General features: G+C 32.1%; 4 protein-coding genes across 14 annotated transcripts; 3 read left to right on the top strand and 1 right to left on the bottom strand.

Moving 5' to 3' along the window:
* Positions 1-10,644: 10,644 nt before the first annotated feature.
* LOC139521474 (uncharacterized) lies at positions 10,645-28,231 on the top strand. Of its 3 annotated transcripts, none has more exons than XM_071314963.1 (6): positions 10,645-10,697; positions 15,492-15,592; positions 16,173-16,307; positions 18,217-18,339; positions 18,853-18,907; positions 21,129-28,231. In XM_071314963.1, the coding sequence occupies exons 2-6, from the start codon at positions 15,494-15,496 to the stop codon at positions 23,291-23,293; spliced, it is 2,577 nt and encodes an 858-aa protein (XP_071171064.1). In that variant the 5' UTR covers positions 10,645-10,697; positions 15,492-15,493; the 3' UTR covers positions 23,294-28,231. The 3 variants fall into 3 exon arrangements, with proteins under 3 accessions (XP_071171064.1, XP_071171058.1, XP_071171052.1); XM_071314957.1 differs by having other exon boundaries at positions 10,660-10,789; XM_071314951.1 differs by having other exon boundaries at positions 10,661-10,789; positions 16,173-16,310.
* A 14,654-nt stretch (positions 28,232-42,885) lies between these two features.
* On the top strand, positions 42,886-47,417 carry LOC139521671 (uncharacterized). Its single transcript, XM_071315181.1, has 4 exons — positions 42,886-43,895; positions 45,011-45,079; positions 46,501-46,587; positions 47,276-47,417. The coding sequence occupies exons 1-4, from the start codon at positions 42,897-42,899 to the stop codon at positions 47,375-47,377; spliced, it is 1,257 nt and encodes a 418-aa protein (XP_071171282.1). The 5' UTR covers positions 42,886-42,896; the 3' UTR covers positions 47,378-47,417.
* A 13,006-nt stretch (positions 47,418-60,423) lies between these two features.
* On the bottom strand, positions 60,424-88,971 carry LOC139521450 (phosphoserine phosphatase-like). Of its 5 annotated transcripts, XM_071314936.1 has the most exons (7): positions 88,677-88,724; positions 75,708-75,746; positions 71,777-71,958; positions 68,292-68,426; positions 64,013-64,158; positions 61,890-62,038; positions 60,424-60,995 (listed from the first exon to the last, which is right to left on the bottom strand). In XM_071314936.1, the coding sequence occupies exons 3-7, from the start codon at positions 71,914-71,916 to the stop codon at positions 60,888-60,890; spliced, it is 678 nt and encodes a 225-aa protein (XP_071171037.1). In that variant the 5' UTR covers positions 71,917-71,958; positions 75,708-75,746; positions 88,677-88,724; the 3' UTR covers positions 60,424-60,887. The 5 variants fall into 5 exon arrangements, with proteins under 5 accessions (XP_071171037.1, XP_071171026.1, XP_071171032.1 ...); XM_071314925.1 differs by lacking the exons at positions 75,708-75,746; positions 88,677-88,724 and adding an exon at positions 88,866-88,971; XM_071314931.1 differs by lacking the exons at positions 75,708-75,746; positions 88,677-88,724 and adding an exon at positions 88,840-88,902.
* Positions 88,940-123,246, top strand: LOC139521427 (RNA-splicing ligase RtcB homolog). 5 transcript variants are annotated; one of them, XR_011664036.1, is made up of 14 exons: positions 89,087-89,209; positions 94,534-94,649; positions 94,931-95,077; positions 101,909-101,957; positions 102,669-102,876; positions 103,694-103,743; positions 105,093-105,199; positions 105,632-105,791; positions 108,554-108,729; positions 115,567-115,866; positions 116,610-116,729; positions 117,347-117,389; positions 121,239-121,372; positions 121,413-123,246. XR_011664036.1 is itself a non-coding variant. In XM_071314908.1 (13 exons), the coding sequence occupies exons 2-13, from the start codon at positions 94,554-94,556 to the stop codon at positions 121,301-121,303; spliced, it is 1,521 nt and encodes a 506-aa protein (XP_071171009.1). In that variant the 5' UTR covers positions 88,940-89,134; positions 94,534-94,553; the 3' UTR covers positions 121,304-123,246. The 5 variants fall into 5 exon arrangements, 4 of the variants coding, with proteins under 4 accessions (XP_071171009.1, XP_071171004.1, XP_071171018.1 ...); XM_071314908.1 differs by having other exon boundaries at positions 88,940-89,134; positions 121,239-123,246; XM_071314903.1 differs by having other exon boundaries at positions 121,239-123,246.
* The last annotated feature ends 14,498 nt before the right edge of the window (positions 123,247-137,744 follow it).

The following is a 137,744-nucleotide window of genomic DNA, read 5'->3' as shown; positions in this document are numbered from 1 at the left end:
ATTATGTTTACATCTCATAATGATTCGAGCCCTTCTTTGTTTATATATTTTTTTGTCTTTCCACAGAAGCGACAAAATACATGTTATATCATGCATATTATTGTACTTTGTCATTATTTTGTTGCAATAACCATTTGTGTTCGTGCTAATAAATTTACATTCATACATTATCATTTTCCTGCATTAGGTTTGTTGTTCACATTTCACGTGTATTTTATGCTTGAAAAATGAAACTCTTCTAAACATTTCAATAGAACTTTGCTTAAATCGTTATTTATTGTGTTAATATTTATGTAAATCAGAAACGAACTGAAAATGCCATGGCAAAAAAACGATCAAATACCATGAACTCTTTCACAGATTGATTTCCCTCAAACACCGCATAGAATAGTTTCTTTCCCTTTTACGAGCATTCAGAGTTTTGTATGGCGCGATTTTCAAACGATTATGCTTTTCATTTAGTGAAGTGGTCTCGAACTTACCGGGTTAATTACACGCTTTTTTTTTTGCTTTTTTTTATCACAGATAATTGACAGTCCACATGAACTTAACGATGAGACTTGCATTATCGATTATCCGTATCACATAGTCCAAATGATTATGACGCCTTTTCAGAAAATTATAAAAGAGCCTTGCCAGAAGTCATAATTATTTGGACTATGTATCACACTGACAGACAGGTCAAAAGTGTGCTTCATAAGATGACCTGCATCTAGACTAGAACCATGAGAGTCTACACGATATGCTAGAGCTTGACATTCATATGATTCTTTAATTCATTGATAGAAAATTACTGCTTACAATGTTGCATCAAAAGTTAAGTAATTCACATCACTAGTTTGTTGACCGTTTTAGAGACAGTTGTTTGTCTTTTTGTCTGTGTTGTTGTTTTTGCAATAATGTTTTCTGTTTCTCTTCGACTTATAATTTTGATAGCCTCTTTGTAATTTCCTCCTCTTCTTCATTTTTGATATTTTGTTTTCAAACTACTTAAATGGCATTCCTAATGTGATTGTAGCATTTCTGCTTCTTTACTTGTGTCTATATCCAAAACAAGTTTCTAACAAATTCAATGAAGAAATCTTTTGCATATAGCTCATCTATACTTTGGAATAAACTACCAAATGAAATAAAATGTTGTGAAAACCTGGACACTTTTAAACAAAAATGTGTTGATTTCTTGTCTATAAATGATTTATAACAACTTACTCAAATATTCTAATGATTTGAATGTTATGTATATATATATCAATGAATTTATTTTTCTCTTGTTCTACAGACAGTTTATAGTTAGTATGAATAGTGCATTTACATAATATGTTAGAAACTGTAAGCTTTGTAATATTTGTACTGTTTGTTCTTTGTGAGGGCCTCAAGGTAGATTAGCGAAAGCTAATTTAGTCACCCTCTGTAAATAAAGTCATTACTTACTTGCTTACTTACAATGATTAAGAATAAGCTGTCACTATCTTTTAACTTCACGCACGTTTCGCTATTTAGATGTTGTAGTCACACAAAATATTGGGAACATGTTGATCACATCTATTCCATTAAACCAAGGATTTGTATAGTAAACTATACAAATCCTTGATCAAACTAATAATACTAGATATACAGCAGGGTCTGCTTCATAATTTTGCTTAAATCTAGAAACTAACTATAAGCTACCATTGAGAACTAAACGTAACGACAAAAGATATCATTTGAGCGCCCGTAATGGTGAGCTTTCCATTTCTATGTATAAACATAGCATCACATGAAAAGGACATCATTATCTGCCAATTCAAAAGCTCTTATTTCCAACAGTGATTTGATATAGCGAGTGATGTTACTGGCAAGGAAGCTATTGAACCATGATGATTTTAAGGACGCCATCATGATTTGGGATGCCTTTATAGATTACCAATTACAATTGTCGTTACCATTATTTTGTATTTTGTTCCTTGATTTGAACATCACAAATGTGACTTTATCTCTTTGTATCTGTTCTTTTTGTGTTCCAAAATTTTACAAAACTATTACAAAGTTTTTGATTAACTGACTTGATAAAAAAGTTGAGCTTTACCTCCACATTATGAATATTCAGCTTTTTAAAAATGTAATGTATGGATGAATACCAGCATTCAATATTATTATTAAACACGTTTTTTGTTACGTTTAGCCACGGTCTCGAGTTTACATGATGAAAGTCATTCCAAGATCATGTGATACGTACAGAAATCAGTATAAACCAATATCAATATTTTGGTGATTGATAAGCTTACTATACGGAAACCATGTATAAAATATTACCGATATTAAATTTCCAGGAATTGTCACGCAACATTCTCCGTAGAATGACACGTTGTAGACATATTGAATAGGCTGAGCTGAATAAGGTTAGAAGAGGTAAGTTAAAATTCCTTATTCAGAAAAAAGATGCATGTATAGCTATATAAACATAATATAGATCTACAAAATAATAAACAAAATAATGTGCTCTTATACATAAGTCAACCACAAAGATTACAGGAAAGAACGAGAAAGTTTGCCACCAAAACCACAGAAAAAATGTATCGTTTTCTTAATAAGCCTTAAAGGTTTAGTATACATACAAAATTATATTGCAGCTTAAAGATATTATAACCACATGCATCACATTCATTTACGATTAGATCAATGGCAAATCATAAAAAGCTGTTAACAGCTGAAACTACTTACTCATGAAAATTCCATTGCATAAACAAATTAGGATCGAGATATTGATAAGACCTGTTCGGACGGTACTAAGTTCAACTCCGCATGTGTTTCTCGAAAGAAAGTGATGAAAACGTCCACTTCCTCGTGAGAGAAATCAATTTTGAAAAAAGTATTTGATTAACAAAACAAGTAGATGACTATCAATTAAAAATATAGAAAGATGGTTATAAAGCAGCCCGACACAAAAAATGTGAAAATATTCAACTGATAAAACAAACAGCCTAATTTCAATGACGACAGAACAATTAACGAAAAACAAATATGACATTCAAAAACCAACGACAACCACTGAACTACAGCAAAGAGCCAGATTTGGGACAGGCACATTAAGACTGTGGCGGGGATAAACGTCTTTGAAGGTGCCAACCCTCCCCTAACCTGATACGGTGGTACAACATTACGACATGAAAACAAACTGAAAAAGCAGTCGAAAAGAGCTTTAACTCATCAGATCGATACAAACAGAATAAAACAAAAACAGACGAATGTTTTGTAAAGACGTTTATGTGAAATGGGAAACAGTTGAAAAAAGGCTACTCTTTTAAAAAGCTAAGATTTAAAGATATGATTGTCCAGGAATTCCTCTAACTGCCAATACCTTATTCTTCTAGTTAGATTATCTCTTGCTCATGGAGAAGATTTTCCCAAATTGTGAGAATTTCAAGGAAGTTTAAACACAGTAATGGAATTTGAATATTTTGAATACCGACCATTCTTATAAATGTTAATTTCATGCATGAAAGTTAAAAAAAAATATAACGACACAGACTTGACCAGGCCCAAGGTAGGGGTTACAGCGACTCTTTGATAGTCACAGTCCAAACAAAATCTTTACTTTAATAGTCGCAGTCTTTAAGACACTGAAACCGAATTAAAAAACATAGATTTTGAAGCATATCTAATAATTCTTCATATACATTCTATTGTTTGATATATTATCTCTTACTTTTATAGCGCAAATAACTCTGTGATTTATTTATTACAACGAAGTATATGTATGCAAATTAGCTTTTGTGTTATAATAAATATTATAACATGCAAAATGACATCATTTTGACTTTTCATACGACATATTACTTAAAGCCGATATATGATCAGACGAGTCACGTAATGTTAAATAATCAGTTAATGCGTCACACAAGTTTGCATGTTTACATTAAATATACTGCAAACAAGTATATATATGTGTTATATTGAATTTGTCTTTGGCAATTCATAATTTTACTAAAAGACAAAATCTTAATCAAGATAACATATGTATAGGGATCAGCGGAACAAAATTTGACAATGGCTGATTGTTACTGCTCTTCTTTTTAAATGTGGCAACGGCATTCGTTGAAGGTGTATAAGACCAGATAAACTAAGATTTTTTATTAATCTAATCAAGAACCCATAAAGGGCATCATTTTACAACAATATTATATGCGCAAAAATAATTGGAAAAGAGCAAAACAGAAATCTGATACCATACTATAACCATAGATTTATGACTAAAGTGAATTAAATAGTATGCTAGTTTTCATAAATTCAACCAGCAAAAGAAAAAGAAAAGTGATATGTTAACAAATTAATAAAGATAAAAATCTGTATGTAAAACTTAACATTTGATGTAAAACTGTATTAAGATAATAATGTACCTATTCCGACATAGGACTCGGAAATCTTTTAAACTGGGTTCTACTGAGCGTGTTGTTTTGTGTTTGTTTGTTCTACATTGGCCAGAGGTAAACCGTATAGGGGGTTTAGATCTCGAAAAACATGTCACAGTAAACCCCGTCGCATTTGTTGCGCCTGTTCCAAGTCAGGAGCCTCTAGATTTTGTTAGTTTTGTATTTTTTTGTTTGTTTTAGTTCATTAATTTTTTTGTAAAGTTTGGTGTGACGTCCATTTTTATTGAACACATTTTGTTTCGGGGCCTGTTGAAGTCTGCCTCCGGCCGGGTGTGGAATTTTCTCACAGCGTTGAATATTCATTGGTGGCCTTCGACTGTTTTCTGCTCTTTCGTTGGGTTGTTGTCTCTTTGACACATTCCCTATTTCCATTCCTATTTTTGTTATATATATAACAAAAATATATACAAATATATATATATATATATATATGAAAGCTTATTTTTTATAAGCTAGAGTTAGAGGAGGGGCCGGATAAGGTCTCTGCGCAATCTAGGCGGTGTTGTCGTAGAAGTCAGTAGAAAAAAAAGTACAGGTTCCAGCCCCGGCGCCGGGGAGGAAGCTAAGAATCAGATCTACTTCAATATCGTTAGATTGATTTTCTAGGCACTTTATATATATATATTATTCTAACATGACGTCCTTTTTACGCTATGTCAACAAAGCCGTGTTCTAATCAGCACAAAAAATATGTTTGACACATGCGCAAGGACTTACTGTTTATATTAACGTTATTTTCATCGTTATCCTTTAAAATATATACGTTAATGCAGCTAACATAAACTTTTATTATATATTTTTATGAAACAACATATATTTATCCTGCTCGTAGTTTTTAAACTTATCAATATGAAATGCAATGCACAGACTCCTTGAGGAGGAAACGGGAACAGCCAAACATTTTTACGGTAATTTAGTACGCTTCGACCTATAAAAATACTATATTTGTCCTATTAAAATCGAAATAATTCCTTCATGTCATGCTCTATGCTCATTTTAACATGGGTAGGCATTATATTTGACCACATTTTACACCTCGCTAACGCTCAGTGTAAAATATCGACAAATATAATGCCTACCCATGTTAAAATGAGCATAGAGCATGACATGGGTAGGCATTATATTTGACCACATTTTACACCTCGCTAACGCTCAGTGTAAAATATCGACAAATATAATGCCTACCCATGTTAAAATGAGCATAGAGCATGACATGAAGGAATTATTTCTTAAATTACAGTTGGCAGGGATGTGTAAATACGCAGCCACGTTCAATTACTTACCCTTAGTAAAAATTTATTAATAATTTTTCTTATCATCAAATTACTATATATTTGGGATGTTAAAATACGCAGTCTCTGTTGCAATTGTTCTACCGTTGTCATATTTTAAATATTTAACCAGCTTAGATCAGTCAGGACTGTTTATTGAATTTCCACGCAGTTGTTTTAACATATCAACTGTCACCACCTTTGGAAATTTAGAGTTGTGCCAGTTCACATCGCAAATAACTATTTTTATTTTGGCATATCTTTGTAGTCTTTGCGTCTTGTTTGGAAATTTTAAATTAGTACCAGCGTCTGTAATATTCGCTTAAATTGTATAAATTTCAAGATTTTGATAGTGTCTTAATTTGAAAAATTGACATGATTCATCAAGTTGATATCGTGTTATTACCGAAGAAGGATATCTGTTATATATATCCGAAATATCAAACATATTAAAAAAGAAGATGTGGTATGATTGCCAATGAGACAACTGTCCACAAGAGACCAAAATGACACAGACATTATCAACTATAGGACACCGTACGGCCTTCAACAATGAGCAAAGCTCATACCGCATAGTCAGCTATAAAAGGCCCCGATAAGACAATGTAAAACGAGAAAACTTAACGGCCTTATTTATATAAAAAAAATGATATTGTTCGTTTTTTTGTGTTCTTTGGTGATGTATTCTTTAAGACTTGTTATATATTATATTTTGTAGTGTACTGAATCATAATTTTATGATCCATCGCCCCGTAAGATTTATCTTTGACTATTTGTTCAGTCATTTTATAATATAAGTACGTCTGAGCCAGTGACAACTATACAACAGATGTCACTGGCTCAAACGTACTTATATATAAATATAATTATTTCCTGTGACTGTATCTTACATTAATTTGTAGGATCCTTTACTAACGTGGAAAGGTAACACCCGGCCACCAAAAGCTTCATTTTTATGAAGCCCAGGAGGTCGTGTGTTCTAGCGGGACGGCTACAGTGCAGGCGATTTGGTGTCACGATATCTTAGTAGCATGGGTTCGAATCCCGGCGAGGGAAGAACAAAAAATTTGCTCTCGCAAATTTACAGATCTAACATTGTTGGGTTCATGTTTAGACGAGTTGTATATAAAACGTCTAAATAGTAGTCCACGATTTTCCCCACGAGGGCGCTGTATCGTTACGAGTGACGATACATGTACACAATTAATAAATTATATAAACGCCTAAAAAAGTGTACACAACAAACACCAAATACAAAAAGGTAACTATAAATGTAATTATTTATAAATATTTCTGACATCCTTCCTCAGCAAGATTCTGATGTTAATTGAATCATTTTTAAGTCTTCTTAGATTAAACTATTACAATCTTGAAATTTATACAATAAAAAAGTCAAACCGAACATCAGTTACGACGCTTGCACCATTCTCAAAATTTGTTAAACATGACATAGGTTATATGGCTTATAACAACAGAGAGTTCAAATACATGCTATTAAACCTTTAAATAGACTTATTAAGAAGGGATATAGTTACGATACTGTTGTCAGGTCATTAAAGATTGCATATTTTGGCGTTAATATTGATTCACTTATAGGGTCTTTGCATCGGAACTAAACATTTATTTAAAAACCAGTTGTTGGCATGACACGGGTTATGTTCTTCTCATATATGTTATGATGGTATGATACTAAACCCCTCACGGGAAGGATTGTGCCTGATATTCATATGATGAAGACATAATCTTTCAATCAGTTTAATTGAAGTTTGGAGCTAGCATGTCAGTTAACTGCTATAGTAGTCTGATGTTATTTATGTATTATTGTCATTTTGTTTATTTTCTTTGGTTACATCTTCTGACATCGGACTCGGACTTCTCTTGAACTGAATTTTAATGTGCGTATTGTTATGCGTTTACTTTTCTGCATTGGCGAGAGGTATAGGGGGAGGGTTGAGATCTCATAAACATGTTTAACCCCGTCGCATTTTTGCGCCTGTCCCAAGTCCTCTGGCCTTTGTTAGTCTTGTATTATTTTTAATTTTAGTTTCTTGTGTACAATTTGGAGTTTAGTATGGCGTTCATTATCACTGAACTAGTATACATATTTGTTTAGGGACCAGCTGAAGGACGCCTCCGGGTGCGGGAATTTCTCGCTGCATTGAAGACCTGTTGGTGACCTTCTGCTGTTGTTTTCTCTATGGTCGGGTTGTTGTCTCTTTGACACATTCCCTTTTTCCATTCTCAATTTTATTTAAATACAAATAATAATGTGCGATATGAACTGGCACAATTTTAAAACTTTAACGGGAACTTGTCGTATATAATATGTATCTTATTGGACAGTTATTATAACTAGTTCTTGTATATGATATGTATCTTTATAGGACAGTTATTATAACTAGTTCTTGTATATGATATATATCTTTATAGGACAGTTATTATAACTATTTCTCGTATATAATATGTATCTTATTGGACAGTTATTATAACTAGTTCTTGTATATGATATATATCTTTATAGGACAGTTATTATAACTAGTTCTTGTATATGATATATATCTTTATAGGACAGTTATTATAACTAGTTCTTGTATATGATATATATCTTTATAGGACAGTTATTATAACTAGTTCTTGTATATGATATATATCTTTATAGGACAGTTATTATAACCAGTTCTTGTATATGATATATATCTTTATTGGACAGTTAGTATAACTAGTTCTTGTATATGATATATATCTTTATTGGACAGTTATCATAACTAGTTCTTGTATATGATATACATCTTTATTCTCAAAAAGCCAATGCACTACATCGGTACAGAGATAGAAATACAAACATTAAATATTTACAATATGTACAAAACAAGTGAAAGAGTTTTCATTAGTTACAAGCCAGGAGTACAAACTCAAGAATTTATATGTTTTATAAAAGAGCAAAGCTTCTTCAGAACTGGCTTTCTTGTACTTGACGTATGCATAAGTTCAGAGAATTTAGCTGTATTTTGACGTTTTGTCAAAAATGCAGTCAATTTTTTTTTAATTTTTTTTTTTTTTTAAATACATACAAATACTATAAAATTTGTAAGAGTTCCGCGGAACCCAGTGTCTCGCCTACTTTTGCTGTAAATCGCAGGCTCAACAAAAATGAGGAAAAAAATCAATAAAGATATTCCTCTTGATACTATCTTATGATTGTAAGAAGCTTCTGTCCAAGTTTGATAAAAAAAAATTAGGATAGTTAATGAATCTAATAAATGTTTTAAAAACTTTAACTGCAGACTGTATGTAATGTTAACTGGAAGAAAATCTAAGTCCATTTAAAAGTAAAATACAGAAAATAATGGAGTTATCTTTTTACAACATTTACTTCTGGATACTATCTGATGATCATAAATAAGCTTCTGTCTAAGTTTGGTACAAACCCAGGATAGTTTAAGAAAGTTATTAAAATTTTAAAAACTTTAACCACAGAGTGAATGTTATGTTTCCCCGCAGAAAAACTAAGTCCATTTAAAAGTAAAATACGGAAAAAATGGATTTATTTTTTTACAAAATTTACTTCTGGATACTATATTATGATCATAAACAATCTTCTGTCCAAGTTTGGTACAAACCCAGGATAGTTTAAGAAAGTTATTAAAACTTTAAAAACTTTAACCACACAGTGAATGTAATGTTTCCCCGCAGAAAAAACTAAGTCCATTTATAAGTAAAATACGGAAAAAATGGAATTTTATTTTTACAAAATTTACATCTGGATACTATCTTATGATCATAAACAAGCTTCTGTCCAAGTTTGGTAGAAATCCAGTATAGTTTAAGAAAGTTATTAAAATTTCAAAAACTTTAACCACAGAGTGAATATTTGTGGACGCCGCCGCCGACGACGACGACGACGGAATGTAGGATCGCTTAGTCTCGCTTTTTCGACTAAAGTCGAAGGCTCGACAATAATGATATTGTAACATAGACTGCAAAAGCAGATTTCTCTCATAGATTTATGATCTTCATTAGCCAGAGCTTACAATCCACTGAGTCCCTTCGTCTGACTGGATCGTAACCCTTGGCTAGCGAAGATTAAGATTTGTATGATTGACGGAGTGTAATTCGGTTAACTTATGGAAAAGCAATAAATTAATATTAGATAAATCATAACTTCATATATACAGGAATAATTAAACAGGATTATTCTTGAAGGACAATAGAAATATTTTCGAATTCTTTTCTTAAGATTCATTTGTAATGTTTTCAGGCGGTTTATCACCTTTATTTCTGAACGCCACCTTTAATGTGTGATTAAAAAGAACTCTAGTAATTAGATTTAGTTAATGTAAAGCTATATTGTTACCCAAAAGACAGAATTATACATTGCTCAATCTTATGTCACCTTTCTAGGTAAAATCATCGGAAATAAGATTTATAAATTAATGTAAGTCTGCTTTATCAATGTAATTTGGGTTGTTGAGAAATAAAGATATATATTCATTTACAAATTTTATTAATTTCTAAAATTCATTAATTATTTTTTTTTAGTTATCATACTTTATCTTTTTCGAATCTATTTGAATTGTTATTTCTATTTTCTTTGATTTTTCCCCCCTTTACAATTAAAATTTCCTTACTAGAAATTTCACAACCAATTATAAGTTCTCGCACGGTTTTAATCTAAAGTAAATAATATTTTGAAAATCCAAAAACCACGAACAATCCTGTCAATATAAAAAATCATCAAAGTCGAAAATCGAAAAAAAAACAATCCGTGGTTTCATATTTTTTTTATCCGTTTATGTAACTAACTTAAAAACATAAATAAAAAACATAAAAAGAGTACAATGATTGATAGCATATAATATAATGTCTAAGATAGCAAAAAAAAAAATACTTAAAAAAAATTAAATCCATAACTGCACGCACTGGTCAAAGGGGAGTAATCAATTTGGCTCGAAAGTAAGCAAAGACCCCGGATGTCCGCCAGAAACCTTCAGAACAGACGCCATTTTGTATCGCAATGGTAGGCAAAGCTGTCAACCGAAAACATCGGTTTGCCATGTGATGTTTAAAAATATAGTCATTTTGCTCGTTTTTATTTTAAATAATAAATTGGTGAGTTTCTAATTATTATATCAAACTAGTAGCGGATTATATTACTTAATGAATTAAATATTGTTGAGAACGAAGGCCACCGTCGGTTGTTGACAGTCCGACGGAAGGATCAATGACCTTTACTTTGAAAACGGTTGATCATTGTTTGACGTCTTTTTGTTGCGATTTTTTTTTGGCTCGAAGTAAAGATTATTAGATTTAAGATAATTTGAAGAGAAATAAATATGAGGATCGATTATATTTGATTTTAATTTTATTAACGGTAAATTAGTAAAGTTAAAGCGTAACGATACTTATCGATCGATTATGTTAGATATTTAACGTGTTGACGTTGCATTTTGACGTCAATTTACAATATATAGTTGTAGTTAAGTAAATGTAATTAAGGAACTGTGACCATTTACTTTAATTTGATTATAATATGCAAATCCTTATGTCTAATGATATAAGATTTATCTGGATACCTTTCTGGCATCATATTAATTTAATTCAATAATTTTGTATATTTTTTTCAATGTTTGAATTGTTTATGTAAATTAACTTGACAAAATATTCTGAACCATTTCAATAAACATGATAAACTCAGTAATTTTTGTTGTTTAAAGTTAGATACATTTCATATTTCAAATAATGAGGACAGACTCACAGAGATATTTATTTATATTCAATGTGTCATTTGAGTAAATAACTGTATTTGCCTGAAATGAATAAACGCGTATTAACACTTTTGGTATTTAGCTGCATTTTGCCTCCGGATGACCTGATATCACCTCCGAATAACCGTTTGACATCCAGCAACAATCTCTTTTTAGTTGTGATGTCAAAGTTAACGGGAACCTGTGTTATTTTTTGTAATAGCGGACAAATTTGCATACAAGAGTAAATACGTCTATCCTCGTCTAATTTAGTCTTCACAGTAAGGCCCATACAAATTTTGTAAATGTTATTGACTTTTTATACATACATTTTTTGTACATGTATTAGGCAAATTATTGATATACATGTTTTTGAAGTTTTATTTCTATTTCTCTTTGTTTTATAATTGTATAAATAAACCAATTGTTCAGACGTTTCGGCCATTGGCCTCTTTGTTTTATCATGAAAAATTATGATATATATAATATGTATGCTTCTGTTTACAACATGTTTTTTTTTTTAAATGTGTCATCATCATATTTCAGATCTTATCTTATAATGACTTACAAATGACTTATTATTATTGATAAAACAAATGTTACTCTGAAATATGTGCAGTTTTTCGTGTTATAAAGAATTGTTTTATGAGTGTTTTTCCTGTAAAATTATTTCAAGTGACACATCATTAAACATTTTCTTATTTATAACCACAAATTCTTTCCCTTCACATACTAGTAATTACTACATGTATTACCCATATATATTTTTTGAGCAAAAATAAAATTCATGTTTGTCTTTTAACAGTAATTTCAAACAAATACTTCAAAACTATTACAAGACACTGCTGAGAACATTTCTTTTTCAGAGATTATTTTTTAAATGTGTTAACTATGAATATGAACTTCATGAAGTATATACATGTATATCATAATTATTTAAGTGTGAAACACTTTTGACCTTGGACCATTTAAAGTAATATGGTATCATCAAAATTAAAGTTAGAAACAAAATCATGAATGTTTTAGATTCAAATTGTGTGAAAGTGCATATGAAGAACTACACATATTTTTAGTGAAATTGCATGCAAAACCCAGAAAATGCAAGTTCCCAAGATTGAATCTCAGAGTAAAAGGGCGCTTGTATGGTACTGGTGTAGGAATTCTATAAAGTCACTTACCAACATTATATTTGTTAATACCAAACTGTAGAAGTTATATAGCATTCACCTTGTTACTTCCTCTTTTTTGATACTTTGAATTACAAGTGGGGTATCAGTGGCGGATCCAGAACTTTTCCTAAGGGGGGGCCCGCTCCAGTCATGCTTCAATGATTCCCTATATAATCAACCAAATTTTTCCCACTAAAGGGGGGGTGCATGCCCCCCCCTCCCCCCCCATTGGATTGGATCTGCCTATGGGTATGGTTAACTTGATTCATGCAATTTTGAAAACCTGTCAGAAAAATATCAGCCCTTTGACTGAATATGAGTTAACTTACCTCACTCAACAAAATTGTCTGGGAGAATTTTTATCAAATATTTTCCTTTTTGATTTTAGGTTATTTGATAATTTTCTGTTATTTTAAAGCAAAATCATCCCTGTATTGAAGCCCTCAGAAATAATTATGCAGAAAATCTGATGAAATATTGTACTTGTAATTGTAAGTTTTAGTCAAATTTTGTACAAATTGTTATTTGGAGTTAAACAATTGACCACAAAAACTTGATTTAACACTTTTACTAATAATTAAAAAAAAACTAATGAAATATGCTTTTAGAGTAATCACTAAGATAGCATGAATAGGTGATAACTAAATTTTCAAATCACTAAAATAGGTGATAATGAAATCACTTATTTAAGTCATACCCCTGACTGTTAAATGTAAGTTTGTTTCTGAGGTAATGGGGGACCAACATTCTGTTAAATAAAAGTTTGTTTCTCAGGTAATGAGGGACTAACATTCTGACCCTTTTCATGCTTTAATTTCTTTTGAATGGCTGTTAGATAATATGGTTTATCATGATTGAGTTAATGTTATATAATAGTAGAAGACCTTAAAGGTTTATTACAGAAATCAGCTGTAGGTAAATGTTTACCTGTGATGATAAACTGTAATAGATTTCATAACCTGCTGTCTGTTACATCCAATTAATTTTGATAGTTATCATAGAAACAAGTTCTAAAATTTCCTAAAAGAGGGATTTTAACAATCATAAAAATAACCTTTAATTTATGAGTAAAATAGAACATTCAGTAAGACATTCAGTATTCCTGCTTACCTGAAGTAAAAAAAGGTGATGTGAGATTGATGCCCTTACTCTCACGATTCTACTTTTAAAAGCTAAAAAATGTACTATGCCTTTATAAAATTAAAATTTTATTCCTTTTATTCAGATGAAATTCAAAAAACTTTTCCTGTTATATATATTGTGACAATTTTAATTAACAAATAAATGTAAAAACAAGCTTTAGGCAGTTTTATGATTACTTTACATAATTGGCCTGTATGTGATTACGGAAAACTGATTATGTACATGTACAGGCACTAACTGTTTAATAGAAAAGGCAATATCAGAATTTGTTCTTTTTCATGTACATGTACAAGTATATCATAAACATCTTTACAGTTTTATTCCGTGGAGCATTAAATGAACCTCTTTGAATCAATGTTAAAGGCATAATAGTTATGAATTCACTGGAAAATATAGCTTGTGTAACAAGTATTAAAGGCCATGTATATTTTCCTGGATCTGTATGATTATCAAAGGCATATAACTTCCTCAATCCCCTCTTGTATCCTATACTGCTTACTAAGTAGCTGTTTGAAGTGCACTTTACAAATACTTCAGTCACTATGATATAAAACCTGCTTAATATATGAAATGTCATCCACTTTTGAAGCTTAATTTCTTTAAAATCCTCAATTTAAACTTTTGTCAACAGTTTATGCGTTAGAAAGCTATATTAATAGTTGTCAAAATGAGGTACATGTCCATCAAAAGTTACATTATCATTGTGTTGATACAGAACTAATTTTGTGTTATATTGGGAGCAACAAATCATGTATTAGAATTATCTGTTTTGATGTTATTTGAACATGTTTATCTAAATTATATATATATATATTGTATGCCCTTGAGGTGGAGGAGGAGGCATTAAGTTTTACACTTGTCTGGCAAATTTATTCTTCGGTTTAATGTACCAAAGACATCTTCAATTGCACAGCATTGCGCAATAGATTTATAAGATCTTTGACCACATTTATTTTGTGTCAGTAACCTATATTATGTAAAAAATTTGATTACAATCCAAATTCAGACAGTATGAAGCTTGAATATTGTGTCCAAATTTGGCCCAACTGTTCAGGGTCCAACCTCTGTGGTCGTATCAGGCTGGTAGCGAAGTATTTTATTTAACTTTAGTTTGCCACTACAAAATGATATGAAACTTATACACAATGCTTATTGCCAAAAAATACAGCTCAAGTTTGTGGCATTACTTTCACCGTTCTAGAGTTATGGCAACTTATTACAAATGGAATAATTGATGAATTTTTAGTTTCTATTCTCGTACTGAAGTTTGCATCAACCAAATGTCATGAAACTTATACACAATGTTTATTACCACAAAACTCAGATCAAGTTCTAATTTGGAAAGTGTCACTTTTACCATTCTTGAATTATGTCCCTTTATTACATTGTATACAAGTGGAAGCATTATCTGTGTTCCATGGACACATTCCCTATTCTTAGTTTTGTTGATAAAATATTTCTTTTAATACGTAGAAAATAATGATTAGCCTAGCATAAAAAGTAAACAATTTGAGAGAAAAAAGAATGGCCTGGTATCTATATATAGCTACAACCAAAAACAAATATAACAGACAGCAAATTATCAAATTTAAAAATCAATGAAACAGGCTTGACTCATCAGACTGTCATTACTGCCAATTTCAACTTTTATAATTTATAAACCATCTCGCGAACCTGTTTAATAAGAATGTTGGTAATATTTACTTTATATTGTTAACTACATGTTTTTTGATTGTCTCACTTATTTCATTTCAGAGATGACAATGTATGGAGGAGAAAATGGAAAGAAGAAACAGCCATCTTTAACTGAAAAGAAAATGCAGCTTCCTATTTTGTCAATCAACACAATGTCAGAGGTATAGAATTTACAATATTAATTACACATTGTGAAGCTATTCTCCTTAGAATGTGATAGTATTGTACATATGACATGTTACCTGCAAAACTGGCTCCTATGAGCTTTTAATAGAAAGAATGAAATATCTTGGTTTTCCAGTTTGAAGTTTGTGTATTCTAGCACTAGGAGAGCCGTGTTTGTTCTTCCAAACAATATTTTTGTCACACAATTTTCTGGAACTATTGACCTGAACTTTAATGTGCTTCATATGTCAGCCGCTTGACAGTATAAAGGAGTTGTAACATACATTAATGTGCTCTATGTGGATCTGTCAAGCACATACTTCCAGTCTGTTACATTTAAAAAAAAAATAATATGTTAAATAATCAGAAATTTTTAATCACCCAATTCTTCATTTCTGCTTTACTATATACTTCATATTTTGTCAGTACCTGGACAGAGATCAGATGTAAAGTGTGTGCACTTTTTCAGGTCAACTGTTCATGTATAGAACGCAGTATAGATGAATGATACAGTTCGCTTAAAAAAACCAAAAACAATATACATAGACATGAAAATATATTTGAACTCTTTTCTAGGGACAGCTGAGAGACTTTATTCCCAAACTGTTATCAATGGTTAAAAGTAATATGGAAGATAAGACAGAAAAACCTGACTGGTGGCCTAGTGACCTTCCCTGGTCAGATACACAGACACATATAAAATATCATCAGGTAGTAAGTTTACATATAGTTTGCAATGAAGGACAGTCGGGCCCGAATTTTTTTTTTGGGCCAGTTAAAAAATTACTTCACAGGCCCAAAATGCAAATTGGTAGCCCAATTATTTTACCCAATTTTTTTCGTGTTGAGCCATAAAAAATGACAAAAAAAATAATATAAATTGATGTTCTTCATTCTTAACAATCACACCTTGCTGACACATAACCCTGAAAACACACATGCCCAGTCTTCGACTTCATTGTCACTGAATTCACGAATTACACTGTCCAGTGGCTTATATAGGATTTTGGAGAGAAAGAAGTGACCTCTCATTCCACGAGAGTAGCGAAAAGTGAAGTTCCATGTTCGTTTCGGTTGCATAGTGAGTTCGTACCTATCACTGAAGAAGTTTTGCTGTTGTGTTTAAAATTAACTGTTTTCTGAGAATTGATCTAAAATTGGTATGGGGAATTTAAAAAAGACATTTTATGATTGTAATACTTTCTTATAACTTGTTTTTGTCCTTGGGGTTTACTATCCACACTCGTATGCAAAATATTTTGACAGCTTCTCCGTTGCTCAGTTGTATCCGTGTTTGGAGTTCTTTTCAGAATTCCTTTGCCCTTGTTTGGTTTAGTGGGTCAGACGAGATTTTACTGTCATTGACTGTCGTTATCTTATATACAACACAATTTGTTTAGCGACCACCATTGCCAGTAAAACCTTATTTGACCCACTAAACAAGCAATATCACAATTTGTTTGTCATCCGCCATGTTAATATTCTAATGCACTTGTACGTTTTAACGATGTAACCAGAGGATTTCTAAAAAATGAGTGTTTCGAAGTTGGGGTGTTTAATTTATAGGAGTAATTACGATTTTGAGAATAATAATGTACTCGCCCAATGATTTATTTGTAGGTCAGTAACTATCCATCTTTTTACAATTTCTAATCGCCCAATCAAGGTTTTGGTCGCATTTGGCGACCAGGCGACTGGCTGTGTCCTATGCTGAGTTTTATCTAAATTAAATGTCACAGTTATTTTAATCTATAAAACAAAGATCCTTGTTAACATTTCTGGCAGAATATTGTATAAAGAACCTATTCCCATTGTAATCAATTCATAAGCATACACAATTCCCAAAACTACATTTTATCATACTAATTTTGATTCCCTGACAATCTATTTTAATCCACTCAAAGAAATGATTGATATTTCTCATGTTTGTAGCAACGGTGGTTATAATTTGACCTTTAGAAAGTTTTGTTTTATATATTGATATATGCATGATAGTTATAATGATGAGTTATTCACCTGACACCTATAGATTGGAAGTGTCTGAAACGTTTTTCTGGATAAACCTTTGTCAGGAACGCTCAAATCTGAATATTTTTAAAGCCAAGTATGTATAAAACTGAAGCAGTTGAAGAACAATATAATAAAAAATGACCTAAAATAATAGCCCAATCCTTTCAAGGCAAACTTTGCCTGAGGGAATCGAAACTTTAGTTTCTTTATTATTGGCAAAGGTTTGTTATTTAAAATCATGTCCCTAGCTAGTATAACTAAATCATTGTAGGTATGAATAGTGATAATTTTGATTTGATCATAAACCTAGGTTTTAAGTCAATTGTATTTCACTTGCCTTCATTGCCTCTAGTTAGATCTGTAGACATTAACCTAATATTCTAGATGAACTTGCGAAGTAATTAGTTTGAAATGAATTTTTCTTTCATTCAAATAGACATACTGATATTTAAGGTTTAGTGACAAATGCATTTGCTGCTTTTGACTAGAACATGTTATTTCATTAAAGAATTTCACTTTGAGTGAGTTTAATTCCATACTTAACATGTTCAATTGACACAAGACAATTATAAGACAAGCAAATTAATTCATGAATAATTTATTTTTTCAGGCTTCATGGGCAGACACTTTAAGGAATGTAGTTAGATGTTGTTACAAACATCTTGGCCAGGAGAAGTTGCTACAAGAAAGCTCTAAAGACAAGATTAAGACCAGTTATAATTCTACTTTCCCAGTTAGTATTTGTTACAAAATAAACTGAATGGGTAGAATTGTTATTGTTCTACAGTACCTTATGTCCATTTTTCACCTAAACTGTCAGTTGATGCCTTACATTAGTAAATGACGATGACACATTTTATCCTGCAATCGACCTTTCTACAATACATATACAGGTTAAATGATATCTGATATGAACTGCTAAATTTATAGTAGATTTTTAAAGTATCGTGGTATCCTGCTTCTGTTATGAGTGACCAGTTATGTATTCAAATTACTGTTAACATCACAGGCCCAATTTATGGTCCTCGTTGTGGTCTGGGTTTCAGTCATGTTAATATCATTAATAAGAAACAAATTCAATGTCCGAGTGGAATGGTGAAACATACTTTTAAGCTGAATGTTAAATTGTAGGATAAAACAATATTTCATACAGCAATTTTGTGCAATTCTTTTGGGGATTTTTATTGCAGTTCATTTACATGTGTACATAATTTATCTTTAAATAATAAATATTTTTGTTTTTCAGGTTACTATATCCCCATCATTGTTGGAATGTTTACAACAAAGTACAATTGTTTCAGGTAGGTACCTTATCAACCACATGTACTCTGCACTGAAGGCTTATTTATTTCTATGATATACAGTAAATCTAGACAATTGGTCTCTAGAAGAAAGATATTGGACAATGGGTCCAGTTTTAGTCATGTAAGCAACATACTTACTCATTCCAAAAAAAACTAACATGGTGTAACATTTCACATTGTGTAGATTTGATTATATTAAAAACAGGGTATCATCAGAGTATACATATATAATCAAAAGTTGTTAAATTAGTTTAATGGTTAACTCCCTTTTCATGCTTTTGTTGAAATAATACAAAGTTTAAAATTGAGAATGGAAATGTCAGAGACTACAACCCTCAGCTGGCCCCTAAATAAAAATGTGTACTTGTTCATTGAAAATGGATACAATACTAAACTCCAAAACATATAAATGAACTGAGATTAACAAAGGCCAAAGACTCCTGACTTGGGACAGGCACAAACATGTATTGGGTTTAAACATTTTTAGTGAGAACTTTAGTGAGATCTCCACCCTCCCCATATACCTCTAGCCAAAGTAGAATAAAGAAACAGCAGTGGCACAGTAAAACTCAGTTTAAAAGAAGTCTTGAGTCCTATTTCAGAAAAGAAACTAGCAAAATGACAATGATACATAAATCAACAAAGGACTATATATATAGCTACTAGCAGTAACTGACATGCCAGCTCCAGACCTTAATTAAACAGATTAAAAGATTGTATGAAAATTAATCACAATTCCTCCCTTAGTGGTTTAGTATTAAACTTTTATGAAATATATTCAGGAGAACATAAAAATGCATCAAGAAACTCCCTCAACCGGAGGCTTGCTTCAGATCACCACTAAACAAAAATGTATACTAATTCAATGGATGTCATACTAAACTCCAAAATAGACCCAAGAAACTAAAATTTAAAATCATACAAGACTAACAAAGGCCAGAGGCTCCTGAATTGGAACAGGCGCAAAAATGTGGAGGGGTTAAACATGTTTTTGAGATCTCAACACTCCCCCTATACCTCTAGCCAGGTAGAAAAAAAAACCACACAAAAATATGCACAGTAAAACCTGGTTCAAAAGAAGTCTAAGTCCAATGTCTGAATAGGTAACAAAAGAAACTAATCAAAATGACAATGATACATAAATTAACAAAGGAATACTAGCAGTTACTGCCATGCCAGCTCATCACCTCAATTAAATAGATTGAAAGATTATGTCTTCATCATATGAATATCAAATACTATACATCTGGTTAGGTGTTTAGTATTATATATTATGTTCTTGTACTAAAATTTAGTAAATGTTTTGACTAGTTTGTGATGGAAAACCCTGGTGTAATAATTTTTCAGTAAAACACAAATTTCTCTCGCTAAAATTGAATAGGTTGTTACATACACCAGCGAATTTTACAAGTTTTACAACGTCACCATCTAAACATGGATAATTAGTAGGAAATGAAAAATCATCTCTTTCATCATAAATATTGGTATTGAGTTTCCTGTTAATGATATAGATACCAAGATTGAGGAAAGGACAGTGTTATTTATAAGTATTGGCTTCATTTAAAGTTAGGTCAACAGGATAAATTTCTTTAGAATACATACTAAAGTCGTCATTATTGAGAGCCAATATATCATCCAAATATCTGAAAATATTGTTAAATGTTTGCATCAGATGTAGTCTCGATGGGTCTTTGCTGATTATAGTCATAAACAATACAGAAACAGGTAGGCAATAAGTGGTGCACAATTACTCCCCATTGGAATTCCAATAACTTGAGGATATACAGAATCTTCAAAGCGAACAAAAATGTTCTCTTATAAAAATTAACCTGTATCATGCTAACAACTGGTTTTAGAATAAACTTGTTATTTCTGATGCAAAGACCCTATGAGTGAATCAATATTTATCATGTTTATACTAAAATAAGTCATCCTTTATGACCTGACAACATTATTGTAACTATATCCCTTCTTAATAAGTCTGTTTAAAGGTTTGGTTAGCTTGTGAGGTGCCGACATTTTTGTGCTTTGTAAAGAATATTAACATAATAGATAGGATGTGAAATACCTGTATATATAAGAAATCTGCATGCTGATTTATATTTACGAATTATGTCCTTATACTGATGATAAACTTTAGTAAATGTCACAATAACCATGCTTCTTGCAGTTGATGGTTTTTCCATTTCGATAATTTTTCATTGCTTTTTATTTTCAGAGAAGAAAGTGGTTAAGGAAACAAGGAGAAGATATTCTGAGATTTTTATTTGTTTTTTCTGTGAAAAAGAATTTTGCAATAAATCTGAAATGAGAGCACATCAGATGATATGTGAAGAAAGACCACCCCAGTTACTTGTAGTGCCCTCTCCACCAAGAGACTTGAGCCCTAAAGAAGGCAATCTTCCACCTCCTATAAGCCCGGACAAAATGCATTTGAGTGAAAGCTTTGTTAAAATTTCAAAAGACCGATTTGTCCAAGCAATAGGAATGGTGCAGAAACAAAAAGCTGCCAAAATATTAGCCAGAAATCGTTTTAGTAGTATGGACATTGACTGTAATCTGGATTTTCATGATTTTGAAGAACCAGAAACTCCCATATCTCCACCTACACCTAGGACGCCTAAATCTCTTATGTCTCAGCTGAGCAAAGATGACGGGCTATCAGCATCAAGAAAACGTTTGAGTTATTCCAATAATGATGGAGACATCAATGATAAGGAAAGTGTCAAAAGTTCTGATAGTAATGATGAAGAGAGGCCATCTCATGTTAACAAATCATTAATGAACATAGACGTATCCTCTCTACTTGGTCAACGTATTGTTAAATATATGAAAGATGAAACAAATTTGGTTATTGTTAAAGATTCTGAATCCTTCTGTCGAACACCAGATAAAAATGAATATTATGATAAATTAAGGCATAGGTCAAACCAATATCCAATCTTTTATCGACCAAGAAAAAGTTTTGACGTGGTTCATTCACATCAGTATAAATTCACAAGAAAGCAAAGAAAGAAAGCATCAACCAAAATTCCTATCAAAAAGATCAAGCACAAGAAATCAGAATACAAGCCTCCAACCTGCAACGTGGCTCTTAAAAGATTGACTAAAGCAGATCTTCAAAGATGGCTGCCCAAACGTGATGTTAAGAATACAACAGATGAGATGTTCTTTGATGAGAACAATAATGATTTGTTTCCTAAGATTCCTATCCTACATACAAAGGAGTGTGATAAACTATTAGGGTTGAAGAAAAGATCATTGAGGAGACTTAATACAATGGATCCTCTTTCACTTACAAACGTTGTATCAGAAGATGAAAGTGCTGAAATATCTAAGCAGAAACTTACTATATATAGGTGTTTGTTGTCGGAAATAAATGAACTCACTCCTTTTCTGTCCATGAAAAAGGGGACAAACACAAAACCAGGATCTGGCAGGAGAGAAGAAAAACCTAAACCAAGGTGGAGTTCCAGTAAATATAAACAATTTAAAAGTATGAAAAGTAAGGATGATCAGGGCCAAATGTCATGGCTAAAAAATGAGACAGCTCTAGCACAGGTTGTTGTTGAGCAGCAATTGTCTAATTTTCTAAGTGATAGGGTAAGTCCAACAAGATCTGTCGATGATTTTACAGTCAAGAGAAATGGTGATGATAATATTTCTATTCTGTCACTTTCAATATCATCTGATGATGGATCCTATAACTCAGCATGCTGTTCAGAATGTAGAAGAAAGAAAAGATGTATGTGTTCCCCTCTCTCTGTCTCCTCTCCTCCAAATGTTCCCATTAACCAGTCTTGTGGATCCAAGTTGGGAAATAGTCCGCAAACAGCTGGTCCATGTCTCAGGGAAATATCTGACACTACAGAAATATCTAATCTAAAAACAGTTCCATCATCGCCAGTTCATTGTGGTATGTGTGATAGTGTGGATTCAAGCAAAAATGAAAATGATTTAATTCTGAACTCTCTGCCTTCACCGCCTCCTTCAGCACAGAAGAAGTCTCCAAGTTCAAGATTTTCAGATACAAGTAGTGAAGGACAGTCAGAGAATAATCTGACCATCAAAAGATCTTCACCATATAAGTTACGCATTTCTTCACCAAGAAAATCATATCCAGACTTTGAAGTGTACATGCAAAGGAAGATACAAACAACAGCTCTGGGGGAGCGTATAAACAATCACTGCAATCAGAATGATACAGTTAATAAAACACAAAAAGTAGACCTTGCCTTGTCAAATAAACCCCAGAAAATGTTGTCCTCTGTATCTCAGCCTGACATGGATGTCCTACGCAGGTCAAAGAGAATCAGATCTCCCTCATCATCATCATTATGTAATGATAGTCCTGCAAAACTTAGGAGATTAGAAACTCGATAAGTTAATATAGTGATGTACAGTTGATATAGTCCTACAGAATTTGGTGCATTTGTAATCATATGCTTATAGTCTCCATTTCATTATATTTTTTATGTTTAAGTTCAAATGTATAAGTAGTACTTCTATGTATGGTGTAATTTTTAGTTTACATTTATATCTCAAAACAGTTCATGTATGGTAAAGGCCCTACCTCATCATGTTAAAGGTGTTCACAGATACATTCATGTATATACACAAAAGTCTCCACACAGAAATTAAATGTATTTTATTCATTCAGTTGTGATTATTCTTTTTAAATGATATGGTATTAAAAGTATTAATTTTGAGTGTCAGAATAAGCATTATTTTTCTCCGTAAGATGTAGTGAATGGAATATATACTGAAGTTTGTAATCCACATTTACACCCTTCCATGCTTACAATTATATTGTCCACATAAATCATAAATCATCTTAACTCTTTCAAACATTTTAATAAAAGTGTCATGTTCCTGGAAACAAAACAAAAATATATTGCTCTTAGCCCATATATTATCACATTTAACATAAAGTCACCATGGTTTATTAACTACCGGTAACTTTTAAGTAATTAATCAGACTGGCTGTCATTCAATTATTTTAAACTAGTATTCTTACTAAACCACCTTTTGATATTCATAATTCTTTTTCTTTCTTTATATGAACAGCAAGTCTTGAAACTACATATCTCTTACGAAATTTCAGTGATAATAAAAACTTACAAGATAAAAATACCTTTCTTTTAATTGTAATTTTCATTGATGCAGAACATCACAAATATCTTAGTAAAAGGATTTTGTTGTTAAATATCTAAATGAAAAGTGTCAAAGTTAAGTTAGTATTCATTTATATTTTATTTTTGGAAAAATAAAAAATGGCAGATTTGTTTCAACTATCTTTGAAATATTTTTTTAACCCCGAGAAATAATTCTGGCCTAAAATGAAATAAAAATGTACATATTATTTCCTAGGTCCTGGAAGCAAAGAAAAAATTTATTGGTAAATAATTTTATTATGAAAATATTTTACATCTAAATATATGTTCTAGACTTAAACTGTTCTAAATCGAAACTGTCTGACTTTGTCTATACTTAACCTAAAATGTGTTAAGATTTGAGGTAGGGAGAGAAGCTGGAGAAACTATTTGTTTTTTGGTTGGCATTAGCCCATGACAGGTTGTGCTATGACAGTGTATACTATGCCAAAAGGTTGATTTGTTAATTAGGGGCTTTTTCCCCTAAATGTTTTAGTGCTTTATTTTTGTAGATAACTGTATATATGTAAATCAGTAGAATTAGTTTCACAGAACAAATTTTGATGATTATCTGGTAGTTTTTGTTGAGAAGAAAAGCAAGGCTTCGTGTACTGTTTTATAAACTAGTAAAACCATTCAGAAATGAATCTGTTCATTAACCTTTTATTGTTCCTATTGATGTTTCAATCTGAGGTGTGATACCTTGTTAAAAGTGTATTTTATGGACATTATAAGGTATAAAATGAATCACTTGTCTCTTCAAAGATTTTTGTTACAAAATAAGATATTTTATTATAGGCAGTCTTAGCCTTTTATGTTTTCTAAAACCTTGTCAAGAGTTATGTTAAATTTACTTGTTGTTTTATCAACATTATCAAGCAGTCAACTTTGAATCCCATATTATACTTAATGAAATATTTGTGGAACAAGTTATCATTCACTGTTAAATTTTTAATCCTTCAGTAAAGTGGAGTCCACTACATGATATTATGTTTTGATACACATGTTACTCTCAACAGAATTATGACAGTGAATCTCTGATAAACTCTTCTATCTTTGTAGCTTTATGTCCTGTTCCAAATACTTTCCTGTGATAGACCTATTATATTGTTAACCATTCATTTTAGTTTTATAAACTTTATTCTACCACTCATTCAGGTTTTATTGATTGGAATTATTCTTTGTTTAAGTTTTATATCTGCATAAGTACTTAATTTGAACAATTAGTATTTGTTTCACAAGAATGAATTTTTCATGATGGATTTTCATAATGATTATCCTGGTGTCTTCTTCAAGATTGCAAATATTTAAAAATGAACTGATTTTTTTTACTTTCTAATAGTAACCCGGTGTCAGTTTATTTTTGATATTTATCTAATAAAGTAATGAAAACAATCTGGCACTTTCTACCTACATTGTAATGGTATGGTTCAAAGTTTTATAACTGCTATTTACCTTGTATCATCAATACTAGTATTTGTAACATATATGTTTTAATCCTTTGAAGAGCATACTGTATCTTTTAACTACAGTAAGGCATACAATATCTATATTATGACATTTTGGACAGATACAAATTTCTTCTAATTAGACAATGATAACTAACTGTTTAAAAGGCTCACAAGTACCTTAAATTTTTCTATAAGTGTGCAATGATTTGCCATTAGATAGCTTTACTATTAAATAAAACAATCTTAAGTATTAAGGTGTAGCATTCATAAGTAATGTGCACATCTCTTCATATTCCCACCCGTTTAATTAAATATTAGTTGATATGAAACCTGGCTATTGAAAACTTGGTCCTCTGTGTGTGAATGATACATTTTAAAGCAGGCATATATAGGGCAGTTTGCCTCTTAACACTTCCATCCTACTTTTGTATCCAGACTGTTCCTAGACGCTTTGAGGGATTTTATAAAAGGTTCACAGAATCTTTGCATATGCACACTAAAGAACATAATGTCTACATCTCCTTCTAATCCCTAATAAGAATTAAATACAACTTAACAACTAAATCATAGCATAGTGCCCTCTTATTTAAATTTAATTAATCATAATGAGGTTTCCTGTAACAAATTGGGGACTTGCTATTTGGTTAATATCTCCACTAACTAGAATAAGGCAGATCTAAGGAAGAATGGAATAAGAGGGAAACATTCTTCAATTGTTAAGTCCCTTTCTATAGATGAAGTACAAATTACAATGAGGGTTCAGAGTTATTACAAATATGAGTCAGTATTAGGCTTGTATGTCAGATTAACATCAAAGGTTCTTACAGCCCTAGGTTTGTTGTTTGCAATTTTAAACCAGACTATGTAAAAAAGTGCATTATATATAATTATGAATATTATTTCGTACATGTATGTTTTTTGTATGTCATTACCTTAAGTATCAAGACTTGCAGCTGCAAGGGTGTTCAGATTTTCAGTCTTCTAAGTATCAGAATGATTCCACATGTTGCCAGGTTTTTAACATGTTTATAATGTACAAAGTCATTGATATGACAAAATTACACAATTCCAACTGAAAAATCTCTAAAGTTTCTGAATTAAAAAGATTTAACATTAGATTTTCTAGTCCCTTTACTGCAAAGGAATTTGAAAAGACAGATAGTTTGTAATAATGGTTTCCTACATAGACAGATTGAAATGCATTATATGATTTACCGTGAATATGTAATGGACTGACATTCAGCCAAAGAGAAATTTTTCTTCCGAGAAAAATGTATCCTTTTTGAAAATGTTTTAAATGTGAAAAAAATTCCAGCTTTTAACAATATTCAATTATTTAATCTTCCTTCTGAAACTTCTGATATTTTTATTCAGTATAAAGAACTGGTTGGAATGTATTTGCAAAAATATAGCAAGTCTTGTTGATTGTCAATATAAAATTCAGCCAAAAATAAATCAACATGATTTATAGCATTTTTTTCTTTCATACTGTAAAAAGCTTATTATTGGCACAGGTTAAGAGCAATCTGTAATGTTTTACATGCAAAGGTCAATCTGGGTATTTAGTTTTTATATAATTTTCGTATAACCACTGGTAAAGTCAAACTAAGCACCCAACTGAAACAACCCATTATAAGGTACTAAGTAGTACTCCAAAGTAAAATTATTTAAGAAAAGTACTAATTGATTTTGTGGAATTTAAGATATTTTAACTATGCATTCTGTTAATAAACAGAAGTTATCCTTTTATTATTATACATTGACATTTTTTACATTTTATTCCTGTTTGTTTCATCAATACAAGCAAGTTTTAAGTTTTCATGATAAGTCTGTAATGACACTGATATTACTTATAATTACATCACATAATATCATATGAACAGTCTGACTATTTAGTTATGGTGAACTGTCCAGTATTTTTGTTTGGCTAAAAATTGTATCATAGTATGAAAAAAGATATGCACTCAGAATCTGTATTTGTTGTCAAAGTAGACATTTGGTTGGAAAAAAACTAAGTATTATAACTTGAGTTATGACAAGTGTATTGGGTATATTTGTAGCAATGAAGATTGTAGCATATGCACATGTTTTTGTTTCTATAGTCTGATACATCAGTCTGTAAGTAAGCCATTGTATAGTATTTCAAAAGACACTTGAATTGCCAATGTTATATTTAATGTTATGATTGTCATAACATGGATTTACTATCATGGCTGTATGATTTGACTGGGATCCAGTAGTGACAAAATTCTTATGTTAGGGAATGTGTATAAAAGAGTTTACCATGCCATTTCCCTATTAGACCTTTTTATTACCCATACTGAAGATGAGTAGGACTAGCTGGAACATTTTGGTAGAAGAGAAGACTTATTGTAGAAGTTTCATAATGGTACATTTGTTACAATGTATCCTCGATTTGAAGTGAACAAATTGTTGAAGAATCCTTAGTTTGAATCAAATAAGTTTTGTCTTGACTGATGCCATAATACCTTTTAAAGTCTGTGATTTTTCTATGAATCTGAATGGTATGATGTTTTTATTGCATGAAAGTTTTGATTTGTATGGTGCTATGTTGAAAGCTGTGGAGATGATGTTAATCCGTTTTTAATTTGTCATATTTTGCTATGATCAAAAGGCAATAGAGAAGCTTTGACTTGTAATGCAATGCAGTATATTGTTTTATGATAATAACCAAATAAAATTGTTAAAGATTTTAATTTAGTGATGTTTTATTATTACTTGTTATGAAATATTCTTTCCCCTTCTTGCTAATGCAAGAGTTTTTAAGGTAAATTAAATTACCTTCCACTTAGCAATGTATCTAAGGTGTGAAAATTTAATCAATATAATAACAGCCCCTCAATGTACTGTATTTTGACAGGACATGAGAAAATAAGGGATATTTGTAGACTCATTAAATTATTAGAATATTTCCTGTCTGTTCAAATGCAAGACACAAATCTTCTTCATGGCTTTGCTCCTGTGGCTTTTATGATATCTGATGACAAAGCAACTCAAAATGAGACCTTATTAGGAACTATACTATAAAAGATGATTGATTGGTGTGTAATGCAGGTCCTATTAGGAACTATACTATAATACATGATTGATTGGTGTGTAATGAAGGTCCTATTAGGAACTATACTATAACAGATGGTTCATTGGTGTGTAATGAAGGTCCTACTAGGAACTATACTATAATAGATGATTGATTGATGTGTAATGAAGGTCCTATTAGGAACTATACTATGATAGATGATTGATTGGTGTGTAATGAAGGTCCTATTAGGAACTATACTATAACAGATGATTGATTGGTGTGTAATGAAGGTCCTACTAGGAACTATACTATAATAGATGATTGATTGATGTGTAATGAAGGTCCTATTAGGAACTATACTATAACATGATTGATTGGTGTGTAATGCAGGTCCTATTAGGAACTACTAGAACACACCTGTGACTGAATTAAAGTATATAACTATGCGAAAGCCTTATTTTAGTATTATTATTGTCATCTGATAAAATCATGCCGATTATAAGATACACAGTTTTTCTCTGCTTTCAAGTCTTTCTGTTTGAACCCGTCGAACTGAAACAATAATATTAATTATTTGGAAAACAAAAGGTCCAGGAATGGAGTATTTTTTAATCAACAGCATTGTCCTATATAAGTTATAAATAAAGTTGAATTCTTTGCTTAGCTGTTTTACGTCATGCCCAAACACAAATTGAAAACTGTACGGCTATACGCCTTATTTTTAGTCCAGATTTTTAGTATTCGTATTGTAATCTTAGAAAGTCTTACTGATTAAAATACTACAATAGGTAACAATTAGACAATTTAGTAGTGTCAACCCTGTGGCTATGACCCGTGTATATAGTATACTAATCCTGAATACAACGTTTGGTGGTGCGCCTGTCAGATGCGGAACGTACAGATAATGTAATAGGTAACAGATGAATATACTATTGGTATCGGTAGCGGACTCCACCCGGAACTTCTTAATTATTGGCAATATCAATTACGTGGAAAACAAAAGGGCCTGGAGTGGTGTAATTTTTAATCTACACCTTTGTACTATATTAGTTATATATAAAGTTGAATTCTGTGATGTCGGCTGACAGATTGGACCTCATAATTTTAGTATTATAGATACTATAATAGATGATTGATTGGTGTGTAATGCAGGTCCTATTAGGAACTATACTATAATAGATGATTGATTGGTGTGTAATGAAGGTCCTATTAGGAACTATACTATTACAGATGATTGATTGGTGTGTAATGAAGGTCCTATTAGGAACTATACTATTACAGATGATTGATTGGTGTGTAATGAAGGTCCTATTAGGAACTATACTATTACAGATGATTGATTGGTGTGTAATGCAGGTCCTATTAGGAACTATACTATAATAGATGATTGATTGGTGTGTAATGAAGGTCCTATTAGGAACTATACTATAATAGATGATTGATTGGTGTGTAATGAGACCTTATTAGGAACTATACTATAATAGATGATTGATTGGTGTGTAATGCAGGTCCTATTAGGAACTATACTATAACAGATGGTTCATTGGTGTGTAATGAAGGTCCTATTAGGAACTATACTATAATAGATGGTTGATTGGTGTGTAATGAAGGTCCTATTGGGAACTATACTATAACAGATGATTGATTGGTGTGTAATGAAGGTCCTATTAGGAACTATACTATAATAGATGATTGATTGGTGTGTAATGAAGGTCCTATTAGGAACTATACTATAATAGATGGTTGATTGGTGTGTAATGAAGGTCCTATTAGGAACTATACTATAATAGATGGTTGATTGGTGTGTAATGAAGGTCCTATTAGGAACTATACTATAACAGATGGTTCATTGGTGTGTAATGAAGGTCCTATTAGGAACTATACTATAATAGATGATTGATTGGTGTGTAATGAAGGTCCTAGTAGGATTATACTATAATAGATGATTGATTGGTGTGTAATGAGACCTTATTAGGAACTATACTATAACAGATGGTTGATTGGTGTATAATGAAGGTCCTATTAGGAACTATACTATAACAGATGGTTCATTGGTGTGTAATGAAGGTCCTATTAGGAACTATACTAAAATAGATGATTGATTGGTGTGTAATGAAGGTCCTATTAGGAACTATACTATAATAGATGATTGATTGGTGTGTAAAGCAGGTCCTATTAGGAACTATACTATAACAGATGGTTGATTGGTGTGTAATGAAGGTCCTATTAGGAACTATACTATGATAGATGATTGATTGGTGTGTAAAGCAGGTCCTATTAGGAACTATACTATAATAGATGATTGATTGGTGTGTAATGAAGGTCCTATTAGGAACTATACTATAATAGATGATTGATTGGTGTGTAATGAAGGTCCTATTAGGAACTATACTATAATAGATGATTGATTGGTGTGTAATGAAGGTCCTATTAGGAACTATACTATAACAGATGATTGATTGGTGTGTAATGAAGGTCCTATTAGGAACTATACTATAACAGATGATTGATTGGTGTGTAATGAAGGTCCTATTAGGAACTATACTATAATACATGATTGATTGGTGTGTAATGAAGGTCCTATTAGGAACTATACTATAATAGATGATTGATTGGTGTGTAATGCAGGTCCTATTGGGAACTATACTATTACAGATGATTGATTGGTGTGTAATGAAGGTCCTATTAGGAACTATACTATAACAGATGATTGATTGGTGTGTAATGAAGGTACTATAACAGATGGTTGATTGGTGTGTAATGCAGGTCCTATTGGGAACTATACTATTACAGATGATTGATTGGTGTGTAATGAAGGTCCTATTAGGAACTATACTATAACAGATGATTGATTGGTGTGTAATGAAGGTCCTATTAGGAACTATACTATAATACATGATTGATTGGTGTGTAATGAAGGTCCTATTAGGAACTATACTATAATAGATGATTGATTGGTGTGTAATGCAGGTCCTATTGGGAACTATACTATTACAGATGATTGATTGGTGTGTAATGAAGGTCCTATTAGGAACTATACTATAACAGATGGTTGATTGGTGTGTAATGAAGGTCCTATTAGGAACTATACTATAACAGATGGTTCATTGGTGTGTAATGAAGGTCCTATTAGGAACTATACTAAAATAGATGATTGATTGGTGTGTAATGATGGTCCTAGTAGGATCTATACTAAAATAGATGATTGATTGGTGTGTAATGATGGTCCTAGTAGGAACTATACTATAACAGATGATTGATTGGTGTGTAATGAAGGTCCTATTAGGAACTATACTATAATAGATGGTTGATTGGTGTGTAATGAAGGTCCTATTAGGAACTATACTATAATAGATGATTGATTGGTGTGTAAAGCAGGTCCTATTAGGAACTATACTATAACAGATGATTGATTGGTGTGTAATGATGGTCCTATTAGGAACTATACTATAATAGATGATTGATTGGTGTGTAAAGCAGGTCCTATTAGGAAATATACTATAACAGATGATTGATTGGTGTGTAATGCAGGTCCTATTAGGAACTATACTATAACAGATGATTGATTGGTGTGTAATGCAGGTCCTATTAGGAACTATACTATAACAGATGGTTGATTGGTGTGTAATGCAGGTCCTATTAGGAACTATACTATAACAGATGGTTGATTGGTGTGTAATGAAGGTCCTATTAGGAACTATACTATAATAGATGATTGATTGGTGTGTAATGAAGGTCCTATTAGGAACTATACTATAACAGATGATTGATTGGTGTGTAATGAAGGTCCTATTGGGAACTATACTATAACAGATGGTTGATTGGTGTGTAATGAAGGTCCTATTAGGAACTATACTATAACAGATGGTTGATTGGTGTGTAATGAAGGTCCTATTAGGAACTATACTATAACAGATGATTGATTGGTGTGTAATGAAGGTCCTACTAGGAACTATACTATAATAGATGATTGATTGATGTGTAATGAAGGTCCTATTAGGAACTATACTATAACATGATTGATTGGTGTGTAATGCAGGTCCTATTAGGAACTACTAGAACACACCTGTGACTGAATTAAAGTATATAACTATGCGAAAGCCTTATTTTAGTATTATTATTGTCATCTGATAAAATCATGCCGATTATAAGATACACAGTTTTTCTCTGCTTTCAAGTCTTTCTGTTTGAACCCGTCGAACTGAAACAATAATATTAATTATTTGGAAAACAAAAGGTCCAGGAATGGAGTATTTTTTAATCAACAGCATTGTCCTATATAAGTTATAAATAAAGTTGAATTCTTTGCTTAGCTGTTTTACGTCATGCCCAAACACAAATTGAAAACTGTACGGCTATACGCCTTATTTTTAGTCCAGATTTTTAGTATTCGTATTGTAATCTTAGAAAGTCTTACTGATTAAAATACTACAATAGGTAACAATTAGACAATTTAGTAGTGTCAACCCTGTGGCTATGACCCGTGTATATAGTATACTAATCCTGAATACAACGTTTGGTGGTGCGCCTGTCAGATGCGGAACGTACAGATAATGTAATAGGTAACAGATGAATATACTATTGGTATCGGTAGCGGACTCCACCCGGAACTTCTTAATTATTGGCAATATCAATTACGTGGAAAACAAAAGGGCCTGGAGTGGTGTAATTTTTAATCTACACCTTTGTACTATATTAGTTATATATAAAGTTGAATTCTGTGATGACGGCTGACAGATTGGACCTCGTAATTTTAGTATTATAGATACTATAATAGATGATTGATTGGTGTGTAATGCAGGTCCTATTAGGAACTATACTATAATAGATGATTGATTGGTGTGTAATGAAGGTCCTATTAGGAACTATACTATAATAGATGATTGATTGGTGTGTAATGAGACCTTATTAGGAACTATACTATAATAGATGATTGATTGGTGTGTAATGCAGGTCCTATTAGGAACTATACTATAACAGATGGTTCATTGGTGTGTAATGAAGGTCCTATTAGGAACTATACTATAATAGATGATTGATTGGTGTGTAATGAAGGTCCTATTAGGAACTATACTATAATAGATGGTTGATTGGTGTGTAATGAAGGTCCTATTAGGAACTATACTATAATAGATGGTTGATTGGTGTGTAATGAAGGTCCTATTAGGAACTATACTATAACAGATGGTTCATTGGTGTGTAATGAAGGTCCTATTAGGAACTATACTATAATAGATGATTGATTGGTGTGTAATGAAGGTCCTAGTAGGATCTATACTATAATAGATGATTGATTGGTGTGTAATGAGACCTTATTAGGAACTATACTATAACAGATGGTTGATTGGTGTGTAATGAAGGTCCTATTAGGAACTATACTATAACAGATGGTTCATTGGTGTGTAATGAAGGTCCTATTAGGAACTATACTAAAATAGATGATTGATTGGTGTGTAATGAAGGTCCTATTAGGAACTATACTATAATAGATGATTGATTGGTGTGTAAAGCAGGTCCTATTAGGAACTATACTATAACAGATGATTGATTGGTGTGTAATGAAGGTCCTAGTAGGAACTATACTATAATAGATGATTGATTGGTGTGTAATGAAGGTCCTATTAGGAACTATACTATAATAGATGATTGATTGGTGTGTAATGAAGGTCCTATTAGGAACTATACTATAACAGATGATTGATTGGTGTGTAATGAAGGTCCTATTAGGAACTATACTATAACAGATGATTGATTGGTGTGTAATGAAGGTCCTATTAGGAACTATACTATAATACATGATTGATTGGTGTGTAATGAAGGTCCTATTAGGAACTATACTATAATAGATGATTGATTGGTGTGTAATGCAGGTCCTATTGGGAACTATACTATTACAGATGATTGATTGGTGTGTAATGAAGGTCCTATTAGGAACTATACTATAACAGATGATTGATTGGTGTGTAATGAAGGTACTATAACAGATGGTTGATTGGTGTGTAATGCAGGTCCTATTGGGAACTATACTATTACAGATGATTGATTGGTGTGTAATGAAGGTCCTATTAGGAACTATACTATAACAGATGATTGATTGGTGTGTAATGAAGGTCCTATTAGGAACTATACTATAATACATGATTGATTGGTGTGTAATGAAGGTCCTATTAGGAACTATACTATAATAGATGATTGATTGGTGTGTAATGCAGGTCCTATTGGGAACTATACTATTACAGATGATTGATTGGTGTGTAATGAAGGTCCTATTAGGAACTATACTATAACAGATGGTTGATTGGTGTGTAATGAAGGTCCTATTAGGAACTATACTATAACAGATGGTTCATTGGTGTGTAATGAAGGTCCTATTAGGAACTATACTAAAATAGATGATTGATTGGTGTGTAATGATGGTCCTAGTAGGATCTATACTAAAATAGATGATTGATTGGTGTGTAATGATGGTCCTAGTAGGAACTATACTATAACAGATGATTGATTGGTGTGTAATGAAGGTCCTATTAGGAACTATACTATAATAGATGGTTGATTGGTGTGTAATGAAGGTCCTATTAGGAACTATACTATAATAGATGATTGATTGGTGTGTAAAGCAGGTCCTATTAGGAACTATACTATAACAGATGATTGATTGGTGTGTAATGATGGTCCTATTAGGAACTATACTATAATAGATGATTGATTGGTGTGTAAAGCAGGTCCTATTAGGAAATATACTATAACAGATGATTGATTGGTGTGTAATGCAGGTCCTATTAGGAACTATACTATAACAGATGATTGATTGGTGTGTAATGCAGGTCCTATTAGGAACTATACTATAACAGATGGTTGATTGGTGTGTAATGCAGGTCCTATTAGGAACTATACTATAACAGATGGTTGATTGGTGTGTAATGAAGGTCCTATTAGGAACTATACTATAATAGATGATTGATTGGTGTGTAATGAAGGTCCTATTAGGAACTATACTATAACAGATGATTGATTGGTGTGTAATGAAGGTCCTATTGGGAACTATACTATAACAGATGGTTGATTGGTGTGTAATGAAGGTCCTATTAGGAACTATACTATAACAGATGGTTGATTGGTGTGTAATGAAGGTCCTATTAGGAACTATACTATAATAGATGATTGATTGGTGTGTAATGCAGGTCCTATTAGGAACTATACTATGATGGATGATTGATTGGTGTGTAATGAAGGTCCTATTAGGAACTATACTATGATAGATGATTGATTGGTGTGTAATGAAGGTCCTATTAGGAACTATACTATGATAGATGATTGATTGGTGTGTAATGCAGGTCCTATTAGGAACTATACTATAACAGATGATTGATTGGTGTGTAATGAAGGTCCTATTAGGAACTATACTATAATAGATGATTGATTGGTGTGTAATGAAGGTCCTATTAGGAACTATACTATAATAGATGATTGATTGGTGTGTAATGAAGGTCCTATTAGGAACTATACTATGATAGATGATTGATTGGTGTGTAATGCAGGTCCTATTAGGAACTATACTATAACAGATGATTGATTGGTGTGTAATGAAGGTCCTATTAGGAACTATACTATAATAGATGATTGATTGGTGTGTAATGAAGGTCCTATTAGGAACTATACTATAATAGATGATTGATTGGTGTGTAATGAAGGTCCTATTAGGAACTATACTATAATAGATGATTGATTGGTGTGTAATGAGACCTTATTAGGAACTATACTATGATAGATGATTGATTGGTGTGTAATGAGACCTTATTAGGAACTATACTATGATAGATGATTGATTGGTGTGTAATGAGACCTTCAGCACTGCTATATCAAATAGATGATTGATTGGTGTGTAATGCACCTTCAGCACTGCTATACTATAATAGATGATTGATTGGTGTGTAATGAAGGTCCTATTAGGAACTATACTATAATAGATGGTTGATTGGTGTGTAATGAAGGTCCTATTAGGAACTATACTATAATAGATGGTTGATTGGTGTGTAATGAAGGTCCTATTAGGAACTATACTATAACAGATGATTGATTGGTGTGTAATGAAGGTCCTATTAGGAACTATACTATAATAGATGATTGATTGGTGTGTAATGAAGGTCCTAGTAGGATCTATACTATAATAGATGATTGATTGGTGTGTAATGAGACCTTATTAGGAACTATACTATGATAGATGATTGATTGGTGTGTAATGAGACCTTATTAGGAACTATACTATGATAGATGATTGATTGGTGTGTAATGCACCTTCAGCACTGCTATACTATAATAGATGATTGATTGGTGTGTAATGAAGGTCCTATTAGGAACTATACTATAATAGATGGTTGATTGGTGTGTAATGAAGGTCCTATTAGGAACTATACTATAATAGATGGTTGATTGGTGTGTAATGAAGGTCCTATTAGGAACTATACTATAATAGATGGTTGATTGGTGTGTAATGAAGGTCCTATTAGGAACTATACTATAACAGATGATTGATTGGTGTGTAATGAAGGTCCTATTAGGAACTATACTATAATAGATGATTGATTGGTGTGTAATGAAGGTCCTAGTAGGATCTATACTATAATAGATGATTGATTGGTGTGTAATGAGACCTTATTAGGAACTATACTATGATAGATGATTGATTGGTGTGTAATGAGACCTTATTAGGAACTATACTATGATAGATGATTGATTGGTGTGTAATGAGACCTTCAGCACTGCTATATCAAATAGATGATTGATTGGTGTGTAATGCACCTTCAGCACTGCTATACTATAATAGATGATTGATTGGTGTGCAATGCACCTTCAGCACTGCTATACTATAATAGATGATTGATTGGTTTGTAATGCACCTTCAGCACTGCTATACTATAATAGATGATTGATTGGTGTGTAATGCACCTTCAGCACTGCTATACTGTAATAGAATATTGATTGGTGTGAAATGCACCTTCAGCACTGCTATACTATAATAGAATATTGATTGGTGTGTAATGCACCTTCAGCACTGCTATACTATAATAGATGATTGATTGGTGTGTAATGCACCTTCAGCACTGCTATACTATAATAGATGATTGATTGGTGTGTAATGCACCTTCAGCACTGCTATACTATAATAGATGATTGATTGGTGTGTAATGCACCTTCAGCACTGCTATACTATAATAGATGATTGATTGATGTGTAATGCACTTTAAGCACTGTTGGCTATTTCGTGGTAGCTAGTTTTGTTGGTGGAGGAAGCTGGAGAGAACCACTGATGTTCTGTAGGAAATCTGACAATCCTAGTCAATTAAGATTGGATTCGAACGTTGCGGGACTCAAACTGGCAACCTTTGCTGAAGTGATGCAGTAGTTAATCTACTTCAACCACTTGGCCTCCGAGGCCCCTACTATTATTAAAGACTAGAACAACAACAAAGACCAGTGCAACATGAAAAGATGCAATGCAAACATACCATGACTGCTTTGAATGAGAAAAATGTGGTTCACTGAATTCAAGAGTTGTGTTCATTAATCGCTTTATTTTCGAATTTAAACAAGAACGTTTCAAGATACACGGATGCCCGCCTCATACTATCATTTTCTATGTTAAGTGGACTTGAAATTGGGGTAAAAAAAACCTCTTAATTTGGCATTAACATCAGAAAGATCATATACCGTAGGGAACATGTGTACTAAGTTTCAAGTTGATTGAACTTCATCAAAAACTACCTTGGCAAATAACTTAACCTTAAGCAGCACAGACAGACGAACGGACACACAGATCGAAATACACCATGCCTCTATGCGGTGCTTAAAAAGCTTTTGAAGATACCAAGGGGACATCCAAAACCCGTAAGTCTAGATGAACTGAAAAACAAAATATCATTGCTAAGACATGTTAATCAAATGTCAAAACTTTACAAATTGTAGACTGAGTTGCTTAATCCCCAACAGAAGTTAAGTGAAATGTCACGTGCTTCACTGGTAGCTCCCTTCATGTTGCTCATATTAAGTACAACATCTGTGTGGTCACCAGTGGTCTGTGACACTCCCGCTGTCATCTGTAATTCCAAAAACAGTCGACCAACCCTGTAAAACTTTTGAAGGATTGCCTTAACTTTACCACTTGGAACCCTTGGTTCAATGGTTTAGTCAGCAGCAGTCTAAAATCGAGGAAATCTCCGTATCGAGTGCTATCTCTGCAATATCATATCAACTGGGAGAGCAAGCACGGCTGGGAGAGCAAGCACGGCTGGAATAGTGCCACATAGAAACGGACAGTTCACAATGGGAAATCAGAAAAAGATTTATTTTTTTAAATATTGTCATTTTCAAAATATGTCAAGATATGAGGCAGACTTTCTTTAAGTAAAGTTCGATGGGATATGTAAGTTCAAAAGTAGTAAACGAAATGAACCTGAATTTTTTAGTGAGAGGATATCATCTCTAGGGCATAACTTTAAGATTAAATGATGCTAGCTTCTAATCATTCTTCCCGAGAAGCTCATATATGAGGTTAGATTTGTTTGAAGGAACAAGTTTGAAAGAATTGGAACACAGTTGGTTCCCTTTGGAACGCAAATTGATGTTCTATAAAATGATAATAGAAAAGAGAATTTGAAATGAGTTCAATATAAATAGTTATTGGTAAAACAACGAGAAGTAAAGTTTGATTTTTTGTCGAGCCTGCGGCTTTTCTCGCAGAAAGCTGGACATTGGGATAGTGATCCGGCGGCGGCGTTGGCTAACATCTTAAAAGCTTTATGAAGGTGGAAGACCTGGATGCTTCATACTTTGTGAAGTTTCCGTCAGTCACATGTCCAATTTTCATGGTTCAGTGACTACTAGAAAAAAGTTAAGTTTTTTTGTAATGTTGATTTCTCTCTTATAAGTAATATTATAACTATATTTGGTATGTGCATACCTTACAAGGTCCTCATGCCCGTCAGACAGTTTTCACTAGACCTCGACCTCATTTCATGGATCAGTGAACAAGGTTAAGTTTTGATGGTCAAGCCCATATCTCAGATACTATGGGCAATCTTGTATATTCGGTTTATGGAAGGACTGTAAGGTGTACATGTCTAGCTGGCGTCTGACCTTGACCTCATTTTCGTGGTTCAGTGGTCAAAGTTAAGTTTTTGAGTGTTGGTCCTCTTTCCTAAATACTATATGCAATAGGTCAACTATATTTCGTGTATTGAAATATTTTATGATCTATATGTCAGTCGCGCAGCTTTTATTTGACCTTGACCTTATTTTCACGGTTAATTGATCAGTGTTCAGTTTTTGTGTTTTGGTCTGTGTTTCTTAAACTAAGCAAAAGGTCAACTTTATTTGTTGTATGGAAGAATTGTTAGCTTTACATTCCTGCCTGGTATAGCTCATTTGACCTTGACCTCCTTTTTATGGTTCATTAGTCAATGTTTAGTTGTCTTGGTTAATGTTAAGTTCATGTGACAGTTGTGTTATGATATTGTAATTATTATGTTTATTTATGTTGGCCTAATTTGTGTTGTATGGCCTGATAGTTGTTTACCAAATAATCTTATAACTGTGCAGTTTAGGAATCACTGGAACAATCACAGAATGATTGGAACTTTCTAGAATGATCCTTATAAAAGATGCGTAATTTAAACTTCTACGTTATTCCAGAAACTTCCATTGTAACTTTCCAGGATTTTCCACAATGTTCCATTATAGAGTGTTCTAGAATTTTCCATGACAACACTATATATATGTTCCAGACCATATGAGTATTTGGACCGTACGCGTACGGTCCGGACCGTATACGTATACTCGTACGGTCCGACCATACGCGTACGGTCGGACCGTATGAGTATACGCGTACGGTCCAGCTGAGCAGACATGTTTTGGGATCATATGGGTTAAATTTAAATAAACATTTATCAAAATCTTTATTTTTAGTTATACACATTGTTTTTATTACAAATAGATGAATAAAGTGAATAAGCGAACAATTGACATTAAATATTTGTTTAATTGTATATCTGAATCCTATTTTGTTACTCTGGACCAAGGTGACACTTGCCACAAATGTACCACAAGGAACGTCATATTTTCTTTTACAATAACATGATTTGTTCATGCATGTTCCTTTGTCTTTTTTTGTAAAGTTCCTAAATATTCTATAACAATTGTCTCCCCACATTATGTTTACTTCCGATAACTTCAATTTCAATGAGCATAACGGGCTGCATGCAGTTAACGAATTACTGACATGCTAAATACAGGAGATTAACATATTAAATAAGCGTGATTATTTTAAATAGTTAAAATATTAAGTTTTTATTTCCATTACTATTGAACTTTTTATATTAATTTGAGACATAAGTTCTGTTGATCTGTTATATACATTTGTATCTAATAAACTTGACTAACTTCTTAATGTTAATCAGACCGTACGCGTACGGTCCGACCGTATGCGTATTTTGAAAAAGTACGCATACGGTCCAGACCGTACGCGTACGGTCCAAATACTCATACGGTCTGGAACATATACAGACACTAAAGTTAAACTCTCATAATTAAACTTGGACATAGACATTGATAGACATTAGTATTCACAGCATTTGGATTGACACTTTTATTCTACAAACAACATCATACTGGATTGTGACAGTAGTAGTGAACGTAATATTCAAATTGGATTCCGAAAGATTTCCGGATACAGATAAAGATAACAGATTGGACTCATATTTTGACAGTTAAGTTAACAGTAATATTTGTGTAATACCTTTTGTAAACTTTTGTATATTAAATATTGTTAAATTTTACTATTGATTTGTGTCTTTTGTTGGCTACAATTTAAAGGCGATTTCTGGCCGTAACAGTTGTACTGAATAAAGCTTTATATTTATAATAATAATAATAATAATAATAGTAAAAATTTCTATAGCGCCCTATATAACAATAAAATCACTCTAAGGCGCTTTACATATATACATGATAAAAATATATTAAGTTAACCACAAAACAAAATGAAATAAAAAAAATGTTATGTTTAAAAGAACTAAAAACGTATATATGAAAGATATATGAACATAAATAATTATATTGATAGAAAAATAATAGAATTAAAATCAATAATAAGTACAAAATAATTAAAACATAGAAAGCGAAAATATATTAAAAATTTAGCAGAAAGATTATAATAAATAATTGAAATGGTCATGAAAACTTTTGCTAGAATAAAAATTGTGCGAAGAAAACAAAAAAAAACAAAAATCACAGCACATTTTCAAATAAAAGGAATAAGAATTAAGATAACAGCTTATTAAACGCAAGTCTGTAAAAATATGTCTTCAATTGTTTTTTAAAACACTGAACAGATTTAGAGTGACGAATTTGTACAGGTAGATTGTTCCATAGGGTAGCGGCAGCACGATTAAATTGTCTTTCGCCGTACGTTTTTGTTCGGACATGTGGCAGTTCGAGTCTAAGGCTGCCCTCTGATCGTAGTGCCCTAGTTGTTGTTTGGAGATGTAATAGTTCCTGTATATAGTCCGGGGCAGTTCCTTGCAGTGCCGTGTACGTATAGACAAGGATTTTGAACTTTGGCCGGAATTCAACAGGGAGCCAGTGCAGTCCAGCGAGAATAGGTGTAATGTGTTCTCTTTTCCTAGTTTTCGTAACAAGACGGGCTCCAGTGTTCTGAACTCTCTGTAACCTTTCAATTTGACACTTGTTAACGCCGAAGAGTAGACTATTTGCGTAGGACTATCAACATAATATCAATGATTAGTAAAGAAGGCGAGACATTTCAGTGTGTGCACTCTTGTATAAACTATTAGAATTAAATGTTTCTTTTTTCAGGTTGCATTCACCATTGTTATGAAAAAGCGACGAACGAAGTACATTATTGATGAATCGCTAAGTAACTTTTATCACATACATGTACATTATGTGATTAAAGAAAAAAAACTAGTTTGATTCGTTGATCATTTAGTAAAAACTGTTCGCTGTTAGATTACATCCGTATCCGAAAACCCTCATCTATATCTAGTATCATATACATAAAGAAATAGCTATGGATTTCGACGCCTATCGTTTCCGGTAGTACCATCAAACCACTTAGTTTTTTCAGCATTCAAATCATTGTATGCAATCAATAGAATGACACAGAAGATTTTCTTACAGACTAGATTTTGGAGAACACTTTAAAAAAATTAAATGGGTGACCATAATCAATTTTCGTTCAATTCAATCAAGCATGTAGATTCAGCATGGATGTTCATACATTTGTAAATCAGATGGAGCACGTTAGTTCAGTCAAAAGAATTGTGAAAATGAGAATGGCCGACATGAAAAGACGATGTATAACTGTAGAGCCAGCTTGTCTTCATGAAAAACAATCTAATCCAGACAAAGAAATTCAGATAAAAGGGGTATTAAATTCCTATTTTTGGTTTTTAGCCATTTTTGGAATATTTAATCCGATCGCCTTAAGTGAGAAACAACAATTATCACACCCGACCGCTAATCGGATACTCAAATATGTTTGCTCGTTCACTATTTTTTTCAGCTCTGCAAATTTCATTAGACATCTTTTAACATACATGGACGTGGATGACTTCGAGAAAGGAATTCCAAAAATATTGATATCATTATTCTTCGTGCAGAGTTTGATTAACACGTTTGTGTCAAACAGATTATCGAATAATGCAAATCATATGTTTACTTTTCTTAAGAACTGGAGAAAATGTACATTGACATCTTATAAAGACAGGAAATCTCTGAGAAGAATATCTAACTTAGCCGTCATCATAACGTGTGCTCTTATTGGAGGAAATATCATATTTTTTGGCTATGTAAGTTATCGAGTAGATTTCTTTGACAATGTAATTGCCCCATATACAAAAGCGGACCCCCTTGCGGATTTCCTTAAAGGAGTATACCTGGTTGTGAAAACTTTCTTGTCAGGTTCCTGGCTTGGACTTTGTGGTTTAGAAATTCTCGTTACGCTGTTGTTAGGGAAAGAGTTGCGCATTTACGTTGAGCGTCTTCAAAACAGAATCAAAAGCAAAAATTACGATTTAGAAGACTTACGACAACATTACACTGCTCTATGTGATTTGATCGAGAAAGCTAATGATATGTTTAAATTGTACAATGGTAGCACGTGGGTGACATCAATCGCTCATATATTACTGCTGCTATACAGTTTGATTTGGTTTCCAGATACACGCCATAACACTCTGGTTTTCCTTGCTCATATATTTTGGATGGTTGCAGTTACAGTCATGTTATTGACTATAGCTATATGCTGTACCATTGTCAGTGATTTGGTAAGATAGAAATATAGCTATGCTGGTTTGTCGTATTCAAAATGAATTGCTTATTGATGTATTTGTCTATGAAATAGCTAAATATAGGTAAAAAATTAGATAAGGAGAAAGTAAATTCACAAAAGTACTGAACTCCGAGGAAAATACAAAACGGAAAGTCCCTTATCAAACGGCAAAATCAAATCCTCAAACGAATGGATAACAACTGTCATATTCATAACTTGGTACAGGCATTTTTTTGGTGTAGAAAATGATGGATTGAACCTGGTTTTATAGCTAGCTAAACCTCTCACTTGTATGACAGTCACATCAAATTCCATTACATTCATTGCCAACGATGTGTGAACAAAACAAACAGACATAATAGGTAAAAATGTCCAAAATAGGGATACAGCAGTCAAAATTTTAGGAATGACTGTAATATTTTTTGTCTATGAAGAAATAACATAAAAAAAATTTGGTGCACACTGAATAACGCGCGTAGCGGGTTATTTAACAGTGTGCACCACATTTTTCATGTTATTTCGAATAGCCAGAACAAATGTTACAGTCATTTCTGATAATCTAATTCTAAATTCCATTTTAAACCGTAGAAAACTATGAAAAACGTTGATGACGTCACGGTCACATGACTAAATTATGTCTATGGGCTGATAACAAAATAACGTCAGCCAATCAGAAGACGCGTTACATCCATAATTAAATTATTGTGTTATAATTTTAATCACTATAAAAATAAACAAATATATAAAAATGAATCACAAAAAGGCATAAACACAAAAGCACATTAAAAAAGAATGAAAGACATTAAGCCGGACCTATTGGTGACCTTCTGTTGTTGTCTGTTCTATCGTCGGGTTGTTGTCTCTTTGACACATTCCTCATTTCCATTCTCAATTTTGATAGTAAAAAAAATTACCATATCATAGCACAATAATACAATGACGGGATGTATAAATACAGAGTCATGTCAAATGGATATAACCAAAACAGACTAAAGAGTAAAAGTAATAGTCACAAAAATAAATAAAAGAATTCTACCAGTACAACACGTTATTAAGATGATTAACATCGTCAGTACCCAGGATCTTTACTTCTATATTTTCCATTTGTAGGCACACAAACCAACGCATATCTTGTATGTTTTACCTCTAAGAAATGTGTCAACGGAATTTTCACTTCAGGTAAATTATACGTTATTTAGTAATGCTATGACATCGTTATATAATGAAGTCTGTCCCCACAGATCCTTATGGCGTCGGAAATGAGAATAGAGGTCAACATGAATACACCACTGTTATTGTAATGTCATATGGATAAGAGCAAGAACACATTCAATAAAAGAAAATAAGTGAAACAAGCAAATAATATTTACCCAAAAAATAAAACAAACACTGAGACAAAATTAAAAACCAATTGTTCAGAGAACAATTGAAAGTCTTTCCACATCAAAGAAACTTGGATAAGAAGAGTTTCTTCATACTGATGCGATTAATAATGGTTTAATTATATTTTTGAGTGATATACGGGAGATAATATGCTACCTCAGGTGAAATGAATGTCACTTTCGGTCTCATAGGATAGCCTTTTTCACACTGATTCCAAAAATATATAGTTTCTATATACTTTTGTATGTAGAGTGGGAGATAATTGGCCACTTCCGGTTTGATGGAAGTCATTTATAGTCTTCAGTGATCATTTTATGTATCTATATGACAAAATATATGGATTCTGAGTACTTTTATATGAAAAAATTGCAAAAAAGGCTACTTCCGGTTTTCTCAAGGTCACTTCCGGTAGTCATTTTTCAAGGTCATTTGTCACCTTACCTTTTGTACAAGGTCAAATGCCTTTATAATGAACTTAGTTGAAGTAATAATCAAATAACCTCATATCAAGACATTTCAGGTGCACCAACTCCTATAAGATGCCATTAAATTGTAGCAGGCTAAATGTAGCATTATTACAATAAAGCAGACATTTTGCACTTGTTCTTTTATATGTATCTTTCAGAGTGTCGGAGAAAATGCAAAAACAAGCAAAAGTCACAGTTGAGAACTTGACCTTGACCTTTGACCTTGACCTCATTTTCTAAGTTAGGACCTAGGGGCATCAAATAAAAACATTACAGAGTTACACGGTTAACTGTTTGTGAGTTAAAAAAACAGACCGACAGATTTATTTTGTAAAGGTAGATAACTCCTATAAAATGTCATCGAATCGCTTTGATCCAAATTAGCCAAAACTTCCTGAGGATGTAATGAACAATTTATAAAAGGAATTTTGTCGCTTTCTTTTTTTGTTACGAAGGAAATGCACACACATGATAAACAGTGAATAGGGAGACAACTCTTACAAAGAAAATGTTTTGCCTTAGCAGGGTGAAATTTAAAAGCGCATAAACTATACGATACCATATGAGAAATATCTAAAGATCATATTGCGAAACAAACATTTATCACAAGAACAAAATTTGGCGGAAGAAAAAAAAAATAATCAGAAGAAAAACAATAAGTCTTTCCACAGAAAAGTGGAAAGACTTAATTACCAAGAACAGAAATAATCAGATCATTTATTTAACTTGAAATGCTCTATTTTATTGCAGTACAGTACATTTCTAAAACAGCTGACCGATCCCGTCGGAATATCTGTAATGAACCTATTCATCATCGACAAGACAACTTTTCTCACTGTAAGATTATATTTAGATATTTTTTTTAGATATTTTACATTCAACTTCATCAGTTTATTTCACAATTTCACAAGCAGGATTATTCCTTACTTAATCTACGGTATGTCTGTTTTGAAGTTCTGGCATCAATATGACATCCATATCAACACTTTTAAATCATATTTTTTTGTTTTATTTTTACCCAACGATGTATATTTGAAATTTTGAATAAAAGACGATCTAGATAGTTGAAAGCATGTTAAAACTGTTTACTTTTCTGAACGTTCTGAAAGTTTATATACGAATACGACCGGATGAAAACCCATTTTCAAATTCATACAAATGATGAAGCAATTGTGCTTAATATGTATGCATCATTTTGTCTCTGAAAATTTTCTTAAATTCTTAAATCAAGAGGACAAGTGTTAGAGAATTGCTATATGCTCGACACAGGTATTTGACTAACTGATTTTTTTAGAAAATATACAACTTTTATCTTATGTGTTCAATTCAAAACAGCTTACATTGCTTTAAAAAATGAGCGTCACTGATGAGTCTTATGTAGATGAAACGCGCGTCTGGCTTACTAAATTATAATCCTGGTACCTGAATACAAAATTCATTTAACGTTTTTCTTATACAAAAAAATACGTACATAAACATTTTGATTAAAATTAACAATGTTACATTGCCATCTTTTTTTCTTCAGCTAAGTGGAATGCTGGCAACATATTTTGTTGTACTTCTTCAATTTAAACAGTCATTGGAACCCGCAAGCAGTTCCAACTCAACATTAATATCAACAGCTTGAAGTAACCAGATCCAACTCAACTTTATTATCAACAGATTGAAGCGTGAACTAGTTCTACGTCAACTTTATTATGTTAATGAAATTAAATTTATTTAATTGTGTCTTTCAATTTTGCTTATGTGCTTTGTGTATATGCCCTTTTGTATTTCTTTGTATTCCTTTTTTGCATATTTGTTTTTTTATAGTGCATAACACAATGTTGATGTTGTACCCATAGTTTGACATTTTTAACTACTACATGTATTCTGTTTATTTTGTTCACACATCGTTGTCAGTTTAGTCGAAGTTTATGCGACTGTCGTACAAGTGCGAGGTTTAGTAAGCTTTAAAACCAGATTAAGTCCACCATTTGCTAAGCAAGACAATGTAAGTACCAAGTCAGGAATATGACAGTTGTTATCCATTTGTTTGAAGTGTTCGAGCTTTTGATTTTGCCATTTGGTAATTAGGGACTTTGCTTTTTATACGCCCGTCAAAATTTTGACTTTACACATGTCTTTTTTTATATTAATCTAAAGATCTGTATACTTTTTGGTGATGATTCAAATTTTCATTTTTGAGTTATTAGTATTTTGTAAAAAAGGGGGAGGGTTTTTTTTACATGTTGTGCCGTACCTCAAAAACGATTTATGATTATTGCTTAAAACTTTACACACTTCTTTGTTCTATTAATCTAAAGATCTGTATACTTTTTGGTGATTATTCAAAATTTAATTTTTGAGTTATTGAGTATTTTGTAAAACAGGGGAGGGTTTTTTACATGTCGCGCCGTATCTCAAAAATAATTTATGATTATTGCTTAAAACTTTACACACTTCTTTGTTATATTAATCTAAAGATCTGTATACTTTTTGATTTTGATTCAAAATTTTATTTTGGTAATATTTAGTTTTTTGTAAAAAAAAACCAGGGTGGGGCGTTTCACATGTCCCGCCGTGTCTCTAAAACAATATATGGTTATTGCTTAAAACTTTCTCAGAAACTATTTATGATTATTGCATAAGACTTCCACATAAGACGTCGGGCGTATCATGCGCTCATGGCGCAGCTGTTTATTGAATTTTCCTCGGAGTTCGGTATTTTTGTGATTATACTTTTTGATATTACGTTGAAAGTCTTAAAGATGAAGAATTTGCTACAAGTATCCCATCAAGCTTTTTTTAAAGATCGATGACATTGAGGTCAAGGTCAGAAAAATCCTGTCAGACAGACATGTAAGGCGCGGAATCAGGGTCAAAAATACTTATTTATGTATATACATATTTCAATATACGTATATACAAAAATAATTACGTATATACGTTAATCGAATTACGTATATACAGAAATAATTCCATATACACAGAAATAGAATTACGTATACATACAAAATTAATTCCGTATACACATCGAACTAATTACGTATATACAGAAATAAGTCCGTATATACATATGTCGAAATTCTTATATACAGAAATATTTATGTATACACAGAAAGAAAATATTTCTATATATACGGATTTCGATTTATGTATATTCCTAATTACTGTATATATGTTACAGTGAATTTGTATAACCAGGGATTATGTAGAATCCCTAAAATTTTCAGGGATTATGTATAATCACTGGGTAGTTTAGGGATTATATATAATCACTAAAACTTTTAGGGATTATGTATAATCACTAGAAAAAACGTCAGGGATTATACAGAATAACTGAAATGATACTAAAATATATAAAAAATTGAAATATCTTAAAAGTTTACCTTAATATATCATAATAATAACCTTAATATTGTAAAACGTTAGGCATAATTCTTTAATATGAAAGACACAAAAATATTGAAATGTTATACACAAAATAATTAAATGATAAGCACAATATAATTAAATGATAAGCAAAACATACATAAAATAATTGATGTTTTGTTATTAATACTGACTTTATCAGTAATAATATCAAGCGAATCCTTTTTGATATTGACTGTATTAGTATTAATAATACCAAGCGAGCCCACACGGGCGGGTTGATGAAGTTAGTATGAAAATATTAAATTGCATAATGATTATTCTTTTTATCGTATTGTTTTAGTAATGTCAGTAATTGTTTTTAGGTTGAGAATATGAAATAAAATGAAATTGTCATTAAAACTATTTTTATGCGTACAGTCGTTTTGATAAATGTTAATGTTATGTATATTATTTTAATATTAAACATTTTATTTACAAACTAAATTTGGATAGCATCGACTATTACACATTTACCCTGATTTTCTACTGGCATATCTATCAAATTCACATTTTTTTTTACCACAATATCAAAATTAAAAAAAAAAACCTTGTCCTCCACATCAAATCAGATTGTACCTCAGAGAAATAGAGTTTTCAGCACAAACATCTGAAGGTACAAATTGTACCAATGAAGGGAAATCATCAACCTCAAACTGATTTCTTGTATCAAAGATCCGAGCAGGATTCCATGCTATATAGCAAGGCGATATTCTTCTTCATTCTTTTCGTGAATATTGACCATTAGTTTTTTGGGATCTCCCTTTCCAGGAACCAATGATTTGTATAGTAAAACTATACAAATCCTTGCTGGAACCACTAGTGTAATTGGTTTTAGATATCATCTTTGAAGCTTTTAATTATTGATAATCCCTGAAATTTTATTAGGGAATTTGTAGAATAATCATATAAATTATCAGTGATTATGTAAAATCACTGGTCATTTTCAGGGAATCTATATAATCACTAATGATTTTAGTGATTCTACATAATCCCTGAAAAATCAGGGATTCTACATAATCCCTGATTATACAAATTCACTGTAACATATACACATAATTATTTCTGTATATACAGAATTCGATTAATGTATATATTAATGTACGTTTTTTTATTGAGGTAAGCCTGCCAATTGATATTTTATCGTGTGTTTTTCTATGTTGTTATATTATGCTATTGTTTCAGAAAAAGGGAAAAGGTTTGGATCCATTAAAACGTTTAATCCCGCTGCAAATGTTTGCACCTGTCCTAAGTCAGGAATCTGATGTACAGTAGTTGTCGTTTGTTTATGTAATTTATCCGTGTTTCTCGTTTCTCGTTTTTTTTTATATAGATTAGACCGTTGGTTTTCCCGTTTGAATGATTTTACACTAGTAATTTTGGGGCCCTTTATAGCTTGTTCTTCGGTGTGAGCCAAGGCTCCGTGTTGAAGGCCGTACATTGACCTATAATGGTTTACTTTTTTTAAAATTGTTATTTGGATGGAGAGTTGTCTCATTGGCACTCACACCACATCTTCCTATATCTATATACGGAATTCGATTTACCGTACGTATATACATACATCGAATTCCGTATATACAGAAATAATATATGTTTATACGTAAATAATATTAGTTATCTTGGTGTAATCAGGGGTGTACAGAATTTTCAACAACGGTGTAAAATTCCGTACACCCCTGATTACACCAAGATAACGAATTTATTTCTTATGAACATTTCCTTTACTCATTTTGAAAACAGGACGTAAAATTGTAAAAATGGTAATGAAAAATTTCCAGCGTAATATTATTTCAATGTCCATGTTGCTTAACATTGTCAAATACTTTTTTACTTTATTTTTTGGAAAAATTCAGAATTTTTTTGTGTTCTTTTGAGTTTACAAAAAAACAAAAAAAAATTAAAAAAAATTTTTTTTTTTATTTATTTTGGAAATTTTATTTGTTATAATTTTTTTTGGCAAAATTTTATTTATCCCCGGGTGAACAAGGGTGGGGTGTTATTTACACCGGGGTAGTCAACCAATCAGATTGCAGTATTTTTGCTGCATAAGAAATAAGTATTTTTGACCCTGATTCCGCGCCATAGACATATACACCTTACAGTTGATCCATACATAAAATATTTATAGTTGAACAATTTCTTGTAATGTAACAGAAAAACCAGACTTATACTACATGTACTTGAAAAATAAATCAAAACAAAAAAACTTAATATTTAAGAATTGAATGCTTCTTTTCCTTTATTGTGGAACCTCTTGTCATCATGAATGTTAAAAATATCATTGTGTAATGAACGTCAATTTCAGAAGGACGCGAGATTGCGAGATTGCTGTAAGCCAATCAAAATAACGTAATATAATGAAATATACATGCAATGTAATAACTGACCAACAAACTACGAAAATGAGGCCAATGTCAGATGAAACCTGGCAGACTGGGAAGTACCTATTACAGTCGGCCCATAAACAACATTTAGTTGACCTACTGCTTATAGTATCTGAGAAATGGACCTAATCATCTAGTCGAGGTCAGGTGAACCCTATCTGACAGACATGCAGAGGTTGCAAAGAACACAAATACCAAATACAGTACCCTTTAACTCATAATTTAGCGGGGGCCTCGGTGGCCATCTTATTACTCATAGTAAGCGGGGGCCTCGGTACCATGGCCATCTTATTACTCATAATAAGCGGGGCCTCGGTAGTGGTCTAAGAAATCAAACTACTGTATCCCTAGCCATGCAGTCAACACTGAGCATTTTATACACCAAACATACTTGATATATTGCATAAAGTATCTGAAATATACCCCATAACGACAATATAATTTGACCAATGAACCATGAAAATGAAGTCAGCGTCCGATGAACAACCTTGCTATTACCATTGATTTATCATACATCAATACGACTACATTTACAATACCATTCAAACGATATCAGACGAGTAAGCATAGTATACACAGTGGCGGATCCAGAACTTTTCCTAAGGGGGGCCGCTGACTGACCTAAAGGGGGGGGGGGGCCGCTCCAGTCATGCTTCAGTGATTCCCTATATAATCAACCAAATTTTTCCCACGAAAGGGGGGACCCCCCCACCCTGGATCCGCCTATGATACAAGATGTGGATAAACCTACTCTTCTTTATTCTCATAGGTTTTTATGCCGGACGACGACGTTGCCGTAGTCCCTATGCCATTCATTTCATGACATTACAATTGTGATAATAAAACAAACGGTTTGACTGAAAAATGGGGTAGTGTCTACTACTAGTTTATACAGATTTAGTTTGTTATCTCGGGAACATCACGGATTTTATTTTTGATTAGCGCACAGTGTCATATTCAAGACGAAATCAAAGGTAGGTTCGCAAAATAGGCCGATCGAAATTAAAATGCTCCGATCTATATCACTTATTTTTCAAGGACAAAGTTCAAAAGATTAATCATAATCAATATGGCAGTCACGTTCACAGCATTTCACTTTAGATTTTCTTTTTGCTCTTTTGTAGGCATTGATATACAAACTTGTTAAGCGAACAAATGCAGTTTTATTGGCGGGATAAAGTGTATTGATTTAAAATACATTTCCGCACATTTAAACAGATAAAATGGTTTACACGAAAAACTTATTAAACAGTTTAAATCAGTTGTTTTGAGGCAAACACTTTTGTAAATCAATGCGTTATTATCTGTCACGTTCGGCGTATTTCATTTACTGATTTAGATTTTATTTAGCTATTTTGTAGGCATTAGCAAATATTTGTAAAATACATTTATGTTTGGAATAGAGTTCACTGAATTGATATTTTCTTGCATTTTCAACATATAATAGTGTTTAAATAACTCTAAACTATAATTCAAAAGTTTATAGCGTTCTTCTCAAAAACGCTTTGTTTTCTAATACAATATCGGAAATTGTTTGATTCAAAATGTAGGGCACCTCAGTGCATACAAACTCTTTGTAAGAAAGTTTTGCAGCAATGTCCACAAACCATGTATGATGAAATGAAAACCGAAGATAAGGAAAGGGCAATGAAATAACGTTAAGCAACTAAAAAACTAAAGGAACCCAGAGGGCAACATGTAAGCATAATTAGAATGCAGACGAAGAAGAAAATGGTCTTTATGGAAAACTAACCTGAAGTAAAATCAAAATCTCCTGAAGACGAGAAAAGAAAACTACGGCAAACGTATATAACAAGACCGAACATTCAGTTTAGTCCAGATATAGACATTTATCGCACCGCGGGTAAATTATCACGTTGTGATTGGTTTAACACCGTCACGTGGATTGATATAACAATAAGTTGAGTTCTGAGCTTAAACTACAAGTGGCTGTCAGTCGTGTCAATGTAACATATAACAAGTATTATACTACTTTGTCTATATACTTAATTAATGCTAAGTAATTCATAGTTAAACCATAACTAGAGCATATGTATTAATTACCCCTGTAAATAATCTTATAGACCCAAATTCTATTGACAAACTCTACTGTTTTACTTAAAACTAATTTTTACAAGTTTCTTGTTTTATTCGTATCCCTTACCATTTTATCTTTTAATTACATATATTTAAACTTATTAAGAAACCATACTAGTCCATAAATTTAACCAATTACTAGTACAGATTAGTAGTTCCTTTCACTTTCCTTTGCTAAGAGAATTTAAACAACTGATAAGATTACTTTTATCCATTTTATAATTTTTAAATGTATAGTGTACATACAAGTTCCTGTTTTAACTAATTTTTAGTTTTATCCTATTCTAACTCTGTTAATATTATTTTAAATTTTAACCAGTAGATAGAATTTTAAATAACGCAATTTTAAAAATAAACAAAATTTTTAAATGCGGTGACCCTGCAGATAGGGTGGACTTCCAGAAGAAGAAGAAGAAGGTGAACCCCTATGAGACCGTAGGGGGTAGTAAATTTCATAGGGGGTTCATGACGCGTTTATTTAATGTTGTTGTGTTCCATATAACTTATAGTATAAAGCCACTTGCACACCTTCAGAAAAATATACACACAAATTGAAAAACACATGATCAAGTAATAAAATATTTGGGGTGAGGATCAAATGTCCAAATATTGAAGGATATTTTTTTTATAACTAGCATGTTTACAGCTGACTATGTGGTACGGTCTTTGATTATTGTTGAAGGCCGTGCAGTAACCTATAGTTTATTTCTGTGAAATTTGGTGTCTTATGAAGAGTTGTCTCATTGGCAATCATATCACATCTACTTTTTGATATTGACCTATAGTGTGTGATAACATTGTGTGAGGGAATTCGACGTTTGATGTACCTATGTTCACTCCAGTGCAATTTATGACAATACCACTGCATCAATCAGAATTATTTTTTTTGCAGTGTTTTAAGAAATGATTTTGCTTTGCTGTCGCGTATTATTTGTGAAACATTCAATGTTTTAAAAAGGCGAATTTTCTTTATAAAGTCAATGATTATGTTGACTTTTGAAGGCCAAACTTTCTACAGCCTTAAATACGCTAATGAAAGATCCAAAAACTATACCAATACATAACGACATGATTATGAAATTATAACAAATCTATCGGTTAACAAATTTTTACTCGTTATTGCAAAATAATGAACTTAATATATCTGACATTTTCTCCCTACCCAGTTTACCCCTATACATTTTTATGATGTGGACTGGTCATTGTTATTCAATCGTAGGCAATTTGATTGGATTAAGTTGTTATTAGTTTACCTTCAAACTTGTTTATGCTTTTCATACATGACTATTGATTAATTAGAACGTGCATGAATGTGACCGGTAACTAAAATGACCTTCAAACTGGACACTGGACGAGTCAATATTATGTTTTATCAATGAAAGTTAAGGTAAGAAAGGTAAGAATTGCCACTTATTCGATTTTCACAAAATTTTTGGAATATACAGTTGGAAAGGTTATTTTTTAAAAGCCTATTGTGAAGAGTAAAGAGAAAGTTTACAAATAATACGTTTTGTTCCATTAAACAAGTCATTTTCGTAAGAGAAATACCGAAATATATTTTACGCACGACTACGGCAGGTAAAATTATTATTTATCATAATAAAAAAAAGCATTTTTCAGTCTCATTGGAATATGTTGATTACAATTAATCCCAAACTTAAGAAGTAAGTAACTAAAGTCAAAATATGTCCGATCTGCCTATTTCTGCACATCAAAAGTCAATACGATCGTTTTAAAGTCAATTTCGTCTACCTCACAAAATCTTGTTAGGCACTTTATAGAAGACAGACATTTAAATTCTATAATTCTTAGATACACTGTCTATTTTTATAGTGGTTCTATCGTTTATAAGTTCAGGGTAGTCAAAATATATAGGTAGCCACGTCTTTTCCATTGAAAGTAATTCCAACTTACACGTTACTAGTATTATAAAGGATACTCGGATAATAATACCAATGGATGTTTGTGATCTTCCATTATTAACGATAATTTTAATATCTTTACAATAGTGAAAAGGGAGCATTGTTTCATATTTCTAGTGGCTTAATTATGAATACAAAGGATATTCACGAGGTATTTGGGTAAATGATGATATACTACCTACATACTTAAACAAGCTATACATTTAGCAATTAACAAAGCAATCAACATTTTAAAAATTTTATGATGGTTTCAACGCAAGAAACGCTTGAACTGAGACTTAAAATATATATGACATGAGACTCAAAATATAACTGAACTGATACTCGAATATAACTGAACTAAAACTCAAAATACACCTGAACTGATACTCACAATAAACCTGAACTGATACTCGAAATACACCTGAACTGAAAATCAAACTACACCTGAACTAAAACTAAAAAAACACCTGAACTGATACTCACAATAAACCTGAGCTGGTACTAGAAATACACCTTAACTGAAACTCAAAATACACCTGAACTGAAACTCAAAATACACCTGAACTGAAACTCAAAATACACCTGAACTAAAACTAAAAAAACACCTGAACTAAAACTTAAAATACATCTGAACTGATACTCACAATACACCTGAACTGGTACTCGAAATACACCTGAACTAAAACTCAAAATATAACTGAACTGATACTCACAATAAACCTGAACTGGTACTCGAAATACACCTGAACTAAAACTCAAAATACACCTGAACTAAAACAAAAAAAAAACCCACCTGAACTAAAACTCAAAATACATCTTAACTGATACTCACAATAAACATGAACTGATACTCGAAATACACCTGGACTGAAACCCAAAAAACACCTGAACTAAAACTACAAAAACCACCTGAACTGATACTCACAATAAACCTGAGCTGGTACTCGAAATACACCTGAACTGAAACTCAAAATACACCTGAACTAAAACTCAAAATATACCTGAACTGAAACTCGAAATAAACCTGAACTGAAACTCAAACACACCTGAACTAAAACTCAAAATACATCTGAACTGAAACTCGAAATACACCTAAACTGAAACTCAAAGTATACCTGAACTGAAACTCAAAATTCACCTGAACTGAAACTCAAAATATACCTGAACTGAAACTCGAAATACACCTAAACTGAAACTAAAAGTATACCTGAACTGAAACTCAAAATACACCTACACTGAAACTCAAAATATACCTGAATTGAATTCAAAATACACCTAAACTGATACGCAAATTATACCTGAACTGAAACTCAAAATACACCTGAACTGGTACTCAAAATATACCTGAACTGAAACTCAAAATACACCTGAACTGATACTCAATATATAACTGAACTGATACTCACAATAAACCTGAACTGGTACTCGAAATACACCTGAACTAAAACAAAACAAAAAACCACCTAAACTAAAACTCAACATACATCTGAACCAATACTCACAATAAACCTGAGCTGGTACTCGAAATACACCTGAACTAAAACTCCAAATACACCTGAACTGATACTTACAATAAACCTGAACTGAAACTCACAATACTCCTGAACTGAAACTCGAAATACACCTGAACTGAAACTCAAAATATACCTGAACTGAAACTCGAAATACACCTGAACTGAAACTCAAAATATACCTGAACTGAAACTCGAAATACACCTAAACTGAAACTAAAAGTATACCTGAACTGAAACTCAAAATTCACCTGAACTGAAACTCAAAATATACCTGAACTGAAACTCGAAATACACCTAAACTGAAACTAAAAGTATACCTGAACTGAAACTCAAAATTCACCTGAACTGAAACTCAAAATATACCTGAACTGAAACTCGAAATACACCTAAACTGAAACTAAAAGTATACCTGAACTGAAACTCAAAATACACCTACACTGAAACTCAAAATATACCTGAATTGAAATTCAAAATACACCTAAACTGATACGCAAAATATACCTGAACTGAAACTCAAAATACATCTGAACTGGTACTCAAAATATACCTGAACTGAAACTCAAAATACATCTGAACTGGTACTCAAAATATACTGGAACTAAAACTCAAAATACATCTAAACTGATACTTAAAATACATCTGAACTGATACTTAAAATACACCTGAACTAAAACTCAAAATATACCTGAACTGAAACTCGAAATACACCTGAACTGGTACTCGAAATACACCTGAACTAAAACTCAAAATATAACTCAACTGATACTCACAATAAACCTGAACTGGTACTCGAAATACACCTGAACTGAAACTCAAAATACACCTGATCTAAAACTCAAAATATACCTGAACTGAAACTCGAAATACACCTGAACTGAAACTCAAAATACACCTGAACTAAAACTCAAAATACATCTGAACTGATACTCACAATACACCTGAACTGGTACTCGAAATACACCTGATCTAAAACTCAAAATATAACTGAACTGATACTCACAATAAACCTGACCTGGTACTCGAAATACACCTGAACTGAAACTCAAAGTACACCTGAACTAAAACAAAACAAAAAACAACACCTGAACTAAAACTCAACATACATCTGAACCGATACTCACAATAAACCTGAACTGGTACTCGAAATACACCTGAACTAAAACTCAAAATACACCTGACCTGATACTCACAATAAACCTGAACTGAAACTCACAATACACCTAAAATGAAACTCGAAATACACCTGAACTGAAACTCAAAGTATACCTGAACTAAAAACTAAAAATACACCTAAACTAAAACTCAAAATACACCTGAACCGATATCCCAAATAAACCTGAACTGAAACTCACAATACACCTGAACTGAAACTCGAAATACACCTGAACTGAAACTCAAAGTATACCTGAACTGAAACTCAAAATTCACCTGAACTGAAACTCAAAATATACCTGAACTGAAACTCGAAATACACCTGAACTGAAACTCAAAATACACCTGAACTAAAACTCAAAATACATCTGAACTGATACTCACAATACACCTGAACTGGTACTCGAAATACACCTGATCTAAAACTCAAAATATAACTGAACTGATACTCACAATAAACCTGACCTGGTACTCGAAATACACCTGAACTGAAACTCAAAGTACACCTGAACTAAAACAAAACAAAAAACAACACCTGAACTAAAACTCAACATACATCTGACCTGATACTCACAATAAACCTGAACTGAAACTCACAATACACCTAAAATGAAACTCGAAATACACCTGAACTGAAACTCAAAGTATACCTGAACTAAAAACTAAAAATACACCTAAACTAAAACTCAAAATACACCTGAACCGATATCCCAAATAAACCTGAACTGAAACTCACAATACACCTGAACTGAAACTCGAAATACACCTGAACTGAAACTCAAAGTATACCTGAACTGAAACTCAAAATTCACCTGAACTGAAACTCAAAATATACCTGAACTGAAACTCGAAATACACCTAAACTGAAACTAAAAGTATACCTGAACTGAAACTCAAAATACACCTATACTGAAACTCAAAATATACCTGAATTGAAATTCAAAATACACCTGAACTGGTACTCAAAATATACCTGAACTGGTACTCAAAATAAACCTGAACTTAAACTCAAAATACATCTGAACTAATACTTAAAATACATCTGAACTGATACTCAAAATACACCTAAACTGATACTCACAATATACCTGAACTGATACTCACAATACACCTAAACTGATACTCAAAATACACCTGAACTGATACTCACAATATACCTGAATGATACTCACAATACACCTGAACTGATACGCAAAATATACCTGAAGTGAAACTCAAAATACACCTGAACTGGTACTCAAAATATACCTGAACTGATACTCACAATACACCTAAACTGATACTCACAATATACCTGAACTTAAACTCAAAATACATCTAAACTGATACTTAAAATACACCTGAACTGATACTTAAAATACATCTGAACTGATACTCAAAATACACCTGAACTGGTACTCAAAATACACCTGAACTGATACTCACAATACACCTGAACTGAAACTCGAAATACATCTACACTGAAACTCAAAATACACCTAAACTGATACTCAAAATATAACTGAATTTTGAGACTCAAAATATACCTACACTGAAACTAAAACATATCTTAATTGAGATTTAAAGTATATCTGCATTAGGAATCAATAAATATCTGAATTAAGACTCCTCAAAATATACCCGGATAAAGACTCAAAAATATCTGCATTAGGACTCAAAATATACCTGAACCTGGACTCAAAATATATCTGAAATTGGACTTAAAATATATCTGAACTGAGACTCAAAATATAACTGAAGTTGAACTGAGGCTCAAAATACACATGAACTTAAGTCTTTAAATACACCTTCTCTGAGACAAATATGCCTGATCTAACACTAAAATATACTTTGTCTTAAACTCAAGCATATTGGATATGAAACTCCAAAAATATATCTGATCTGAGACTCAAGAACTTAACTGAAACTCAAAATGCACCTAACTGGGAGTCATAATATTTGAATAATATATCTGAACTGACGGACTCAAAATTAATCTGCACTTACACTCAAAATAAATCTGCACTGACACTCAAAATAAATCTGCACTGAGATTTAAAATAACTTATATGGCACTCATAATTTACATGCCATGAAACACAAAATACACCTGAACGGGGACTTCACTAAACTGAGACTCAAAATACACATAATCTGAGACTTAAAATATACCTGCTTTGAGACTCATAATACACTTCATCTCAGACTCATAATACACTATATCTCAGACTCATAATATACTTAATCTGATACTCAAAATACATTTAATCTGAGACCCAAAATATACATAAACTTGGACTCCAAATACACCTGAACTGAGACTTTAAAATGTTCAAGTGGTCTCAAACGGTAGTCATTTTATCTCTAATCTTAATTGACTAGGATTGCTAGATTTCATGCTGAAGGTCAGTGGTTCATTACAGGTATTACTACAGCTTTCTCCACTGTCACAAGCCTGAGCAGGTTAAATAGCAACTATCCACTAACAATTAATTTCAAATCTGGACAAATTTTGAAAGCAGAAGTGAAACATTGTTCAACCAAAGTTTGACTTAAACATTCCTTAGATGACATACATCATGACCACATCTATAGGGATATGGTAAGTAGAACAGTCCAAGTATGCTATTTCTGCTACAATTCCATATGAATTATAAAGTATCTCTCTTGTCTATTATATTGAGTAATAAGTTTGGTTTTTCGTAAAGTTTTTATTCCTTCATTTCATTTATTAATTCCTGCATGTCAGTCACAAACCAAGGAGCATTTTGTTTCACTTTTTCTCGTATGATATTGCCACCAAATCCTATAAATCCATCCTAAAAACAAAAAAGTAATCTTAACACTATAACAAATAGAATGAAACTATTAGTTGTCTATTAAATCTATATAGTACAATTTTATACCCTTTATGAAATCAAAGAGAGGGTGACATATATATCAAAATTTTGTGAATTTGGCAATGTCTTAACAAAACAAACTTTCTAAAGACATGTTAATAGTAAGGCTTGCTTGTGGAACTGGAACAGTAAACCCATCTGAAGCACATAAATTCACCCCTGGTTATTGGTGGGGTTTGTAATGCTCAATCTTAAGTATTGTGTATTTCTTAACTGAAGTTTGACTACCAGTATTTTCCTCATAACTCATCTCCTTTGTTTTTATATTAATCCAAAATTTTAAGTTCAAAGGGATAAAACTCCCAGAAGAGTCAACAATGATCAACAATGAACATATAAATCTTTTTGTGGATATGCATATCTGCATATCATGTCATAGTATATACTATAAAGTTTCATGAAATTATGTTATGTGGTTTCAGAGTAGTTGTGATGACAAACTAATGCAGTAAATTATTTTGGCAGAAAATCTAAGTTCAAAGGCGCAAAACTTGTATATAGAATCATAATTTCCTGTTGATATGCACATCTACATAGTATGTATTTAGTATAGACAGAGTTTCAGGAAATTCTAAAGTGTGGCTTGAGAGGAGTTGCAATAACAAGAATAGGACTAATGAACAGACAGACACTGAGGGACAGATTGGTCAAAATCTTTGGTTGGGGATAATAATTTCAACAGATCTTTTTTATCCTTGTGTTAGCTACATGAGCTTATGTTATATATATATATATATATATATAGACTGCCATGACAAAAACAATACATCTCCCCACCTATAATGATACTTAATTTTATAATCTATCACTTACAGCAGGCGGACAAGCTTCCATATCTGTAGCACCATCTCCTATCATAACTAGATTTTTATATCCATGTTTGTTCTTTAATGTTTCTACAACAACTTTCTTCCCTCCTGAGGAGGATGTGGGCTGATTCTCATCAAATCCAGCATAATCACCTACAAAGAAAACAAATCCTTCATAAAACTAAACATTTGACTCGCCTTACATTATTTTTAGGATAGTCTTCACATAAAGAAATCTTGATTGAAACTATTTTTTATTTGTTTTTGTTATGGCACTTTATAAAAGTATTCATTTTCTTAAATTATTCTGCTAAACAAAAACTATGAAATCTAAGATCAAAACAAAAAGTAATTCAAATTGACTGTTTTATTGTCACATCAAATTTCAGTGTCAAAATAAAATGGTCTACATAGATTTTTTTTAAATGAGAGTATGCAATACCCTTTGCACAAAAATTGCATTTTTGTGATTGGTTTAAGCACATGAAATTACCACAAAAATAATTACACCAGAGGAATTGTTTATACAGATAAATCTGTGAGTAGTTCACTGATCTATGAAATGAGGTCAAGGTCAAGTGAAAACTGTTTGACAGTCATAAGAACCTTGCAAGGTAACTACACGCCAAATATAGTTATCCATTTACTCAGAAAAAAAGAAAACTTAACATTACAAACAATAAATGGGAAATGTGTCCATGGGACACAGATGATGCCCCTGCTTGCATATAACTTAAGAACTGTAAAAGTGATGCTACCCAAATTTGTCCTTGATCTGCTTTTTGTGGTAGTAAGCATTGTGTATAAGTTTCATAGCATTTGATTCGAGCTAATAAAAGAATGGAAACCAGTTTTGGTACAGACAAGGGATAAACTTAATGCGGGGACTCACGGCTCAGCAGGGGCATAACAATCTTAACTTTTTTCCAAGTAGTCACTGAACCATGAAAATAAGGTCAAGAACAATGGACAAATAACAGACAGAAACTTCATATCATAAGGCATCAATTTTCAAGGTATGAAGCCTCCATTGAGGGTGGTAAAGGGTTATTTTCGTCCAACGTTTTCGGCCTTTTTATTTCCCGTATTTTCTTGTTTTGATGTTTTATTTCTCGTTTTCTCGCGTTTGGCTTCGTGTTTCCCCTTATTTATTTCCCGTGTTTCGTGTCTGTGTTCTTTATTTCTCGTGCATGTCCCGCGTTTGATTAAAAAGTCAGTGTGTTATAATACCTTCTGAAATTTGTGTAATCTAATAGAATTTGATGAACATGTATGTTGTTACCATTCTACTTTTGCAATATGTATGGTATCAATGTCCATCAAATTACTACGAATATTTTTTTCTTTCAAATAAGATACAATTCAATAAAAGTTGACTGCAAGGTCTCCATGTCCATTAAAAAAGGCTGCATGATCTCCACGAATGACTGAGTAATAACTTCTGGTACTTTTTTTCCTAAATATTTACGATTTTATTTTTCGTGCAACGTTTTTGCGATTTTTATTTCACGTGTTTCCGTGTTCAGTACCCCCCTTTACCACCCTCCCCATTGTCTAAGCCTTCTGAAAGATTAAACTTTTAAGAAGTTAGTTAACGCTGCACCACCATGGCCAGATAACTTATAATATCCCTATGTCAAGCTTTCTGCAACATAAGTTGCAGGCTCTAAAATACTCTAAAAGAAGTCTTTCAATGAATTCTGTCATTTCTTCAGTTTTTTAGATTTGTATTGCTGATTAATTTACCAAAATATAAGATTTGTAAAAGTAAACCATTGTAGGTCAAAGTACGGTCTTCAACACGGAGCCTTGGCTCACACCATACATCAAGCTATAAAGGGCCCTAAACTAGAAAACCAAACTACATTTATTGTGATCTTATGGATAAGACATAAGACATAAGACATAAAGCTTTATTTAGAGTCGGTATAAGCAAGCAATTACAAACATAAGCTCTGAAGAGCTTTTAAAACCGACATAACAACAAATAAAACAAAACATACATATCGAGTCATGCACACAACATTAAACATATAAAGCAAGAGTTCAATCAGTATATAAACATGCAGCACAAAAGTTCATACTCTGGATCATACTCTGCCTATTAAATACTTGTAAAAATCTTACCATTGTAATAAAATTTTATTCTATTTGCTATAATATTTTCTACTGGTAAACCAAGTTGTTCTGCTACAGGTACCAGTATACTCTGAAAGCCACCTGATACCAGATATACTGGTATCCCTCTTTTACTTAAACTGGAAACCAGCTCTCTGTATAGATAAAATTTACTAATTACATATTTAAATTCTCCAAACATTTAACTACTGAGTAGAAAGTTATATTTCTATTTTATTTTTACATGTAATTTCATCCCTCTTCCTATTTTATGCATGAAATATAAAGAAATTAATTTAGAAGATGTAGAAAAATACACTGTCCCCACTAGTGACTCTTTGTAGACAAGGAAAATCACAGGACCGTAACCATGTTCCAAGACCACTGCTGAGATATCTCACATCTTTTACTGATTATGTTCAAAGTACAATCAAGATTTAACTACAAGAATTACATATCCTTTTGGTCTAAATAAATTCAATAAAAACACTGAACATTGTTAGCATGTCAAATTTCTAAGATCCCTGAATGATTAATAAACCTTTTTTTTTTTATATAAACAAGCCAAATTAAAATTCCAAAGTTACTGAAACATGACCATGAGGTCAGCCTCATAATCTCTCTAATTTGAGGCACATTGCTGTTACTGCAATAACATGCAAATTATATCAAAGGCATACGATGAATAAATTTACATTAACGTAACGGTACCCAAATTGCACCGAGTACCTAAATTGCACCTATTTAGCAAAACTAGCAGCGAAAATCTTACAAGATTTCATACAGACTAAACAATTTGTATTTTTATGATTTGATACTTAGCACATCTTTCAACATAGGTAAAACTATTATGCACAAAACGTTCACAGTATTTATCAACAGATGAAGTAGTGTAACGAATTTTAAGTTTCACTGTTCCCTTCTATGTAATCACGTTTGTACTGTACAGAGTTTATGATATTATGTATAAATTTTTCAGGTTGATTATGTATTGTTATTATTCCAGATGTGATTTAAAAATAGCAAATGACGTCATGCTACTTTCATTTTTAATTATAGATAATATATTGTTCTGGTTTCAGAATATTTAGATTATTAAGAACAAAAGTTAATATATAGTTAGAAAGTGTATTTATTATTGTTTAAAAATGCTGATATTTTAATTATGTAAAGGGGATAACCTGGACAAGTATTAGTTACGTACACAGCGTTGATTGACGTTAATCAGCTGTTTTTCTGACAACCGTTGTTTTAGTCAAATAACCTTATTTGGTTTATAAATACATACGATTTTGGTATAAAACATGATTACTAAATCATTTTCTAAAACACATGTGATTAACATTGGTCATTAAAGTTAAATTGTTGTATTTATTAAGGAAAACGTCATTATTACATTGCATTTTAAGGCTTGAGTCGTCGTTTTACTTACATTTTGAGTAATTCTTCCTATTTAATATCTACTGGATGGTTGTAAATAACGATGTTTGAATGAGGCATTTTCATTTGGTCCATTGCTCCGAGGCAAAGATGTTATAGTTTAATTGTAGCATTCAATATTCATGTTGGCCAAAAGCACAAACGTAACGTCGTCCACCATTGTTTACTTGCCGTAAACCGTCTCAATGTCGTAAATGACAATTGTGACGTCATTAGCAGGTGCGTTGCTACTTAGTATAAATAGAGGACACATTATTGTGTTTCTTCAGTCGTGAATTGACTCCCGAGGTACACAGTACACTCGATAAAAATATAAAGCAAACGCTTAAGTCTCAAACTTTCTTTCATTCACTATATACTGAATAAAGACACACGCTTTTTCAAGGTACTATTTATTAGTAGTGACTCAGTCAATATTTTGAAAGCAGTCACGAATTATTCTTTTGAAATAAATATAAACAATATTTGTTTACAGAAATAAGCGACTCAGTAGATTTATAAGTTACATTAAATCCATATTTGTGAGACGCACTTCTCAAGGTCAAAACAATGAGTGTGGACACGCATTAATGCTATTTCGTAATAAACGATTCAGTCGGGCGATATGCCAATAAAGCCGTATTTTATGATGGTCTCAATAATGAGCATAAACACATCCAATAGATAAATTAATATCAAATTACATTTATCCGTATTGTACTAATATTTTATGAACCGGAATACTTGACCAGAGTTATCCCTACTGTATTATTTGCTTGCTTAACATTGTTTATAAAGTATTGTCTTTTGAATATTTGTTACATGAACTAAATGTTTACTGTTGAAATAAATAGTTTATTTTCATACCGCTTTAACTTTCATTAATTTAAAGGATTTTAGAAATACATCTGGTACCTTGCTTGTGTCAATAATCAGTCAAACATAGTTGAGAAACTCACTCCAGTCGTAACGTAGAAAAACGTTACAGTATTTACTGAAAAAGCAAAATGTACTGAAACGTCGCCATGCGACGTCATCAAAATGTCATCTTTTTAATATGAGCAAATACAATATGTTACAATTATCCATTTAAAAAATAATGAAGAGTAAGCATGGACTAATATCCAATTGTTCAAAATATTTGAAGAAATTAAACAAAAGCTCTGTTATTAGACTTTTGACGATGTGAATTTAAGCATGGATGCAATTTGGGTACTCCACATTTCAGAATCATTGATGGTTTGGAGGTCAGTTTAGACAAATTTTTCTATGATTCTATATGGAATAAAAATCAAATTGGTGTACCTTTATAATAAAGAAGGATACGGCTACAAAATAAACACAGAATGGACATTTTTGTCTTCATCATAAAAAAACGTAAGATGAAAAACTGTCAAAATAGGTGCAATTTGGGTACCGTCACGTTACATCTAAACTTTGATATTGGCCAAGCATTACTTTATTAAAACTGTGATGGATAGTTGTCATATTGGCCATCATACCATTTTTATATATACAGAAACATAGATATTTGTGAAGTTCTTTTTTAACCCTGAATTGCAAGATAATTACTAGTAATAAGAATTTGTTGATGACTTTTAATTTTTTGGACATACTGTTTGTAATGATGATAGTGACAAAAAAAAAAGACAATATTAAAGTATATATGCAGGGAATTAATTTGATAAGTTGCTTGAAAATATCTGAAAACCATTTGGTTAATCCAATTATGAGACATGATTTATTTTATTCTTCAACATTGTAACAGAATGTAACAGTGAGTTATCTCTGAATTTTTAATCATAAAATACTGTAAATATTTTAACATTGTATCCTGTTTAGTTCAAATATTTTGTGTCATGTTAAGATAAATGGGCCTTTCAAATCTAAAACTTATCTCATCACCAATTTTTTTTTAATCAAACAGCAATCAGCATGTGACATTTGAAAAAGTATGTAATGTGGTTTAGCTAATTATAAACTTGGTATCTTTGAAAAAAAAATTCAGATTAAAAAAAATCCTTTCTATATTATAAATCAGTTTTATTATTGGTGGTTAGAATACAATCAACAATAATTCTTAAAATGAACCAGTATTTACGCAAAAGAAACAGCAATTCACTTTTTTGAAGAACTTTCAAATGAACTGGTTTCTTTTTTTATTTTACTGTAAGGATATGGTTTATCTTAAATAACGTTGATCATACTCATTATTTGGTGCAAAGTTGTAAACCATTTATTTTAAAACTATATACTCAAAGGATGATTGTGGTCTATTTATTTTTCATCTTTCTAATGGTTTCAGAGGAGATCAATGACAAATGCAGTTGCCAAAGAACCAATATTTTCTATGGTAAAAAAATTAGAATTAATAAAGTAATAATAAATGAATTAAAAATGCATTACCCTTGATGTATTGTCTAGATATTTAAATGTATGGGAAATTATGGTCAATTCAAACATCTTACTTAATATGAGACCTACAATTGTACCTTTCAAAAGACCTCTATGGATTTGTGTTTATCAAAAAATTAATTGACAAATACATGCAAGTGAAAGGTTTAGATAGCTATAAAACCAGAATTTATCCACCATTTTCTAAATAAGAAAATGTCTGTACAAAGTCAGGAATATAACATTTGTTAATCATTAGTTTGATGTGTTTGAGCTTTTGTTTCTGCGATTTGATAAGGGACTTTCCCTTTTGATATATCAATAGTTCAAATGTCGTGAACTCTTGGGTTATGTGGTGCAGATACTCATATAGCGATTAGGTCTATACCAAACCTACTTTTATAGTATTTGAAACTCATTCACAGCCATAGTACATACAAATATAAATGCTTATGAGGTACGGGGAAATACTTACTTTATTCCTGGTGTAAACTGTGGAGGATGCTGTGATAAAAAATCAGCCACTTTCTGTCTTGTTGGTTGGACTATCTTCAGTCTCTCATTCAAAGCTTCTCTAAAGGACACATTACCTCCCATAGCTTTATTGGTCCTATAATATAAAAGAACAATAGGTTACTTACAAAAAAGTGTGTGTCTGTCAGAAGCCTGTAATTCAGTGGTTGTCATTGGTTCATGTCTGTTATCTTCTTTTTTTATAAATTATTTTGTTATGAATTCGCTATTAATTTTCTGAATTAAATTATTTCATACTTTTCATGTTAGGGACTGTTATAGCAGACTATACCGTATGGGTTTTTATCTTTGTAAAAGACTGTAAGCTAGGTTGCCTATAATTGCTAGTATCCACTTCATTTTAACTGTGGTGGATAGTTTTCTCAATGGTAATTAAACCACATCTCATTATTTTAATATAATGCCCAGAGGAAACTAACCACTAAAGGAGTTCGATAAGGGCCATATTTGGCCTCAATTATAAAGTTAAATGCTACAAGATAAAAAATGTTTTAAGTTGACCTGAAGACATGTGAGAAAGTTTTACAGAACAGTTTCTGTCATAGTTTTATTCTAAAGCGTTGATTTTTACATTCCAGTTAGGTCAAAAAAGGGAATTTGCGAAATTTGACAAAATCGGCAGGATTTCAGCCAAATTTAACATTAGGAAACATAGAGCGCAGCCGTCACCAACTAAATATTCAAGTTAGACATGTAAAATGACACTATAAACATTATTGTCAGAGATCCTTTTTGTCGACGTATGTGCTCTATGTTTCCTTTCCAAATATTCAATGGAAATTTACCCATTTTCATTGGTTTTTTTTGTGGAAAATCAAAATGAGTACTATTTGTGACGTCATGAATAAAACACAGGAACATAAATCTGCAACAAAAAGACTTATTTCCTATCTAGTCACTGTATTAGCTATTATTCATTGTGATATTGGTCAATAAATCCCAATTTGAAATTTAGGCTAAACAAGAGGCTCTCAAGAGCCTGAATCGCTCACCTGGTAAACAATGCCTTCGGCCATGTTTTTTGACGAAATAGAAAATAAAACACAAACTTAATTTTATACACCCTACTGATCATTCAAATGAAGTTTGGTTGAATTTGGTTGAGTAGTTTTAGAGGAAAAGATTTTTTAAAGTTAGCAAATATGATGAACAAATTGTGAAAAATTGTCATTAAAGGACAATAACCCCTTAAGGGGTCAATTGACAATTTTGGTCATATTAACTTATTTGTAGATCTTACTTTGCAGATCATTTTTGCTGTTTACAGTTTATCTTTATCTATAATAATATTCAAGATAATGACCAAAAACTGCAAAATTTCCTTAAAATTACCAATTAAGTGGCAGCAACCCAACAATGGGTTGTTTGATTCATCTGAAAATTTCAGGGCTGATAGATCTTGACCTAATGAACATTTTTATCCATGTCAGATTTGCTTTAAATGCTTTAGTTTTTGAGATATAAGCCAAAAACTGCATTTGACCCCTATGTTCTATTTTAAGTAACGGCGGCCATGTTTTTTAACGGATCAAAAATCGAAGCACAAACTTTGTGCAGGATAATCTAAGGAACAATCATGCTAATTTTCATCCAAATTCATTCAGTAGTTTCAGAGGAGATGTTTGAAAAATTGTTAACGACGACGGACGCCAAGTGATGAGAAAAGCTCACATTTCCTTTTAGGGAAGGTGAGCTAAAAACTGCAAAATTTCCTTAAAATTACCAATTCAGGGGCAGCAACCTAGCAACGTGTCATCCGATCCATCTGAATATTTCAGGGCAGATAGATTTTGACCTGATAAACAATTCAACCACAGTCAGATTTGATCTTAATGCTTTGGTTTTTGACATTTTACCTGTATGTTCTACTTTTAGCCGTGGCAACCATCTTGTTTGGATGGCCAGGTCACCGGACACATTTTTTAAACTAGACACCCAAAAGATGATTGTGGCCAAGTATGGATTAATTGGCCCAGTAGTTTCAGAGGAGAAGATTTTTGTAAAAGATTACTAAGATTTACGAAAAATGGTTAAAAATTGACTATAAAGGGGAATAACTCCTAAAGGGGTCAACTGACCATTTCCGCCATGATGGCTTATTTGTAAATCTAACTTTGCTGAACATTATTGCTGTTTACAGTTTATCTCTATCTATAATAATATTGAAGATAATAACCAAAACAGCAAAATTTCCTTAAAATTACCAATTCAGGGGCAGCAACCCAACAATGGGTTGTCCAATTCATCTGAAAATTTCAGGGCAGATAGATGTTGACCTGATAAACAATTTAACCCCTGTCAGATTTGCTCTAAATGCATTGGTTTTTGAGTTATAAGCCAAAAACTGCATTTTACCCCTATGTTCTATTTTTAGTCATGGCGGCCATTTTGGTTGGTTGGCCAGGTCACCGGACACAATTTTCAAACTAGATACCCCAATGATGGTTGTGGCCAAGTTTAGTTCAATTTGGCCCAGTAGTTTCAGAGGAGAAGATTTTTGTAAAAGATAACTAAGATTTATGAAAAATGGTTAAAAATTGACTATAAAGGGCAATAACTCCTAAAGGGGTCAACTGACCATTGCAGTCATGTTGACTTATTTTTAGGTCTTACTTTGCTGAACATTGTTGCTGTTTACAGTTTATCTCTACCTATAATAATATTCATGATAATAACCAAAAACAGCAAAATTTCCTTAAAATTTCCAATTCAGGGGCAGCAACCCAACAATGGGTTGTCCGATTCATCTGAAAATTTCAGGGCAGATAGATCTTGACCTGATAATCAATTTTACTGCTGTGAGATTTGCTCTAAATGCTTCAGTTTTTTAGTTATAAGCCAAAAACTGCATTTGACCCCTATGTTCTATATTTAGCAATGGCGACCATGTTTGTTGATAGATCAAAACTTCGGATACAATTTATAAACTAGATACCCTAAGGAACATTCAGTTAAAGTTTGGAAGTATTTGGCCTAGTAGTTTCAGAGGAGAAGATTCTTGAAATAGTTTACGACGACGACGGACGACGACGGACGCCAAGTGATGGCATAAGCTCACTTCGCCCTTCGGGCCATGTGAGCAAAAAAGGGGCCTATTTTAGGGCCTTATCGTACCTACTCCTTTAGAAGAGTTCTAATTGTAGACACTGAGAAAAAAGCAAAAATATTTCATGGGATGAACTGACAGATGGATGGTCAGATCCACAGGAGGAAAACAATTAAAACCCTCTCCTTCAGAGTAGGGGTATAATATAACCACCAAAATACATACATGTTCATGTATGCATGTAAGACTGAATCTGAAAATTACAAATTTTCTGTAGTATTTCAAAGTTTGGATAATATTGAAGTGCAGATTGATAACAAGATGAATAAGTGATTTTAGATAGATTTCAAGCAAACATTATAGTAGCTCTCACTATATACCATTCAATGACAAGTTCTCCCACACCACAAAACTTGGCAAGTTCATCTAAAGCTTCATCCTTTAGTACAGTGGAATCTACATCAAAACAGACAGCATCAGCATTCCTCCAAACCTTCTTACATTGGTCCTGGGATAACATCTTAATAATAGGTAAATGGGATAGTCTTCTGAGTGGAATAACCTGTAATCATAGATACAAATGTTACATTGGTCCTGGGATAACATCTTAATAATAGGTAAATGGAATAGTCTTCTGGGTGGAATTATCTGTAATCATAGATACAAATGTTACATTGGTCCTGGGATAACATCTTAATAATAGGTAAATGGAATAGTCTTCTGAGTGGAATTATCTGTAATCATAGATACAAATGTTACATTGGTCCTGGGATAACATCTTAATAATAGGTAAATGGAATAGCCTTCTGGGTGGAATTATCTGTAATCATAAATACAAATGTTACATTGGTCCTGGGATAACATCTTAATAATAGGTAAATGGAATAGTCTTCTGGGTGGAATTATCTGTAATCATAGATACAAATGTTACATTGGTCCTGGGATAACATCTTAATAATAGGTAAATGGAATAGTCTTCTGGGTGGAATTATCTGTTATCATAGATACAAATGTTACATTGGTCCTGGGATAACATCTTAATTATAGGTAAATGGAATAGTCTTCTGGGTGGAATTATCTGTAATCATAGATACAAATGTTACATTGGTCCTGGGATAACATCTTAATAATAGGTAAATGGAATAGTCTTCTGGGTGGAATTATCTGTAATCATAGATACAAATGTTACATTGGTCCTGGGATAACATCTTAATAATAGGTAAATGGAATAGTCTTCTGGGTGGAATTATCTGTTATCATAGATACAAATGTTACATTGGTCCTGGGATAACATCTTAATTATAGGTAAATGGAATAGTCTTCTGGGTGGAATTATCTGTAATCATAGATACAAATGTTACATTGGTCCTGGGATAACATCTTAATAATAGGTAAATGGAATAGTCTTCTGGGTGGAATTATCTGTAATCATAGATACAAATGTTACATTGGTCCTGGGATAACATCTTAATAATAGGTAAATGGAATAGTCTTCTGGGTGGAATTATCTGTTATCATAGATACAAATGTTACATTGGTCCTGGGATAACATCTTAATTATAGGTAAATGGAATAGTCTTCTGGGTGGAATTATCTGTAATCATAGATACAAATGCTACATTGTTCCTGGGATAACATCTTAAATATAGGTAAATGGAATAGTCTTCTGGGTGGAATTACCTGTAATCATAGATACAAATGTTACATTGGTCCTGGGATAACATCTTAATAATAGGTAAATGGAATAGTCTTCTGGGTGGAATTATCTGTAATCATAGATACAAATGTTACATTGGTCCTGGGATAACATCTTAATAATAGGTAAATGGAATAGTCTTCTGGGTGGAATTATCTGTTATCATAGATACAAATGTTACATTGGTCCTGGGATAACATCTTAATTATAGGTAAATGGAATAGTCTTCTGGGTGGAATTATCTGTAATCATAGATACAAATGCTACATTGTTCCTGGGATAACATCTTAAATATAGGTAAATGGAATAGTCTTCTGGGTGGAATTACCTGTAATCATAGATACAAATGTTACATTGGTCCTGGGATAACATCTTAATAATAGGTAAATGGAATAGTCTTCTGGGTGGAATTATCTGTAATCATAGATACAAATGTTACATTGGTCCTGGGATAACATCTTAATAATAGGTAAATGGAATAGTCTTCTAGGTGGAATTATCTGTAATCATAAATACAAATGTTACATTGGTCCTTGGACAACATCTTTATAATAGGTAAATGGAAGTCTTCTGGGTGGAATAACCTGTAATCATAAATACAAAGTATTAAAGTATAAATCATTAACTCCCTTGACAATAATTTTAGTTACGTCATACTCATTAAAAGTAAACATAAATACAAATTTTTCCTCATCTGACATTTTGGTGAAATCTGGGACTATATTCTCTACTTCTTGAAAAAGATTTTGCCTACATTTTTCTAACATTTGACATTTTAAAGCAAAATGATATTCATCTTCTACTTATCTATGTATTATTGTCATTTTGTTAATTTTCTTTGGTTACATCTTCTGACATAAGACTCTGACTTCTCTTGAACTGATTGTTAATGTGCCTATTGTTATGCGTTTACTTTTCTACATTGGCTACAGGTATAGGGGGAGGGTTGAGATCTCATAAACATGTTTAAGGTTCATGTGGACCCTATGGCTAAAATGGCCGTATTTTCACCTCAAAATTTTCTCTGAGTACAGGCAAACCTGTGCATCTGGAAAAGTTTTAAGGCATAGCATGCCCTAGATAAATAGAATTCAAATGCATTGTATGATTTAGAAAATTCATAACTTAACTGGATTTTGCCGTACACTTTTTTTCGTTTCTGCAGAAGATGATAAAATTAACAAACAGTTGAGTTTACCTTGATATGGTCCACTCAGGTACACAGTTTAAATAACCAATTATTGTCAGGTATCTATTGTCCATCTAATGTCCATGTCAATTAAAAATGCTCACTTTAATTTTTACCTGTGGGGAAGTTCTCAAACCTGTTTCCCAACTTAGTTTATTTTGGCACCTTCTGGAGGAATGAAAAAAAGTGCACGGCAAAATCCTGGTAAGTTTTTATTTTTCTAAAACATAAAACATATTTAAAATTCATTTATCTAGGGCATGCTATGCCTGAACAAATTAACAGATGCGCAGGTTTGTCTGTACTCAGAGTAAATTTTGAGGTGAAAATACGGCCATTTTAGCCATAGGGTCCACATGAACCTTAACCCCGCCACATTTTTGCGCCTGTCCCAAGTCAGGAGCCTCTAGCCTTTGTTAGTCTTGTACTATTTTTAATTTTAGTTTCTTGTGTACAATTTGGAGTTTAGTATGGCGTTCATTATCACTGAACTAGTGTATATATTTGTTTAGGGGCCAGCTGAAGGACGTCTCTGGGTGCGTGAATTTCTCGCTGCATTAAAGACCTGTTGGTGACCTTCTGCTGTTGTCTGTTCTATGGTCAGGTTGTTGTCTCTTTGACACATTCCCCATTTCCATTCTCAATTTTAAACTTTACTTGTCATTGGACAATCAGGCTGTCAGAATATAGAACTGCAGGACTATAGGATTTTGGGGTAATTGAGGACTGTCAGTTTATAGTGGGTGGTAAAGGGGGTTCCGAAACAGGTGAAATAAAAATCGCAAAAACGTTGCATGTTAAAATAAAAATCAGAGAAAATAAAGCACGAGAAATAAAAGTTAAAACTATTAATATTAAGGGAAAATGTACCAAAAGTTATTACTCAGCCATTCTTGGAGATCATGCAGTCATTACTAATTGACATGGACACCCTCTTTATATGTCTAACCCAATAAAAGAGGGACAAAAGATACCAGAGTGACAGTCAAACTCATAAATCGAAAAATAAACTGACACCGCCATGGCTAAAAATGAAAAAGACCAACATACAAACAATAGTACACATGACTCAACATATAAAACTAAAGAATAAGCAACACAAACCCCACTAAAAACTGGGGGTGATCTCAGGTGCTCCGGAAGGGTAAGCAGATCCTGCTCCACATGTGGCACCCGTCCTGTTGCTCATGTTATAACAAATCTGGTAAATAGTCTAATGCAATAAGTAATGCAGTTTATAGGAGACTTTTGTAAAAGAAATTACAAAGGACAAGTGAAAAGAAAATCTCAATTGGCCTTTATTCAGGCTTTATGGCAATATCTAAAAATCCATATTAAAAATATAAAAATCAGTCGTCAGTGTTTAGGGTTAAATTCTTTGGACACATAAGACAGGTGTTGAACTTGAAAGTAAGTATCAAATTACCTTCAATCTGTTAATAATTTGCTCATTTGTTTACAAAGTAAATATCACCGGGTGCGACTTTTTACCCCAATATACCCCAACATACCCCAATATACCCCAATATACCTCAAAAAACAGTTTTAACAAAACAGTATTGAATAATAACATTATTTTATGCATTTTCATGTTATTTTAACACCAATAATACTTTATTTTATGAATATAATTAATTCTAAATCACTTTTTGCATTGAAACTTGTTCCGTTCTTGTCAGCCGCTTACGATCACAAAATGACTTTTTACCCCAATATACCCAAATATACTCAAATAAGACGTTTCAGTGCAATATTCATGTTGTGGAATGATATTTTACCCATATTTATTTTTAAAAACAACCCTATGCATATTTATGTGTATTTACAAGCTTTTAAAACTACCGTTAACTCGAAAACTGATAATGGTAACACTAAAGACCAGAACGGACCTGAAAATATACAGGGCAGTTTTTAAATAGCTTATCTTTTTCACTCCTTCAAATTTAAGTTTTATTCAAGAACATTTGTATTTTCATAATTAAATTTGAATCGTTTTTCATACATGTAGATAAAATTATAAATATTTTATTTATTTTTTGAAATATTTTGTAATTTTGATTTTTTTCTCCTCGTATTTTTAAAATAAATGTCTCAAATAAAATTTGAAAAGGTTCTCTTGCATGAAATAAGATTTTGAAATTTTCATTTCATTCATCTACATGATCTAGACGAAAATTTATTTTTCTGATGCCACAACTCAGGCATGAATGGGGAGATTTTTAAAAGACTTGAATGGACACCAATCTTATGTAGGGATTCATTTAAACTTAGAATTATTTATTCAATAGATGTCTTTCTTATTATAAAGTCAAGGTTATTCATTTAAAATTAACCAAAGTTTTAAAAAATTATATGTTTGTGATATAAAAAAAAACCATGGACCTACATGATAACATTAAAAGACATCAAGACAAGAAATTCGGATTATTTTTTTTTTCATTTTTTTAGTTATCTTCATAAGTTATCACTAATTCCAGACCGACCGGGCAAGGGTTGTGTTGCCAGTCAATGTCGTTAAAACTTTCACTACTGTATAATTCCAGCCTTTTGTTAGGACTGAAATTGAGAAAAACATAATTTTAGATGGGAGGTATATCTAAAAAAAAGCCTGAATGTTCTGCAGATCATACATAGCATATTGTTTAATATTTATCGAAAGAAGAAATGTCTTTAAGCAACACTCTTCTTCTTCTTCTTCAATATAGTAGTTAAAAAACCTCAATAAAGAGTATTTAATACGTGTGTGTTAGTATAGGTGTTGAATGTCTATTTACAGTAACAGATCAAAGATGAAAAAATGTGGTGCATGCTGTACAGTCGGTGCAGGATAAAACATTCCATCATCTATTTAATCAATGTCTTAAAAGCTTCAATATAGTTGGAGCTGTCAGTGTCGATTTCAATAATTTAGTGTAGGCTATTACTGTTCTTGGAAGTGAACTGGAAAAAGAAAAAGGCCTAAATGTTTCTAAAAATATATTGTTAGATTTATTGCCGCAAACTTGTATATATATAAAACTCTTATATTTTCAATGGATCTTCTGCAAAATTGGATTATATTAAAGAAAGACACTGTCGTTTTATAAAATGAAAATATCTGAATAGCTCTGAAAACTGAAAAAAATGTATACCTATAAAAAAGAAGATGTGGTATGATTGTCAATGTGACAACTTTTCACCAGAAACCAAATATTGTATATAGTAGCTCACGGGGACTAACCCACTGGTGGCCTTTGGCTTTTGTCTGCTCTATGGTGGGGTTGTTGTATTTTTGACACATTCCCCATTTTCATTCTCAATTTTACTATTACAATAACCACCCCGTATAACCCCGATACATATGTATCCGGACGTAGACCATAAATCATCTGGGTATTGAATTCTGTTGACTATACATTTGGGGTATGTCGGTCTTGCCTTTGAAATATCTACTGCTAGAGCTACCATGTATTCTCTCATGGGAGCTGACTTACATGGAATAAATGGAGCAAATCCATGGATTTCATATAAACTGTGTCATACCAAGAATGCTATACGGCTTTGAAGTTCTTACTAAGACAGATATTTTAAAATTGAGAATTTCCAGAAAAAGACATTTAAATATCTGCTATCGATCTCTACTACAACGACCTGCAGACGCTGCAATATATATTTTGCTTGAGGCAGAATACATTGAATAGTTAACTCATCAACAAGGCAAAGATTTCTCTATTCCTTAGAATTTCGAAAGATACAAATCCAATTCAGTATAAAATAGGAATCGGACAATTAGCGACAAAAGATGAGTACTCCAACAGCTGGTATATAAAAGTGGATAATATTCTCAAATTTTCATATGAATCGATATGAATTGCCCTCTGCGCATGAGATAGTCTTAACTCCAAAGGGCAGTAAAACCCTCGCCGAACTTCGTTGGGAAAGAAATAAAAAAAAAAAAAAAAATATTTGTCATTTTAATTATTTGTAATAAGAACAAAACATTTAAACCTTAATCTTTGCGATACAATTGTTAATTACTAAAAAAAAAAAGCATGATTGTTAAATCAGTTGTTATGTTATTTGGCATGTGTCAATCGGTTCTCTGATTTTGGGTACATCAAAGAAAACGGACACGTGCCTAAATAATGGTGAATATCTTTTTTTTATGATTATTTTTTTTTATAAAATTTGAAATTTATGCGTTAAATATCAATCTCTAACATGATATGTAAAAATAATACATACAACAACACTCCTTCTAGTCCTTAGCGGCATTGTATAGTCCTTAATGCAATAAGGAGTCCTTAGCAGTGTTTAGACGTATCGCTGGCATGTGACTGGGAAGTCATTTTTTTTTACTTTGTGCAGTCGTATATTTTTTTTTGCTTGAATACCATAAAATACTAACATACTTAAAAGCATAAACACAATAAATTTTAAAGCACCGGCATTTATAGCCACAGGTTAGTACTCCGAATATGTCACACTGCGCCCTTTGTATTTTCCTTTGAAATATCAAAAGCATGGCACTGCGCGTAGTGCTATATATCTTTATTCTCATAAACCAAAATCCATGGTACATGCAGAGATATTATAAACAATTAATAATATAACATATAGTCAGAATTAATACAAATGTATGATCTACAACTGGAAAAATATTTCCAGCTACATGTAATATAAAAAAAAAACCATTATGCATGTATACAATATTATATAAAAAAGTTATTAAACAATGTTTCCCCTAAGAGTCCAGATGTTTATTAATCAGTCTGATAAATTTGCACAAATGATTCAACATACTGATGTTTCTAGTATTCATCAAATCATGAAATTTCAATATGTTTGGTCTATTTAGATAAAATGGTTTCAAAAACTTTTCTCTATCATGATTAAATTTCGAACATTTAAAAATATAGTGGAATTCATCCCCAATATCTCCTGAATTACATAGTTTACAATTTCGATTTTCTCTAGGTACATTTTTCCACCTTCCAGTTTCAATAGGAAGTTTATGACTGAGTATCCTGAATCTACAAAAAGTAATAATATTTTTATCATCTAGGATCTTAAAATAGGTTTCTCTTTCAGCATTATCTTTGAATAGACGATAATTAATAGCTTTTGGCGATTCTAATAAGATAGAGTGCCAATTTTGTTTGAATTGGTCTACAACACTAACTTTAACCTTATGATATAACCATGTATTACTAACAAAGTACTGTGCATTCCAAATATATGACAGTCCACAACTATCTAGAATAGATTTTATATTATTAAGCCATGGAATGTTCATCCCATACTTTTTACATGCATATTTATACAAAATAACAGGAAGTTTCTCTTGCTTTCCACACATAAGTTTCGACCAGTAATTTAAAATCCGCAATTTGATATCAATTTCCAAAGGATATCTTCCAAGTTCTCCATAAATCATGAAATCTGGCGTTGACTTCTTTACATTTAACAAAATTTTACAGAATTTAAGGTGGACCCTTTCAATAACAGAATTATGATATAGTGCGGACCTATGATGTAGATGGTATTTGCCGACATCCCCCCAATAGACTAATTACTTATATTAATTATATTTAAATCATCAGGCACTCGTCTTATCAGCCGATAATTAATATATTTTACCTGTCTCGCGGAAGCAATAAAATGCGTCTGATTGTAAAGGTTCGGATATATAGTAAATTATTAGGAGAAAATCGGCCAACAAATGAAAAGGTTATGCTGTTGTTGAAAAAATAAAATAGAGAAATTATGGAAATTAGACTTTAGGTAACTTGTTCACATTTTCGACCACGATTTAGCATGAAATATTTGCTGCTGCACACTATGGGAGGCAAAATATAACGTCCAATGGGGAATTCAAAGTTATAAGCCGAAAACATACCGTAAATACCAGGCAAAATAAAACGCAAAAAACTACCAAATTTAAAGACAAAAGGAATTAAACAAAACACAACAGAAAATTTGAATTTACCCGATCTTTGCAGAAGGTCATAAAATATTATATAAAAATATGTTTCCAATGGCATGTAAGGTTGAAACACAAGCATAAACACATACCTCGAGCCCAAAAGTACTGATTTAAATTGTACTCTGGTCATAGGCAAACATTAATAGGAGATGTGAGATAAATGTAAATTATAGGCTAATCAAACAGAATAATTTTAAGTTTGATGCATATTATCTTTATGTTTTGTTCCCTATCCATGGTTTGCTAAGAGGACACATATCGTTTACTGATGGTATACGTGGTTAAGAGGTCGAACCTGCTTGGTCGAATTTTTCAGTATGGCGAGTTAAAGAAATTTCTTTTTCATCGAGATTCCAAATAGTGTAATCATATTTAATGCCAGAAAGAAGAAATTATACAAGTGGTGAAACTTACGGTAACACGAAGTTTTGGAAAATAAAGAATAATTATGTATACTAGTTCAGTGATAATAAACGCCATACTAAACTCCAAATTGTACACAAAAAACTAAAATTAAAAATAATACAAGACTAACAAAGGCCAGAGGCTCTTGACTTGGGACAGGCGCGAAATACATTATTTAAATTTATTAAACGCCGTTTGATGAAGCAAACGTATATGGTGGACATATTGAATACAGTAATTAAATACATGTAATTGGGAAATAGCACAATTATTATGTCTCTGAATTTTCTTCTTCTATATACCTTCCCGCTTACCATAATGTGTGCTTGTTTTGCAATAAAATAGGCTAGCTGGTGGTATAATGTGATTGTCGATTTCATTTTTGAAGTAACCAATATATAGATTAAGCGTTATAATGGCCATGATAAAATAAAATATGGGAGTTTTGTACTATGTCATTCATCATGGTTTTCTCCCTTTTCCTCTTACAGTTGTATTAGAGGTGTGATTCGTACCAGAGACATGTGTCTGTTCGTACTATGATATTCAGGACTAATAAGAACACTATAACATCGATTACACTGTAGATGAATAAATTATTTACGAATATAGGAGAAAAAAATACAAACTCCCATGCATTCAACGCATTTCAACATAGTTTATGTGTAATGAGGATATCTAAATCGGGTATTTTCTACATTTCATAACTAAAGAAAATAACAATAAATATGTTTGTATAGTTGTCTATTTGTCTATCACAAGTCCGTTCCCCGTTTTTTTCACAATTAGGCCAAGGATTAAAGATTAAAAAATAATAGTTTCATAATTTCACTCATTCAAGAAATGTTTTACTACATGAATGAATTTAGATTAGATATATTCAATCAATTTGGTTTTGACAGAGTTTATACCATAAAATATTTGTCTCAGTCCCCGATAGTCACATGAGCATGATGATAGTTCATAAAGAATATACAATATACAAGGTTGTCGGGTAAATGTTGAGTGCGGATTAAGAAGTTGGATTCAAAACTTGAATAAACAAACTGAGGCGAATTCAACACGGATATGTATCTTCTCTTCAACAATATTTTAATTCTCTGTTCTTCATTTTCATTCAAACTATTTTGAATAAAGTTACTGTATCGGTGATAATAAGCTGCGTTTTGTACTTTTATATAAGATAAACGACTCAAGATATATAAATTCTAAATAGCTCTCAAAATATAAAATGTTAATTTTAATTCAAGATCGCAACATTGTAATCTATAATACATTATTATGAAAAATAGAGAACAAAATTATGAAAAAAAGCAAAAAATTGCTTCCGGCCGTACGGTAACGGATACTGGATGTGTAGTGATTGATAATTTAGTCTTAGATTATTTGTTGCTTGTTTATGTATGTTTTTGTACAGTTCTTTTATTGTTCTGTTGCACCAAATTGTCTCAAGATAAGGGGGAGTGTTGGAGCCTGTAATTCGGTGGTTGTCGTTGCTGTGTAATATATTCGTTTTTCGTTCATTATATTGTACATAAATTAGGCCTTTAGTTTTCTCGTTTGAATTGTTAAACATTTGTTTTCTCGGGTCCTTTTAAAGCTGACTATGCGGTATTACTTTGCTCATTGTTGAAGGTCGTACGCTGATCTATATTTGTTAATGTCTGTGTCATTTGGTCTCTTGTGAATAGTTGTCTCATTGGCAATCATACCACATCTTCTTTTTTATGTATAATTGTTAAGTTCTGTTTCATTTGGTCTCTTGTAGAGAGTTGTCTCATTGTCTATCATACCATGCACATCTTTTTTTATATAAAATAAAAAATTACATCACTGTGTTAGACTATATGGACTTTTACAATTTTGGGAGACTATTAAAAACTATATATATCTTTAAAAAATATATACCTTTTTAACGATATTTTGGCCAAGAACAGGTGAATTACAGGTAGATATCAAGATCGAGTCCTTAAGAGGACCCCATAATCCCTAATGTTGTTTTAGTCTAATTACCAAATGTTGGAGAAACGTGACCACACCGTTGTGTTGAATCGACAAGATTGGTAAAGTTGGATACAAATAAATGAATTGTTCCTGAAATTTTATTAATGTTTATTTTTTTGACGAAGTATTTTCTCAAGTGTATCAAGGACGTATAACTAACATATATACGTCCTTGAGTGTATGTTGTGTTTCTCGAAAATAATAAATTGTTCCACCAGAGCAATATATCTAATGTCGGGGTTTTTATTTGATGTTTAAATATTTAAATTACATTTCATAGATCAGACATACAAATGTTCAAAATCGCGTCTGTGTTCGAGCGATCATTGGTCTTTTTGTTTGACATGGTTTCTTGGCAAGTATCTGAGGTAATGGCATGGTAAAGTCAAACAGAGTACTTGTCACTGTTTTTGCTTTAATTGAAGTCAAACTAGACTTGTCACAGTCTTTCATTAGCTTTTTGAAAAAGGCGATCTTTTTGATCAGATGTTTGTGTAAGCCAGCATTGATACAACAATTGGTAGCGCTTAAAGTATCCAAAACAGCAGGTAATTTCCTTGGCTGTACAGTGCTTGTCTTAAGTCAACAAACTCCAGCTTGACTAGTTCGTGGAGCGTTTTCACAAGTTCTGGTATTAACTTTGCGGTATCCAGTTAATCGCTTGTTTGGACAGAGATGATCTTATGCGGTTGCTATTGTTCATTTTCAAAAATTAGATCATATGAAGAAAAAGTTTTGCCAATATATTTCAGGACAAAAACGAATTCCATATGATCAAAAATATTTACTACGCGTTACCAAACTTATTTACTGCAGCATGTAAACAGACGTATTTGGACAGAGTTTATATCTTTTGCGTTTGCTATGGTTCATTTTCTAAATTTATTATCACATGAAGAACACGTTTGAGCAATATATCTTTTGACAAAAACGAGTTCAATATAATACATTTTTACTACATGCAACCAATATAAATAAGAAGATGTGGTATGATTGGCGATATGAGACAACTCTTCACAAGAGACAAAATGACACAGAAATAAATAACCATAAGTCACCCTACGGCCTTCAACAGTGAGTATAGCACATACCACATAGTTATTATTTAATAAATTATTTCATGCAATAAACAAAAATATGTTAAACAGACAATTCGGTAAAAAAAAAATTTGACTCTTTTATTTTTTGGAAAATGAAACTTAATCTGACTTAAGTTCGTTAAATAATTTTTAACCTTCTTTTTCTTTAGAAAAAAAACAATGTCGAACAATTACAAACAAATAAGTACCATATGAGGCCGTTGTAAACAGATATCAAACTGGTTGAAAACTAGTCGTTTTGATAAATCCCAAGGACGCCACATGATTTTTTTCTTCAATTCAATCGTAATTCGTACTATGTATAATTAAATTAAATATTTATTTTATTTATTTATTTATAATATAAAGCATTAATTAAAAAGTGGAAAAGCAATCATCATGATTTATAGTTTTTTTACTCATATTTTTAGTGCAACCATTTGTATAAAATAATAATAAAAAAAAATATTTTATTATTGTGTCACATACTCGCATCTTTGTCTGAATTAAAATAAAAACAAAACACTTATAAATATATGTATTCCTTTTTTGTCCTCGTGTCTCTTACATAAACATTTTAACAAACTGACCACACTCTAACGTATTAGTCATTTAGTTGCCGCACATCAAAGTCGTGCACCTATGGCAAATGGCTTTGTCGGGAAATAAATAAAGCAAACTTATTTGGCCTTTAAATCATTTTAAATAAGAACAAGACGTTTAATTATAAATAGTAAGCATAAATCTTTTCGATACAATTGTTATTTACTTTTAAAAACAAAAAGATCATGATTGTTTAATCAGTAACTGTTGTTATGTTATTTGGCGAAACCTATTTGGCACGTGTCAATCGGTTCATTGATTTTCGGCATATCAAAGAAAATAAGGCATGCACGTGTCTAAATAATGTTGAATAACTTATTTATTTATTATTATTTTTCTATAAAATTTGAAATTTATGCATTAAATATCTATCTCTACCATAATATGTGAAAATAATACAAATAAAAGCTCCCCTTCTAGTCCTTAGTGGCACTGTATAGTCCTTAGTGCACTAAGGAGTCCTTAGCAGTGTTTAGACGTACCGACTCCAGGCCGCCTACACCCGTAGAAGACAGACTTTGTTTTGTGACAGTTGAAATGTAGAGACTGAAAAACATTTTCTTATGGAATGCACACTTTATGACGATATTCGATATAACCTTTCTCATGAATGTTCAAAATTTATTCAAGATTTTCACAGCCTTGATATATAGACAATAAATTTATCTTTCCTATGCAAATTTTTATTTAAATTTTTCTGGCGAAGAAAATTGTTTTACAGCTCTTTATGAAATTTTTACTCGCTTCAGAGGTTTATTATTTTAATTTTAATTACTTACTAATATAACACGACAAACAAAAAGGTGTAATTATAAGCCATATAATTGATATGTTTATTTATTTCTTCATGGATCAGTGATTTTATTACCTGGTTAATTACTGACACGTGCCGTCGGACAAAACCTTTGATAACAGAAAAAATCAGATTACGACACAACTACAATTTTAATGACTAAACAATTATGATACATTATCTTCATGAAAAACTACGTCCGATGGTTTTTTTTTTCATTCATAGCTTTTTCGTTTAAAATATTGAAATATTTGTACATAGCTGTAAATCTCATCCTGATAGCATGTATCTTTGTGGAGTTTCGTTTAGACGTCGCGTACGGTGTTGGTGTTAGTTTTGGTAACGTTAGTTTAACTTTATTTTCATGCATTGTAGAAATAACGTCGTACTTTTTTCATTTCGTGCAGCTCAATCATACAGCATAATTTATATGACCGCTTTTTTTGACTTGCTACGTAAAGAACAGAAATGCAAAAGCGTCACATATTTTTTTAAGTACAGGTAAATTAAAACAGAAAAATAATATTCATTTAAATTCGTATCCCCTTGGAGCAAAAATATTTTCTTTTTCTTTTGATTGGAACAGGGTATTTAAAAAAAAGTTTAAACCACTGTTTTTTCTGCTGCTTTTTCTTTTAGTTTAAACATATTTATTTATGGTGGATTGGGAAACAAGTTATTACAAGTTATTACAACTTATATTAATTCGTTTCCACTTTGAGGGAGCGAGTGCTTCCTTGTAGCCTTAGTCTGCTCTTTTCGAAATCTAAAAGGGTGCCTTTTACGTGCAAGAAATATTGCTCTCTCTCTCTTAACACGGCTCAGTCATTTATCGCCCCCTTCCGACGGACTATCATTGTTTCAGAAGACCATCATACTCGCAAATGGTGTCAAGGGCTTATTCTTTTATCCGCTTTTGATAATTTCCGAATAATATTTTATTAGTTGAATCGTTTATTTCATCGCCTGTATTAAATGTTAAAAGAATCAACCGTTGAAAGCAAATTCAAAATTAACATCAATAAAAATAATTTTATCAAATTTGCCATCATAAACAAAAGGAAATTTAATCTCAACTATGAACAAGAAAACAGATTGGCGCAGATAATTTTAGCGAAAAATGTTTAACTACTATGGGACATTTAAGAGCAGACATTAGAGCATTTTAGCGCAGGATTAATCCGTTCAGTTGTCTAAAAAATTATAAAAAAAGTTATGGTTTGCATGATACGATATTTGCCACAGAAGTCTTTGAGGGTCGTGCATATTAACTTTTTTCAATTTGATATAACAAATAAATAGTAAAAAAACAGATTATCAATTTGATATAACAAATTATGATAATTTGAAATAACAAATTATGATAATTTGAAATAACAAATTATGATAATTTGAAATAACAAATTATGATAATTTGAAATAACAAATTATGATAATTTGAAATAACAAATTATGATAATTTGAAATAAAAAATTATAAATTTGATTTATCAGATACCTTCGCACTGATTGTGCATGGGTTTTCCCTTCATGGGTCTTTGTTTTTAATAAAAAGTGTCCAAACAAAATAAATATTGAAACAAATATATTATAAAGAAAAATGTAAGGATGAACTTAAGGATGTTTCATTAATCCTTGCATGTGCCCATCGAAATTGATAAAGAAGCATGCCAGGACTTTTGAGGAAGGAGAAGCATTTTTTTATCCTTGCATTTTCCTATGTCCTTAAAACACAAATATTTCAATAGAATTATCCATTTTTTCTGACTTGAAAATGTGCAATATAAATTGATCCTTTTTTCTATTATAATAGTTCGTTCTAAGACACCAGGTCCCGTGTACTGAATATAGAACATTCAAACTAGTCCCCCAAATTGCCTCAAATAATAGATAAAAGGGGAAGGAGAGGGTTTCAGAAACATTAAACCTGTTAAGAAAGTTTTGAATAAGCATTCAATGACATATTTGTCGCTGGACGTCAGATAAACAATCAATCAATACACAAAAATGCGCCAATTTGGGTTACGCAATGTTTCAATCAATCTCATTATTATAATTAAATCATACTATTGGTAGAGAAATTCACAATTTGTTATATCAAATTGACAATTTGTTATTTCTAATTGATAATCTGTTATATCAAATTGTGAATTTGTCAAGTTAAATCAAATTCATAATCTGTTATATCAAATTCATAATTTGTTATATCAAATTCATAATTTGTTATATCAAATTCATAATCTGTTATATCAAAATTGATAATTTGTTATATCAAATATATATCGTAATCTTGGGGTTATGAAATTTCATGTATATTTTGAACACAGAGAATTACCTCGGCATCCTTTGCAAAAAAAAAAAAACTTCTATGAGACTTTTGACTTTATGTTTTGAATAGTAGTTCCACTTTCCATATTTGGAGTTTATTCTGAGGCAAGTGTTTGTGCGGAGACTCCAAGTAGACACCATGCATGTCAGTGTATGAGTGTATAACGGGATAGTAGCCTTTTCTTATAAAATAACGAGTGTTGTCTGTCCGGTACATGAAAAGATCGGTTAGAAAGTAAGGTTTTAATTTTAGTTAGATTGGAAAGCTGAATTCAAGGGTTGAAAATGGAGAGAGCAAAACAAGAGGGGTTGGGGTGTCCCACTTGGAATATTTTTTATTTCATAAACATAACATCTGAAAGGTTTATATATTTTTTTTAATTTAATCTTCGATTAATAATGGATGCCGTAGGAGGTCCATCAGAGTCACAGTTGGAGCAACGAGATTTCTTGGCGTGACAAAAATATGTTGGTCCGAGAAATGTGAACACACAAACCTTACCAACATTGAATAACAATGTCCTCACTGAGCGAAAGATACATACATATTTTATTAACATGCATAGAAAACTTTAAATGTTAAACATATAACATGTATAAAGATGATTACTTAAAAAATATATTTGAGATTTTTTTTTCAAAATTTGAGAAAAAGATTTTCGAATTTCATTTAAAAAAATATATATTATATTTTACTCTAAATAGAAAACAAAACATATGCATTTTCAATCTCCACATTTTAAAGAAGAAGAAAAAAAGAAATTGTAAAAAATTACCGGTATATTTTTAGGTTCGTTCGTTCTGGTGTTTAGTGAAACCTTCGTCAAAACATGAATTAATAACGGTTTAAAAATGCACAACAAAAGTAAACAGTCGTGTTAAATTTTAATATATCTGAATGTTAAATCATTCCTTGTCATTGAAATTGTATTGAAACTGTTTATTCGAGTATATTGGGGTATATTGGGGTAAAAAGTCATTTTGTGATCGTAAGCGGCTGACATGAATTGACCAAGTTACGAGGAAAAAGTGATTTAAAATTAAATATATTTATAAAAAAAAGTATTATTGGTGTTAAAATAACTTGGATATGCCTAAAATAATGTTATTATTAAATAATTATATGTTAAAACTGTTTTTTGAGGTATATTGGGGTATATTGAGGTATATTGGGGTATATTGGGGTATGTTGGGGTATATTGGGGTAAAAAGTCACGCCGAATATCACCTGTCATGCCTGTACTGTTTGTGATTTTGTCAAATGTGCCAATCTAAGGATTTGTATAGTTCTAAATCCTTGACCTTTCTTAGAAATTGTCTTTTTAAAATGTCTCTATTTATTTGTTTTCTAATCGCGTATATAGTTTATAGGACTGTCATACCATTCAGTTTTGAATCGGCTCCTTACCTGGAAAAATAAAAAGAAGTAGAAGAAAGTTTTCCGTTTCATAGCTGGTCCCAAATTGTAAAAAAAAAACGGTTATTACTTGTTACAGCTCTCTCTTATTCAGAATTCGAAAATTAGGACGATCTTTAAAAATTCTATTATTATTTAAGATGTTACCTGCAATCGGTTGTAATGGTTAAAAAGATACTTTCAAAGGAAATGATTTTTGAGTCCGGGGACAATAACTTAGATTTTAGCTCTTTCTGAACGAGGGTTACTTCCCCTAGGTTGTAAGTGCTGATTTCACAATTTTTGGGATTTTTTCTCCTCAATTCAACTCCTCTTACAATAACAAGGATTGACAAGTATGAATATCTATTATAGTGTGACGTCTTATTATCCACTTCTGGTTTGTTTTGATCATCTGATAATGACTGCCATTACATGTGTATCCTTCTACTGCTAGACAACTTTTTTTTAATAAAAAACTAGGTAGTCCAAATAATTATGACGTCTTGAAAGGCTATTATATTTTTTTTCTTTGACGCCTCACTTTGACGTACGGTTAGGTGTCAAAGAAAAAAATTATAATAGCCTTTCAAGACATCATAATTATTTGGACTAATAAAAAACATGACGTGTATTAAAGAATACACCTTATCACTATTTGTCCACCATTACTGGATATCACACAGGTTTCCCGTAAAATTTTGACGTCATAAAACAAAATATCTGACGCCACATTGGAAAAGTGATTGTTGTATGCGTCAATAGTTCAAGCCACCGGGTCAGCCAGGATTAGTGATAAGGTGTATAGAAGGATGTGGGGTATCCATCCATGACTCAAAATCAGTATATGCACACTGAAAAAAAACCCAAAAAACCCCAAGAAACAGCATATATTTATGTAATTGATATCAAAAATCATTAATAGACAATACACAATATTTTATTGGCACAAACACATTTACAATAAATGGTAATGACTGAATGGATAAACAATTTGCTATACATGGTAGTAAAATACAAACATATGTGGTTTTTTTTATGAATAAACGATTAAAAGTATAATGAAAATCTATTACAATAGATTACTTCTTGCATTTAAACAATTTGTTAGGAAAGAGGAAGATAATTTTAGTGCCGTATAAGATGTATTATTAAGTATAAGATTTATTTTATTATCGCACAATGTGGTTATACTTTTTCCTGTAATTTTGAACATTTTTAATACAAAAGTCTCTCTAATACTGGAGTAACCTCTGCAGTGTAGCAGCATGTGCTGTTCATTTTCAATTATGCCACTTTTACAGATTTCACAAATTCTTTGATCTCTGGGCATTTTTAAATATCTTCCTCTTTCAATGGCAAGGTTATGATCACTAACTCTTAATTAACATAATGATGATCGATCTGATCTATTTTTTAAAGCATCAACATAACCTGCCCGTTCACTGATTTTGTAAACACTGGAAAAATGTTAATTTTGGAGATTTTGGAAAACCCTGGTCAATTGTCTTTGTTTTATAAAACCAAACAGGGGTTTAATAGTACGGTTATCATTTGACAAATAAGATAAACCTAAGTTTTGAATAATAATATTTAACCTTTTAACCGATGGGTTGCTTTTTTTTGTAGCATTATATATTTGGTGAACTAAACTTCCTTCTGAAGTGATTAAATGGTCCCAGAATTTAATGCTAGATAACATTATCCTATTTTTCAATGGCAGTCTTGCAAGTTCGGAACGACATGCATCATTCGAGACCTTACAGTGTACTCCCAAGATTTCTTTAATAAATTTTATATGCAACTTTTCATAGGCATCACTGTCTTTAAATGTCGAAATAATCACCCAGATTGCGCTACAATAAAGGAGAATAGGGGCTACTAAGGAATCAAAAAGTTTTTCTAGAAGTTTACAAGGGTTATCTAATCCTATTGTTTTCTTTATTTTAAAATATGCTTTCCTAGCTTTTTCCATAAGCGAAGTGATGGCGACATTAAAACTGCCATTATATCTAATATTAATACCCAAGTAACAATAAGTATTAACTGTCTCTAAGGATTTGCCATTATAATAAAATTTGTTCTGAAAAGACTTTCCGTTTGAATTAAAAACCATTACTTTTGATTTCTCTGCATTGACTTGTAATTTTCAAGAAGAACAATAATTACTTAATGTATTGAGACAATTTTGCAAACCTTTGCTATCAGATAATAATACAATTTCATCGGCATACAAAATTGCATTTAATGAAACATCACCAAATTCAACTGGATCTGCATTGATATTTTTCAAGTCTTTATGTTGTTTATAAAAAAAATTAAAGAGAAGAGGACTCAATACATCTCCTTGTTTAACACCACAGTTTGATTCAAATGATGGGCTAAGACCATTAGAAAATTTAATTCTACATGTTGTATTAGAGTACATTGAACATATTATATTAAAAATATGTTTTGGTACATTACTTTGAAGTAGTTTATGAAATAATCCTATTCTCCAAATTGTATTAAATGCTTTTCTAAGATCAATGAAAGCAGCAAATATTTTTTTGTTTTTGGATTTATAATTGCTGACAATGGATTTCAAGGAAAAGATGTGGTCTGCAGTCCGACTATCTTCTTTAAAGCCAATCTGGTTATTATTTATTAATTTGTTTACATTTATATGAGCAAGTAATCGAGAGAGGATCATTTTATTAAACAATTTTCCCAGGTTTGAAGAAATGGATATCCCTCTGTAATTACCAGGGTCACTTTTACTTCCGTTTTTATGTAGATGTACTAAAAATGATTCATTCCAAACTTTTGGAAAACTTCCATTATTTAAAATAAAGTTAAATAGCTTTTGTAATGGTTTTGTTAAGACTGATATTCCATTTTTCAGCATTTCATTTGAAATAAGATCAGTAGCTGTGCTTTTCACATTTTTAAGGGACTTAATTGCCTTTACGATTTCACTTGTTTTAATGTGTTCCTGAAAGTCATTTGTCCTGTTGTTTTTTTGAAAATCATCAAATAATGTTTCAAAATTTTGGAGAATTTTTTCTTGAAATGGGTTAAAACTCTCGTCCGTTTTGTGTAGTTTTTTTTATAATATCTGATTAATTAATAAGTCCAACATTTATCTGTTTATATGTGTAACAGACAAAAATTGAGAATGAATACCATTTCCTCTCATCATTGAGGGATACCTATATACAAAATATAAATAAAAATCTTCAATTTTATTAAATTGCAGTCCACTATAACACTGAAGCATTTGACTGCACTTTTAAATAACAGTCTACCAGTTATTATAAAAATCACCATTAATAATGTGTTGACTGTCGACATTTATATTCTTTTTTTTCTTCGCTGTGAATACCACTGTCACTCTAATATAATTATAATCAATTTAACTATTGTCCGTTTATTGTCTTAAATTTGTATGCCATAACCATTTAATGTAATTGTGTTTGTGCTAATAAATATTGTCTATTGTCCATGTGAGACTCGGATGGTTATTCAAATCGGATCAAGGTCTGTTGGACCTCATATCAATTTTTCAAATGTGATGTCATGTTCTCAAATAAGTGTCAAATATTTTTACCTTCCAATTTTCGTTCAACATGTTCAATGTGAGGTTATGTATCACCTCATGACATGCTATCGATGTTAGTCTCCTCTTATCAATATCCAGTTTCATTTACTCATTCCCATGCACTTAGTTCAATCTTTGTTAAATATTATCTGTTTTGTTTTGAATATAACAACCACCCACATCATATTACATGTCCATAGTGAAAGACTTTCATCCTCTTGATCATACTTCCTACATATTCATATGAATAATGAAATACAAATCTGTGAAAGAGTCAACAACCCAATGTCTTAAATATTGAGACATCTAGAAGGCAATATACAGTCTGAAAAATGAAAATGTCTTAAATATTGATACATCTAGAGGGCAATATACAGTCTGAAAAATGAAAATGTCTTAAATATTGATACATCTAGAGGGCAATATACAGTTTAAAAAATGAAAATGTCTTAAATATTGAGACATCTAGAGGGCAATATACAGTCTAAAAAATGAAAATGTCTTAAATATTGAGACATCTAGAAGGCAATATACAGTCTGAAAAATGAAAATGTCTTAAATATTGATACATCTAGAGGGCAATATACAGTCTAAAAAATGAAAATGTCTTAAATATTGAGACATCTAGAGGGCAATAAACAATCTTAAAAATGAAAATGTCTTAAATATTGAGACATCTAGAGAGCAATATACAGTCTTAAAAATGAAAATGTCTTAAATATTGAGACATCTAGAGGGCAATATACAGTCTGAAAAATGAAAATGTCTTAAATATTGAGACATCTAGAGGGCAATGCAATATACAGTCTGAAAAATGAAAATGTCTTAAATATTGAGACATCTAGAGAGCAATATACAGTCTGAAAAATGAAAATGTCTTAAATATTGAGACATCTAGAGGGCAATAAACAGTCTGAAAAATGAAAATGTCTTAAATATTGAGACATCTAGAGAGCAATATACAGTCTTAAAAATGAAAATGTCTTAAATATTGAGACATCTAGAGAGCAATATACAGTCTGAAAAATGAAATTGTCTTAAATATTGAGACATCTAGAGTGCAATATACAGTCTGAAAAATGAAAATGTCTTAAATATTGAGACATCTAGAGGGCAATATACAGTCTGAAAAATGAAAATGTCTTAAATATTGAGACATCTAGAGTGCAATATACAGTCTGAAAAATGAAAATGTCTTAAATATTGAGACATCTAGAGGGCAATATACAGTCTGAAAAATGAAAATGTCTTAAATATTGAGACATCTAGAGGGCAATATACAGTCTGAAAAATGAAAATGTCTTAAATATTGAGACATCTAGAGTGCAATATACAGTCTGAAAAATGAAAATGTCTTAAATATTGAGACATCTAGAGGGCAATATACAGTCTGAAAAATGAAAATGTCTTAAATATTGAGACATCTAGAGAGCAATATACAGTCTGAAAAATGAAAATGTCTTAAATATTGAGACATCTAGAGAGCAATATACAGTCTTAAAAATGAAAATGTCTTAAATATTGAGACATCTAGAGAGCAATATACAGTCTGAAAAATGAAATTGTCTTAAATATTGAGACATCTAGAGGGCAATATACAGTCTAAAAAATGACAGAATAAAAAAGTACAGCCAATTGTTGAAAAGTAATTAATATTTCAACTTTTTTAAATCTATATTTTTCAACAAAATTTTAAGCAACCATTTTAATAATAAAGTTGTGATTTCATTTATGCAAGTCTGTCGATTAGAGAATGAAAGAAAAGATGATGATTAGAGAGGCATGGAATTGCTTGTTGATAAGGAATTTTATTTAATTATGAGGTGAGATTTGGATGACAATTTAAGGAACAGACATGGATTAGAGACTAGACGTCATTATGAGCCTGGCATATGAATATTAACACTCTAGTGGTAACAGGATTATAACAACATATGCCTTTTGATCATATTGATAGACAATGACATGATAGAACTATCTTTATAATTTGTATTTTAACATGGAATTATTTTTGAAATAAGAGTATTAGATGTAATATAATGCTTTGCTACATGTACATTGTATACAGTATATGAAATAAAATGATAATATCTATTTCAGATCATTTATAAGAATAAAGTATGGTTGTGAGAACTTACAATGATGAATTGTCATATCTGGAAAAAGTTGGGACACATTCATGGAGAATTAAGAAAGGATTTGTTCCAAACATGAAGGTATATAAAAACATTAAATATAAATGAAAATATTCAAGTTTGAGAGGAATTTAGTTAGGCAGCATTCCTTGACCAAAATAAACTAAAATAATTGCTTTAAAGTCAAACCTTTTTGTAATTTTATTTTGGGGAGTGGGCGTGGAAGGGGGGTTCTCATTTGGATAATTAAACATCAATTTCAACTTGACCTACATGTATGTTACGTTATAAAGTTATTTTGAACATTATTAAATCTTTATTTTTGATTAAAGATACTTGATATTTCTGTTTAATATTTCCAGGTTGAGGGTTTATTTTATGTCAACACACACTTGGAGAAACTTATGTTTGATGAGTTAAAACAGTCCTGTAGGTCACAAGGTTATGGAGGTTTCTTACCAGGAATGAAACAGATAGCAAACGTGGCAGCTTTACCAGGAATTGTGGGAGTAAGTATATCTCTACCATGAATTGTGGGAGTAAGTATAGCTTTACCAGGAATTGTGGGAGTAAGTATAGCTTTACCAGGATTTGTGGGAGTAAGTATATCTTTACCATGAATTGTGGGAGTAAGTTTAGCTTTACCATGAATTGTGGGAGTAAGTTTAGCTTTACCAGGAATTGTGGGAGTAAGTATATCTCTACCATGAATTGTGGGAGTAAGTATAGCTTTACCAGGAATTGTGGGAGTAAGTATAGCTTTACCAGGATTTGTGGGAGTAAGTATAGCTTTACCAGGAATTGTGGGAGTAAGTATATCAGAATTGATTGTATAGAAATGTGGCAGCTTTACCAGGAATTGTGGGAGTAAGTATATCAGAATCGATTGTATAGAAATGTGGCAGCTTTACCAGGAATTGTTGGAGTAAGTATATCAGAATCAATTGTATAGAAATGTGTCAGCTTTACCAGGAATTGTGGGAGTAAGTAAAGCTTTACGAGGAATTGTTGGAGTAAGTATATCAGAATCTATTGTATAGAAATGTGGCAGCTTTACCAGGAATTGTTGGAGTAAGTAAAGCTTTACCAGGAATTGTGGGAGTAAGTATATCAGAATTGATTGTATAGAAATGTGGCAGCTTTACCAGGAATTGTGGGAGTAAGTATATCAGAATCGATTGTATAGAAATGTGGCAGCTTTACCAGGAATTGTGGGAGTAAGTATATCAGAATCAATTGTATAGAAATGTGGCAGCTTTACCAGGAATTGTGGGAGTAAGTATATCAGAATCAATTGTATAGAAATGTGGCAGCTTTACCAGGAATTGTGGGAGTAAGTATATCAGAATCGATTGTATAGAAATGTGGCAGCTTTACCAGGAATTGTGGGAGTAAGTATATCAGAATTGATTGTTATACGACCGCAAAATTTGAAAAAATTTTCGTCGTCGTCCGAATACTTTTAGTTTTCGCACTCTAACTTTAGTAAAAGTGAATGGAAATCTATGAAATTTTAACACAAGGTTTATGACCACAAAAGGAAGGTTGGTAATGATTTTGGGAGTTTTGGTCCCAACAGTTTAGGAATTAGGGGCCAAAAAGGGACCCAAATAAGCATTTTTCTTGGTTTTCGCACCATAACGTTAGTATAAGTAAATAGAAATCTATGAAATTTAAACACAAGGTTTATGACCATAAAAGGAAGGTTGGCATTGATTTTGGGAGTTTTGGTCCCAACAGAATAAGGGGCCCAAAGGGTCCAAAATTAAACTTTGTTTGATTTCATCAAAATTGAATAATTGGGGTTCTTTGATATGCCGAATCTAACTGTCATGACTGTGTATGTAGATTCTTAACTTTTGGTCCCGTTTTCAAATTGGTCTACATTAAGGTCCAAAGGGTCCAAAATTAAACTTAGTTTGATTTTGACAAAAAATGAATCAGTTAGGTTCTTTGATATACTGAATCCAAAAATGTACTTAGATTTTTGGAAAATGGGCCCAGTTTTCAAGTTGGTCCAAATCAGGATCTAAAATTATTATATTAAGTATTGTGCAATAGCAAGTCTTTTCAATTGCACAGTATTGCGCAATGGCAAGAAATATCTAATTGCACAATATTGTGAAATAGCAAATTGTTTTTTAATTAGAGTTATCTTTCTTTGTCCAGAATAGTAAGCAAGAAATATCTAATTGCAAAATATTGTGCAATAGCAAGATTTTTTTTAATTGGAGTTATCTTTCTTTGTCCAGAATCAACTTAAATCTTTGTTATATACAATATACGATGTATATTCACTTTTTACTACCAACTGATAAATTAAAATAATCTTTACCATTCAGTGATAACAAGCAGTTTTTTTACATCTTAATATTTTATGATGTATTTAAATGAGTAGTTATTGTTGCAAACTCCATTAGAAATTTTAATTGAGATTAGTTTTGGAATAAGGGAAAGGGGAATGTGATTAAAAAAATTGGGTTCAATTTTTCTCATTTGAAATTTCATAAATAAAAAAGAAAATTTCTTCAAACATTTTTTTGAGAGGATTAATATTCAACAGCATAGTGAATTGCTCTAAGAGAAAACAAAAATTTTAAGTTCATTAGAACACATTCATTCTGTGTCAGAAACCTATGCTGTGTCAACTATTTAATCACAATCCAAATTTAGAGCTGAATCCAGCTTGAATGTTGTGTCCATACTTGCCCCAACCGTTCAGGGTTCAACCTCTGCGGTCGTATAAAGCTACGCCCTGCGGAGCATCTGGTATAGAAATGTGGCAGCTTTATCAGGAATTGTTGGAGTAAGTATATCAGAATCGATTGTATAGAAATGTGGCAGCTTTACCAGGAATTGTTGGAGTAAGTATATCAGAATCGATTGTATAGAAATGTGGAAGCTTTACCAGGAATTGTTGGAGTAAGTATATCAGAATAGATTGTATAGAAATGTGGCAGCTTTATCAGGAATTGTTAGAGTAAGTATATCAGAATCGATTGTATAGAAATGTGGCAGCTTTACCAGGAATTGTGGGAGTAAGTATATCAGAATAGATTGTATAGAAATGGGGCAGCTTTACCAGGAATTGTGGGAGTAAGTATATCAGAATCGATTGTATAGAAATGTGGCAGCTTTACCAGGAATTGTGGGAGTAAGTATATCAGAATAGATTGTATAGAAATGTGGCAGCTTTATCAGGAATTGTTAGAGTAAGTATATCAGAATCGATTGTATAGAAATGTGGCAGCTTTACCAGGAATTGTGGGAGTAAGTATATCAGAATCGATTGTATAGAAATGTGGCAGCTTTACCAGGAATTGTTGGAGTAAGTATATCAGAATAGATTGTATAGAAATGTGGCAGCTTTATCAGGAATTGATGGAGTAAGTATATCAGAATAGATTGTATAGAAATGGGGCAGCTTTACCAGGAATTGTTGGAGTAAGTATATCAGAATCGATTGTATAGAAATGTGGCAGCTTTACCAGGAATTGTTGGAGTTAGTATATCAGAATAGATTGTATAGAAATGTGGCAGCTTTACCAGGAATTGTGGGAGTAAGTATATCAGAATCGATTGTATAGAAATGTGGCAGCTTTACCAGGAATTGTTGGAGTAAGTATATCAGAATAGATTGTATAGAAATGTGGCAGCTTTATCAGGAATTGTTGGAGTAAGTATATCAGAATAGATTGTATAGAAATGGGGCAGCTTTACCAGGAATTGATGGAGTAAGTATATCAGAATAGATTGTATAGAAATGTGGCAGCTTTACCAGGAATTGTGGGAGTAAGTTTATCAGAATCGATTGTATAGAAATGTGGCAGCTTTACCAGGAATTGTGGGAGTAAGTATATCAGAATAGATTGTATAGAAATGTGGCAGCTTTACCAGGAATTGTGGGAGTAAGTATATCAGAATAGATTGTATAGAAATGTGGCAGCTTTACCAGGAATTGTTGGAGTAAGTATAACAGAATCGATTGTATAGAAATGTGGCAGCTTTACCAGGAATTGTGGGAGTAAGTATATCAGAATTGATTGTATAGAAATGTGGCAGCTTTACCAGGAATTGTTAGAGTAAGTATATCAGAATAGATTGTATAGAAATGTGGCAGCTTTATCAGGAATTGTTGGAGTAAGTATAACAGAATCGATTGTATAGAAATGTGGCAGCTTTACCAGGAATTGTGGGAGTAAGTATATCAGAATTGATTGTATAGAAATGTGGCAGCTTTACCAGGAATTGTTAGAGTAAGTATATCAGAATAGATTGTATAGAAATGTGGCAGCTTTATCAGGAATTGTTGGAGTAAGTATATCTTTACCAGGAATTGTGGGAGTAAGTATATCAGAATAGATTGTATAGAAATGTGGCAGCTTTACCAGGAATTGTGGGAGTTAGTATATCAGAATCGATTGTATAGAAATGTGGCAGCTTTATCAGGAATTGTTGGAGTAAGTATATCTTTACCAGGAATTGTGGGAGTAAGTATATCAGAATAGATTGTATAGAAATGTGGCAGCTTTACCAGGAATTGTGGGAGTAAGTATATCAGAATTGATTGTATAGAAATGTGGCAGCTTTACCAGGAATTGTTAGAGTAAGTATATCAGAATAGATTGTATAGAAATGTGGCAGCTTTATCAGGAATTGTTGGAGTAAGTATATCTTTACCAGGAATTGTGGGAGTAAGTATATCAGAATAGATTGTATAGAAATGTGGCAGCTTTACCAGGAATTGTGGGAGTTAGTATATCAGAATCGATTGTATAGAAATGTGGCAGCTTTATCAGGAATTGTTGGAGTAAGTATATCTTTACCAGGAATTGTGGGAGTAAGTATATCAGAATAGATTGTATAGAAATGTGGCAGCTTTACCAGGAATTGTGGGAGTTAGTATAACAGAATCGATTGTATAGAAATGTGGCAGCTTTACCAGGAATTGTGAGAGTAAGTATATCAGAATCGATTGTATAGAAATGTGGCAGCTTTACCTGGAATTGTGGGAGTAAGTATATCAGAATCAATTGTATAGAAATGTGGCAGCTTTACCTGGAATTGTTGGAGTAAGTATATCAGAATAGATTGTATAGAAATGTGGCAGCTTTACCTGGATTTGTGGGAGTAAGTATATCAGAATCTTTGTATAAAAATGTGGCAGCTTTACCAGGAATTGTTGGAGTAAGTATATCAGAATCGATTGTATAGAAATGTGGCAGCTTTACCAGGAATTGTTGGAGTAAGTATATCTTTACCAGGAATTGTGGGAGTAAGTATAGCTTTACCAGGAATTGTTGGAGTAAGTATAGCTTTACCAGGAATTGTGGGAGTAAGTATATCAGAATAGATTGTATAGAAATGTGGCAGCTTTATCATGAATTGTGGGAGTAAGTATAGCTTTACCAGGAATTGTAGGAGTAAGTATAGCTTTACCAGGAATTGTTGGAGTAAGTATATCAGAATAGATTGTATAGAAATGTGGCAGCTTTACCAGGAATTGTGGGAGTAAGTATAGCTTTACCAGGAATTGTGGGAGTAAGTATATCAGAATCCAGGAATTGTTGGAGTAAGTATATATTGTATTTAAATGCTCACATCAAACAGAAAGCTTTGAAGGGCCTCAAAAGTGACTATTGTAAAACCATTCAAATGGAAAAACCAAGTCTATTTTCTCGTTTTTTATATAGATTAAACAGTTGGTTTTCTTGTTTAAATGGTTTTACACTAGTAATTTTTGGGGCCCTTTATAGCTTGCTGTTCGGTGTGAGCTGTGTTGAAGACTGTACCTTGACCTAAAATGGTTTACTTTTATAAATTGTGACATGAATGGAGAGTTATCTCACTTGCACTTATACCACATCTTCCTATATCTAGTCTAATTAATATAAAAAATGAGAACCATATCAACAAACGACTACCACTGAACATCAGGTTCCTGTTTTAGGACAGGTGCTGTTTAATGATTTTTTGTTAGGGCCCCTGCCTTTAGGCGGGTCGCCCTATAGTGATCAGTCTGTCCGTCCTTCCGTAACACTTTAACTTTGTGTCCGCTCCATATCTAGAGAACCATTATGATTTCATACTTTATACTTAACATGTTTATTAACCACCACCAGAGGGCGTGTCATGATGTATGTACAACTTCCTAGGTCAAAGGTCAAGGTCAACAAACTTTGGTTTCAGTTGACAACCCTGTGTCCTGTGATGAAGATCGTGTCCGCTCTATATCTTGAGAACCGTTATGATTTCAAAGTTTATACTTGACATCCATTTTAACCAACACCAGAGGGTGTGTCATTATGTATGTACAACTTCCTAGGTCAAAGGTCAAGGTCAAAAACTTTGGTTTCAGTTGACAACCCTGTGTCCTGTTGTGAAGATCGTGTCCACTCCATATCTAATAACTGTTATGATTTTATACCTAATACTTAACATGTTTATTAACCAACACCAGAGGGTGTGTCATGATGTATGAACAACTTCCTAGGTCAAAGGTCAAGGTCAAAAACTTTGGTTTCAGTTGACAACCCCGTGTCCTGTGGTGAAGATCGTGTTCGCTCCATATCTTGAGAACCATTATGATTTCATACTTTATACTTTACATGTTTATTAACCACCACCAGAGGGCGTGTCATGATGTAATATGTACAACTTCCTAGGTCAAAGGTCAAGTTCAACAAACTTTGGTTTCAGTTGACAACCCTGTGTCCTGTGATGAAGATCGTGTCCGCTCTATATCTAGATAACCATTATGATTTCAAAGTTTATACTTGACATCCATTTTAACCACCACCAGAGGGCGTGTCATGATGTATGTACAACTTCCTAGGTCAAAGGTCAAGGTAAAAAAAACTTTGGTTTCAGTTGACAACCCAGTGTCCTGTGGTGAAGATCGTGTTCGCTCCATATCTAGATAACCGTTATGATTTCAAAGTTTATACTTGACATCCATTTTAACCAACACCAGAGGGTGTGTCATGATGTATGTACAACTTCCTAGGTCAAAGATCTGTCTGTCTGTTGGTCTGTCCATCGCTAACACATTTGATCCACACTATATTTTGAGAGGACAGCTGTTATTATTTCATACTTTATACCTGACAAACATTTTCAACTTAACATATATATTAACCAACACCAGAGAATGTAATAACTTCAAATAATGCTTCATATCAGATTATCCATACAACTTATTTACCCCACGTTATTGACAGCAGGGCCCACAGAGATGGCTCCCATCTCAATGGTATCTAGTTTCTTTGAAAATAAATTTTCCTCAGTATAGTTTGAATACAAATTTATTCTGTTTTATAAAATATGTTTTCTGCTTTCAGAAATCTATTGGCTTACCTGATGTACACTCAGGCTATGGATTTGCTATTGGTAAGTAAGTAAGGTTTGTGGCAAATTTAGAATGATTTATTTTAATATAAAACAAGTTCAGTTTGAAGATTATAAACTTTCATTTTAAAAAAAAGATGATACGAAAGTCAGTCGATAGGCCTAGTCCTCATTTGAGGTATTTAAATATTATGGAATGCCAGATTGGACAGTCTTTACATGAATTTTATTAAACATGATATAAGAAATATTCTGACAAAAATATTTCTGGTTCTATTAACTAATAATTCCAGTTATAAATAGCCCATTTTTTTCTACATTATTAAAAATTTATTTTTGTAATTTATGTACAATCATATTAAGTTGAAATTTTTGAAAATAGTTAAAGCCTGGAAAATGGATTAAAAAAGTTTTGCCTAATTACAAAAGCTAAATGTAATGTGTAAAAAGAAATACCATTCATAATACCTTTAAGTAACCCAAAATATTCACTTTGTCATTTATTGATGTTTGATTTTCCATATAAGACTCGCATCTTAACTGTAATTGTATTTATATTACTGTAAATTCAGATATTATTGCGATGTTTTTATTATTGTGAAAAATGATTTTTTTTCAATATCCCAACAATTAAAATTGCATTTTAGTCTAAAATGATTAAATCACAATAATAATTGCACACAATAATTTCAGAATTTACAGTAGTTGACATCTAAATTTAACTTGATTATTTTTGATTGTTTGTTCCAACAGGTAACATGGCTGCTTTTGACTGCGGGGATCGTGATGCTGTTGTGTCACCAGGGGGCGTTGGATTTGATATCAATTGTGGTGTACGATTATTGAGAACCAACCTGTGTGAAAAAGATGTAATTCCTGTGAAAGAACAGTTAGCTCAATGTTTGTTTGATCACATTCCTGTTGGAGTAGGCTCTAAAGGCATCATCCCAATGACTGCTATGTATGTTGACAATCTACTTTTATCAAATATTGTTCAATTGATATTAATTCTGATAAGATAGTATTGAAAGTCATAAAGAGACACAAAAATAAGAATAAAAACTATCCACATATTACAGTTTTGCATTGATGGCATTAAATGACAAAATGTGGAAATCATTACAAATTTTCTAAAGACTTATATGCGGACTTTTTTTCACTCTATGGTCAGGTTGCTGCCCCTTTGACACATTCTCCATTTCCATTCTCTATTTTATTTGGCATAACCAAGAAATCAAATATTAATATTCATGAAAATACATTTTTTTCTCATTCCAGGAAAAAATTCTGAAAAATAGATTAATCCACATTAACCCAAGCCATTTTATTGGGTAAAGATTGCATGCAATGCAATCAAAACCCTATGTTACTGACTTATCTAAATCTTCCATTGCTTATTACAACCTTTTTGATGCACAAAATATAGTGCTTTGATCATAACATTCTATATATCCTATCCATGAACATTTCCAGAAATTTATCAATAATATATGCTCAGATATTCAAGTCACAGAACAATGTTACACCTGTCAAGAAAATTACATAACTTTTGCAAAGGCAGGATAAACTGACAAATTAACGCAACCTTTACCCTTTTATGCTAACAAGCACTTTGATATAACATTCTGTTTAAAAAAAAAGATTATTTACGCATAGAACATTCATAGATATTATCTGATGTACCCTGTAAACGTCTCTGAATAATTAATCATTTCTGATATATATGTCTTCATATTCATGTAAGTATTGGAAGCCAGTAAAAAGATTTATATTTTCAGGAATCTCGAGGAAGCCTTAGAAATGGGAATGGATTGGTCCTTGAGAGAAGGTATTTCATAATGACATTGTATAAGACCATGATAAATGGATATTTTAGACTAAAAAGACTGTGAGATTTATTTAATCTTTTTCTTGAATTCGGTTTTTGATGGAAAAGCTAACAAAATTTTACTTAATTGTTAATGAGAGAAACAGAGGATATTTTTGCTCTTAAATGGAAATTCTTATTATCTTAGAAAGAAAACTATTTTTTAAACAAAAAGTCTGATTACAAATAAAAAAAAATTCATTAGTTGCAGGTATATGTTTTACTCATGACAAACTTGAGGATTGCTGCTACTCGAAAAAATAAATCCAAGTTGATAAATGTTTAAATGTGTAAAAGATTTTAGATAATTGATTGTTTAATATCACTTTCAACATTTTTGTGTGATTTATTGGTGATCAGTTATTATTGGTGATTCATTGTTTTGATTATATCATGTTCAAAGATCTAAACTGTATACTATTTTTTTAACACCTATACCCCGTTCAAACTATGCCTTTTTAAACTGTGTTCGACCCAAATTAGTTAACCCGGGGTTAAATTTAGGTAGTGCGAACGCCTTATCCCTGGGCGCACCCAGATTAAAATTACCCCTAATTTGAGGTGCAGTTAATGTGGGGCGAACCTGGATTAACTACCTCACTTCTAAGTGTGAATGCAAAGGTGAAGTTAATGTGAGGTTGTTGCTATAGTGACGTTTTCTAAAATAAGTCATCAATGTGACGTAACTATTATGTGACGTCATACATTGAATGAGGTCATATTTTGACAGACGTCCAGTTACTGTATATACTGGGTCATGAATTATATTCATAAAAAATTAACAACAAAAAGAGGGATATGAGTGTATTAAAATCTACGTTGAAAACTTGGATAGTGACAAACAATGAAACCTATATCGCTTTTATGGGCGAATAATGGATGCAATTTGGATAAAGTGACGTTATTTGAAGAAGAAAAAAACCTGGAAAGCGTTTGATTGTGATTCAACTCATCAAAAGCGGGTAAAATATTTCAGACTTTAATAATATGCATCTGTGATGAAAAAAAATGTGTACAGTGGACATGCAGATGCAGATTACAATTTTTGCGCCCTACGTTTTTATTTTTTTTAAGAGGGAAAATCCCATACCGGGTTCATTTTTTATCAAGAGTGAACTGGGGTAATTAATTTTGGTTAAATACCCCAGGTTAGCCCCCAGTGCAGATTTTACAGTGTGAACACGGTATAAGTTTCCTGGTTCATCTGTACCCAAAGATTCCACGGAAAATTGGTATCAAATGATTAATATTGAATCCACAGTATTGTGTTTGAATTTGGCTTTAGTCTATAATTTGTCTCTTTTTTGCAGGCTATGCATGGGCTGAAGACAAAGAGCATTGTGAAGAATATGGGAGAATGTTACAGGCTGACCCTTCTAAGGTCAGCAGTCGGGCCAAGAAGCGAGGTCTCCCCCAGGTTGGTATTATAACAATGAAAGAAAGTTACACCTCTTTATGCCCTTTCAAAGCAATAAATTGAGATTTTTTCTACCAATTCTATTCAAATTTAGATATGCCATCTGTAATGAAAGGTTGATTTTAAAGTTTCCACTTATGCTGTTGTATTGACAATGACACTTGATAATGTAACAAGAATTGCATGTAGTAAGTCCATTAGTTAACTTTCAAAATAACCATGGTTCAAAAGTCAATTATCTTAGAGCTATTTTATTTTAACATGGTAAATGTAATCAGATTAGGCAGCAAATTTACCATAAGGGAGAGCCAATATACCATGCCTATTGTATGTAGATTCTGTAACATTAACAACTACTAAGAGATAAAAAAAAATAACACCAGCTATAAAAAACACCTGATGGTTTTGATACAAACAAACTTTACATTTTAGCTTGGAACTTTGGGTGCAGGCAACCATTATGCAGAGATTCAAGTTGTAGAAGAAATATTCAACCCATTTGCTGCAAAAAGAATGGGAATAGATTTCAAAGGCCAAGTGTGTGTAATGATCCATTGTGGAAGTCGGGGGCTAGGTCATCAGGTTGCTACAGGTAATATTTTATGTTTAATTTAAAAAATCTTTAATTTCAGAAAATATTGTGTTGATTTATTATTTCGATTGTAGAACCTGCTCCATACAAATGATGCCATCAAAACTTTTGAATCTAATCACAAGAATTCTGTCATACCACAATTATCAAAACACTAAAAACATCACAAGAAATCTGTCTTACCACAATTATCAAAACACTAAAAACATCACAAGAAATCTGTCTAACATCACAAGAAATCTGTCTTACCACAATTATCAAAACACTAAAAACATCACAAGAAATCTGTCTAACATCACAAGAAATCTGTCTTACCACAATTATCAAAACACTAAAAACATCACAAACAAATCTGTCTTACCACAATTATCAAAACATTAAAAACATCACAAGAAATCTGTCTTACCACAATTATCAAAACACTAAAAACATCACAAAAAATCTGTCTTACCACAATTATCAAAACACTAAAAACATCACAAACAAATCTGTCTTACCACAATTATCAAAACACTAAAAACATCACAAGAAATCTGTCTTACCACAATTATCAAAACACTAAAAACATCACAAAAAATCTGTCTTACCACAATTATCAAAACACGAAAAACATCACACGAAATCTGTCTTACCACAATTATCAAAACACTAAAAACATCACAAAAAATCTGTCTTACCACAATTATCAAAACACTAAAAACATCACAAGAAATCTGTCTAACATCACAAGAAATCTGTCTTACCACAATTATAAAAACACTAAAAACATCACAAGAAATCTGTCTTACCACAATTATCAAAACACTAAAAACATCACAAAAAATCTGTCTTACCACAATTATCAAAACACTAAAAACATCACAAGAAATCTGTCTTACCACAATTATCAAAACACTAAAAACATCACAAGAAATCTGTCTAACATCACAAGAAATCTGTCTTACCACAATTATCAAAACACTAAAAACATCACAAGAAATCTGTCTAACATCACAAGAAATCTGTCTTACCACAATTATCAAAACACTAAAAACATCACAAAAAATCTGTCTTACCACAATTATCAAAACACTAAAAACATCACAAACAAATCTGTCTTACCACAATTATCAAAACACTAAAAACATCACAAGAAATCTGTCTTACCACAATTATCAAAACACTAAAAACATCACAAAAAATCTGTCTTACCACAATTATCAAAACACTAAAAACATCACAAGAAATCTGTCTAACATCACAAGAAATCTGTCTTACCACAATTATAAAAACACTAAAAACATCACAAGAAATCTGTCTTACCACAATTACCAAAACACTAAAAACATCACAAAAAATCTGTCTTACCACAATTATCAAAACACTAAAAACATCACAAGAAATCTGTCTTACCACAATTATCAAAACACTAAAAACATCACAAGAAATCTGTCTAACATTACAAGAAATCTGTCTTACCACAATTATCAAAACACTAAAAACATCACAAACAAATCTGTCTTACCACAATTATCAAAACATTAAAAACATCACAAGAAATCTGTCTTACCACAATTATCAAAACACTAAAAACATCACAAAAAATCTGTCTTACCACAATTATCAAAACACTAAAAACATCACAAACAAATCTGTCTTACCACAATTATCAAAACACTAAAAACATCACAAGAAATCTGTCTTACCACAATTATCAAAACACTAAAAACATCACAAAAAATCTGTCTTACCACAATTATCAAAACACTAAAAACATCACAAGAAATCTGTCTTACCACAATTATCAAAACACTAAAAACATCACAAAAAATCTGTCTTACCACAATTATCAAAACACTAAAAACATCACAAGAAATCTGTCTTACCACAATTATCAAAACACTAAAAACATCACAAGAAATCTGTCTTACCACAATCATCAAAACACTAAAAATGTCACAAGAAATCTGTCTTACCACAATTATCAAAACACTAAAAACATCACAAGAAATCTGTCTTACCACAATTATCAAAACACTAAAAACATCACAAAAACATCTGAATTTACAGTATAATCTATCACTAGCCAATTAAGCATTTCAGTTGAACGGTTGATGGTAAAAATTCATACTGAATTGGCAAAAAAAGAGATGTAAAAATCAACACATTTTGACAGAGCTTTGATAGCTGCACAGAGAACTTGAATTGTTTACATCCCACACGAGTCTGATAGCTGCACAGTGAACTTGAATTGTTTACATCCCACACGAGTCTGATAGCTGCACAGTGAACTTGAATTGTTTACATCCCACATGAGTCTCAACATAGGATTAGGTACAGACATGCAGCTGGGATTTCAAAAATACCTCCTTTTCATATATATTGAAATCTTGTGAAACTCACAACATGTTTATATATTTCTCAGTTATCACATACAATCTGTGACATCATAAGTTAATTTAAAAGTTAAATTTGACTTGTATTTATGAAAGAATCAGCTGATAAATGTGTCAACCAAATATCCTTTTAATTATATATCAAGAGTGGTACACAGTATATATAGATGTCTTAATGAAAAATGAAATTACTCACAAATTATAAAATATATTATTATAAGTGAAATCACAACCCATTGATATCATGCCATTTTAAAAAAGTAAACCATTACAGCTGATCTGTGTATACATGTACCCTCAAATAGGAAGAGACTCTCCCCCTATTTGTACATCCTTTGGTCATAACACTAGTGTTATCTGTTATTTTTTGTTATATCTTAAAAAAAGATGCCCTTGTTGCCATGGAAAAGGCTATGAAGCGTGACCAGATTGATACCAATGACAGACAGCTGGCTTGTGCAAAAATCAACTCAGCTGAAGGTCAAGATTACTTGAAAGGCATGGCATCAGCTGCTAATTATGCATGGGTCAACAGGTCAAGTATGACATTTTTGGCTAGACAGGTAAAAATATCTTATAATTTCTTTTAAAGTTTATTGAAATATTATCCTTCTTAGCTTATATTTATTGAATGTACATTAGTTAAAGAAGATATGTTGCATCAGTCAGAAAGAAACAATCAGAAAGCTCCCTCAGCTATTACAGACAAGAATTGAATCAACCAATATTTCAAATTTGATTTTAATATCAATTTGATGCATTGCTTGAACATTTTTTTATAATCAACTTTTTATACGACCGCAAAATTTGAAAAATTTTTCGTCGTATATTGCTATCACGTTGGCGTCGTCGTCGTCCAAATACTTTTAGTTTTCGCACTCTAACTTTAGTAAAAGTGAATGGAAATCTATGAAATTTTAACACAAGGTTTATGACCACAAAAGGAAGGTTGGTATTGATTTTGGGAGTTTTGGTCCCAACATTTTAGGAATTAGGGGCCAAAAAGGGCCCAAATAAGCATTTTCTTGGTTTTCGCACTATACCTTTAGTTTAAGTTAATAGAAATCTATGAAATTTTGACACAAGGTTTATGACCACAAAAGAACGGTTGGGATTGATTTTGGGAGTTTTGGTTTCAACAGTTTAGGAATTAGGGGCCAAAAAAGGGCCCAAATAAGCATTATTCTTGGTTTTCGCACAATAACTTTAGTTTAAGTAAATAGAAATCAATGAAATTTAAACACAAAGTTAATGACTACAAAAGGAAGGTTGGTATTGATTTTGGGAGTTTAGGTCCCAACAGTTTAGGAATTAGGGGCCAAAAAGGGACCCAAATAAGCATTTTTCTTGGTTTTCGCACCATAACGTTAGTATAAGTAAATAGAAATCTATGAAATTTAAACACAAGGTTTATGACCATAAAAGGAAGGTTGGTATTGATTTTGGGAGTTTTGGTCCCAACAGAATAAGGGGCCCAAAGGGTCCAAAATTAAACTTTGTTTGATTTCATCAAAATTGAATAATTGGGGTTCTTTGATATGCCGAATCTAACTGTCATGACTGTGTATGTAGATTCTTAACTTTTGGTCCCATTTTCAAATTGGTCTACATTAAGGTCCAAAGGGTCCAAAATTAAACTTAGTTTGATTTTGACAAAAAATGAATCAGTTAGGTTCTTTGATATGCTGAATCTAAAAATGTGCTTAGATTCTTGATTATTGGCCCAGTTTTCAAGTTGGTCCAAATCGGGGTCCAAAATTAAACTTTGTTTGATTTCATCAAAAATTGAATAAATGGGGTTCTTTGATATACCAAATCTAACTGTGTATGTAGATTCTTCATTTTTGGTCCTGTTTTCAAATTGGTCTACACTAAGTCCAAAGGGTCCAAAATTAAACTTAGTCTGATTTTAACAAAAATTGAAATCTTGGGGTTCTTTGATATGCTGAATCCAAAAATGTACTTAGTTTTTTTTATTATGGGCCCAGTTTTCAAGTTGGTCCAAATCAGGATCTAAAATTATTATATTAAGTATTGTGCAATAGCAAGTCTTTTCAATTGCACAGTATTGCGCAATGGCAAGAAATATCTAATTGGGTCCGTGTAACACTTATCAATTCAAAGTTTTAAAAAGTTTTGAAATTTTAGATTTTTGGAATTTTGATCAAAGTTTTAAAATATCAAAATTTCAAATTGTGTAAAAGTTTTGAAATTTTGAAATTTTAACCAAATTATTAAAATATTAAAATTTCAAATATCGTTTTTAAATTTAATAGTTTAGGAATTTGATCAAACTTTTAAAATACTAAACCTTACGTGCAATTTTGATTATTTCACTTTTTAAAAGTTTGATTTTTTAAATTTTTGATTAAAAGGGGTACCTGTAAAAAGCGAAACGAAATAAAAGCGGAACGAAACGAAACAATATGAATTGAAAACATACTGATACTTAAAAGTTTATGTATGAAATAAAACCACAGACAGACAGTTGTAAGCGGTAAAAAATTGGATGACAAAATAAATATTTCTCAAAAGAAGAGAATTCATTTCAAACCCAGACGTACGGCTCTGATATTGGCCATTTTACTTGCTGATTTTTCTAGCACCCATATTTTAGGAGAAACAGGAGTAACAGTAAAAACTGAACAACTCGCAGTAGGTCAAATAGTATGGTTAGGTTGAGCATGTATAATATATTTTCTACTGATCTCTAAGCAATAAAAAGGCTCAATACACGGTGTATTATCTCTTTTGATTTCAAATTTTTCTGTTTTGCTCTACGACTTCTTACTTTCTGCAATCATGTTGGCTAAAGAATATCATTTCATGTACATTATGAACGATCATCTTTAACGTTTTAATCTGTTCTTTGTAAGTTGTTGGCCCTAAATATTCAGCTATGAGCGTTCCCTAAGAAGGTCGATCAAGAAAAGCGCTTCGGTCGTAACTTTTAACGTTTTGTTTTCATTTTTATCGGTTGTTTGACGATCATAATTATATTGAGTTGTATCAATGATTTTAGTTAATATTTTTTTGGTACTTATAGCTCTGGTTTTGTAAAAGTTGAAACCTTTCATATTATATATAAACGTATATCATAAACATTATTTTCACGAGCATTCATATTTATGTAATAGTTGCCGCTGTACTACATTGCGCCCATCTAGCATTCATATTTATGTAATAGTTGCCGCTGTACTACATTAAGCGCCCATCTATCCATTTGTAGGTGTCGGCATTTTGAAAATTGAAAATTCTGTTCAAAAGTTTATATCAGCGATAAATGGTAATCTTTTGGGGAATCCAATATATAGATAGTCACTTTATTTTACTTTGATACTACCACGAGGGGCTTCGATAATGGTACATTAAGATATTCTGATCCCCAATTTGATGAAAAAATAATATTCCGCTGTGCCAGCAGAGGACAAAAGAATCCAAATTTTCTCTATGCCTTATAGTGTTAAATTTTGAACCAGACAAGTTGATTAATTGCGATGTAAAACTTAATAAAATTGTTAGCGCTTCGACAGAACAATCACACCCCAGTTTTAAAGTTAAATGGTTGCTCCCTTATAGACAACGTTTGGACTGGTTATCATATACGTAGCTCCATTATGGGTTCTAAATCAACCACTGTTTTTAAATAGTAAATAAAAGGAAAGGGATTTTTTTGTATTAAGGGATATTATTGTTCCGTATTTGCATATTGTTATTTGAGCATTTTTAAGTTATCGTACGACAATCGACTTTAAGCAAACTAAAAGAACACATGTACATCCAGTCAGAATGGGGCGTGTAAAGAGAAGCCACACTGTCAGCTGCATGATGGATTTTTCCATTTTTGGCCGTACACCAATGTTGCTCTCGAAAAACCAGTACAATGTAAAACGCTGAATTTTAAGTAAAGAATTCACCTACGGAACGCTGAACTGAAATTTGAAAGTCAAGAAAAATAAGAACCGAAACAATTGAAGAGGTGTTTGGCCAAAGTGAAGTTAAAACATATCAAAATCCATCTATAAGGGCTACTTTGTCCAAGGGAATTGAATCCTACGTTTCTTCGTAATTTGTATGTAAACAACCTATTTTAAATTATCGATTTTTTGTTGCCAGTGACAAATATTTCATGAATGTTCCGAAACAAATTAGCAATAAATGCAACAGGGAGAGAGTGTGCATAATGAAGACATATAAAACCTTTCAATTAGTTTAATTGAGGTCTGGAGCTGGCGTATGGCAGTAACTGCTAGCCTTATATATAGTAGCCCTTTGTTAATTTATAAGCATTATCATTTTGATTAGTTTCTTTTGTTTCCTATTCTGACATAGGACTTGTATTTCCTTTTCTAGTGCGTTTTACCGATCGTATTACTGTATGTTTTTCATTCTTTATTGGCTAGAGGTATAGGGGAGGGTTGTGATCTCACGAAACATGTTTAACCCCGGAGCATTTATGCGCCTGTCCCAATTCAGGAGCCTCTGTCCTTTTAAGTCTTGTATGATTTTAATTTTAGTTCATTGTTAAATTTCGGAGTTTAGTATGACGTCTATAATCAATGAACCAGTACACTTTTTTTTGTCTAGGGGCCAGCTGAAGCACGCCTAGCAACAACGTTCATTGCGACGCTGTACATTAAGTATTCCTTCCGTATCATTTCTTGGAACTGAAATAAATCATAAAAGGCAATATAGTATCGTCATGCAATCGATAAAAAAAGAAAAGAAAACGTTTAAAGTTGCATGCGACCGAAGCGCTCTTTCTGGATCTACCTTCACCCAGGAACGTCAAAAAGGCGAATAATACTATTTGGTTTACTGCGAGTTGGTCAGTTTTCACTGATACTTCTAAATGTTGGGCACTGGGAACACCAAATAGCTCTAAATTATTTATCTCAAACGCTAACCTTATATAAGAGATTTAAATCAACTTATTTGATTCCGGTTTAAATAGTTTTTTTTTTGATAGATGCACAACCTTAAAATTTCAGGATACTGTTATCCCATGTGATGTCTAATACGTTTCATAAAAAAAAAACGACTTCTTCTTTTCATTATTTATTTTGTAATTAAAATGATTTGATATATTTCGTGCTTTTTATTTATAACTAAGAATGATTGTTATCAGAGCCGTGTTTACATCAGTGTTTACAGCCTCTTTTCGCCCCTTTTCTAATTTTGATATTTTAATCAAAAATTTAAAAAATCAAACTTTCAAAAAGTGAAATAATCAAAATTGCACGTTAGGTTTAGTATTTTAAAAGTTTGATCAAATTCCTAAACTATCAAATTTATAAACGATATTTAGAATTTTAATATTTTTAACCGGATTTTTGTGACAAAAATGTCGGTTATTGATTTGGGGATGTACGGCGGGCGGGAGGGCGGGCGGGCGGGCGGGCGGGCGGGCGGCAATCAAATGTTGTCCGTGCATTAACTCATGAACCGTTCAACCAAAGCTTTTAAAATTTTAATATGTTGTTACTGACAACTAAATGAAGGTCAAGTTCAATAATGGCGATTTTGACTTTTACCGTTCAGGAGTTATGGTTCTTGAAAGATTGAAAAATGGAGTTGTCCGTGCATTTACGCATGAACTGTTCTACCAAAGCTTCCCAAATTTTAATATGTTGTTACTAATGAAAGAATGGAGGTCAAGTTCAATAATGACGAATTTGACTTTTACCGTTCAGGAGTTATGGTTCTTGAAAGATTGAAAAATGGAGTTTCCAGTCGTGTCCGTGCATTTATGCATGAACTGTTCTACCAAAGCTTCCGAAATTTTAATATGCTGTTACTGATGACAAAATGGAGGTCAAGTTCAATAATGACGATTTTGACTTTTACCGTTCAGGAGTTATGGTTCTTGAAAGATTGAAAAATGGTTTTTCCCGTCGTGTCCGTGCATTTTCTCATGAACCATTCAACCAAAGCTTTTGAAATTTTAATATGTTGTTACTGATGACAAAATAGAGGTCAAGTTCAATAATGACGATTTTGACTTTTACCGTTCAGGAGTTATGGTTCTTGAAAGATCGTAAAATGGCGTTTCCATTCAGGTTGTTGCATTTACTCATGAACCATTCAATCTAAGCTTTTCAAATTTTAATATGTTGATACTGATGACAAAATGGAGGTCAAATTTGATATTGACGATTTTCACTTTCACCATTCATCAGTAATGGTTCTTGTGATATTGCCAGGACACAAATAAATGTTAATAAATCCGGTTTGCTGTCGTTGTGACAGCCTCTTGTAATAATTTGGTTAAAATTTCAAAATTTCAAAACTTTTACACAATTTGAAATTTTGATATTTTAAAACTTTGATCAAAATTCCAAAAATCTAAAATTTCAACACTTTTTAAAACTTTGAATTGATAAGTGTTACACGGACCTAATTGCACAATATTGTGAAATAGCAAATTTTTTTTTAATTAGAGTTATCTTTCTTTGTCCAGAATAGTAAGCAAGAAATATCTAATTGCAAAATATTGTGCAATAGCAAGATTTTTTTTTAATTGGAGTTATCTTTCTTTGTCCGGAATCAACTTAAATCTTTGTTATATACAATATACAATGTATATTCACTTTTTACTACCAACTGATAAATTAAAATAATCTTTACCATTCAGTGATAACAAGCAGTTTTTTTAGGCGATTTCTCGTGGGGCAGCTGATTATGTAAGAGTTCAACTCTACGTACAACAGTAAATGATACATGTATTTCTTCGTTAAAGTATTCACCACAGCATAGCATTCTCTGATTTTCAATATTTTGATCAGTTGAATAAGAAAATTTTGATTTAGAAATGTACATACCTTTTGAAGCGGTGACAATTACTCCACTCAAGCACAACCGGAAAATCCTCTCACGGTTTGCATTGCAGAACCAAATGTTCTGCGTGTGTAGATTACCAGCCGTGACTAATGAACTCAAAATCATTCAATTTTTTTTTTTGTCGCGTTTTTGAATTTCCGGATCTGCGCAGAAATCTACAATGTACTTCCTTTTCCGGTCTCGTTTGTATGAAACTTTGAGTAAACTATATATTTATCAGTCTTGTATAAAATAGGAAGGAACGCAATACCAATTTCATTTTTAATAATTCCTCGATATGAAAAAACGTTACCTGATGATAGCGTTTCTTTGTTTGCATTGTATATGACATCATAACTTTAATAACGTCACAACTAAAATCCCTAACAACAGAACCAAAATCTGGGAAACGTTACGGTATTTCCATTTCATTTTTTTAACAAATATTAAAGTTACAAAAAAATAATTCATGCAGACTTCGTCCCCATTTACAGGTAATGCCTTCCTCATATTTTATTATATCATTCTTATTTTTTTTAACAAAAGTTGATTATGATTCTAGTTTTTTTTGTCAATTTCAGGCTTTTGCTAAAATGTTTAATACTACACCAGATGATTTAGACATGCAGGTTATTTATGATGTTTCACATAACATAGCTAAATTTGAAGAACATTACATTGATGGAAAACAAAAAACATTACTGGTTCACCGAAAAGGCTCTACTCGTGCCTTCCCTCCACATCACCCATTGATACCAGTAGACTATCAGCTGACTGGACAACCTGTTCTGATTGGAGGAACCATGGGAACCTGTAGTTATGTGTTGACAGGAACAGAACAAGGAATGGTAGAAACTTTTGGCAGCACATGCCATGGAGCAGTGAGTAAACTTGAAATTGAAAACCATATGATGACCACAAGATGTTTATTTATTTTGATGCCACATATGGTTCGGTTGCTCTTTCATACTTGACTTGTACTGTTGAACAGAAACTTAAATCTCAAGAAAGTACTGATGTAAAACAAAAATGTTTGGATTTTTTACATCCTCAATATTGTTAATCAACTAATATTGAGAATCATTTATTTTTTTTGTGACTTGTTTAAGTAAAAAGATAATGCAAACATAGATCATCTTGAATATTTTAAATTTGGATCTTCTTTGATTTGATAACTAGAACAAATGTAGAAAATCATAAAATTGTATTGCTATGAAATCAGCTCGAGAAAACAATGTTTGGCAAAATAATTGGTTTCATTTAGTGTGAACTTTGCCTGCTTTCTCAATTTTTTGCTTGCATTTTATTTCTATGTAATTTGATTTCCATTGGGATAAAAAAAAATCAGAAGCATTCCAACAAACCAAGTTAACAAGAATATATATCTAAAGGTTTCCATATTGTCTAAAATGATATACAAGTTAATTACCCAGTTCTTTGTCAGAAACCTTTATTTTCAATGTCAGTAATGTCTAACAAATTTTGAAGAAGCCAATGGATTCAGTTGAAACTAATAAAGAATATGAGCTAAATATGAGGATATTTGAAATGAAAATAAGAAAAACATTTGAAACACTGAAACAGAATTGATAACAAATATAATACCTTCACCATTTAATTTTAGGGAAGGGCTCTGTCTAGAGCAAAGTCTCGTAGAAATCTTGACTACACATCTGTATTATCTGCCCTTGAAGAACAGGGAATCAGTATTCGAGTGGCATCACCTAAGCTCGTTATGGAGGAGGTAAGATGGCTTTATTACTCAGCATCCAGTACAAAAAAATGGCAGAAATATATGAAAACTAAAACTTTTAATCCATTTGACAATTGACAAGAATTGAAAATCTTTTTGCCAAAAAAAAATAAAGGTGACAAATGCCCTTCATTAGAAAGAAATACTAAAAATCACTTTTATATTGCAATAGATGTGGCCATGTAAATTAAATTTTCTGGTTCTCCGACAATGACATCTAAAAAATGAATAAAGGAGGCAAGGTATTTGGTTTTTGTATTTATCATTTTTGTTCAGTCTGTGACTTATGTGATCTGTGATTTGGTTTGTTTTTCTTAAACTCTGAGCAAATTTCAACTATAGTTGGTGTATGGAATGATTTTAAAGTGTATATATCTAGCAGGGTTCATCGATCTTGACCTTATTTTCTTGGTTCATTGGTCAATATAAGGTTTTCATGGTTTGGTCTGTTCTGCGGGTATTTATGTGTTGCCTTTCTAGAAATATCATTTGTAACAATCTGAAACATATGTTGCTGTTATTTCACCAATGACTCATCAGCTTCAACAAGCAATCATATGTACAAATTGAATAATATGATTTAACTAGATTATTTATATACTTTGTAGGCACCAGCATCTTACAAAAATGTTACAGATGTTGTTGATACATGTAAGTATTAGTTATATGTACTGATGATACCCCCAAACTAGGATAGGGGGCAATGTTACAATCACCTTGTCCATTTGTTACAGATGTTATTAACACATATATATATATAGATGTGGTATGAGTGCCAATGAGACAACTCTCCATCCAAATAACAATTTGTAAAAGTAAACCATTATAGGTCAAAGTAAGGTCTTCAATGTTACAAGGAGCCTTGGCTCACATATATTGCTATCACGTTGTCATCAGCGTCATCTGAAGACACCTGGTTTCCAGACAATTACTTTAGTATTGAAAGTGAATAGAAATCTATGAAATTTAAACACAAGGTTTATAACCACAAAAGAAAGGTTGGGATTGGTTTTTGTCGAGCCTGCAACTTTTGTTGCAGAAAGCTCGACATAGGGATAGTGCGGCAGCGGCGGCTACAGCGGCTACAGCGGCGGCAGTGGTGTTAGCTCACTTCTTGAAAGCTATATATTTTAGAAGGTGAAAGACGTGGATGCTTCATATTTTGTATATAGATGCCTCATGTTACGAAGTTTCCGTCAGTCACATGTCCACTGTCATTGACCTCATTTTCATGGTTCAGTGACCACTTGAAAAAAAAGTTCAGATTTTTAGCTCACCTGGTCCAAAGGGCCAAGTGAGCTTTTCTCACCACTTGGCGTCCGTCGTCCGTCGTCGTCGTCCGTCGTCGTCGTCGTTAACAATTTACATTTTGAACTTCTTCTAGAGAACCACTGAATGGAAACGAACCAAACATGGCATGAATGTTCCTTATGAGGTGCTGACCAAGTGTTGTTACTTTGTAGCCGATCCATCATCCAAGATGGCCGCCAGCGGGGGACTTAGTTTAACATAGGACCCTATGGGAAATGCATACAAATGACTTCTTTTAGAGAACCACTGAATGGAATGATACCAAACATGGCATGAATGTTCCTTATGAGGTGCTGACCAAGTGTTGTTACTTTGTTGCCGATCCATCATCCAAGATGGCCGCCAGCAGGGGACTTAGTTTAACATAGGACCCTATGGGAAATGCATACAAATGACTTCTTTTAGAGAACCACTGAATGGAATAAAACCAAACATAGCATGAATGTTCCTTATGGGTTGCTGACCAAGTGTTGTTACTTTGTAGCCGATCCATCATCCAAGATGGCTGCCAGCGGGGGACTTAGTTTAACATAGGACCCTATGGGAAATGCATACAAATGACTTCTTCTAGAGAACCACTAAATGGAATGAAACCAAACATAGCATGAATGTTCCTTATGGAGTGCTGACCAAGTGTTGTTACTTTGTACCCGATCCATTATCCAAGATGGCCGCCAGCGGGGGACTTAGTTTAACATAGGACCCTATTGGAAATGCATACAAATGACTTCTTCTAGTGAACCACTGAATGGAATGAAACCAAACATGGCATGAATGTTCCTTATGTGGTGCTGACCAAGTTTTGTTACTTTGTAGCCGATCCATCATCCAAGATGGCCGCCAGTGGGGGACTAAGTTTAACATAGGACCCTATGGGAAATGCATACAAATGACTTCTTTTATAGAACCACTGAATGGAATGAAATCAAACTTGACATGAATGTTCCTAATGTGGTGCTGACCAAGTGTTGTTAATTTGTAGCCGATCCATTATCCAAGATGGACGCCAGCGGGGGACTTAGTTTAACATAGGACCCTATGGGAAATGCATACAAATGACTTCTTTTAGAGAACCACTGAAAGGAATGAAACCAAACATGGCATGAATGTTCCTTATGAGGTGCTGACCAAGTGTTGTTACTTTGTAGCCGATCCATCATCCAAGATGGCCGCCAGCAGGGGACTTAGTTTAACATAGGACCCTATGGAAAATGCATACAAATGACTTCTTTTAGAGAACCACTGAATGAAATGAAATCAAACATGGCATGAATGTTCCTAATGTGGTGCTGACCAAGTGTTGTTACTTTGTAGCCGATCCATTATCCAAGATGGCCGCCAGCGGGGGACTTAGTTTAACATAGGACCCTATGGGAAATGCATACAAATGACTTCTTCTAGAGAACCACTGAATGGAATAAAACCAAACATTGCATGAATGTTCCTTATGAGGTGCTGACCGAGTGTTGTTACTTTGTAGCCGATCCATTATCCAAGATGGCCGCCAGCAGGGGACTTAGTTTAACATAGGACCCTATGGGAAATGCATACAAATGACTTCTTTTAGAGAACCACTGAATGGAATAAAACCAAACATGACATGAATGTTCCTTATGAGGTGCTGACCAAGTGTTGTTACTTTGTAGCCGATCTGTCATCCAAGATGGCCGCCAGTGGGGGACTTTTGAATGAAATTAAACATGTTCCTTTCCTTATAAATGAGGTTGTGTTGTCACTTTTAGCCAAATTTTATATTTTTTTATATGATTTCAAAAACCCAAGTAGAATCAGGTGAGCGATACAGGCTCTTGAGAGCCTCTAGTTTGTAATGTTAAATTCTCTCTTACTGTAAGTAATAGGATAACTATATTTAGTTTGTGCATACCTTGGAAGGTCCTCATGCCCGTCAGACAGTTTTCACTTGACCTCGACCTCATTTCATGGATCAGTGAACAAGGTTAAGTTTTGGTGGTCAAGTCCATATCTCAGATACTATAAGCAATAGGTCTAGTATATTCGGTGTATGGAAGGACTGTAAGGTGTACATGTCCAACTGGCAGGTGTCATCTGACCTTGACCTCATTTTCATGGTTCAGTGGTTATAGTTAAGTTTTTGTGTTTTGGTCTGTTTTTCTCATACTTTATGCAATAGGTTTACTATATTTGTTGTATCGAATGATTGTAAGGTGTACATGTCTAGCGGGCAGATGTCATCTGACCTTGACCTCATTTTCATGGTTCAGTGGTCAAAGTTAAGTTTTTGATTTTTGGTCTTTTTATCTAATACTATATGTCATAGGTCAACTATATTTGGTGTATGGAAATATTTTATGATCTATATGTCAGTCATGCAGGTTTTATTTGACCTTGACCTGGTTTTCACGGTTCATTGCTCAGTGTTAAGTTTTTGTGTTTTGGTCTATTTTCTTAAACTATAAGCAATAGGTCAACTATATTTATTGTATGGAAGCATTGTTAGCTGTACATGTCTGCCTGGCATATGGTTCAACTGACCTTAACCTCATTTTCATGGTTCATGTTAAGTTTATGTAACAGTCGTAATAAAGCTTTATATTTAGGAGTATCAACATAATATCAATGATTAGTAAAGAAGGCGAGACATTTCAGTGTGTGCACTCTTGTTCAGGTTTTGGTCCTAACAGTTTAGGAATTAGGGGCCAAAATGGGGTCCAAATTAGCCTTTTTCCATTTTTCCAGACAATATTTTATGATAAGGTGTATGGATCATGGATCTCTCTGAAATTATACCATAGGGTTCCATACCAGAAAGGGATGGTTACAATTGGCTTTGGGGGGTTATGGCTCAAACAATTTAGAAATAAGGGGGAAAAAAACAAGGGTGTCCTGGTTAATTGACAATTACTTTTAAGTAAAATTTGGATTACCTCCCTTACACTGCTTTTGAATTATTAAATGGGTAAGTATGGTTGCAAACTTAATTGGAAATTTGAATTGAGATTTTGAATCCGAATTCAGACCTGTATCAAGCGCAAATATTGTGTCCATTTTTGCCCAATGTTCAGGGTTGGACCTCTGCTGTCATATCCAGCTGCATTCGGTGAAGCAATTTATTCAATAAGCTACAAAGATATTTCACAGTTTTGTTTCCCTTGTAAATGCACATGTGTTGTAGGTATCAATCTAACAATATGTTTTATCATGCTATAGGTGAGGCAGCAGGCATAAGTCAGAAAGCTATCAAACTTCGACCGATTGCTGTGATTAAAGGATGATATAGACTTACAGTTACAGGGAATAGATGGTGCTGGTGGTAGATCAATCCAAGCTTATGTGATATAGACCTCATCAAACATTGTGCAATGGTCAAATACAGATATAGACCTCATCAAACATTGTGCAATGGTCAAATACAAAGATGTGTTCCATATCATGATGTTACCTAAACGTGTTACTTGATCTGATATCTAGAATCGAAGGGCAATATTACTACCTTTACATTATGTATTCAAAAGAAACTTTAAATTCTCAAACTTATTTCTTCTAATAATGAATTGACCTGTTGTATGTTGCTGCACATGCACATTGTTGTCATGGAAATCTCCTGTTTTATTGTTAATGCATTGAACTGTTTGTTGTTCATGCATCTTATTGCCAAATATAATAAACCTGTATAATCAGTTTGTATCAACTCATTTACACTGTAAATTTCACATAAATATCCTGTGAATTTTTTATATATAAAAGAAGTATATCACATGTAATTGTCATGTAAATTTTACAATAGATATTTCCAGTTTTATGAGCTTATACATGTATGAACTTTATGTAAAAAAGCTTTATCATCTAATTTTGTATTAAATTAAAAAAAAAAAACATCAATTCTGGAAACTATTGATTTAAATTAACTTTAATTCATGTCAAGATCATGTTTTCTGTAAGCTAAATTTGTTGAGAACAGTTGCTGTTTTCAGTATAAAATCTCATTTCTCTAGAAATTCACACAATAGAAATATAGTTTCTTACTAAGTGAACAATCTGGTATTTAGAGGTTCAGTTTATTATCTCCTTATATTCATATTTTATGTTACAAAATATTTTGAAAAAAAAATTAATATTTATGTAGGAAATGTAATTGTTTAGAAATCCATGATTGTGAACGCAAGCTTGTGCACATTGACAAAGTTTATAACTTTGTGTAACAATTCTAAGATCCTTATCCATTTTGTATTGATAAGAAAAATTACAAGCTTCTTATAGATATATATATATATATAAGAAGTTTTGTTGAGGCGATGATATATTTGGTTAGTGATAATTTGTTACATCTGATGCAGTTCACTTTACATGTTTATTATGTCTCTTTGTCTGTATGTTTAAAACCTATTTAAGGTAAAATTTGTCAATTTGAAAGAGAGAAAAAACTAATCAAAATTGTAAAGTACAGCTTTTGTTGGGAATTTAAAAGTAATACAACACTCCATTGATATATTCTAATACTGATTTGTATTTCCCCGCTATTTATAAAACTATTGCAAGGTATGTTTTCTATATCAGTTACTTTTGACATGACACATAGTTTTGCTATATTAGTACTAATTTGTTTAATTGTTATTGGTAACAAGAACGAAAATGTTGTTTTTATTACTGCATGTAAATTCAGAATTATTTTGCATGCATTTATTATTGCAATACACCTTATTGCTATTGGAAATCTGTCACACTTGGCCTAAGAATATGTCCCACTTGAATACAACAATCAGTTTTATAATGTGGCTTCAGAAATTTTCTATTATGACGTCAGTATTTTAGGGGAACTTATGTGATATCTAGTAATGGCAGACATTGTGGACAAATAAGGTTTGTTTCTAAGAAAGGGAAATTAATCGTTCCAATATTTGTAAATGCTGCATGCAATTATTGCTATCAAATTTTAAAATGCGAATTTTATTTTTTGTGAAACCTATTTCTTCACAATTTTGTTATGATAAAAACATTAATAAATATCTGAATTTACTATATTGTACTATACAAATAGTGGCCATTATCTGTAGCCTAATCAAATTTACAAGTATTTACTGCTGATAAACATCATGAGACATTAATTTGGTGTGCGAGTTGCAAATGAGTTATAATAGGATATTAATCCAAGTTGAATTTATTTAAGTTATTAGATGTTACTATGAAAAGCATAAAAAAGTAACAGTAATCCAAATAACTAGGAAGTTGACTTGTATTTATCTTTTCCATGCTCTACCATTAGCCATTGTTAAGGACAGTCCTGATTCCAAAGTCAGAAACCTCTTTAGTGATATATCTTAATGTCATTTAGGTATTTGTCATATTAATTGCACATCTTTGGTAGTCTCAGTTGAATCTATTCACAACCTTTTTGGGACCATTTCGTGCTTGAGGTAGTTTACATAGACACGTTTCTATTGTTGAACACCTTACTGTTGACCTGGTGGAGGCTTTTAGTTTTTTGTGTCGCTTGACGGAAGTGAAAAAGCAAGATATAGGTATGCTGTTTCCGGCGGTGGCAACAATGTATTAGTTTGTTATTAGGTCTAGTTTATGGTGAACCACTAGAGATAAGTCAAAGATATTTGGTATGCAGTTGTATAAGTATTGGCACACCTCCTTACCATGGAGATTATTTGGCCCCACCCCCTCAGTTATGGTCTATTGACTTTGAAACTTTGCTTAGTTTTCATGTATTAGTTTGTGATTAGGTCAGTTTATGAGGAACCCCTTGTGGTAAGTTAATGATAATTGGTTTGCAGTTGTATAAGCCTTGGCATATCTCATTTCAATGGAAATTATCCTGCCTGCCCCTTCAGTCATGGTCTATTGACTTTGAAACTTTTGCTGAGTTTCATGTATTAGTTTGTGATAAGGTCAGATTATGGGGAACCACTAGTGATAAGTAAATGATATGTGGTATGCAGTTGTATATTCATTGGCATATCTCATTTCCATGGAGATTATTTGACCCCGCCCCCTCAGTTATGGTCAATTGACTTTGAAAATTTTGCTTAAGTTTTCATGTAATATTTTGTGTTAAGATTGGTCTCGTGGGGAACAACTGGTGGTAGGTAATGATATTTGGTATGCAGTTGTATAAGTATTGGCACATCTTATTTCTATTGAGATTATTTTACCCTGACCCTCAGTTATGGTTTATTGACTTTGAAATTTTGCTTTATAGTTGACATGTATTAGTATGAGTTTATGTTTGTTTAAAGAGAACTACTTATGATAAGGCAATGTTATTTGGTATGCAGTTGTATTAGTATTGGCACATCTTATTTCTATTGAGATTATTTTACCCTGACCCTCAGTTATGGTTTATTGACTTTGAAATTTTGCTTTATAGTTGACATGTATTAGTATGAGTTTATGTTTGTTTAAAGAGAACTACTTATGATAAGGCAATGTTATTTGGTATGCAGTTGTATTAGTATTGGCACATCTCATTTCCATGGAAATTATTAATAGTCATTTACCTACATAGAGTAGACAACAGCCGAAGGCCACCAATGGGTCTTCAATGTAGCGAGAAACTCCCGCACCCAGAGGCGTTCTTCAGCTGGCCCCTTAAAAATATGTATACTAGTACAGTGATAATGGACGTCATACTTTACTCTGAATTATACACAAGAAACTAAAATTAAATATCATACAAGACTAACAAAGGCCAGAGGCTCCTGACTTGGCACAGGCGCAAAATTGTGGCAGGGTTAAACATGTTTATGTAATCTCAACCCTCCCCCTATACCTCTAGCCAATGTAGAAAAGTTAACGCATAACAATACGCACATTAAAATTCAGTTCAAGAGAAGTCTGAGTCCGATGTCAGAAGATGTAACAAAAGAAAGTAAATAAAATGACAATAATACATAAATAACAACAGACTACTAGCAGTTAACTGTCATGCCAGCTCATTACCTCAATTAAACTGATTGAAAGATTATGCCTCCATCATATGAATATCAGGCACAATCCCTCCCGTTAGGTGTTTAGTATCATACTATCATAAATATATGAGAAGAACATAACCAGTGTCATGCCAACAACTGTTTGAACTTGCATGTGATAGTGTTGCTTTTTAGCTCACCTGTCCCGAAGGGACAAGTGAGCTTATGCCATCACTTGGCGTCCGTCGTCGTCCGTCGTCTGTCGTCGTCTGTCGTCGTCGTAAACTATTTCAAGAATCTTCTCCTCTGAAACTACTGGGCCAAATACTTTCAAACTTTAACTGAATGTTCCTTAGGGTATCTTTTTTATAAATTGTATCCGAAGTTTTGATCTATCAACAAACATGGTCGCCATTGCTAAAAATAGAACATAGGGGTCAAATGCAGTTTTTGGCTTATAACTCAAAAACAAAAGCATTTAGAGCAAATCTGACATGGGGTAATATTGTTTATCAGGTCAAGATCTATCTGCCCTGAAATTTTCAGATGAATCAGACAACCCGTTGTTGGGTTGCCGCCCCTGAATTGGTAATTTTAAGAAAATTTTGCTGTTTTTGGTTATTATCTTGAATATTATTATAGATAGAGATAAACTGTAAACAGAAATAATGTTCAGCAAAGTAAGATTTACAAATAAGTCAACATGACGGAAATGGTCAGTTGACCCCTTTAAGAGTTATTGCCCTTTATAGTCAATTTTTAACCATTTTTCGTAAATCTTAGTAATCTTTTACAAAAATCTTCTCCTCTGAAACTACTGGGCCAAATACTTCCAAACTTTAATTGAATGTTCCTTAGGGTATCTAGTTTGTAAATTGTATCCGAAGTTATGATCTATCAACAAACATGGTCGCCATTGCTAAAAATAGAACATAGGGGTCAAATGCAGTTTTTGGCTTATAACTCAAAAACCAAAGCATTTAGAGCAAATCTGACATGGGGTGATATTGTTTATCAGGTCAAGATCTATCTGCCCTGAAATTTTCAGATGAATCAGACAACCTGTTGTTGGGTTGCTGCCCCTGAATTGGTAATTTTAAGGAACTTTTGCTGTTTTTGGTTATTATCTTGAATATTATTATAGATAGAGATAAACTGTAAACAGGAATAATGTTCAGCAAAGTAAGATTTACAAATAAGTCAACATGACGGAAATGGTCAGTTGACCCCTTTAGGAGTAATTGCCCTTTATAGTCAATTTTTAACCATTTTTCGTAAATCTTAGTAATCTTTTACAAAAATCTTTTCCTCTGAAACTACTGGGCCAAATACTTCCAAACTTTAACTGAATGTTCCTTAGGGTATCTAGTTTGTAAATTGTATCCGAAGTTGTGATCTATCAACAAACATGGTCGCCATTGCTAAAAATAGAACATAGGGGTCAAATGCAGTTTTTGGCTTATAACTCAAAAACCAAAGCATTTAGAGCAAATCTGATATGGGGTAATATTGTTTATCAGGTCAAGATCTATCTGCCCTGAAATTTTCAGATGAATCAGACAACCCGTTGTTGGGTTGCCGCCCCTGAATTGGTAATTTTAAGGAAATTTTGCTGTTTTTGGTTATTATCTTGAATATTATTATAGATAGAGATAAACTGTAAACAGAAATAATGTTCAGCAAAGTAAGATTTACAAATAAGTCAACATGACGGAAATGGTCAGTTGACCCCTTTAGGAGTTATTGCCCTTTATAGTCAATTTTTAACCATTTTTCGTAAATCTTAGTAATCTTTTACAAAAATCTTCTCCTCTGAAACTACTGGCCCAAATACTTCCAAACTTTAATTGAATGTTCCTTAGGGTATCTAGTTTGTAAATTGTATCCAAAGTTATGATCTATCAACAAACATGGTCGCCATTGCTAAAAATAGAACATAGGGGTCAAATGCAGTTTTTGGCTTATAACTCAAAAACCAAAGCATTTAGAGCAAATCTGACATGGGGTGATATTGTTTATCAGGTCAAGATCTATCTGCCCTGAAATTTTCAGATGAATCAGACAACCTGTTGTTGGGTTGCTGCCCCTGAATTGGTAATTTTAAGGAACTTTTGCTGTTTTTGGTTATTATCTTGAATATTATTATAGATAGAGATAAACTGTAAACAGGAATAATGTTCAGCAAAGTAAGATTTACAAATAAGTCAACATGACGGAAATGGTCAGTTGACCCCTTTAGGAGTAATTGCCCTTTATAGTCAATTTTTAACCATTTTTCGTAAATCTTAGTAATCTTTTACAAAAATCTTTTCCTCTGAAACTACTGGGCCAAATACTTCCAAACTTTAACTGAATGTTCCTTAGGGTATCTAGTTTGTAAATTGTATCCGAAGTTGTGATCTATCAACAAACATGGTCGCCATTGCTAAAAATAGAACATAGGGGTCAAATGCAGTTTTTGGCTTATAACTCAAAAACCAAAGCATTTAGAGCAAATCTGACATGGGATAATATTGTTTATCAGGTCAAGATCTATCTGCCCTGAAATTTTCAGATGAATCAGACAACCTGTTGTTGGGTTACTGCCCCTGAATTGGTAATTTTAAAGAAATTTTGCTGTTTTTGGTTATTATCTTGAATATTATTATAGATAGAGATAAACTGTAAACAGCAATAATGTTCAGCAAAGTAAGATTTACAAATGAGTCAACATGACGGAAATGGTCAGTTGACCCCTTTAGGAGTTATAGCCCTTTATAGTCAATTTTTAACCATTTTTCGTAAATCTTAGTAATCTTTTACAAAAATCTTCTTCTCTGAAACTACTGGGCCAAATACTTCCAAACTTTAACTGAATGTTCCTTAGGGTATTTAGTTTGTAAATTGTATCCGAAGTTATGATCTATCAACAAACATGGTCGCCATTGCTAAAAATAGAACACAGGGGTCAAATGCAGTTTTTGGCTTATAACTCAAAAACCAAAGCATTTAGAGCAAATCTGACGTGGGTAATATTGTTTATCAGGTCAAGATCTATCTGCCCTGAAATTTTCAGATGAATCAGACAACCTGTTGTTGGGTTGCTGCCCCTGAATTGATAATTTTAAGGAAATTTTGCTGTTTTTGTTTATTATCTTGAATATAATTATAGATAGAAATAAACTGTAAACAGCAATAATGTTCAGCAAAGTAAGATCTTCAATTAAGTCAATTTGACCAAAATTGTCAATTGACCCCTTAAGGAGTTATTGCCCTTTAAAGACTTTTTTCACAATTTGTTCATCATGTTGACTTACTTTAAAAAATCTTCTCCTTTGAAACTGCTGTATCAATTTCAGCCAAACTTAGGCTAAATGAGTTTCAGAGTATCTAGTATAAATTTTTTATTTTATTTCCTTGTATGTCAAGAAACATAGCTCCTATGGCTAAAATAGAACATAGGAGAAAATGATTTTTTTTTTGGCTTTTGAAGAAAATAGGATGATCCAAAAAACATTTAAATATTATGAAAAGCCAAAATAATCATTGATGAGAGATTTAAACAAAAGAATTAAGGTGAGCGATTCAGGCTCTTGAGAGCCTCTTGTTTAATTTCAACATTTGCATTATCCAAATTACAAAAAAGCGAGACATATCAGATATTATCTCTGATAACAGTTTATGTGTGTTTTTTGTTGTTTTTTAAGGTGTTGTAGCAGTACCATACATTGCATATAGATATAAGAAGATGTGATATGAGTGCTAATGAGACAACTCTCCATCTAAGTCACATAGATATAAGAAGATGTGATATGAGTCCTAATGAGACAACTCTCCATCCAAGTCACAATTTGTAAAAGTAAACCATTATAGGTCACAGTACGGTCTTCAACACAGAGCATGTGTACATTCACAGATTAAAGTTTTGGTTATAAAGTAGATAACCATCAAGTTATGATCACATCAATTTGCAACTTTGTAGTTGTGTTTTCACAGTTGAATTAATCTGAGTATGAGTTAGTGCCAGCAGAGCATATCATATATGTATTTCAAAATATATGCAACTTTAATTTAAAAAAAAAAGACAATACTCTAAGGGACGACATCAAAAGTTCAATGAAGGATAAAAAACTGAATTCAAATAGTTTTTTCACTGACCCCCTACCCCCCTATTAACTTAATTTGGGAAAAATTGATTGACCCATATGGACATATGTAAAAATCAATGTCGAATAACCAAAACTTGCAGCAGTTCAACCCCCTCCCACCCCCAAACTATTTGAATTAAGTTTTTTTATCTTGCATTGATGTTTTGATGTCGTCCCTAACTCTGTGAAACTGCTCAATAAATGGAAGAAAGGTTTTACTTATTTTGGCTTGTGATGTAAAAACAAAATATGGGATCTTTGATTGGTTGTATCATGCAATGATATTTGAACTTTGGTGGATAGTTGTCACACTGGTAATCATACCATATATCATTAATTTGTTTTTAAGGTGGTATGGGAGTCTAAAATAAAAATGATAGAATTTGTTCATACTTTGCCAAAATGTTATATCTATTGATACATGTTGAAAAATATAATAAAAATGATAGGTTACCACGTATTTTCTCAAGCTACAAGACAAAATGACACATTTTGTATGGCTTATACAGGAAAAAACACCATTTTGTGATTAGAAACTAAACAAAATGATAGAATTATTAAATACTTCAGGAAAAGATAGCTTTCAGACATTGCTTTGAGAACATCAAAAGAAAAGATAGGGTCACCGTACGTTTTTTCCGGCTAAAATACAAAATAGGAAAATTCCATACAGAATCCTTCAGAAAATGCACTTTTTTAGAGTTACCTCCCCTTAAAATACCAATTTAAAAAAAAAAAAAAAAAAAACAACCAAAAATAATTAACATTTGCAAAAATATCAATATTTAGAAGTTATATTCTTATAAATTGGTACTTTTAAATGAAAATGTACATTAAATATCTGCATTCCTGCATCAAATTTTGCTAACTTGATGGAAAATCTGGACCTTTGATTCTCTGTTTTTTACAATCCAAGATGGAGGAAGACACCCATACCACCTTAAGTTACTAATGGTAAACTTATGTTTTATTTTATAAGTTTTTAAATTCACTTCACTCTTCAGCATTTTTTTTTTTTTCTCAAAATCTTAAGTGATTTCCTTTAATTCAGTTAACAGCATTACACAATAACTAAGGATTTCAGTTTAGTGAGAAGCTAAAAACAGTTCCAGATTAAATTATGGTGATAATCCTGAGAATGCTTAATTTGAGATCATAATTTCATAATTTCAAATGATTACAACCAGTTATACAATATTTAACACAGGTTCAATCTTTGAAGATACTCATTATTATTTACTGAGTTGTGTCTTAGTAGCTTTACTCATTATTAGTTACTGAATTGTGTCTTAGTAGCTTTAAGAAGGGGTATATATGGCATATGCATAACTTTTTTTTAACAGACTGAATACATTACAATTGTGCAATATAAGGATTAGTTCTAGCATTTAAATAGGCATGTTATACAAGTTGATTCCTAACATAACAGTTGAGTTCACTAAGACTTAATAATACCCCATGCCTAGTTAATTAATCCAGAAATTATTTTTAATCAAAGAACTGTACCTCCTGGGGACTTAATCTGGATAATCTGATAGATTATTAACACCTTGACAATTTTTCAAGTCTGGGTTGGTTTGGGGAATTTTTCACTGCAATACATGTTCTATATTCTAATTTGCTATTATATGTTTGATTGGAGTTTTAACATAATCTGTATATACGTAGAATTGATAATGGTACATTTGTTCATGTATTGCTGGAAAAAAAAACATTTATTTTGAAGCTTGAGAATATCTGATCCTTTTTTGCAAATTGATAGACCAATAAAACATTGATTTATTGTTGTTGGTTGCTTAACGTCCAGTGGCAAATATGTCATACATTTTCTGGGTCAGATCAAATTTACAATAAATACAATATCAGGGTATTATTACAGATCTTATTACAGAGGCTTTCTTTGATATTTACAAAGTAAGGTGTTTATATTTGATATAATGTCTTCAGTTAGAGATGCAGTTACTACTGAATATCATTTGGCCACCAGAACCCTTCATTCTAAAAGTTTTCAGCATTCATGGTAACAAAAACATTACACAGATGTGTGTCATCACATGCTGACTAAAACTTAATTATTTGATATTCTCTTGATTTTTCATAATGCAGTACTCCAACAAGATTGAATTTATGACTAATAAATTATTACTAGTTAAGCCAGTTATAACAGGTATTGATTAAAGGGCAGATAACTCAATGAGATAGTAACCTTCTTTACAACAAAAGAACATTATTAAAAACTAAAGGTTGAATTAAGCTGGTCATCATCTCAAATATATACAAGCTGAATATTAATTTACCATAGACTACAAAACATCTGCCATTTAAATAACCACCTATTGGTAGTACTAAAGACAACTTCAAGGTCACAAAATACTGACTAAGGACAGGCATATAAACTCGAGTTCTCATCCCCTCCCCCTTTTAATTTAAATCAAGTGCTAAACAAAGGATATACACAGTATTAGTTTAACAATCAAACAATAAGTGCCAGTAAAAAGTCCCTTATCAAATTTCATATAAACGGGAAATTTGGTAGAAATAGAAACACTCTGATATCGGCCGCTGCACATATTAGTAGATTTCATACAACAGGAGCAAAGCTAATGCAGTTCCTTTCAAAATTCCAAAAGTAAAGTAGTAAGTTTCAAGATAGGATAAAAACAAGAAAATTCAGTTTAGTTTGAAAAATACATTGATAATAAGTCCTCAAAATACAAGACGCAATGTTTTAACACAAGTGTAATTATAAATGTTATCAATAACCTGGACTAATTATTCCTTTTTGTTTTGTACATGATATAAAACCATATTGTCAGCAAAATTTAATACAAATTTATAGAGAATTTCAATTGGATTGAAAATCGTAAGTACATTTCGAGACAAGACTTTGTTATTGTACAATTAACTTTTTTCTAAAACAATATAATTGCCATTCTTCATAAGCACCTCTTTTTATATATATAATACCAAGAAGATATTGTTTGTACACTTTTCTCGAATAGGAAAGATTGATTAACATTTCTATCTCTTTCGTGCTGTTTTGTTGTGGTTGCTCTATTTTTCAAGCCTGCATGCTCCTATAACGGGTTTTTATTACAATTTTGTTTAAATTCATACCATTTTCGGTTGATTTTGATATTTGAATTCATCTGGCTATTTTGCACGTCTAAAGTAAGGAGAAAACCTAGAATTATTTTGTGATAGAATTCTATTGTAAATTAAAAAGAAGGCATCGTTTGTAGAAGATCGAAAGGTGTATAAAATGGAAGGTTGAATTGAAATAACAAAAAAGTTATAACTTATTTACAGGTAAAATTATAACTCGAATAATTCAAGCCCTTTCCGTGTCCGATTTTCTTCCACACGACGAATGTAGCCTTCGTAGATCAGCGGAATATAACGACTGAATTATTCGGGTTAGTAAAATAATAGTCTCGATTATCCAGACCCTCCATATATATATATATATCGAGACTAGTAAAATAACAGTGAAAATTTGGTCAAAATATGATTCGTTCATTCTTAATTTTATTGTGAGGAGCACCTTCCTAACATTAAATCCTGGATCTGCACATTGTAAGAAAACAGAGATATGGTGATGCCAAGGTTAAAAATGTAATATAAATAGATAGGAAATACGAACAAAATAGTTGAAAAACATTTATAAATAAAATTTGAATCTGCTAACCGAGCCCCTGTGGTGCGGATATTCTTTTTTCACCTTGAAAGTACTCAAATATTAATCCAATAGAAATTCATTACTATCCTGAAAGTTGCTCTTATATTAAGTATTAGAAGAAAGTGAAAAAAACGTTCTCTGATGAAAAGTAAGACTAATACCATAAATTGGATAATTTCCCCTTAACAATCCTTCTTTGTGGACAGTTTACAGATTAATTTTTGTCATTTTTTTGTCACGAATGCGTTGCGTTGTTAATCAGTATAGTTTTACTGTGTTGCTATTTTTTGATATTATAAGTCTAGAGTCTAGTAAAATTGTGCGAAGCTGAACTTTTTTAAAATATTTATTAGTTATAGCATCATATTCTCAAAGACTGATGTATGAACAAAAAACTAAGATTTATACCTTAAAACCAGTGGCGGATACAGAAATTTTCATAAGTGGGGGCCCACTGACTGACCTAAGAGGGGGCCCGCTCCAGTCACGCTTCAATAATTCCCTATATAAGCAACCAATTTTTTCCCAAAAAGGGGGGGCCTGGGCCCATCTCCTAAATCCGCCTCTGAAAACACACAACTCTTGACGTTATACAAGTCCGACAGCCTATGATGATTCAGTAAAATCTAAAAGAGGCCTCAACTGTGAACTCTATACAGCATGAAGAACTATATCCATTCCCAATGATGGGTAGGTGAAATACACAACGATAATTATAAGCTGTGCACAACGCCTACGCAACACTCTTTTGGATTACTTCTGGAGTACTGTTTGTCTATACAGGATACTTTCTTTAATTTAAGTCTCTAACCGGACGTTTGGATCACTCCTGAACTATTGTTTAATATTCCATGTAGGATACCTTCTCAACTACAGAACGGATGGCAAGGCTTGTCAAACATCTACTATAAATACGTCTAGTGTTTGAATCAAGAAGAAAACTGAAAATTTAAAAGGTAACAACACAAACTCTGTACCCATAAACTATTATCGGTTAGCACCAAATTGGAAGTTTTGCTATACATCTTCTAAAGACTATAACATACAAAACAAACGATACCACTACCCTCTCTTGGTAGTAAAACAGATGATATTACCCGACCCCCTCTTGGTAGTGTAACAGGTGATATGTCCCGACCCCCTCTTGGTAGTATAGCAGGTACTATTTCTCCATCCCTTGCTGGGTAGTTGAAGTACACAGTAATAGATACCAACTGTGCACAACACCTACGCAACAACGAACGAGAGTCCATCTATATCAAGTTTCAAACACAGCACCAACGCAATATTAAGGTATACTCAAGCATGTGTACAACAATTTCAACGAAATCGGGAAAAAAACATCAAAAAGGAAGCTAAAACCAGAGAAAATGTAGATAGGAAAGTACAAGCATCTTATTCAGTTAAGTCAAACCCCCATTCAAGTCACCGAAATAGTATTTTTAAGACGATCTTGAGAGTACGAAGATAATAGAAAGACAACTTATGTCACCTATGCTTGGCTTAAAAGTTATGTATATATGATTCAATCGTTCAATGTTTCCATCTAGTTATTTAAAATGGGAGTATCCCAGCTATTTCAGGTAAACATACCCTGGTATACTTATGATCTAACAACCTACATGATGTCCACAAAAACTTAACTAATAAATAGGCACTTAACTTATATTTGCCAAATATTATTTCACGTTAGATAGGGGACGTCTGGTACAAAGTGAGTAAAACTTCTTTATAAACTTCGTTTGACTTAAATTTCTTATTGAAATCTAAAATCTAAAAAAATCTAAACTTGAGATTTTATAAAATCATTTATGTGTGTCAAAATTTAGAAAAAGAAAATTTAAATAAAACAAAAATTAGTTGTCACTTAACTCACAAGTTTAGTAAGAACGGCGAACATCCTTTGTCGATGAATTAAAGGTTCCATTAAAGTCATAATATATGTGAAAAACTAAGTTTGAACTAATGCGGTATTTTCTAAACTTTCTGCATTGAAATAAGTCGACAAATGTCTTACTAACCTTTAGAACGATACTGTCCTGTTGGAAACCAAATACTGAAATAATGAACCAGACTGGTGTGTACCTTCTTAAAGGAATCAAATGTAACGAGATAATCCCTTTCAGACAAGTCAGATCGCGTGTACCAAAACCAAACATAACACGTTACAGTATAGATCATATGGCACTGATTTCATTTAGTGATTTACGCCACAAATTTCATAAAAAGGTAATACGTATTATTTTCCCTTTCAGTACACTATCTAATTATTAAAAGAGATTAATTGGGCTATTAAGAAGTGATTTGGTCCGATTATCCGCTAAATGACCTCCCTCGTGTTTTTAATCCGGATTAGTTAGAGAGTCTAGGTCTCCCGCTAGGAGGGAATCCTTTGAACACCTTAGTATTGCTTCATTAAAAACAACTTTTTCAAAGGTTGACTTAAAATTTATAAAATCTTACTATTATACACAAAAAGAAAATTCGAGATGTTCCTGTACACAAAAATGCTTACAGTGGACTTAAACAAACCGTTGTACTTAATTACTGTTTGAGTCGCGGTTTTTAGATCTATAGAAATTTGAAGAGGTATTTTGGTACTTGTTAATTCGAATTTTACAGGAATTAAGGTATCTGAAGTGCCGAATTGTGATTCATTTCTAGAAGATTCTCTGGTTTTCCAAAGAATGGTTTCTATATATTAACGAAGTGTATAACTTTTGGTTCGTCTCCTTTATTCCAAAGAGTCTTTTAGTCATATGTGTAAATTTACAATAAAATATTTTTGATTCGAACTCTACGGAAAAAAAGTGATTCGTTACGTTTAACGAAAATTCTAAATTTTGACATGTATTTGTTCTACTCAATAAGTTTTAAACAGGAAAGTCGATGGAACCTATATATCTATTTACACATTTGAGCTGTCTTAGCAATTATATTTTTAAAGATTCGTCCAAATATCCCCCCTATCAGCACTGTACGTTGATATTATGAAGACAGTTCCCATACATGAACACAACTTTTACATCTTTTATAGTCATGTAAATATATTTTTTATATAAATCAGGAGACTCTTAGATTCAAAACTGAATCGCTTGTCACGATTTGAAATTTTAAAAACAAATCGCAAAGGGTTTCGTAAAACTCTGTGTCTCGCCTGCATATGTGATTGCATTGCCATTCTCAGTGTAAACGTGTAATGTTGACTTTAAAAATAGACCAACATGTTATCAGCAGAATACAAAAATTATTTTTTTCTAATTTCAAACTTTTATTTAAACAATTATATACTATTTTTTTATCATTAAGATAACCTTATGACGAAATTTTGTAAAAATCCACGAAGGCTTACATAATATGTAAAAAATTAGAACTCAGACTGTCTGTAAATGTAAGTTGAAAAAAACCTAAGAATTTGTATAGTGACATGAGTTTCATACTAAGTACCACCGTCCACAAGCAAGAGAGTGACCGTAATCGTGTCTTACTTTACAAAACATTGAAAAAACTAAATCCATCTAACAGTAAAATCCTGAAAATGAAAAACGACATATTAAAAAAAAACTATTTTTGCTTCACATATTATCTCTTTCATCTGTTTAATCATAAGAAAGCTTCTACCATTTATTTGGTGTTTTACAAAATGAAGAAAGTAAATCATACTGTCTTTTATTCATTAAATAACTTCTGTCAAATTTGGTTATTATTCTATGAAAGTATGAAGAGAAAGTGATAGTTGAAAACGTTTACTGCTGAACCTTAGACTGTATCTAAATAATGACTGTAAAAAAGTCAATTTAGCCCGCGAAAAATAAACCGAATAAAAAAATGTTGCTATGAATATTGTCTTGTGGTCATAAAAAGAATTTGTTTATTAAATTCCATGAATGTTTGACAAAGTTATTGATGCATAAAAAACCGGAGTTTAACCACTTAAACTCCTGCATGTTTACGATGGAGTGTAGGAAGTCTCGCTTCATCAGGCTAGACAAAAAAACATATATTTCGTAGTCCAATCGACATTTCGTTCTTGTTTGAAGTGTTATCCTTATTTGTTGATTACATATTGAGGAAGAAAAGGGCCCACGTCTTAAGTTAAAACAAAAAATATTTAACAGTGCAATGTCGTGTGTTTTGTTAATTCTGATTTTACGATTAATTCTGATTTTGCGATTTTATTGTAGACCCTGGGACATATTATATATGTCGCAAAAGCGATCATAGATTCCGTCGTTGGCGTCAGCAACAATTACGTTCAGTATGTGGTTAAAATTGATTTCTTAATATAATAACTTTGTCAAAACTTTATCGAATTTGGACTGACGCCCTTTTATGACAGAATGACATATTCAATGCAAAATTTTAAAAAAGATAAGTATTAATTTTTTCCCAACTTTTGGTCTGGTTTAAAATATAAATATAAAGAGATGTGGTATGAATGCCAATGAGACTAATATCCACCAAATTTTAAATGAATTGGATGTAAGCAATTATAGGCAACCGTACGGCCTTCAACAATGAGAAAAACTCATACCATACAGTCAACTATAAAAGACAAGGAAAATATTAAACAATTCAATTGAAAAAACTACAGGCCTAATTTATAACAATATGACAGACATGAACTAGTCTTCAAGTTCGACCGACAACCACTGAACTACAGGCTCTTGAGTTAGGACATGCAGGCACACAAATAATGTTGAGGGTTAAGCATGCTTGCGAGGGCTCGACTATATCCTAGCCTTTAACAGTGACGTAACAGCACAACATAAGAAAAAACTATAAAAAAAAATTGAAAAAGACACGCCCCATTCTGTATGTGCTTATCCCAAGTCAGGAGCCTGTAATTCAGTGGTTGCCGTTTGTTGATGTGTTACATTCGTTCTTTATTTTGTACATGAATTAGGCCGTTAGTATTCTGGTTTGAATCAAGTTGTTTCGTTTGAATTGTTTAACATTTGTCATTTTGGGGCCTTTTATAGCTGACTATACG

Source organism: Mytilus edulis, chromosome 1, assembly GCF_963676685.1.
Source record: "Mytilus edulis chromosome 1, xbMytEdul2.2, whole genome shotgun sequence".
Classification (NCBI taxonomy): Eukaryota; Metazoa; Mollusca; class Bivalvia; order Mytilida; family Mytilidae; genus Mytilus; species Mytilus edulis.
The sequence above is the reverse complement of the archived record's forward strand: the minus strand, read 5'-3'. Positions and strand labels throughout refer to the sequence as shown.

Excerpts from the sequence above, each read along its gene's own strand:
- LOC139521474 (XM_071314951.1), top strand. The coding sequence starts at position 15,494 with ATGACAATGTATGGAGGAGAAAATGGAAAGAAGAAACAGCCATCTTTA. Across the intron at positions 18,340-18,852 it reads GTTATAATTCTACTTTCCCA|GTTACTATATCCCCATCATT; the intron begins GTTAGTATTTGT and ends TTTGTTTTTCAG. Across the intron at positions 18,908-21,128 it reads ACAAAGTACAATTGTTTCAG|AGAAGAAAGTGGTTAAGGAA; the intron begins GTAGGTACCTTA and ends TTTTATTTTCAG.
- LOC139521671 (XM_071315181.1), top strand. The coding sequence starts at position 42,897 with ATGAGAATGGCCGACATGAAAAGACGATGTATAACTGTAGAGCCAGCT. Across the intron at positions 45,080-46,500 it reads CAACGGAATTTTCACTTCAG|TACAGTACATTTCTAAAACA; the intron begins GTAAATTATACG and ends ATTTTATTGCAG. Across the intron at positions 46,588-47,275 it reads ACAAGACAACTTTTCTCACT|CTAAGTGGAATGCTGGCAAC; the intron begins GTAAGATTATAT and ends TTTTTTCTTCAG.
- LOC139521450 (XM_071314925.1), bottom strand. The coding sequence starts at position 88,907 with ATGAAACGGAAAACTTTCTTCTACTTCTTTTTATTTTTCCAG. Across the intron at positions 71,959-88,865 it reads ACTTCTTTTTATTTTTCCAG|GTTATTCCACTCAGAAGACT; the intron begins GTAAGGAGCCGA and ends CTATGATTACAG. Across the intron at positions 62,039-64,012 it reads AATAAAATTTTATTACAATG|GTGATTATGCTGGATTTGAT; the intron begins GTAAGATTTTTA and ends TTTTCTTTGTAG.
- LOC139521427 (XM_071314908.1), top strand. The coding sequence starts at position 94,554 with ATGGTTGTGAGAACTTACAATGATGAATTGTCATATCTGGAAAAAGTT. Across the intron at positions 115,867-116,609 it reads GCAGCACATGCCATGGAGCA|GGAAGGGCTCTGTCTAGAGC; the intron begins GTGAGTAAACTT and ends ATTTAATTTTAG. Across the intron at positions 117,390-121,238 it reads TACAGATGTTGTTGATACAT|GTGAGGCAGCAGGCATAAGT; the intron begins GTAAGTATTAGT and ends ATCATGCTATAG.